The 136,082-nt window shown below is 47.4% G+C and overlaps 1 protein-coding gene, 1 long non-coding RNA gene and 1 pseudogene across 2 annotated transcripts; 2 read left to right on the top strand and 1 right to left on the bottom strand.

The window, feature by feature from the left end:
- Positions 1-38,971: 38,971 nt before the first annotated feature.
- LOC135362569 (uncharacterized) lies at positions 38,972-44,197 on the top strand. Its single transcript, XR_010407420.1, has 3 exons — positions 38,972-39,764; positions 39,816-41,917; positions 44,058-44,197. It is a non-coding gene; the product is annotated as an uncharacterized LOC135362569 (long non-coding RNA).
- PARD6G (par-6 family cell polarity regulator gamma) lies at positions 43,253-120,925 on the bottom strand. The gene is made up of 3 exons (XM_045886495.3): positions 120,609-120,925; positions 96,673-96,895; positions 43,253-44,964 (listed from the first exon to the last, which is right to left on the bottom strand). Exons 1-3 carry the CDS (start codon positions 120,678-120,680, stop codon positions 44,168-44,170), a joined length of 1,092 nt encoding a protein of 363 aa, XP_045742451.2. The 5' UTR covers positions 120,681-120,925; the 3' UTR covers positions 43,253-44,167.
- A 13,268-nt stretch (positions 120,926-134,193) lies between these two features.
- Positions 134,194-135,277, top strand: LOC123840899 (histo-blood group ABO system transferase 2-like; annotated as a pseudogene).
- Positions 135,278-136,082: the final 805 nt, after the last annotated feature.

Raw genomic sequence — 136,082 nt, 5'->3', positions numbered from 1 at the left:
TAAAAAGCCGTTTGCTACCTGGCCTCCTCCGTGTTGGGTGCACGTTATCCTTTCCTCAAATTCAGGTTAGTTTAATCTCCCTTGCAAAAGTCCACGTGGTTCTTGTTCCTTATAAGGTTCTGAGGTAAGAGCTCTGGAAGTGCTGTGCTGAGTTGATAGCTCGCCGACCTTCTCTTTCAAGGCTGCCAGTAGGTGCGCTCTCTCGGATGCAGCCGGCGAGTTCCAGGCGCATGCGGCCACCCGCCTGCTCTTACGCCCTCATCTGACAGCCCCTTCGATCTGGTGATTATTGTGTGGGTCTGGATTTCTTAAGAGTTCACTAAACAAAGCAACACAGAACTAAGAAAAAGAAGAAGAACTCGGCCTCAAGCCCCAACCTCGTTTTTACTTTAGTTTTAGGCAGTGTTTCAAGACATTTGTCAGCTGTTCACTGTTGCTAGGAAATGGGCTGAGCACTTCAGTAATAGTACCAATGATAATGTCACAGTGTTGTGCTCTCTCCAGGGCAGTCTGCACCCTAACAGCTGGTCCTCACAGCACCTCTGCAACTTACACGGGAACGGATGCATCCAGGGGCCACGTGTGCTCACTGTGGGGAGCCAGGAAGGTGGAAGGGCAGCCTTAATACTTGGGAGGAGAGCTTTACGCTCTTGATGGGTAAGATGTTGCCTCTTACTCTGCATTTCACAGATGGAGAAATGGGGTCAGAGGCGGAGTGACCAGCTGTCCAGTTTGCTCTGGACTTCCCATCCAGGCGAGTGGGGACAAGTTGGTCACCCTACTCAAGGCCAGTTTACTCCCCACGGTGACCTGTCCCTTATGATGGTGCAGTACTCCCTTTACCACTACACCTACTGTCTCCAGACACAGACCTGGCTCTTGGTGCGTCCTGAGGAAGTAGAAAGATCTTATAAAATTGACAAAAATCACTAAAAATCTGTTGTGTCTGTCCACCATATTGTCATACTCAGAACAAACACTGATCTCTGGACACGTTTTGAGGGTAAGCATCTAGAAGGTGCTAAGTGGTAGCTCGGGGAGCTTTTCATAGCCTTTAAAGAAGGTGCTCCCCTGACCACTTTTCTTTGTCCCACACAAAATCATGAGTTTTATGTTTATTTTTAAATAAAAATACTTGAAGTCCTTTTCAGAAGGGAAACAAACTACAAACAAACGAAGATTGTGTGGTCTTCCATTCAAATATAAATTCAGAATTGTCATGAATGAATATATTTTTTCAGAAATTGTTTTCTTACAGTTTACAATCCATGATCTGGAAAGTTTAACGTTAAATAATTTACCATTTATCTACAAGTAAGCTAGAGAACATTGAATAACTAATAGCAATGAATAATAAGGTTTTAATGGTTCAGTTTTTCTTAAGATCACTTTTCTGTATAGATATGTAGATCTATCTCTAAAGATGATATTGATAGTTGAGCTATAAAATCCATAAACAGTTTTGCCAGAGTTTACAGATAAGTTGCCTCATTTTGCTTCCCCAACCCCCTACGAAGCAGCTTTCAAAATTGGAAGATTGAAGACATGGAAAATCCTACACTGTCTATGAAATAATGTACAGAGAAAAACAGCAGAAAATAAGCAGAAAAGCCCACATGCCCAGCACCACACACACATGTTAATGTGATCACCAAGACTGTCCCATGAATGCGGGAGAGGGCTTCCATGCAGATTTAGTTTAAGGTCTTATTACAAGGAAAATGTCTTTGGTCCTAAAACGGACAGGAGACATCTACAGTTGGTTGTTTTGTGGAAGAGGACTTCTGAAAACAATGGGAAATTCAGAAGAGATCATTTAAAGGGAATTATGCACTTTGCAGGGAAGGTAATTTTTGGTTATTTTTAAAAATTAACTTTGTCTAGGGACGCCTGGTCGGCTCAGTTTGTTGGGCATCTGCCTTCGGCTCAGGTCATGATCCCAGGGTTTTGGGATCCAGCCCCACGTCAGGCTCCCTGCTCAGTGGGGAGCCTGCTTCTCCCTCTGCTCCTGCCCCTCCCCCCACTCGTGTTCTCGCACGCTCTGCGTGTGCTCTCAAATTAATAAAAAACTTTGTCTAGATTTTATATGTGCTTTCAAATAACTAAATTGAGTGAAAATGTGTATCAGTAAGGTAACTTACACAAATGGAGGCACGGTAATGGATGCAGGAGTTTCTGACCTGCAGGAGGAGCCCCGCGATGGAGAGGCCCCACGATCAGCCCCTGCTGGGGACTTGCTGCCCCATTCTGGTCACAGGACTCCACGTTACATCCACAAAGGCCTTTCAGCTACATTCAGTTCCAAGGTGCTCTTGTAGTGACTTAGAAAATCTAGAACTTTGGGTGCCTGGGTGGCTCAGTCGGGTAAGTGTCTGCCTTCTGATCAGGCCATGATCTCAGGATCCTGGGATAGAGCCTTGAATGGGGCTCTCTGCTGAGCGGGGAGTCTGCTCCCTCTGCCTCTCCCCCTGCTTGTGTGCTCTCTCTCTCTGTCAAATAAAATCTTAAGAAAAAAAGAAAATCAAGAACTTCGTATGAACTGGACGTTGCTCCTACAGTGGCTCGAGGTGCCCATTTCCTGGTCACATTCTATTTCACTGTTGACTTTGTTTTTATTAGCACATGATGGTAGTGACCATTTTCGTCCAGTAAGGTACTGACTTAGACGTAAGCAGAAGACACATATCAACATCTGTTACTGCAGTTTTCTAGCCATATTCTAGCTGTTGACATTGTCCATTTTTGGTGTCTGCATAACATTCTGTGTTAACTGATTTGATGACTAGAGATAAAGTTTGAGATACTAAGAATAGATTTATTGCTTCTGAAATATTAAATGTATCAATTCAGTATTTTAAAAACTAAAATGAAAACCTTGGTAAATTCAGTATGAGACCTATTCAGTAATAAAAGTAATAAAATGATCTTGGGACATTACCATGTTTATAAGTTCTAATCTATTTGAGTCCTACTTAGAAATAAATCCTTAAATATATGTTTAGAACTGCACACTGTTGTCCAAATGAAACATAATCTTCTTTCCTGGATCAAAATACTTACTATAATGTCTGAGGGAATTAGTATAATTTAAACAATATCCCCTATCTAAGAGTTCTGAAAAAATTATTTAACCTTATTGTATGTGAGAATGGATGCCAAGTTCTTGTCCCATATGCTGGTTTTTCCATTTACAAAATGGCGGGGGATGGGACAGTGATTCCTTCTGTGTTTCATAAGAAATGGTCTCAATATAATCACACATTTTATTTTCCATGCACTAGAAATAGAGAATGGGTCTTTGTCACTTCCTAAACAGTTAATTAGCAAGCTGCTTACTTGGAGTGACCTGTGTAAGGGGAAATTAGTTGGTGTCTGTAACTTGCTTTCCCATAGGGTTGCCAATGGCTGCACAAAAAGACTCGACACGGGGCACCTGGGGGCTCAGTCGGTTGCCTGTCCAACTCTTGATTTCAGCTCATCATGATCTCAGGGTCGTGAGATAGAGCCCCGCGTCTGGCTCTGTTCAGTGCAGAATCTGCTTGAGATTCTCTCTCTCTGCCCCTCGCCCTGCTTGTGTGTGCTCTCTCTCTCTCAAATAAATAAAATCTTTTAAAAAACCACACGGTTTCTTTAAAAAAAAAAAAAGACGACAGGCGGATTCAGAGTTTGGAACATGGTATATTCTCTATAACCGTAAGTTTTTTTTTTTTTTAAGTAGGCTCCATGCCCAACATGGGGCTTAAACTCACAACCCCAAGATCAAGTCACATGCTCTCCGCTTGAACCAGCCAGGTGACCCCCATAACAGTCTTTTTGCTTTCTAATATAAAGTCTACCTCAGTCCAGGTTATTGGGTTGCATTGCATAAATCAAACTACTTAGGTTAGCACAAAAATCTTGAGAGATTTCTTTCCTTACATCTCCTTCTACACCCTCACTCTGCCTATGGTGATAAACAGTGTGCAGGAAGAGGGGGTTAGAAAGAGATTTTCTTGCCTTTAAAATTTAATATTTAGGGGCGCCTGGGCAGCTCAGTTGGTTTAAGTGTCTGACTCTTGGTTTTGGCTCAGGTCATGATCTCAGGGTTGTGAGATCAAGCCCTGAGTTGGGCTCCATGCTCAGCTCAGAGTCTGCCCCTCTCCTTCTGCTCCTCCCTCCCACCTCCACACTCTATCTCTCAAATAAATAAATAAAATATTTTAAGATAAAATTTAATATTTATTTAAAAAAATAACCTGCTACCCTTAATTTGGTAATGTTATATCCTTCCAATGGTGTTTTCTCATTAAAACTCTGTGGGCATCCTCTGAGATTATCAACAACATTACAGTATTATAAATATTTCACTATAGGCATAATACCACATCTCTTTCTTCCTAAAGCAATAAAGTCTCTGGACCAAATTTCCCTGGGTCTATGCTGTATACATGTGTCTGTCTCTCAAAGCTTATGTTGACTTAGATGACATGTGTGGTAGGAGAAAGATGCTAATAAATATGCAAAGGGCAGCTTGAGACCCAATAAAACAAGACGAAGTGCTTCAGCTGCTGAACACGTTCCTTGTGGGTTTTCCAGTGAAACTTTCAGAATATATTACATACCTCCACTTTTTCTGTATCTGCCTCATTTCACTGTCGGGTAAGGGTGAGGTACACTTTCATTTACAAGGTGTGCAGAGTCACTGCAAGTCCAAAATCTAAAAGGGTGAGGCCAGAATAGGTTACTCTGATTACATAATTTTGGATGAACGTGGTCTTCATTACTGTATTACATATCATAGGTTTCTAAAATTTGTGAAAATCAGTCATTAATGTTGGACCAAATGAGTTCTAGTGACTCAACCCATCACTGGAGGCTGCTAGAGATTTGAATTCTAACATTTGATTCCTAGCCAGGTGCTAATAGCCTGAAATGAAAAGAAAGTAAATAGATCGAATAGCTTTTTTTTAATCTTGCAAATTCAGTTGGAATGTGAATATTTAGATAGCTTTTGAATTCCATATAGCTTGTAATTTAAACATGTGACTACATCTTAGTGTTTAAATCACAGCAATGCTTGAGATAGAACCCAAAAACCGTATCTGACATACCCACAAAATCATCAACTCTATCTGGAAGAGCTCTAAAGATTTGGTCTACAATAAACATTACTGTAGGATTAACTAAATTTGTGCATTTGATTTATGAATAGAATTGTTAAAAAGCTTGTAATGACTAAAAAGAATAGCATTGGTTATTAGCTTGATAATTTGAATAGCAAAACTTTGAACACGGAATGCTTATGTTTTTAAGTTGATAGAAGTTGCTTAGTAGAAGTGACCACTGGTTTAATTTGGTTAACTTCTTTTTTCTTGTTCTCCGTTACTGCCATTTGTAAGACCCGACAGGAATGGTGGAGCACGGGCTGGGTGCTTTCCAACATGCGTTCATTTTAAAGCACACGTATTGAGAGCATCTTTATCATATACGGTGTGCCCTGCAATGTGTGCGGTACATCACAATGACTAGTGAGGTTGTGGGCAGGCACATACAGCCGTCCCAGTCTCTCTACCTGTGGCCATTCCTTCATTCCTGATGACTTCAGTAATGATGGCAGAGTAAGGAGGTGAGTGCCCAGGTAGACACACCTCCCCGTGCGCCTGCATCATAACCTGAGCTAGAACTGAACACCTGTCCCCTGTTGACTGGTAGGAAACTTCTCTTCCTAAACTTATCTTTCTGGGTGGGAGGGAGAACATTCACACTACATGTACTGTATAAATTGGTGACTAGGGAAACTTTCTTTAAAGGCAATTTTTGAGAATTCTCATGAGAAATAGGTGTGATTTTTTTTTTCTTGTTTCGAAAGAATATGGTTCCTGAGAGTATATATTTTGCATTTGTATAGTACCTGCAGTTTTGCCCATCTGAGTCTCTCGTCAATCCTGTGGAAGCAGCACATTAGGCTTTTTTTTTTTTTTTTTTTTAACAAATGAGCAAACTGGCCCAGAGGGTTAAGTGACTTAGGTTGTATGGGACAGTGGTTGGTAGAGCCATATCTAAATTGAAGCTATTGACTTACTTTCTAGCAGAAGCTAGTTGTAGTGAAGACAGGTCTTTATTTATTTATTTAGAGAGGGGGAGAGGGAGAGACTAAATTTTAAGCAGGCTCCACACCCAGCAGAGCCCTACGGGGCGGGGTTCCATCTCCCGACCCTGAGATCGTGACCTGAGCTGAAATCAAGTGTCTGGCATTTAACCGACTGAGCCACCCAGGTGCCCCAAGACAGGTCTTTAAAAAAACAATGTTTTAACTATGTGACCTCAGTGAGAAGAAATGGGTAGGCAGCTGAAGGCACCAAAGTGCTGCTGCAGGAGCTCACCCATCCCCCAGCTGGAGGGGTGCGAGGGAGGGGTGAGATTGCACCTGGAGTGGGCTGAGCCTGCTGCTTTAAATCGGTGTAATTTCGCCGGATGAAGAAAACGAGGCAAGTGAGTCAACCTGTGTTTGGCTTTCATACTCTAACAGTGTTTGCAACCTGGGGAGGGTAGAAAGCTCTAGAGAAGAGAATTAAAAGTCACAGAAAGGTAAGGAGAGAGAGAACGAGATCCTTCCAAAGCCGGGGCAGTCCGGAAGTGCAAATGAATCACAAGTTGCCAAAAGCTGTTGCAAATGTGACCGCAGAATCCCTGCCTACAATCCCGATGTGAGCAAATATTCCCATGTTCACAAAGGATGGATTCTGTATTGTGGACGGCTCAGGTCCTGCTATGAAAGGTCTGCTGCTGACAGAAGCGTGCGAAAGTCAGGACTCAGTCATGTCTGAGCACACGAGCAACTGCCTGCTCTCGCGTCAGGGCCTGAACCCATTTCAGGTTCAGAGAAAGCTCACCAAGTGGCTCCACCAAAACCCTTACAACATAGCTCCTCGCCTTCGGTAGGGGAAGGAGAGAGCCTCCGTGGGGCACCTTTCCTGGGACACTGTGGCCACTCTTCTAAGGTAGGTGCTGATATGCAAAAGCGGAACCGGCTTGTGCTGAGGAGTGGTGCAAAATTCTTTGCTCTTCACCACCCTTAGAATATAAGTGGTGCGAAGGTTCTGTCTGCTGGAAGGGGGGCGGTGTTCATTCTGTGTTTCTCCTTTGGGTTCTGAAGTTCGTATCCAGTTATTCAAGTTACGGCTTACCCGCCTGACTTCACTGCCCTCCCCTTTCCCACTGGAAACACTCCAAACTATGCTTCAATCTGCTAATCATTTTTTGTTTCTTGCAACTAAGGACCAGCCTGATACCTTGTTAAGAAATTAATGCAATTGGGGTATAGTAAAAAACCTGTCACGGCCCATTCAAACCCAGACTCCACAGTGATTTGTTGCTCCACGTATTCTTGGTCCTAAAGTGTTCTCAGGCCACAGGGGAACAGGACTAGTATGTGCAAAAGAATGGTTGTCCATGGGCACCCTAAACAGAGCAGGAGGTAATCTCCACGGACACACCAGTTCAGAATCCAAAGTGTGTTTCTAGAGTGCCTGCAGCTGGAATTCGAACTCCTTTGTTTTTTTAACTTCATTTCAAGTTTTCATTTAAATTCCAGTTACCATACAGTGTAATATTAGTTTAGGAGTCGAATTTAGTGATTCATCACTTACATTTTAACACGCAGTGCTCACAAGTGTCCCCCTTAATGCCCAACACCCATTTAGCCCATCCCCCTCACCCACCTCCTCTCCAGCAACCCTCGGCTTGTTTCTATCGTTAAGAGTCTGTTTATGGTTTGCCTCTTTTTTTCCTTTCCCCTAGGTTCATCTGTTTTGTTTCTTAATTTCCACATGAATGACATCATATGGTATTTGTCTTTCTCTGACTTAAGTACTATAGCATAATACCCTCTAGTTCCATCCATGTCATTGCAAATGGCAAGATTTCATTTTTTTTGATGGCTGAGTAATATTCCATTATATATATGAACCACATCTTTTTTTTTACATTTTTTAAAAAAATTTTATTATGTTATTAGTCACCATACATCATTAGTTTTTGATGTGGTGATCCACGATCCGTTTTCGTATAACACCCAGTGCTCCATGCAGTACGTGCCCTCCTTAATACCCATCACCGGGCTAACCCATCCCCCCTCTCCTCTCCCCTCCAAAACCCTGTTTGTTTCTCAGGTCCATAGTCTCTCATGGTTCATCTCTCCCTCCAATCCCCCTCACCCCATTTTTCCCTTCCTTCTCCTAATGTCCTCCATGTTATTCCTTATGTTATTCCACAAATAAGTGAAACCATATGATAATTGACTTTCTCTGCTTGACTTATTTCACTTAGCATAATCTCCTCCAGTCCCATCCATGTTGATGTAAAAGCTGGGTATTCATTCTTTTCTATGGCTGAGTAATATTCCATTGTATATATGGGCCACATCTTCTTTATCCATTCATCTGTTGAAGGGCATCTCGGCTCTTTCCACAGGTTGGCTATTGTGGACATTGCTGCTATGAACATTGGGGTGCATATGGCCCTTCTTTTCACTACATTTGTGTCTTTGGGGTAAATAGTAGTACAATTGCTGGGTCATAGGGTAGCTCTATTTTTACATTTTTGAGGCACCTCCACACTGTTTTCCAAAGTGGCTGTACCAACTTGCATTCCCACCAACAGCGTAAGAGAGTTCCCCTTTCTCCACAACCTCTCCAACATTTGTTGTTTCTTTCCCTGTCCATTTTTGCCATCTAACTGGTGTAAGGTGGTATCTCAGTGTGGTTTTGATTTGGATTTCCCTGATGGTTAATGATGATGAACATTTTTTTCATGTGTCTGTTAGCCATTTGTATGTCTTCTTCAGAGAAGGAACCACATCTTCTTTATCCATTCATCTGTCACTAGACATCTGGGCTCTTTCCATAGTTTGGCTATTGTGGACATTGCTGCTATAAACATTGGGGAGCAGGTGCCCCTTCGAATCTGCATTTTTGTACCATTTGGGGTAAACTTCTAGTAGTGCAATTGCTGGATTGTAGCACAGCTCTATTTTCAACTTTTTGAGGAACCTCCATACTGTTTTCCAGAGTGGCTGCACCAGTTTGCATTCCCACTCACAGTGTAGGAGGGTTCCCCTTTCTCCACATCCTTGCCAATACCTGTTGTTTCTTGTATAGTTGTTAATTTTAGCTAGTCTGACAGGTGTGAGGTGGCATCTTATTGTGGTTTTGATTTGTATTTCCCTGATGATGACTGATACTGAGCATCTTTTCATGTGTCTGTAAACCAAGCGGGATGTCTTCTTTGGGAAAGTGTCTATGTCTTCTCCCATTTCTTAACTGGATTATTTGTTCTTTGGTGTTGAGTTTGATAAGTTCTTTATAGATTTTGAATACTAACCTTTTATCAGATACATCATTTGCAAATATCCTCTCCCATTCCATAGGCTGCCTTTTGGTTTTGTCGACTGTTTCCTTTGCTGTGCAGAAGCTTTTTATCTTGATGAATTCCCAATGGTTCCTTTTTTGCCTTTGTTTCCCTTGTCTCTGGAGATGTGTCTAGCAAGAAGGTGCTGCGGCCAATGTCAAAGAGGTTACTGCCTATGTTCTCCTCTAGGATTTTGATGGATTCCTCTCTCACATTTAGGTCTCTCATCCATTTTGAATTTATTTTTGTGTATGGTGAAGAAGATGGTCCAGTTTCATTCTTCTGCGTGTAGCTGTCCAGTTTTCCCAACGCCGCTTGTTAAAGAGACTTTTCCATTGGATATTCTTTCCTGCTTTGTTGAAGATTAGTTGATCATATAGTTGTGGGTCCCTTTTTGAGTTTCCTGTTCTGTTCCACTGACCTATATGTCTGTTTCTGTGCCAGTCCCTTACTGTCTGGATCACTACAGCTTTGTAATACAGCTTGAAGTCCAGAATTGTGATGCCTCCAGCTTTGCTTTTCTTTTTCAGAATTGCGTTTCTGGTTCCATACAAATTTTAGGATTGCTTGTTCTAGCTCTGTGAAAAATGCTGGTGGTATTTTGATAGGGATTGTATTAAATGTGTAGATTGCTTTGGATAGCATAGACATTTAATAATATTTGCTCTTCCAATCCATGAGCATGGAATGCTTTTCCATTTCTTTGTGTCCTCTTCAATTTCTTCCGTTAAGTGTTTTATAGTTTTCAGAGTACAGGTAAAGGTACCTCTTTGGTTAGGTTTATTCCTAGGTATCTTACTGTTTTTGGTGAAATTGCAAATGGGATCAATTCCTTGATCTCTCTCTCTGCTGCTTCATTATTGGTGTGTAGGAATGCAACAGATTTCTGCACATTGATTTTATATCCTGCAACTTTGCTGAATTCATGAATTAGTTCTAGCAATTTTTTGGTGGCATCTTTCGAGTTTTCTACATAGAGTATCATGTTGTCTGCAAAGAGTGAAAATTTGACTTCTTTGCTGATCTGGTTGCCTTTTATTTCTTTTTGTTGTCTGATTGCTGAGGCTAAGGACTTCTAGTACTATATTGATCAACAGTGGTGAGAGTGGACATCCCTGTCTTGTTGCTGACTGTAGAGGAAAAGCTCTCAGGTTTTCCCCATTGAGGATGATATTAGCTTTGGGTCTTTCATATATGGCCTTTATGATGTTGAGGTATGTTCCCTCTATCCCTACTTTGTTGAGGGTGTTTATCATGATGGATGCTGTACTTTGTCAAAGGCTTTTTCCTCATCTATTAAGAGGGTCATATGGTTCTTATCCTTTCTTTTATACATGTGGTGTATCACATTGATTTGTGGATATTGAACCACCCTTGCAGCCCAGGAATAAATGCCACTTAATCATGGTGAATGATTCTCTTAGTGAGCTGTTGGATTTGATTTGTTAATATTTTGCTGAGAATTTTTGCATCCATGTTCATCAGGGATATTGGCCTACAGTTCTGTTTGTTAGTGGGGTCTTTGGTTTTGGAATAAAGATAATGCTGGCCTTGTAGAATGAGTTTGGAAGTTTTCCTTCCATTTCTTTCTTTCTTTTTTTAATACTTTGAGAAGAATAGGTATTAACTCTTCTAAAAAATGTCAGGTAGAATTCCCCTGGGAATCCAGCTGGCCCTGGAGTTTTGTTTTTTGGGAGATTTTTTTATTACCGATTTAATTTCCTTTCTGGCTTTCAGTCTGTTTATGCTTTCTATTTCTTCCTGTTTCATTTTTGGTAGTTTGTATGTTTCTATGAATTTACCCATTTCTTCCAGATTGACCAGTGTTTTGGCATATAATTTTTCATAATATTCCTTTATAATTGTATTTCTGTGGTGTTGGTTGTGATCTCTCCTCTTTCACTCATGATTTCATCTATTTGGGTCCTTTCTCTTTTCTTTTTGATAAGTCTGGCTAAATAAAATTTTTCAATTTTATTAATTCTTTGAAAGAATCAGCTCTTAGTTTTCTTAATCAGTTCTTTGTTTATTGGTTCTATATCATTTATTTCTGCTCTAATCTTTATTATTTCCCTTCTTCTGCTGGCTTTAGGCTTTATTTGCTGTTCTTTTTCTACCTCCTTTAGGTGTAAGGTTAGGTTGTGTCTTTGAGCCTTTTCTTACTTCTTGAGGTAAGTATTTACTGCTATATACTTCCTCCTTATGACTGCTTTTGCTGCATCCTAAAGGTTTTGGACCAACGTGTTTTCATTTTCATTTGTTTCCATGTATTTTTTTAATTTCTTCTTTAATTTCCTGGTTGACCCATTCATTCTTTAGTAGGATGTTCTTTAATCCATGTATTTGTGGTGTTTCCAAATTCTTTCTTGTGGTTGACTTCAAGTTTCATAGTGTTGTGGTCTAAAAATATGCAAGGTATGATCTGAATGTTTTTGTACTTATTGAGGCTTGATTTGTGACCCAGTATGTGATCTATTCTGGAGGATGTCCCATGTGCACTTGAAAAGAATGTGTATTCTGCTGCTTTAGTATGGAATGTTGTTAATATATTTGTTAAGTCAATCTGGTCCAGTGTGTCATTCAAAGCCATTGTTTTCTTGTTGATTTTTCTACTTAGATGATCTGTCCATTGCTGTAAGTGAGGTGTTAAAGTCCCCTACTATTATTGTACTATTATCAATGAGATTCTTTATGTTTTTTAAAAAATATTTTATTTATTTTAGAGAGAGAGAGAGCAAGCAAGCAGGGAGAGGGGCAAGCAGACTCTGTGCTGAGCGTGGAGCCTGACACAGGGCTTGATCCCATGACCCCGAGATCACGACCTGAGCCAAAACCAAGAGTCAGACCCTTAACTGACTGAGCCACCCAGGCGCCCCTCTTTATGTTTATTATTAATTGATTTATATATTTGGGTGTTCCTAAGTTGGGGGCATAAATATTTACAACATTAGATCTTCTTGTTGGTAGACCCCTTAATTATGATATAATGCCCTTCTTCATCTCTTATTACAGCCTTTGTTTTAAAATCTAGTTTGTCTGATATAAGTATTGCTACTCCGGTTTCTTTTGATGTTTGTTAGTATATGATAGATACTTCCCCATCTCTTCACTTTTTTATTTTATTTTTATTTTTAAAGATTTTATTTATTTATTTGACACAGAGAGAGCACAAGCATGGGGGAGGGGCAGAGGGAGAAGAAGAAGCAGATTCCCCACTGAACAAGGAGCCCAATGCGGGGCTCAACCCCAAGACTCTGGGACCATGACCCAAGCCTAAAGCAGATGCTTAACCAACTGGGCCACCCAGCACCCCCATACCCTCACTTTTAATCTGCAGGTGTCTTTAGGTCTGGAATGAGTCTCTTGTAAGCCACATATAGATGGATCTTGTTTTTTTAATCCGTTCTGACACCCTATGCTTTTAATTGGAACATTTAGTCCATTTACATTCAGGATGATTTTTGATACGAATTTAGTGCCATTTTATGTCTTGTTTTATCATTGTTTCGGAGATTTTCTCTGTTTCTTTCTAGTCTTTGTTGCCTTTGGTCTCTCCCTTCCACTCAGAGTCCCTTTTAATATTTCTTGCAGGGCTGGCTTAGTGGTTGCAAGTTCCTTTAGTTTTTGTTTGTCCAGGAAACTCTTTATCTCCCCTTCTATTCTGAATGACAGCCTTGCTGGATAAAGTATTCTTGGCTGCAGATTTTTCCCATTCAGCACACTGAATATATCGGGCCACTTTCTTCTGGCCTGCAAAGTTTCTATGGATAGATCTGCTGCTAACCTTATTTGTCTTCCCTTCTAAGTTAAGGACTTCTTTTGTCTTGCTGCTGTTAGGATTTTTTCTTTATATTTTGTGAATTTAATTTTGATATGTATTGGTGTTGGCCTGCTTTTGTTGATTTTGAGTGGAGATCTCTGTGCCTCCTGGAGTTGGATGTCTGTTTCCTTCCCCAGATTAGGGAGGTTTTTGGCTATTACTTCCTCAAATAAACCTTCTGCCCCCTTTCCCCTCTCTTCCCTCTTCTGGGACTCCTTTGATACAAACGCTAAGTCTACCCTTGTGATCCAATACTTTTCTTTCCCTCTTCAGCTGTATTATTTTCTGTAATTTTATCTTCTGTATCACTTATTCATTCCTCTATTCTTCCATCCTTGTGGTCATTACATGCAGTCAGTTTTGCATCTCTGTTATAGCATTTTTTATTTCAGCCTGACTAGTTTTAGGTCTTTCATCTTTGCAGTAAGGGACTCCCTGGTGTCTTCTATGCTTTTCTCAAGCACAGCTAGTATCCTTATGATTATTATTTTAAATTCTGGATCAGGCATATTACTTATGTCTTTCTTGATTAGAATCCTGGCTGTGACCTTTTCTTGTTCTTTCTTTTGGGATGAATTCCTCCAACTTGGCATTTTGTCTAGGTCTCTGTCTTCTGTGTGTTAGGAAAGCCTGTTATGTTTCCTGCTCCTGAGAGTAATGGCTTTATCAAGAAGAGGTCATGTACTGTCCAGGGCCTGGTGCTTCAGGAAGTGTGTCTGGTGTGTGCTGCATGCACCTTGCTGCTGTGTTTTGGCTGCTCTCCCCCTCAGGTCAGTCTTTTGCAGTTTCTCCTTGTCTGCAATGGAGAGTGTTTAGACCTTGGCCAGAATGTGGTGAGTTTTAACTAGGTGTGCTCTGGTCTGCTTGTTAAAAGAGACATGATGCTATTTCCACTAGAGCTGAAGCTTTGCAGAACTCTATGGTCAGTAGACATGGTATGTGGGGTGGTGGTGGTGGTGGTTGTGCTGGTCTTCTGGGGGAGGGGCCCGCTACTCTGGTTCTCGGGCACACTTGCCCAGAAAAGCAGCACCAGGAGAGCACAGGGAGGCAGGGCTTGGTGTAAGAGGTTTAGGCCTCCACTGTTGTGCTGTGCTGCTTACTGAAGTGAGTTTATGCTGAGGGGTAGGGGAGAGAAATGGCACCAGCCCCCACCCTTCTCCTGGAGAGGGGAGATCATGCCTGCCGCTGCCCAGGAAACCCTCTCAGAAGAGTACACCTTGTGTGTCCTAGGTATCTCTCAAATCCCTGCCTTCACCCTATCGGTATCTCGGCTGTCCACCCACCTGGCAGTGCAGTGCACCTGTGTTCTATCTCAGGCAGGCCAGCTGCATTTTAAAACTCCAAACTTTAGGAATCTGGCATGTTGGGGACCCACACTGGTCCTCTGAGGGAGGGTTTTGCTGTGATGGGACTGATGCAGGTTTGCCCCAGAAGGGCAGTTGCACCAAAGCATAGGGGCATGGATTTTGGAGTAAAGCACAGCAAAGAGCTAGTGTCCATGTTAGCTGCCCTCAGCAGGTGTCTCTGCACCGGTGCTGAGGGGTAGGGGAGGGTAATGGTACCTGCTGGCTCTTTTGTCCCCGGAGAGGCAACATCACCTCTCCCAGATGCACTCCAGGAAGGGGGCCAGCTCTCCCAGTGCATCCCAGGGGACTCTCAGATGGTGCCATCCACTCCCAGGCTATCTGCCCTCCTCCACGGGAGCACTGCAGTGCCCTCAGGGCTCCACACCAGCCATGCTGTGGACCTCTACAACTCCAGTCTTTGAGCCCCACTGGTTGTAAAAGCTCATGAAAATCAGCCCTTCTCATTTTCCCAGTCAATGGTTTTAAGGAAGTGTTTTCCTTGTGAAATCCCCTGTGCAATCCTCCCTCCCTCTTTCTTTCTCTCTCCCCTTCTCTCTCCCTCCCTCCCTCCCTCCCCCCCGCCTCTCTCCTTGGCCAGTGCTCCTTCCCATCCACAGCACCCACGATCCTTTCCTCTCCCAAATCATGTCCACAACTCCTACCTTCCGTGATGTGGCCTCTTCTCTCCCTCTAGTTGTGCAGCTTGTTTTGTCAGTTCTGATTGATTTCTTGGATATTCAGAATGATTTGATATTTATCTAGCTGTGTTTGGGGGAAGAGGCAAGCCTAGGGTCCTTACTAATCTGCCATCTTAGTTCTTCCCTCCCCCTAATTTTTTTATTGTGGTAGAATACATATAAAATCTACCATCTTAACCATTTTAAAATGTACAGTTCAGTGATATTAAATACATTCATATTGTTGTGCAGCCATCCCCAGTATCTATCTCCAGAACTTTTTTATCTTCCCAAACTGAGACTCTGTCCTCATTAAACACTGAATCCCCATTCCCCTCCCACAGCCCCCAGCACTCACCATCTACTGTCTCTATGACTGTGAGTCCTCTAAGACCCTCACATAAGTGGAATCATACAGGATTTGTTTGTGATAGCTTGTTTCACTTAACATTTTGTCCTCCAGTTTCATCCATGTTGTAGCAGGTGTCAGGATTTCCTTTTAAAGGCTGAATAATATTCCGTTGTGTGTATTACCATATTTGTTTACCCATTCATCCATTGTTAGACACTTAGGCTGCTTCCATGATTTAGCTATTTTGAATCATGCTGCCATGAACATGGGTATACAAATTGTACTAATTTTCTTTTAATTAACACTGAATGTCAGAGGTCTCAATATGGCTCAACTATGAAGTAAAAGTATCATCAGTGAATTATGTGCAATAAAGCCTCAGCCACACCTGGGTGGTAAGACTAGGAGTGATATTCTTCTTTGTATTTTTTCATACTTCATAAATTTTCTTATCTAGTTTTCTTAAAATATTAAAATATTTCTTAAAATATAGTGTCATCTAACACTGTTATCGATTGGAAAAAGTGATTAAGTCCTGTTGCCCATTAAGTCCAGTTGTCCAATGTACCTAATGATTAAGTACATCAAACGATTGTACATGGAGCTGTTGTCATTGTTGAAGTGAGATGCTGCTAGATGATGCAGAAGTTTCAAAGCTTGAAGTTGAAGAATCAAAGAAAGCCGGTCATCTGGTTGGTTGCTGATAACCCCCAACAGTAAAGTTCTAGGATAAACAGTTCAATGTTTTCATTGCCTTTGAAACTTGAGTTCAAGGAACTAATGAAAAGCAGTATGATATAGGAGAAAGGCCGTGAAAATGTTCTTGAAACTCTCTCTCCCTCACTGCTTACATTCACTGAGCAGAAGAGGCTTCAGGTGTAGACCCCACACAGTAACTTGAGGTCAGGGAGGTGGAGACACCCCCACAGCCTGCCCCTGTCCCCACTGGCCCCCAGCTGGAGATTGCCCTGGGACAGGTAAGGGGCCAGAAGAGAGCAAATTTTTTTTCTGTCTAGACACATATTTAATAATTGTTGAAGAAAAAACCCCTCAGCACCACATCTAGCAACTCTGACTGAGGCTGTCTGCTGTCTGTCCTGCCATGCTGTCTGCACAGGTGGCCTTGTGGGGAGCCATGATCTCTCCGCTTCTTTCCTGAAATGTTCTACTGTCACTGATCTATTCTCCATCCACATCCGCTGGGTCCTATAACGTGCATGTCCCTGTCAGCTGCTGGGGACGAAACATGAGTGAAATGGGGCTTGTGCCTTCCTAGAGCTCCTGACTCTGAGCAATAATGCTGTGCTCTGTCTCTATTGCAGGAATGAGGAGGGGTAAGACTGAAATGGGAATGGCGGACAAGGCTTCAGAGGAGGAGGCAGGAAAACAGAGGAGGTAAGGAGTGCTCTGTGTCAGGTGAGGAGCAACATGCAGTGGCTTTGGGGAATGGCCATGTGGAGGGCTCACTGGGAAGCTCAGTGGCAGAGAACTTGACCTCAGGATGTGGGATCAGAGTCTGGCAAGCTGTGAGATTCTTGCTATAATTTGGTAAGTAAATAAATTTGATAATAGCAATATGGCAGTTTATATGTATGCATGTATCTAGAACTTCAAACAGCCTTCCTGTTCCCCTTTCCTTCCCTCGTAGTCCTAAGCTGTGGCAGAACTCAGCCAGGCTCCACATGGGTAGGGGAAGGGGCTGCTGCAGTGCCTGGAGCAGGGCAAGAGAGGAGTCCATGGTGGAGGGCAGACAGCATACGAGAAGGGTTGTAGTTGGTGCAGGTGGGGTGAGAGGAGGTCTGCACATGGGAAAACCTGAGCTGGGTGAGAGGGCGTGGAGGGGCATGGAGCCCACATCAGCAGGGAGTGGCCATGTGTGGGAATGGGGGTGCTGGCCGTGGCCCGCCATGGGCTATCAACCCTGGGGCACCTGCGTGTGGAGGAGGCCTGGGAACTCTCTTTACATACACACACGCATGCAACCCCTAATTGTGTCCCTGGGAGGCCTGGGAGCAATGGCACCCATGGCAGTAAGCACACCGAAGGCCAGGTCTTGGATTCTACACACCAATCTCCACGGAAGGAATCCGAACTCCTTGGGGAAAAAAAAGAGGCTGATTTCAGGTCTGAGGCCGGGAAAGTGTAGATAAGCATGACACCTCTAGTCCATCCAGAAAGCAAGAATGTGCTTCAGGAATAACGGGGAAATGTGAGAAAGACCCCCGAGCCGGCTCGAAGAGAATCCCACTAGCCAAGTCTGGGGCATTCTGACATCAAAATAACGACAACGAATGATTATAATTCACTGAATAAAATAGGAGTCCATACCGATATAAACAAACAAAGTACTTGAAAATTTGATGAGGAATGAAGTATTTCCAAAGTCTCGAAAATACTCCTTACAAAATACTTAACAAAGGAGGCAAGAAAGGTTTCCCAGCGGGGGAGGCTGGAAGATACCATTGTGGTGAAGTGGCCAGAGGGAGTGGATGTCATCTGTAACGGGACAAATGTAGGTGGGTGCCACCTGTTAGGACATATGCAGAACACAGCATTGCTTCTGTGATTGCTCCTGCCAAGGGGACCTTACGCGAAACTAGATGTGAGGTTTTCTCAGACAAAATCAAATTACAAAATAACTGGCCTGTAACATGCCCAAGTGTCAAGGACATGAAAATCAAGGAGGGCCGAGGAACTGTTCCACAGTGAAGAAGAGTAAAGACAGCTAATTGCTGGGAGTGGTTCTGAAAAGGTGCTTTTATTGTAAAGGACATTATCAGGGCAACCGGCAAAGCAGGAGTGGGGTCAAGGTTAGATGATAATATAACAACATCCAGATTTTTCTGTTGTTGTTCCTATAGGAGGTTTTATTAATTAATGGAAAAAATCCAGGGAGCCAGGGTATCTGGATTCTCTTCTTTTCTTTCTTTCTTTTCTCTTCTCTTCTTTCTTTTCTTTCCTTCCTTCCTTCCTTTCTCTCTCCTATCTTTTCTATCTATCTATTTTTAAAAGATTTTTAGTTTATTTATTTGGCAGAGAGACAGCACAAGCAGGGGGAGTGGCAGGCAGAGGGAAAGGGAGAAGCGGGCTCCCTGCTCAGCATGCAGGATTCGATCCCAGGACCCTGGGATCATGACCTGAGCCAAAGGCAGATGCTTACCTGACTGAGCCATCCAGGCGCCCCACTATTTATTTTTTAATTTGAGAGCATAATGGACATATAACATTAGTTTCGGGTGCCCAACATAATGATTTGATATTTGTATATATTGTGAAATGATCACCACAATAAATCTAGTTAACTGTCACCATACATAGTCACAATTTTTTCTTCTTGTGATGAGAACTTTTAAGATCTACTCTCTTAGCAACTTTCAAATATGCAATATGATATTATGGACTGTAGTCACTATGCTGTATACTACATCACCACGACAATTATTTTATAACTGGGATTATTTTATAATTATAAATTATTATTATTTTATAACTGGAACTTTGTACCTTTCCTCTCCCTTTACCCATTTCCCCCCCTCCCCATCCCTGGCAGCAACCAGTCTGTTCTCTGTATCAGTGAGCTTGGTTTTTGTTGTTGTTGTTTTTAATTCCACTTATAAGTGAGGTCATACAGTATTTGTATTTCCCTGTCTGACTTATTTCACTTAATATAATGCTCACAAGATCCGTCCGTGTTGTTGCAAATGGCTGAATAATATTCCATTGTGTGTGTATCACATATTCTTTTTTTATATCTTCTCTCTTTTTATTTTAATTCTAGTATAGTTAACATACAGTGGTATTCAGATGTACAACCTAGAGATCCAATGATTCCATATATTGCTCAGTGCTCATCACAATAAATGTGCTATTAATCCCTTTCAGCCCTAGTTCACCCATACCCCACTCCACTCATCTCTCCTCTGGTAACCATCAGTTTGTTCTCTATATTAAAGAATCTGTTTTTTGGTTTGTTTCTTTTTTCTTTGTTTTGTTTCTTAAATTCCACATATGAGTGACATCATATGGTATTTGTCTTTCTCTGAATGGCTTATTTCACTTAGCATTATTCTCTCTAGGTTCATCCATGTTGTTGCAAATGGCAAGATTTCATTCTTTTTTATGGTGGGGTAGTATTCCATTGTGTACACATAGGCACACACGCACATATATATATACCACCTCTTCTTCATTCATCTATCAGTGGACATTTGGGCTGCTTCTATAATTTGGCTATTGTAAAAAATACTGCAATATACATAGGGGTGCATATATGTTTTCTAATTAGTGTTTTTGTATTCTTGGGTAAATACCCAGTAGTGGAATTACTAGAGTGTATGGTGATTCTATTTTTTAATATTTTGAGGAAGCTTCATACTGTTTTCCACAGTGGCTGCAGCAGTTTGCATTCCCACCAGCAGTGCATGAAGGTTCTTTTTTCCCCACATACTCACCAACACTTGTTGTTTCTTGTGTTTTTTATTTTAGACATTCTGACAGGTGTGGGGTGATATCTCATTGTGGTTTTGATCTGCATTTCCCTGATGATTAGTGATGTTGCGCACTTTTCTTCTGTCTGTTGGCCATTTGTTTGTCTTCTTTGGAAAAATGTCTGCTCGTGTCTTCTTATTTTTAAATTGGACTATTTGTTTTTTGGGTGTTGAGTTGTATCAGTTCTTTATAAATTTTGGATACTAACCCTTTATTGGTTAGGTCATTTTCAAGTATCTTCTCCTATTCAGTAGGCTGTCTTTTAGTTTTGTTGGTTGTTTCCTTTGCTGTGCAGAAGCTTTATTTTTGTGTAGTCCCAAAGGTTTATTTTTGATTTTGTTTCCCTTGCTTCAGGAGACATATCTAGAAAGATGTTGCTATGGCCAGTGTTGTAGAAATTGCTGCCAGTGCTCTCTTTTAGATTTTTATGGTTCAGGTCTCACATTTAGGGTCTTTAATCCATTTATTTTTGTGTATGGTGTAAGAAGGTGGTCCAGTTTCATTTTTTGCATGTAGCTGTCCAGTTTTCCCAACACCGTTTGTTGACAAGACTTTTTCCCATTGCATATTCTTCTTCATTGAAGATTAATTGACCATATAAATGTAGGTTTATTTTTGAGCTCTCTATTCTGTTCTATTGATCTATGTGTCTATTTTTGTGCCAGTACCATTCTGTTCTGATTGCTATAGCTTTGTAGTATATCTTGATGCCTGGAATTGTGATACCTCTGGTTTTGTTTTTCTTTTTCAAGATTGCTTTGGTTAATCAGGGTCTATTCAGGTTCCATGTAAATTTTAGGATTATTTATTCTGGTTCTGTGAAAAATGCTGTTGGTATTTTGATAGGGTGTACCACATTTTCTTTATTCATTTATCCATCAGTGGACACTTAGGTTGTTTCCGTATCTTGGCTACTGAAAGTAAGGCTGCAATGAACATAGCAGTGCATATATCTTTTTGAAGTAGTGTTTTCATTTTCTTTGAATAAATATCCAGAAGTGGAATCACTGGGTCATATGGTAGTTATATTTTTATATATAAATGACCATACTAGTTTTTTATACATTATATATATTTTATATATGAACTATCAACTACCATACCATTTGAGGAACCTCCATACTGTTTACCATAGTGGCTGCACCAATTTACATTCTCTCTAACAGTTCATGAGTGTTCCCTTTTCTCCACATCCTCACCAACACTTGTTTTTTCTTTTCTTTTTGATAATAGTCATTCTAACAGGTGCGGGATGATATTTCATTATGGTTTTGATTTGCATTTCCCTGATGATTAGTGATGTTGGTGTTGAGCAACTTTTCAAGTACCTGTTGGCCATCTCTATGTCTATTCAGATCCTCTGCCCATTTCTAAATCAGATTTGTTTTTTTTGCCATTGAGTTGTGTGTGTTCTTTATATATTTCAGTTATCAGTCCCTTGTCAGATACATGATTTGCAAACATATTCTCCCATTCAGTAAATTGCCTTTTCATTTTGTTGACTTCTTTTGCAGTGCAGAAGCTTTTTAGTTTGATGTAGCCCCACTTGTTTATTTTTGTTTTTGTTGCCTTTTCTTTTGGAGTCAGATCCAAAAACTCATCACCAAGACTGATGTCAAAGAGCTTGTCACTTGGAATTAATTTTTGTTACTACTATAAGATAGTAGTCTAGTTTCATCCTTTTGCATATGGCTGTCCAGTTTTTATGGCCTATTTATTGAAGATAGTATCCTTTACCTAGGGTATATCCTTGCCTCTTTTGTCATAAATTAGTTGGCCATATATGTGTGGGTTTATTTCTGGGCTCTCTACTCTGGCTTATTGGTCTATGTGTCTATTCTTATGCCAATACCATTCAGTTTGGTTTACTACAGCTTTGTAATCTAGTTTGAAATCAGGGAGTGTGATGCTCTGGCTTTGTTCTTTCTCAAGATTGCTTTGGCTATTTGGGGTCTTTTGTGATTCCATACAAATTTTAGGGTTATTTGTTCTATTTCTGTGGAAAATGCCATTGGAAGTTTGATAGGAATTGCAATAAATCTGTAGATTGCTTTAGGTAGTATGGACATTTTAACAATATTAATTCTTCCCATCAGTAAGCATGGAATATCTTTCTATTTATTTATTTGTGTCTTCTTCAATTTCTTTTATCAGTATCTTATAGTTTTCAGTGTATAGGTATTTCACCTTCTTGGCTAAGTTTATTCCTAGGTTTTTTATTCTTTTTATTGCAAGTGTAAATGAGATTGTTTTCCCAATTTCTCTGCTAGTTAGTTATTAGAATATAGAAATGCACCAGATTTCTGTATATTTACCAAATTCATTTATTCTAATAGTTTCTTTGTGTGTGTGTGTGTGTAGTCTTCAGAGTTTTCTATATATAATGTCATCTATAAATAGTGACAGCTTTACTTTTTTTCTTTCCAATTTGAATACCTTTAATTTTTCTTGCCTTATTGCTGTGGCTAGGATTTCCAATTCTATGTTGAATAAAAATGGTGAGACTGGTCATCCCATCCTGTTCCTGATGTTAGAGGAAAAGTTTTCACCTTTTCGTTGTTGAATATGGTGTTAGTTGTGGGCTTGTCATATCTGGCTTTTTAAAAAGTGTTGAATTACATTCCCTTTATATCCACATTGTTGACCGTTTTTAATCATAAATGGATTTTAAATTCTGTTGAGTGCTTTTTCTGCATCTATTAAGATAATCATATGACTTTTATCCTTCATTTTGTTAATGTGATGTATCATGTTGATTGATTCGAAGATGTTGAACTATCCTTCCATCCCTGGAATAAATCCCACTTGATCATGGTGTATGATGCTTTTTTTTTTTTTAAAGAATTTTTATTTATTTATTTGACAGAGAGAGAGAGCACAAGCAGGCAGAGTAGCAGGTAGAGGGAGAAGGAGAAGCAGGCTCCCTGCAGAGCAAGGAGCCCGATATGGGGCTCAATCCCAGGACCCTAGGATCATGACCTGAGCTGAAGGCAGTTGCTTAACCAACTGAGCCACCCAAGTGCCCCTGTGTATGATGCTTTTAATGTATTGTTGAATACAGTCTGCTAATATTTTGTTTAGGATTTTTGCATCTATGTTCATCAGCGATATTGGCTTGTAATTTTCTTCTGGTGTCCTTATCTGGTTTTGGTATCAAGATAATTCTGCCCTTGTAAAATGAATTTGCAAGTGTGCTCTCATATTTTTTAGAAGAGTTTGAGAAAGATTGGTATTAGCTTTTTCAATGTTTGGTAAAATTCACCAATGAAGCCATCTGGTCCTGGACTTTTGTTTGCTGGGAGGCTTTAAAAAAAAAAAATTAAATTAAATTAATTAACATATAGTATATTATTAATTTCAGAGGTACAGTTCAATGATTCATCAGTTGTATATAACACCCAGTGCTCATTACATCATGTGCCCTCATTAATGCCCATCACCCAGTTACCCCATCTCCCTACCCACCTTCCCTCCAGCAACCAGTTTGTTTCCCATAGGTAAGAGTCTCTTATTGTTTGTCTCCCTCTCTGATTTTGTCTTATTTTATTTTTCCCTCCCTTCCCTGATGATCATCTGTTTTGTGTCTTAAATTCCATATATGAGTGAAATCATATGATAATTGTCTTCTCTGATTCACTTATTTTGCTTAGCATAATACCCTCTAGTTCCATCCATGTCATTGCAAATGGCAAGATTTCTTTTTTTTTTTTTGATGGCTGAGTAATATTCCATTGTATTTATATACCACATTTTCTTTATCCATTCATCTGTCGGTGGACATCTGGGCTCTTTCCACAGTTTGGCTATTGTGGACATTGCTGCTATAAATATTGGGGTGCAGGTGCCCCTTCAGATCACTATGTTTGTATTGTTTGGGTAAATACCTAGTAGTGCAATTGCTGGGTCATAGTTGGGAGGTTTTTGATTACTAATTCAAACTCCTTACTAGTAATTGGACTATTCAGATTTTTTATTTCTTCCTGATTCAGTCTTGAAAAGTTGTATATTTCTCAGAATTTATCCATTTCGTCTAGGTTGTACAATTTGTTGGCATATAATTGCTCATAGTAATCTCTCTTGATCCTTTGTATTCCTGTGATATCAGTTTTAACATCTGTTTTTTATTTTTATTTTTTATTATGTAAGGTATTTTTTTTTTTAAGATTTTATTTATTTGCGAGAGAGAGAATGAGAGACAGAGAGCATGAGAGGGAGGAGGGTCAGAGGGAGAAGCAGACTCCCTGCCGAGCAGGGAGCCTGATGTGGGACTCGATCCTGGGACTCCAGGATCATGACCTGAGCCGAAGGCAGTCGCTTAACCAACTGAGCCACCCAGGCGCCCCTTAACATCAGTTTTTTAATTTAAATTTATTTAGTTAATGCACAGAGCAATATTGGTTTTAGGAGTAGAATTCAGTGATTCATCACTTACATACAACACCTTATGCTCATCACAACAAGCACCCTCTTTAATGTCCATCCCCCATCTAGCCCATCCCTCACCCACCTCCCTCCAGCAATCCTCAGTTTGTTCTCTATCATTAAGTCTCTTATAGCTTGTTTCCCTCTCTCATTTTATTCTTTTCCCCCTTCCCCTATATTCATCTGTTTTCTGTCTTAAATTCCATATATGAGTGAGTGAGATCATATGGTATTTGTCTTTCTCTGACTTATTTCTTTTTTATTTTGTTTTCATTTTTTAATTTAAATTCAATTAGCCAACATATAGTATATCATTTGTTTTTGATGTAGTATTCAATGATTCATTAGTTGCATATAACACCAGTGATCATCACATCACATGCCCTACTTAATGGCCATCACCCAGTTACCCCACCCCCCCACCCACTTCCCTTTCCACAACCCTCAATTTGTTTCCTGGAGTCAAGAGTCTCTCATGGTTTGTCTCCCTCTCTGATTTCTTCCCATTCAGGGTTCCCTCCCTTCCCCTATGATCCTTTGCACTATTTCTTATATTCCACATATGAGTGAAACTGTATGATAATTGTCTTTCTTTGGTTGTCTTACTTCACTCAGCATAATCCCCTCCAGTTCCATCCAGTTCAATGCAAATGGTAAATATTCATCCTTTCTGATGGCTGAGTAATATCCCATTGTATATATGAACCACATCTTCTTTATCCATTCATCTGTTGAAGGACATCTCAGCTCCTTCCACAGTTTTGCTATTGTGGACATTGCTGCTATGAACATTGGGGTGCAGGTGCCCCTTCTTTTCACTATGTCTGTATCTTTGGGGTAAATACCCAGAAGTGCAATTGCTGGGTTGTAGGGTAGCTCCATTTTTAACTTCTTGAGGAATATCCATACTGTTTTCCAGAGTGGCTGCACCAGCTTGCATTCCCACCAACAGTGTAAGAGGGTTCCCCTTTCTCCACATCCTCGCCAACACTTGTTCCCTGTCTTGTTAAGTTTAGCCATTCCAATTGGTGTAAGGTGATATCTCATTGTGGTTTTGATTTGTATTTCCGTGATGGCAAGTGATGTGGAGCATTTTTTCATGTGTCTGTTGGCCATTTGTATGTCTTCTTCGAAGAAGTGTCTGTTCATGTCTTCTGCCCGTTTCTTGACTGGATTATTTATTTTTGGGATATTGAGTTTGATAAGTTCTTTATAGATGTTGATTACCAGCCCTTTATTTGTTATGTCATTTGCAAATATCTTCTGCCATTCTGTGGGTTGCCTCTTACTTTTGTTGACTGTATCCTTTGCTGTGCAGAAGCTTTTTATCTTGATGAAGTCCGAATAGTTCATTTTTGCTTTTGTTTCCCTTGGCTTTAGAGATGTGTCTTGCAAGAAGTTGCTGTGGCTGAGTCTGACTTATTTCACTTAGCATAATTCACTCTAGCTCCAACCACGTTGTTGCAAATGGCAAGATTTCATTTTTTCTGATGGCTGAGTAATATTCCATTTTGTGTGTGTGTGTGTGTGTGTGTGCACACACCACATCTTCTTCATCCATTCATCAGTTGATGTCCAAATGAGGACCTTTGGGCTCTCTCCATAGTTTGGATATTGTTGATAGGTGCTGTTATAAACATGAGGGTACATGTACCCCTTTGAATCTGTATTTTTGTATCCTTTGGGTAAATACCTAGTAGTGCAATTGCTGGATTGTAGCACAGCTCTATTTTCAACTTTTTGAGGAACCTCCATACTGTTTTCCAGAGTGGCTGCACCAGTTTGCATTCCCACCCACAGTGTAGGAGGGTTCCCCTTTCTCCACATCCTTGCCAATACCTGTTGTTTCTTGTGTTGTTAATTTTTAGCTAGTCTGACAGGTGTGAGGTGGCATCTTATTGTGGTTTTGATTTGTATTTCCCTGATGATGACTGATACTGAGCATCTTTTCATGTGTCTGTAAACCAAGCGGGATGTCTTCTTTGGGAAAGTGTCTATGTCTTCTCCCATTTCTTAACTGGATTATTTGATCTTTGGTGTTGAGTTTGATAAGTTCTTTATAGATTTTGAATACTAACCCTTTATCAGATACATCATTTGCAAATATCTTCTCCCATTCCATAGACTGCCTTTTGGTTTTGTCGACTGTTTCCTTTGCTGTGCAGAAGCTTTTTATCTTGATGAATTCCCAATGGTTCCTTTTTTGCCTTTGTTTCCCTTGTCTCTGGAGATGTGTCTAGCAAGAAGGTGCTGCGGCCAATGTCAAAGAGGTTACTGCCTATGTTCTCCTCTAGGATTTTGATGGATTCCTCTCTCACATTTAGGTCTCTCATCCATTTTGAATTTATTTTTGTGTATGGTGAAGAAGATGGTCCAGTTTCATTCTTCTGCGTGTAGCTGTCCAGTTTTCCCAACGCCGCTTGTTAAAGAGACTGTTTTCCATTGGATATTCTTTCCTGCTTTGTTGAAGATTAGTTGATCATATAGTTGTGGGTCCCTTTTTGAGTTTCCTGTTCTGTTCCACTGACCTATATGTCTGTTTCTGTGCCAGTCCCTTACTGTCTGGATCACTACAGCTTTGTAATACAGCTTGAAGTCCAGAATTGTGATGCCTCCAGCTTTGCTTTTCTTTTTCAGAATTGCGTTTCTGGTTCCATACAAATTTTAGGATTGCTTGTTCTAGCTCTGTGAAAAATGCTGGTGGTATTTTGATAGGGATTGTATTAAATGTGTAGATTGCTTTGGATAGCATAGACATTTAATAATATTTGCTCTTCCAATCCATGAGCATGGAATGCTTTTCCATTTCTTTGTGTCCTCTTCAATTTCTTCCGTTAAGTGTTTTATAGTTTTCAGAGTACAGGTAAAGGTACCTCTTTGGTTAGGTTTATTCCTAGGTATCTTACTGTTTTTGGTGAAATTGCAAATGGGATCAATTCCTTGATCTCTCTCTCTGCTGCTTCATTATTGGTGTGTAGGAATGCAACAGATTTCTGCACATTGATTTTATATCCTGCAACTTTGCTGAATTCATGAATTAGTTCTAGCAATTTTTTGGTGGCATCTTTCGAGTTTTCTACATAGAGTATCATGTTGTCTGCAAAGAGTGAAAATTTGACTTCTTTGCTGATCTGGTTGCCTTTTATTTCTTTTTGTTGTCTGATTGCTGAGGCTAAGGACTTCTAGTACTATATTGATCAACAGTGGTGAGAGTGGACATCCCTGTCTTGTTGCTGACTGTAGAGGAAAAGCTCTCAGGTTTTCCCCATTGAGGATGATATTAGCTGTGGGTCTTTCATATATGGCCTTTATGATGTTGAGGTATGTTCCCTCTATCCCTACTTTGTTGAGGGTGTTTATCATGATGGATGCTGTACTTTGTCAAAGGCTTTTTCCTCATCTATTAAGAGGGTCATATGGTTCTTATCCTTTCTTTTATACATGTGGTGTATCACATTGATTTGTGGATATTAAACCACCCTTGCAGCCCAGGAATAAATGCCACTTAATCATGGTGAATGATTCTCTTAGTGTGCTGTTGGATTTGATTTGTTAATATTTTGCTGAGAATTTTTGCATCCATGTTCATCAGGGTTATTGGCCTGTAATTCTCCTTTTTAGTGGGGTCTTTGGTTTTGGAATCAAGGTAATGCTGACTTCATAGAATGAGTTTAGAAGTATTCCTTCCATTTCTATTTTTTGGAACAGTTTGAGGAGAATAGGTATTATCTTTTCTTTAAATGTCTGGTAGTATTCCCCTGAGAATCCAACTGGCCCTGGATTTTTGTTTGTTGGGAGATTTTTGATTACTGATTCAATTTCTTTGCTGGTTATGGGTATGATCAAATTTTCTATTTCTTCCTGTTTAAAGTTTGGTAGTTTATAGGTTTCTAGGAATTTGTCTATTTCTCCAGACTGTCCAGTTTGTTGGCATATAATTTTTCATAATATTCCCTTATAATTGTTTGTATTTCTGTGGTGTTGGTTATAATCTCTCCTCTCTCATTCATGATTTCATCTATTTGGGTCCTTTCTCTTTTCTTTTTGATAAGTCTGGCTAAATAAAATTTTTCTTTCTTTTTTTTTTTTTTTAAAGATTTTATTTATTTGAGAGAGAGAGAATGAGAGACAGAGAGCACGAGAGGGAAGAGGGCAGAGGGGGAAGCAGACCCCCCGCTGAGCAGGGAGCCCGATGCGGGACTCGATCCCGGGACTCCAGGATCATGACCTGAGCCGAAGGGAGTCGCTTAACCAACTGAGCCACCCAGGCACCCTAAATAAAAATTTTCAATTTTATTAATTCTTTGAAAGAATCAGCTCTCAGTTTTTGTTAATCGTTCTACTGGGTTTGTTGTTGTTGTTGTTGTTGTTGTTTCTGTATCATTTATTTCTGCTCTAATCTTTATTATTTCCCTTCTTCTGCTGGCTTTAGGCTTTATTTGCTGTTCCTTTTCTAGCTCCTTTAGGTGTAAGGTTAGGTTGTGTGTTTGAGACTTTTCTTGCTTCTTGAGGTAGGCCTATATTGCTATATACTTCCCTCTTAGGGCTGCCTTTGCTGTATCCCAAAGATTTAGACAAATGTGTTTTCATTTTCATTTGTTTCCATGTTTCCATGTATCCCAAAGGTTTGGACAAACATGTTTTTGTTTTCATTTGTTTCCATGTATTTTTTAATTTAATTTCCTAGTTGACTCATTCATTCTTTAGTAGGATGTTCTTTAACCTCCATGTATTTGTGGTCTTTCCAAATTCTTTCTTGTGGTTGACTTCAAGTTTCATAGTGTTGAGGTCTGAAAATATGCATGTTATGATCTCAATCTTTTTGTACTTTGTTGAGGGCTGATTTGTGACCCAGAATGTGATCTATTCTGGAAAATGTTCCATGTGCACTTGAAAAGAATGTGTATTCTGCTGCTTTAGCATGGAATGTTGTTAATATATTTGTTAAGTCAATCTGGTCCAGTGTGTCATTCAAAGTCATTGTTTCCTTGTTGATTTTCTGCTTAGATGATCTGTCCATTGCTGTAAGTGGGGTGTTAAAGTTCCCTACCATTATTTTATTATCAGTGAGTTACTTTATGTTTATTATTGGTTGAATTATATATTTGGTTGGTCTCAATTGGGGGCATAAATATTTACAATTATTAGGTCTTCTTGATGATTAGACCCCTTAATTATGATATAATATGCCCTTCTTCATCTCTTGTTACAGTCTGTTTTAAAATCTAGTTTGTTTGGGGACACCTGCATGGCTCAGTTGGTTAAGCATCTGACTCTTGATTTTGGCTCAGGTCATGATCTCAGGGTCGTGGGATTGAGCCCTGTGTCAGGCTCTGTGCTTGATGTGGAGCCTGTTTGTGGTTCTCTCCATCTCCCTCTGCCCCTCCCCCTTCACATGCTTTCTCTCTCTCTCTTAAAATGAATGAATGAATGAATGAGTAAATAAAATAACAGTAAATAATCTAGTTTGTTTGATAGAGGTATGGCTACTCTGGCTTTCTTTTAATGTCCATTAGCATGATAGATGGTTCTGCATCCCCTCACTTTCAATCTGCAGGTGTTTCTAGGTCTAAAATGAGTCTCTTGTAGGCAGCATATAGACGGATCTTGTTTCTTGTATCCATTCTGATACCCTATGTCTTATTGGAGTATTTAGTCCATTTACATTCAGAATGATTATTGAAAGCTATGAATTTAGTGCCATTGTGTTACCTGTAGAATTGGTGTTTCTGGTGATGTTCTCTGGTCCTTTGTAGTCTTTGTTGCTTTTGGCCTTTTTTTTTCTCCACGCAGAGTCCCCCTTAAAATATCTTGCAAGGCTGGTTTGGTGGTCATGAACTCCTTTAGTTTTTGTTTGTCTGGGAAACTCTTTATCTCTTCTATTCTGAATGACAGCATTGCTGGATAAAGAATTTTTGGCTGCATATTTTTCCCATTCAGCACGTTGAATATATCCTGCCACTCTTTTCCGGCTTGTCAAGTTTCTGTGGGCAGATCTGCTGCAAACCTGATTTGTCTTCCCTTGTAGGTTAAGGATTTTTTTCCCCCTTGCTCCTTCCAGGATTCTTGTCTGTATATCTTGTGAATCTGACTATATACCTTGGTGTTATGGTCAGCTTTTGTTGATTTCAATGAGTTTTCTGTGCTTCCTGGATTTCTTTGTCTTTGTCCTCCCCCAGATTAGGGAAGTTTTCAGCTGTAGTTCATTTGAATAAACCTGCCCCTTTTTCTGTCTCTTCATCTTCTGGGACTCCTATGATATGAATGTTATTATGTTTTAATAAGTTGCTGAGTTCTCTAATTCTATCTTCATGATCCATTACCTTTCTTTCCCTCTTTTTTCAGCTTCATTATTTTTCATAATTTTATCTTCTGTATCACTGATTCGCTCCTCTGCTTCATCCATTCTCATTTCTATGACTTGCACTGGGAATTGCATCTTGGTTACATTCAGCCTGACTAGATTTTAGTTCTTTTATCTCTGCAGTAAGGGATTCTCTAGTGTCTTCTATGCTTTTTTCAAGCACAGCTAGTATCCTTATAATCATTGTTTTAAATTTTAGTTCAGACATCTTACTTATATCTGTATTCATTTAATCCTTGACCCTGAGTTCTACTTCCTGTTCTTTCTTTTGGGGTGAATTTCTCTGTCATGTCATTTTGTCCAGAAAAGAAAAGAAGAAAGAAAAAAACCCACAAGCCACAAAACAAAAAAACTGGTTCCTGGGTGTGTTTTGGTCTGCCTGTTAAAAGAATCTAGATCCCAGGGGCACCTGAGTGGCTCAGTTGGTTAAGCGTCCAACTCTTGATTTTGGCTCAGGTCATGATCTCAGGGTCGTGGGATTGAGCCCTGCATCAGGCTCCATGCTCAGCATGGAGTCTGCTTGAAATCCTCTCTCTCCCTCTGCCCCTCCCCCCACTTGCATGCTCTCTCTCCCTAAAATAAATAAAATCTTAAAAAGAATCTAGATCCCAAAATAAAAAAATAAAATAAAATGAAAATAAAAAATAAAAAATAAAGTATATATAAAAAATAAAAAGGAATTGAATAAGAAAATAAATGAAAAAATAATAAAAAATAAAGAATAAAAGTAAAAAGGAAGCTAGATCCTATTTCCTCTAGAGCTGAAGATTTGCAGCACTCTGTGATCAGTAAACTTGGTGCCAGCTAGTTGTTTGTGCTGGTCTTCTGGGGGAGGGGCCTGCTGAGCTGATTCTCAGGTGGACTTGCTCTAGTAGAAATGTGCCTCCAGGGCACAGAGAAGCAGGGCTTGGTGTACATGGCTCCAGATTCCACTAGGTGGCACTGTTTTGCTCCCTGAAGGCTTCAAGCACTGATGGGCGAGATGAATGTGGCTGTGCCCCACCCTCCAGCCTTGGAGCTGAAAACTGGCCTCCCCACCCTTCAGTGAGCCCTCACAGAAGAGCAAGCAATCACTCTGTGTCCCTGGTTTCCATCAGAACCCTGTATTCACCCTGCCTTGCCTGAACTTTTTTATCTCAGGCATACGACTGAGTTTCAAAAATCCAAATTTTAGGGACTCCCCAGGTGAGGACCCCTGCTGTTCCTCGGGGGTGTGTGTGTCTCGCTGTGCTTTTGCCATTTGCCAGGGAGTCCCAGGAAAGTGGTCACACTATTCAGTGGTCCACACTTAATGGCAAAACAGAGCAGAAAGCCCCACCTAGACCCCCTGCTCTCAGCTGGCTTCCCTGTGCGTGTGCCTGGGAACAGGGTGGCACTTAGGCATCACCTGTTCTTCTTGCAACCCTGGAGATCCTGAGACCGTGCTGTCACACCTGGGATTCTGCCCCACTTCACCACCTGAGCACCTTTAAGCCAAGCATGTCCTCCACTGTAGCAGACTTCTAAAATTCTGATTTTATGCTTTGCTGCTTGTAATACTTTGTGGTAGCTTCCAGAAGCAGGCTCCCTTCCTGCTGCTGTATCCACATATATATACCCCCCAGTTCAACTCTCTCACTGCCTACCTTCCAAAAGGTGGTTGCTTTTCTACTTGTAGACTTGCAGGGTTTTTTCTTTCAGATTGATTTCTTGGGTATTCAGAATGATTTGATAACTATCTAGCTGTGTTTGAGGGACAAGATAGGCTTAGGTCCCCTTAATCCTTGGCCATCTTAACTCCTCCTATTTATTTCTGATTTCATTTGCTTGAGCCCTCTCTCTTTTTCTTGGGGGACTCTAGCTAAAGGTTTGTCAATTTTATCTTTTCATATATCCAGTTCTCAGTTTCATTGATCTTTTCTATTGTCTTTTTAGTCTATTTCATTTATCTCTGCACTGACCTTTATACTTTCCTTCCTTCTACTAAGTTCAGGCTTTGTTCTTTTCTAGTTCCTTGAGGTATAAAGTTAGGTTTGAAATTTTTCTTGTTTCTTGAGGTATTGCTATGAACTTCCCTCTTAGAACTGCTTTTGCCACACCCTATAAATTGTGGTATGCTGTATTTCCATTTTCATTTGTCTCAAGTTGTTTATTTCTTCATTGAGTATTTGGTTACTCAGTAGCATTTATGAACTTTCTAGTTTCCTTTTGTGATTGATTACTAGTTTCGTACAATTGTGGTCAGAAAAGATATGTGAAGAATGTATATTTTTTGCTTTCAGATGGAATGTTTTTATAGATCTGTTAAGTCCTTCTGGTCTAATGTGTCAGCTAAGACTGATGTTTCCTTATTTGATTTTCTGTCTGGATGATCTATTCATTGATTAAAGTTTGGTATTAAATATCTCTACTATTATTTTATTGCTGTCATTTCTCCCTTTAAGTCTGTTAATATTTGTGTTATACATTTAGGAGCTTTTATGTTGGGTGCATAAATATTTACAAACATATCTTTTATTGGATTGACCCCTTTATCATTATGTAATGCTCTTCTTTGTGTCTTATTAGTGTGCTTTAAAGTCCATTTAAAGATTTATTTATTTATTGAGAGAGAGAGCACAAGCTGGGGGTGAGGGGGAGAGGCAGAAGGATAGGGAGAAACAGACTCCCCATTGAGCAGGGAGTCTGACATGGGGCCAGATCTCCAGACCCATGACCTCAGTCAAAGGCAGATGCTTAACTGACTGAGCCACCCAGGTGCCCTGTAAAGTCGATTTTTTCTGATATAGGTATAACTACCCCAGCTTTCTTTTGGTTTCCATTTGCATTATTCAATCCCTTCATTTTCAGTCTGTGTGTGTCCTTACATCTGATGTGAGTCTCTTGTAGGTTGCATATAAATGGGTCTTGGTTTTTTTTTTTTAACCATTAAAATTATTTTTTATCTGTTTATTGAATTATAACACAAATACAGAAAAGTACATAAATCACAAATGCACAGTTCAATGAATTTTTTTACAAAATGAATACACCAGGGACAAAAAAGAGAACGTGACCAGACCCCCCCCCCCAGAAGTCCTCATGCTACCTCTCAGACACCCTCCCTGTCCTGCTCCTCAGTGATTTTACTGTCCTGCCTCCCAACACCATCAATTAGTGCTTGCTGACCTTCATATAAATGGAATAATTCAGTATGTTTCTTGGTGTTTAGCTCTTTTTGTTCAATATTATGGTTGGAGATTCATCTGTATTGCAGTACATAGCTGTGGTTTGTTTTCACTCCTGTAAAAATTCCCTTATAAGAATATATTATTCTTATATATTTATATATAAATATATGTAAAATATAAAATATAAAAATATATATAAAATATAAAAAATATACTTATTTGTCCATTCTGTTGATGAGCTTTTTGTGCTTTTGGTTTTGTACCATTAGCAATTGCTGCTATAAACATTCTTGTACATGACTTGTGTTGTACTTGGGCCCACATTTCTGTCAAGTGAATTTTTTAAAAAATCCAGTCACTCTATGTCTTTTGATTAGAGAATTTAGTCCCTTAACATTTAAAGTAATTATCTATAGGTAGGTACTTACTGCCATTTTGTTAATTGTTTTCTGGCTGTTTTGTTGTTTCTCTGTTTCTTCTTTTCTTTCTCTCTTTGTGGTTTGATGATTTTTTTCCTAAACATAGTGGTATGTTTAGATTCCTTTCTCTCTTTTTTTTTATATACTTCAGGTTTTTGCTTTGTGGTTACCATGAGGCTTACATATAACAACCTATATTTATCACAATTTAAATTGAAAATAATTTGCACACATTCTAAAGCTGTACATTTTTAGTCCCTACCACATCTTATTTTTTTTAAACTCTTTTAAAACTTAATTTTCTTAATTTCATTCTATTAAGATGATCATGAATCTTTTTTTTTACATTTTATATTTTTGATGTCACATTTTACGTCTTTTTATCTTGCGTATTCTTTAATTATTGTAGTTATAGTTATTCTTACTACTTTCATTTTTTTAAGAGATTTTATTTATTTACTAGAGAGAGATAGCGAGAAAGAGCATGAACGGGAGGTAGGAGAGGAAAAGGCAGGCTCCCCGCTGAGCAGGGTCCCTGATGCGGGGCTTGATCCCAGGACCCTGGGATCATGATTTGAGCCAAAGGCAGATGCTTAACCAACTGAGCCACACAGGCGCCGCACTACTTTTGTCTTCTAACCTTCATACCAGCTATAAGTGATTAACTACCATTACTATATATTTACTTTTACCAGTGAGTTTTATACTTATATTTTCTTGTTACTAATGAGCACCCTTTCTTTTAAGCTTAAAGAAGTCTCTGTAACATTTCATGTAAGGGTGGTTTAGTGGTGATGAATGCCTTTAGCTTTTGCTGTCTGGAAAACTCTTTGTCTTTTCTTCAATTCTGAATGATAATTTTGCTGGGTAGAGTAATCTTGCTCGGAAGTTTTTTCTTTCAGTTTTTTGAATATATTGTGTCACCCCCTTTTGACCTGCAAAGTTTCTGCTGCAAAATCTGCTGATAGTCTTGTGGAGGTTCCCTTGTACATAACAAGTTGTTTTTCTCTTGCTGCTTTGAAGATACTCTAGTCTCTAACTTTTGACATTTTAATTATAATGTGTCTCGGTGTGGGTCTCTTTGGGTTTGTCTTATTTGGAGCTTTCTAGGCTCTGGATCTGGATGTGTTTCCTTTCCCAGTTTAGGGAAGTTTTCAGCCACTATTCCTTCAAATAATTTTCTGCCCCATACTCTCTCTCTTCTCCTTCTGGGAGCCCTACCATATGACTGTTATCCCATTGATGTTGTCCTTGAAGTCCCTTAAGCTGTCTTCATTTTTTTTTTCATTCTTTTTTCTTTTTGCTGCTCTGACTGGGAGGGTCCCACTGCCCTGCGCTTGAGTTCATTGATCCTTCTGCTTCATCTAGTCTACTACTGAACCCAGCCAATGTATTTTTAAGTTCAGTTATTGTATTCTTCAGCCTGTGACTTTTATTTGGTACTTTCTTATATTTTCTCTCTCTTTGTGGAAGTTCTCACTGTGTTCATCCATGCTTCTCTCAAGTTTGGTGAGCATCTTTGTGAACATTACTTTGACTTCCTCATCAGGTAAACCACTTATCTCTATTTCATTAAGGTTATTTCCTGAGGTTTTATCTTGTTCTTTTGTTTGGAATATATTCCTCTGTTTCCTCATTTTGCTTGATTCTCTTCATATGTTTCTGTGTATTAGATGAAACCGCCATCTGTCTCAGTTCTAAAGGAGTGGCCTTCTGTGGGAGATGAATGTTATTGTTCAAACTTGCCCTAGCTCTTTGTTGTCTCTAGAACCTTTGTGATTATCCAAGCAGCCTATTTTAATAGCTCCAAGTTGTTGATGGTGTGCCAAGGCCTGTCAGTGTCCCAGTGGGTGAAATCTCAGACAGCATCTAGATTCAGGCTGATTGGAAGCCAGACATTCAGGCAACAGCTTTTGAAGTATACAAATATGTACAGTCCTGTGGGGCCACAAGCATAAGCCCTGTTGGCCACCAGAAAAGGTGATCTGGAGGTCCCCTGGCCTAGGGTAGTAGACTCCCAGGAACTGTCTCTGTTACAGCTCCATGGGACCCAGTAATGCAAGCCCCCTGGTCACCCCAAGGGGGTGTCCTAGGGTGGTAGCCATAAAAACCAGGACACTAGATGGAAGAACTAGGGCACCAGACCTGTGTAAGAGCTCCCCTCTGCAAGACACTGGCACTCTGGAGCATGGCAGGGGGAGAGTGTGAAGATAGAACCTACCTTCCAAGGTCTCTAGGAGGGTTTACAGTCAACCCTTAGCTGTGTTTATTTAGAAGCCTGCTCCTCTGCCTGCAGCATTGAGGATAGCTTATAGGCCTCTTTCTCCAAAAGACTGAACTGGCTCTGTTCCTTCTTACTCTGCCCTGGAGTGTGGGGCGGGGGGGGTAGTTGTTTGAGAACTCTTTTTTCCATTGGTTACAGGCCTAGGGGACCCATGAGCCTAAAGCCCAATTGACCACTAGACCCAGGTGATGTAGAGGAGGTCCCTGGCAGCAGTTTTGAACATTGGGATGCCAGAAAGGTTGAAGCTCCTTCCTGGGAGATCCCAGTGAGCTGCAGTGAGGCACAGGGAGAGTGCAAGGATGGAGTACCTTGGCCTCTCTCCCTGAGAGCACCTCCATAGCCTCTAGATGTGTGCCATATTGAAGCCTGCCCCTTTCTCAGAGTGATGGAAGTATGTTTCAGCCTGCTGTCTGTGCGGTGACCAGGGGGCGGTATTCTGCCGACAACAGTCTCTTTGATCGTCACAGTCCTGTGGGACCCAAGAACAGGCTCCCTGGCTTCCAGAGCCAGACTTTTGAGGGGTGTTCCTAGGCTGCAGCTGCAAAAACCAGGGCACCAGATGTGTGTGAAAGCTCCTCTCTGAGAGATACTATTATTGTGGAGTGTGGCAGAGGGGTAGCCTAAAAACGACTCTGTTCTGGAGGATATGTCAGGAGGCCTGGCCCCTCAGGCCGATGCTTCAAGATTAGCAAATGGATCTCTGACATAAAGTCTGGGCACTGTTCAAACAGCTGCTTCTGCACTGGCCCTGGGGTGGTGAGTGGATGCAAGACCCTTAGGCATTTCTCAGGTTGCTAGAGTGCTCTGGGTCTTGTGGTCACCTGCCCTGTTGCTTTTCAAAGCCAGATGTTTTGAAGGTTTGTTCCGCAGGTGCAGCTCTTAACAATTGGGGTGCCTGATGTGGGTTAGAACCTTTTGGTCCTCAGGGAGAAGGTCTGGGTTTGTGGAGTTCCCTCCCAATTGTGGGTCACTGCACTGGGGGTGGAGATTATGGTGAAACCAAGACTTAGCCTCTCCTACCCACCGTGATGTGGCTCTGATTTGTGGATGCAGGGCAGCTGCTCAGCTAATTTTCAGAGGAACTTGTGCCATAGGTAGCTGTAGAGTTGGCATGTCCATGGAGGAGTTGGGTCAGAATCTGGGTTTTCATGGCTGTCCTGGGGCTTTGTAGGAGAATGTCCTCTTTGTAGGAAATTGTAACTAACCGTTCTGGCGCGTGGGGTTGGCAGCTTACTCTTCAGCTTTTTTGCTGTAACTTTTCTGTGAGTTTTTTTTTTTTTTTGAAACTTCAAGTGTTCATACCCCCCTTTTTTTAATTAAAGATTTTATTTATTTGAGAGAGAGAAAGCACACATACAGGGGGAGAGGCAGAGGGAGAGGTAGAAGCTGACTCCCCACTGAGCAGGGAGCCTGATGTGGGGCTTGTTCCCAGGACCCCAAGATCATGACCTGAGCTGAAGTCAGACTCCCAACTGACTGAGCCACCCAGGTGCCCGTTCATAACCTTTGATACAGTGATTTCATTTCTAGCAATCTGTCCTAAGGAAATAATCAGAAACCTAAGCTAAGATTTATGTATAAAGCTTACACACTTTTTGTAATATAAACTCTGTAAATAACCTAGTATCTATCAGGAAGATGGCCAACTTAACTTAGGTATAGTTGCTATTTTGCAGCTATTAAAAATACTGCTTTGGAACAATTTTTATTGCTTCAGGAAAATTCTTGTGGTATGTTACATGAGAAAGTAAGATGGGGGCACCTGGGTGGCTCAGTCGTTAAGCATCTGCGTTCGGCTCAGGTCATGATCCCAGGGTCCTGGGATCGAGCCCCGCATCAGGCTCCCTGCTCGGCGGAAAGCCTGCTTCTCCCTCTCCCACTCCCCCTGCTTGTGTTCCCTATTTCGCTGTGTCTCTCTCTGTCAAATAAATCTTTAAAAAAAAAAAAAAGAAAAAGAAAGTAAGATGCATCATGCTGGGTAGTCTCTCATTTAGTGTCTCTTGAGTTATCTCTCCGATGACTTCCAAGGAAGCACCTAAACATCAATGTGACTGTCTGCTGGGATTACTGTGGGTGGTTTTCTTCTTTATGTACATGCTATTTTTCAGATTTTCCAGAATTAGCATATATAATTTTTATAATCAGAAGAAAAGGTTTAAAAAAACCACATAACCCCACTGTCTCCCAGGAATCTTTCAGAGGCTTCAAAGGAGTTAGGACACTTGTGGTCCTCTAAGCACATGGCAGTCCTAAGATTTATCTGTTATTCTCATTTGCTCCATTTACTTTTTTTTTTTTTTAAGTGAGAGATTCTGTATTTTTTTTCTGACTTCAGAATGGATTGCTTGCATTTTTCTGAAAGCCTCAAAGAGTCAGAAAGGAAAAGTCCACCACCTCATTCCCAGACAACTGGTTTTGGCTCACAGTATTTGTGCTTTTTGTGTCCACCTTGCTTTACGTTCCATTTCAGTGTTGACCTGTGTGGATGTCTATGCAGCTGTCTCTCCTCAGGGTTTGTATGTCCGTGATTCATGCTTTCTGGAGCACTTTGTGGGTTCAGGTTGTACACTTGAAGACAAGAGGGAAAGAACAGGCTCTGAGAGTAGAAATTTTGGTTCAGTACATGAAGATACCGGATATGAACTTCTGTACAAGGTTCAGATTTCTCCCACCTGAACACCTAGAGGCCCTAGGGAAATCAAGGGCAGGAGAGACTATTTCTAGGGTACCATGTCAACTCTGTGCAGTGCAGGAATGAACTTTGAGTCAGAAAATTTTGTGTTTGTCTCAGCCACATATGAGTGCGCAACTGGATTTAGCATGACCATGAGAGCACGTTTCCCACCTTCCTTGGTGGGGTTATGAGTGTCCGTGTAGGGTCACATTGTGATTTAGTGGCTCTCGGCAGTGCACGTCATTATGTAGAGAGGAAAAAACAACTGCAGCTTGAAAGCTTAGGTCTCCGTCCTGGGATGAGATGTTTTCTCCCCCTGCAGTGCAGATGCATGGGGTCCCTGTCTCCCCTGGACGATTAGCTTGAGGCTAAGTGGGTTCAGGTCAAGAAATAATGTGTTCACTTTCAAAGCTCCCTGGGGAAGGGAATTCAGAAGATGGCACTCATTTCCTGGGCTGGAGAGACCAATGTTGAATCATTTTGTTTGCTTTTTATTAACAAAATGAGAGTTTATTCCATTCCTTAGAAACGTGGTTCAGTAATGAAAAGTTCTCAGTCCCTGATCAAGTTCTCTTTTTATGAAGATAAAGGAGAAGGAAACAAGGTGAGGAAAGATAAGAGGGAAAAAGAATTTGTATATTGGCTTAGGGTGCCTTCTGAAACAAGGAATACTTAGGATACTTGGGAATTGGACATTAGAGGCAGAACGGAGGGTGGAGAGTGGTGGGGAACAGAAAGTGATTCACAGAAAACTGTCTGCACATTGGGAAGGACATATGCAGGTGACCTGGTGTTATGTTAGGGTCTGAGGGCCAGCATATAACACACTAGAGGAAACTCCTGGGTGCTTGTTGGACGGGCCCTTGGTCATTAAGGTCATTTGCTCTGAGGCAAATCCTGCAACTCTCTAGGCAACACTTTTTTGGGGGATTAGCCAATGGTACTGAAGGTGTGATTCCTGGACTGGCAGGTTCTACATCACTTGGGAACTTGTTAGAAATGAAACCTTTCAAGCCCTACCGACAGGTCTCCTGCATTTGAGCCTCTGGGGATGGGCGGGTTGCTCTGGCTGATTCTGACACAAATGCCACAATCTGGGCTCAGGACGTGGGAGCACCCTCCAGCTTGTGTCAAATGGGAAATCCTGAAGCTTACACTGAGTACCTTATCTTCCTAGAAGTTGGAAATCAGCTAAGTAGGTTTGTACTTTCAATAGAAACAATGCATATTGAATATTTTTTCAAGTTTTTATTTAAATTCCAGTTAGGTCACATATAGTATAATACTAGTTTCAGGTGTAGAATTTAGTGATTCATATTAAATATTTGTGTGCATTTAGGGATTGGCTATGAGTTCAGCCTTAATATGTAATTTTAAGTTGAACTCTCAGACCACTGTGACTGATCTTCAGAGCTGCTACAAAAACCACAGCATACTAATTCCTGCTATGAATGAGTTTTCTCCAATGGAACAACCTGTTACCACCCATTCTAGCAGCTATTTCTTCTCATGCAAGGACTAAAAGGGGGCATTTACACCATTTTTGGTTCATACTTGCATCAGAGCTATCATTCACTCATTTATATCTTTTAAAAGTACAATCTTCATTTTACCTGTTTCCAGAGAACACTTTTCCTTCAGTCCTTGAAGACTTGGCTCCTTATGTGGGCTTTGGTGGAAGTTTGGGGCAGCAGCCGTGGGTCTAAATCGGTCCTTCTGGAGGGCGGTGCCCGACTACCCTGCTGTGAATGGCAAGGCTCACACAGGAAAGGGTTCACACACAGCTTGGCACACCTAGACAGCCAAGACGCTTGCTTCGGAAATGTCCCTGATGGCGGTGGCTTCTGTGCTGAACAACGACCTTCTTAATGTGTCCCTGGGCACGCCGGGTGCAGCTGGTGCAGCGGGAGGCTGCACGCAGCCCTGGTCCTTTTGGGCACCACCGTTATTCCTCTTTTTCTTGGTCATCTTGGAAACGAGGACCCCAGAAGTGCCTCAGAGCTTTCAAAAAACATTTGATGGAGACATGAAAATAACTTAATGGCCTTCTTTTGGAAGACTTATCTCAGATTTAGCTAAACTGGATTTTTTAACGATCAGGACTTTTCAGGTACCTTTGCAACTTGCCATGAGCCCCACTCCCCATGTGTGATCACTTTGAATAATTCTGCAAGATGCTACATAAGGTCTGATTCGTGGACAGCCTCGTCACCCGCTGACAGGCGGGCTCCTCTCGACAGCACCATATGCCGTAGGGTGGGCAATATGGATTACTGGGTCAGGGAGACCTGCACCCTGCGCTGTGCATGCAGGTGCGTGCGTCTTGTACAAAGGCAAGCCCTGCATCTCCACCTCCTTCACCAGCAGCTCCATGTCCTTGGAATGTGCAGGGGACAGGCCAGCTATTGGAGTTTCCCCAACTGTAAACTTGAAAAGCCACTGAAAGGGTTAGGTTGATGAATGCCTGTAGAAAGCACATTTCTTCCAGGAATTATTGGTGCTCGCTGCTACCACCATAACATCCGTGACGACTGGGTGAGTAGATCATGATGCTATGTACTCTATGTTTAGTAATGTCAGAGTGAGAAAGCATGAATGACAATTCTGCAAACCTGGGTATATTTAGGAAGAGCTGTATAGTAAGTATTTAGAAAACCTTTTTCCAAAGGACTTAAAAAGAAGTTTCTAGACCTAAGACACATCCATCTCCCATCAAATACAACTATAATTTAGTTATTTGAAATGACCTACTACCTGTTTGAGTTTGAGCCCATTTTCTCATCTGTAAAATGGGGATAATGCTACTTGCCTCATGGAGCACGAGTGACGATTAAGTGAAAAAATATGGCACATGACAGGCACTTGGTAAATATTAGAGGCATTCCATTCTGAGTGGCAAGTTTCTGCTCATCGCTAACACTGCTAATCTCTCCAGTATTTAGAACACAAGTGAAAAATATTAAATGCAAAGAAAAAGTTTTTATTCTTTGATATATAAAACCAAGAAAACTTTAATGTGTAATACAACATAGTTTTTTTGTTTAAGGAGAAAATGGCAGAAGTAAAGATATGGGTACAAAAATACACTCAAGCAGCTGTTCCAAGAAATTCAGAATTCCTAAAATTATGAACAACAGCATACAAGTCTCAGAGGAGGCTTTTTTTCTTTTGACTAAAAAATTATTCACATTTACTTAACTTAAACATGGTAAGAAATATAACTTTCCTTCTTGGTAACAGATCCAGTTACTCAACAAGATATTCAATAACCAGCAATAACTTAGTAAAAGAACATTTCATTTGTGATAGTAACTAGCATTAGAGTTTTGGTTCTATAATACTTATTGTAGTAAAAAAAACAAAACAAAACACTTCTGACTGCTTGTGTGCCAGAAAAGATGCTCATATAGTTCACTGGAGCCCATAAATTTGGGTGTATTTGGACTCTCACCCCAGACCTCAAAGGGAGAGCACCTTTGGTCTTCCCTGTGCTTAGGAACAAAACCAACAGCGAGGCTGGCGTACAAATAACAAAATCAAACATAGGTGCAGGAGACCATAACTACTCAATAAAAACTATTTCTGCCCAATAAATAGTTTCCAAAAGAAAGAAAAATAATTGGCTTTTACACTTAATGAATTCAGGAAAAATGAAGATGTTGAGGTACTGTTTTCCATTTGTTAGCGGCCATAAATCAGGACAGTTTTGCCACTGACCAGCAGGGGGTGCTGGACCACGGGAGAAGCAGCTGTGTACTCTCCCAGGAAAGGCATCCTAGAAAAATATTTTTACCTGTATTTATACGAAAGCTTTATTTGGTCAAAGTTTAGTTCTCCAAGTATAAGTGTAATTTTCTCTTCGATATTGGATTCAAGCAAAATAGACTTCATATAAAACTGGATCAAACATGAATAAACTTTTAAAATTACTAAATATATAAATATTGCTGGAAGATCGAGGGGAAGTGACAATGAATTTATTCTGTGTTAAAAATCAAGTTCCAGGTGACTTGTTATTTAAAAACAAAGACAACAGAAACTATACATCCAAATGAATATGAGCTTTCAAAGGCCTGGCTGGAGGTGTGTGGTAGGCTTATCCATCCTTTCTGCTGATAATATTTCAAAAATTGCCCTCAGATTCAATCAGTCCACAGGAAAAGACAGAGTAAATATTGGCTTTTGGTCACAAAAGTATTGCTGAGCGTCCCCTTCCAATCCAGCAGAGCCGGCATTTGCCCTCTGACCGCCTGCCTGCGAGGCCCTGACTGATTCAGGCCAGCTCTTCTTCCCCGGGGATGTTTGGGAGTCCAACACCCCCCGGCTATCTGAAGTACAGCTATCAGCAATGTGGAAATTTGAAATTCATGGTCTACAGTCATACGTCTTGTAGGTTCGGGTGGCGTCCTGCCCATCAGCGGAGCGTGCAAGGCAGCGGAGCTCAGTAAGAACTGGCTGCGTCTGCACGAGTCACATTAAAAGCGCGGTGTACTGTCTTTAAAAAAGTACTTTTAAAGCTTCGCTTATAAAAGTATTCTCGAAACTGCAACATTTTCTGCACTTGGTCGCGGGAGTGCCGGGACGTGTGTCTGGCTGGGTACGGACTGCGGGCGTGTGCATTTTATGCTCCGTGGAGAAAGTCTCTAAAAATAGCATTTGTCTTTTCCATCCTAAGGTCGAGTCACGCGCGGGGTGTGGGCGATCAAAACAAAAGGGCGGAGTCTCCGTTCCCTCCTGACCTTCGGCCGGACTCCAGCCGACGAGCGCCGCGCAGGGCGCCCGGGGCTACAGCGTGACGGCCGGGCCGTGCTCCTCCACGGCGCCCGGCGGCAGCGGCAGGGCCAGGCTCTGGCGCGGGTCTGCGCGCAGGGAGCTGAGCAGCCGGTGCGCCGGGCCCGCGCCGTTGACCCGCGCCTGGCTGCCCGGCGGCGGCGGCGGCCTGGGCCCCGGCCGCGGCTCCAGGACGCCCTCGAGCACCACGTCGGGCTCGTCGTCGCTGTCGGCGTCGTCGGGCTGCAGGTGCAGCGGCGCGGGGGCGGCGGGCAGGCTGTGGCGGCTGGCCGCGCTGTCCGAGGAGCGGCCCGAGCTGCCCGAGGCGCGGCTACCGCGCACCACGTTGTTCCTCTGGTTGGCCGGCTTGACCGTGACGATGAGGTTGTGGCTGTTGGCGATCATCATGTCCGTGACCTGGTCCAGCGTCTTCCCGGCCACCTCGATGCCGTTCACCTCCAGGACCTCGTCGTCCACGGCCAGCAGCCCGGTGCTCTCGGCCAGACCGCCCGGCACCATGCGCGAGATGAAGATGCCGGGCACCTTCTCCAGCCCCTGCGGGGCGACGCGCACACTCGTGCCGTCACGGATGTAGAAGCCCAGGGGCTTCTGGCAGCCATGCCTGTACAGCCTCACGCGGCGGTGCGTCTCGGGCAGGATGTCCACGTCGATGATGGAGGACACGGGGCGGAAGTCGTGCGGCAGGCCGATGTGCAGGTGTGCGCGCCGGCGGGGGCCGTCCTCCCGCAGCGCCAGGGGCTTCCTCCGGCGGGACAGCGAGCCGGCCCCGAAGCTGCAGTGCTCCGCCTCCTCTGAAACGGCAGAGGGGACAGTCAGGACAGCAGGCGCAGGTGTGGGAAAGCGCCGAAGGCACCGCAGCGCGTGCGCGCTGGGGCAAAGCCCCTCTGCTGCCGACCGGTCCTCTGCTCCTCCGGTGGGCCCCGGGATCCTGCGAAACTCTGAGCAGTGCGCCCCACAATCGCATCACGTCTTTCAGCTAATTCCCTACGAGTCTCACGCACATGCCTAGGAGCTACCAGTTTGTTACATCACACCTCACTTTTGGGGGAAGTCTCCACCTCCAGGAGGATACGCTGGAGTAACTTTCTGAGTTGTTTCACTGAGTCCGCGAATAATGCTGGCATCCGTGGACCTGGCCCCAGTAGTTCAGTGCAATTGCCTCCCTAAAGTTAGCTCTCTGGAACTCTCCAGAACCACCCACAGGCCACTGACAAAATGACTGAAAGGTGGAGAGGCAGAAATAAGAAACTGCAATAAAGAGGATTAACAGCGATGGAAAGTTTAAAAGTGCCTGATTGGATCCTGGGAAGAGGGCAGAGCAGGGAGCACCAGGAATCTCTCCCCACCGGGCAACGACCGCACGGCAGAATCTGTCTGATGGGACTATCTGGGGACTGCAGAGTCGGCTGAAGGCTTGCAGCTGTCCAGGAGAAGTAGTCAGTTTGGGTCTCTTCTAGCTCCCAGCACAGAGCAGCTACCCAGCCGTGTGGCAGGCAGCCGTGCACGTGCTTCTGGGGCAGCCTGCAGACGCCAGGTGGGCAAGAAGCACCCCGTCCTCCAAAGAGCAGGGGTCTAAGCTCTGACCACCACCGGCTGCTTCTGATCACACAGGTGCAGACACAGAGCCTGGCGGCCGTTGCTGTCGGCCCTCCAGCTCCAGTGACTCCAAGGGCATTGGAAGGGCGAGGGCCCCCTTGTCCCCCTTTTGCTTCTCACTTTTCCCCTTTTGGGAGCCACACAGTAGGACATTCAAAAAGAGCTGCATACGTGGGAAATTAGGAAGGGACCGCGCGTGCCCAAGGAAAGGCTCAGAAAAGACCTGAGAAGACATTCAGTTTACACCTCAGGCACAGAGACAGCCCACAACCATCAGAAGAACGATGACAACCAAACAGCAAACCCTGGGGAAGGGGGAGAATCTGATTTCCAGAGTTACCACGTCATGAGATTCGAATGTCCGGTGGTCAGCCAAAAAAATCACAAGGCACAGAAGGAAACAGGGGAGTCTGGCCCATTGAAAGGAAAAAGAGAACTCAACAGAATCTGTCCCTAAAAAAGACCTGAGGTCAGATCTACTAGACAGACTTTAACACAAATGCCTTGAGACAGTGGGGTAAGATGGTGGAGTAGGAGGATCCCGAGCTCACCTCCTCCCAGGGACACACCAAGGCATCCACCACATAGAAAGCAACTCAATCTGAGAACAACCTGAGGCCAGCGGAACAGGTCTTCCACAGCCAAGGACAGAAAGAAAAAGCCACACCAAGAAGGGTAGGAGGGGCAAAGACTGAGTCAGGAAACACATTCCTGGCACACGACCCACAAGTGGGAGGGATATCACAGGGGCAGAGGTCCTCCCTGAGGACTGAGGTGATCAAGCCCCATGGGTATCCCCGGCACTAGGGACCTGCACCAGGAAGTAAGCCCCCGTAATGTCTAGCTCTGAAAATCAGCAAGGCTTAACCCTGGGAGCTTTAAAAACCAGTGGGGCCCAGTTCCAGGAGAGCAAGGGCTAGAGGAAATTGAGACTCTGCTCTTAAAGGGTTAGTGTACTGTATCGCTTGGCTCCAGAGGCAGCAGTTTGAAAAGTGCCTGAGATGTATTGACAAATTTTAGGGCATATGCTGGAGGGGCAGGGATCTGTAGGAGCTTTCTCTGGGAATGGAAGTGCTGATGGGCACTTCTGTTCTTGCCCTCCTTCCGCCTAGCTGGCCAGGCACCACTTCTGGCACTCTCCATCTAACCTGCTAGGACTGCTTCACCTGCCCTGGCAGGCACCCCTCCAGAGCAGCCCCCACCTGCCACACCCAGGGGGTAGCCCCCAACTGGGACTGACACCCCTCCAGAGGGACTCTTGCCCCAAGGAGGGGGGTCAGCTCCACCTACCAGCATGCTCCAGCAGGCATGGCCCAGTCATAACAAGAGGGGGCATGCAGGCCACACAGGGGACAACCTTGAAGCACATGGTTCTGATGACCAGAGGGGACTGTGGCCCCAAAGGACACCTTTTATGTGAGGCTACTAATTTCAAGACCAGAAGATATAGCTGGTGGACTTAATACATAGAAATAAACACAGAATCAGGCAAAACCTCAGAAAAAGACCTAAAGAAATGGAGAGAAACAATCTACCTGATAAAGAATACAAAGTAATGGTCATAAAGATACTTACCAGACTTGAAAGAAGAGTGGATGAACTCTGAGAACTTCAATAATGAGATAATTATAATGAAAATCACATCAGAGAAAATGAATAGCAGACTAGAGGATGCAGAATGGATCAGTGGTCTGGAAGACAGACATGGAAAGCACCCATGCTGAACAATAAAAAGAAAAAAGAACTGAAAGATGAGACTGGTTAAAGGACCTCCGGGACAACATTAAGTGTCTAATATTCACAGCATGGGGTCTTAGAGGGAGAGGAGATAGAGAAAGGGACAGAAAACCTATTTGAAGAAACAGCAACTGAAAACTTCCCTAATCTGAGGAAGGAAAGGGATCCAGGTCCAGGAAACACAGCCCCAAACAAGATGAACCCAAGGAGGTGCATACCAAGACATATAATAATCAAAATGGCAATGTTAAAGAGAGAATCTTAAAAGCAGTAAGAGAAAAACTACTAGCTACATACAAAGGGAACCCTATTAAGCTATCAGTTGATATTTCAGCAGAAACTCTGCAGGCTAGAAAGGAGTAACATGACATAGTCAAAGTGCTGAAAGGAAAAAAACTTACAGCAAGAATACTCTATCCAGCAAGGCTATCATTCAGAACTAAAGGAGAGAGAGAGTTTCCCAGACAAGCGAAAATCAAGAGTTCATAACCACTAAGCTGGTCTTATAAGAAATGTTAAGGGGACTTTAAGCAGAAAAGAGAAGGCCATAACTAGAAATACAAAAATTATGAAAGGGAAAAATTTCACAGATAAAAGCAAACATATAGTAAAGGTAGTAGATCAATCACTTACAAAACTAGTGTGAATATTAAAAGACAACGGTAGTAAAATCAATTATATCTATAAAAATTAAGGGATACACAAAAAAGTAAAATATGTCATAAATTGTAGAGAAGTAAAGTATGCATTCAGAGCGTATTTGAACTTAAGCAACCATCAACTTAATATAGATGTTGTATATATGTTTTATATGAATCTCATGATAACCAAACCAAAAACCTATAAATAGATATGCAAAAAAATAGAAAGGAATCCAAGCATAACACTAAAGAAAGTCATCAAATCACAAGGGAAGAGAGCAAGAGAAGAAGAGAGGAACAGAGAACTACAAAAACCAGAAAACAATAAACAAAATGGCAATAAGTACATAACCTATTGATAATTAAATGCTCCAATCAAAAGACATGGGGTGAAAGGATAAATAAACAAGATCCATCTATATGCTGCCTATAGAGACTCACTTCAGATCTAAAGACACACACAGATCAAAAATGAAGGGATGGAAAAAGATATCCCATGCCAATGGAAGCAAAAAAAGCGATCTGGGATAGCCATACTTATATTAGACAGACTAGACTTTTATTTATTTTTAATTTTTTTTATTTTTTAAGGATTTTATTTATTTATTCGAGAGAGAGAGAGAGAGGCAGAGGGAGGAGCAGACTCCCAAGGAGCAGGGAGCCCGATGCAGGACTCGATCCCAGGACCCTGAGATCATGACCTGAGCCGAAGGCAGACGCTTAACCATCCCAGCCACCCAGGAGCCCCAGACTAGACTTTTAAAACAAAGACTGTAACAAGACAAAGAAGGGCATTATATAATGATAAAAGGATCAATCCAAAAAGAGGATATAACAATCATAAATATGCATGCAACCTGAAACAACTAAATACATAAAGCAAATGTTAACATACCTTAAAGGGGGAAACTGATAGTAATATAATAATAGTAGGGGACTTTAGCACTCCACTTGCATCAATGGATAGATCTTCCAGACAGTAAATCAATAAGGAAACGGTGGCTGTGAATGACACATTAGACCAGATGGACCTATTAGATGTATGCAGAACATTCCATCCCAAAACAGCAGCATACACATTCTTATCAACCACACATGGTTCATTCTCCAGGATAGGTCACAGTAGGTCACAAAACAAGTCTCAATAAATTTAAGAAGATTGAAATCATATCAAGCATCTTTTCTGACCACAATGGTATTACTAGAAATCAAATGCAAGAAAATCTGGAACAAACCACAAACACGTAAAGGCTACGCAACATGCTACAAACAAAGGGTCAACAAAGAAATCAAAGAGGAAAGAAAAAAAGTTCTTGGAGACAAATGAAAATGGAAACACAGTAGTTCAAATTCTTTAGGATGCAGCAAAAGCAGTTCTACGAGGGAAGTTTACAGATATGGGCCTACCTCAAGAAACAAGAAAAGTCTCAAACAGTCTAAACCTACACCTAAAAAAGACTATAAAAAAACAAAGCCCAAAATTAGTACAAGGAAGGAAGTAATAAAGATAGGAGTGAAAATAAATGAAGTAGAGACCAAAAAGACAATAGAAAAGATCAATGAAACTAAGAGCTGGTTCTTTGATAAGATAAACAAAATTGACAAACCTTTAGCCAGACTCATCAAGAAAAAAAGAGAGACTCAAGTAAATAAAATCAGAAATGAGAGAATTTAAAACTGACATCACAGAAATCCAAAAGATTATAAGAGATTGCTATGAAAAGTTATATACCAACAAATTGGACAACTAGAAGAATGGATAAATTCCTAGAAACATATAATCTTCTAAGACTGAATCAGGAAGAAATAGAAAATCTGAACAGACTGATTACTAGTAATGAAATTGAATTCGTAATCAAAATCCTGACAAACAATAAAGTCCAGGGCCAGATGGCACAGGTGAATTCTACTAAACATTTTATTTATTTTATTTTAAGATTTTATTTACTTATTTGACAGAGACACAGCGAGAGAGGGAACACGAGCAGGGGGAGTGGGAGAGAGAGAAGCAGGCTTCCTGCCGAGCAGGGAGCCCGATGCGGGGCCCGATCCCAGGACCCCGGGACCAAAATGGACCAAATATTGGCCACAAATTAAGCCTCAATAGATGTTAAAAGATAAATATCTTGCATGCAAAGTATATTCTTGGACCACAACATGATGAAGTAGAAATCAATAACATAAAGAGAACTGGAACATTCACCAAAATGTGAAAACTAAACACCACTTTATAACAACCAATGGATCAAAGAAGAAATCACAGGGAAATTAGAAAATACTTAGAGATGAATGAAAACAAAAACATATCATACCAAAACTTATGGAATGCAGCAAAAGCAGTGTAAAAAGGAATTTTATAGCTATACATGCTTGCATTAAAACCAAGAAAGATTTCAAATCAACAACCTAACTTTACAACTTAAGGAACTAGAAAAATAAGAACAAACTAAATTCAAAGCTACCAGAAGGAAGGGAATAGTAAAGATTAGGGCAGAGATATAAGAAGTACAGAATAGAAAAACAGTAGAGAAATATCAATGAAACAAAAAGTTGTTTCTTCAAAAAGATCAACAATATTGACAAACCTTTAACTAAATGAACGAAGAAAAAGAGAAGACTCAAATTACTAAAATCAGAAATCAAAGTGGGGACATTACTATCATTTCTACAGAAATAAAATGGTGTCACTTGGAACACAGATGGGGGCACGGCAAAGCACCAATGGCCCAGGACCTGGGGAAGGGCCAGGGACCCAATGGAGAAGGACCAAGGACCCAATGGAGAAGGACCAAGGGCCAAGGACCAAGGACCCAAAGGAGAAAGGCCAAGGGCTCACTTATAATCTCTGTTTCTCCAGTACTTAGCCTGCAAAGCATATCTTCCAGATCCACCAGGGCCTCTCCTCCCCATCTGCGTTATGTGCTCATGAGGCCATCCCAACTCCCTGCCACACCAAGTCCAAAAGACTGCTAACACGTGTTCTCTCTTCCTTGGAGTTGAAACCTGTCAAACTTCAAGGGGCATTCCCCCACGCCCCATGATATTTTCTCTTCTTGTGTAAAGGGCTATATAGCTTATAAACCTTTCATATTTGAGTATTTTTTTGTAGGGTCCATATTGTTCTTCACTAACATTATGTCTGAGTGTTGGGTTCTGGGCCTTCTTGGACCCTAATACATGACTGGGTGCGAGGGAGCCTTGTTTACCCACCTGACAACAATATAAAGTATAATCCCAGCCAACTTCACATTTTAATAAATGCTTTTTTAAAAAGAGTGTTGAATTGCTAACCTCTAGGAAGCTGCCAGAAAACATTATCATTTATCATTTTCACTTATTTCCTGAGTGACAAAGCTACCACTCTGTCGCCATCTGGACTTGTAAACAAATGCTGAGTCTTCTGGTATGTTCCCCTCTAAAATGAAGGCAGGCCTGCCAGCAGTGCCCCCCCCCCCCACAATACCGCCCGGCTCCCCGAGGCCATCTGGTCAGGTTGGCACCGGTCATTAACTACTGTGTTTCTGCTATCCGCTGCATCCACCTCAAATAACATACGTCCGGCAGTCCCAGACCCATGTCTGGGAAACCCCGCTTCATTCTGCCAACGAGGCAGCACAGTCCAGGGGCATCTGTGCGTGGCAGACGCTGCTGACCCGACCCACTCCACAGCCTGGGGGGCACCGGGAGGACTCCTCATCTTGGTGGGAAGTTCTGGAATTAGGTTGTTTGGAGATGGGCAGGAGGCTGGCGGGAAGGCCAGGGGGCTGTGTTGTCTCAGCAAGGGTGAATCATTAGCATTCCTAGGGTTCTCAGTCAATGGGAGACTTTCCAGTTCCTTAGAGCTGTTCTTTCTAGCAATTCATGTACAGAAATGCCAACTATTTTTCATATTTACCTGACTGCAAGTTAGAAAGTTACTTTAACAAAAGCCAGCTTGTACTTCCAAATAATACACTACAATTTTTTTGTTCAAAACACTATTCCATGCAAAAAGCATATCAGCATGAAGTTGGCAGTTTCTGAGTTCCTTAGTCATCCTTTTTTGTACACAATTTTGGTTTTGACACTTTTCCTTGAACAACATGTTGTACATTGTAGTGTTTCAACACAAGGTTGTTAACCTGTTTTCAGTGATGACGTATTCTAACCCTACCAGATAAATGTTTAAACTGAACGTTGGTATTAATTATCCAATTACATGCACACACTTACACATACTCCCCCTCCATTTGAATCTAAAGACCAGCAAGTTTCCACCGTAAGCAATTAATTACAACCTCCCTGTTCAGGGCGTGGCGCTGGACCCGCCCCTTCCATCATGACAGATGTCCTTAGTTGCGAGATAAGAAAACACAACTGCTCGGTGCCAGTTTGGTATTTAAAAATAAAACAATGTTTTCAATTTTCTGTTAAATGTCCTCAGTAGAGATTATCATAGGAGTGGGGAAGACTCCTGCCTACTTCAGCCTGTTCCTGCTTCTTACAGCCACCAAGCGCGTGCCGATTTACCAAATGCGTCTCTGTCCTCAGTGACCTTGGGGGCGGCAGGGCTGTGCACAAGGGTCGGGAATGTGGGCGCGAGGCTTCAAAACCCACAGCCAGCGGGCCCTGGCCATGCTCTGGCCAGACTGACCCTCCTCATCACATATCCCGAGGGGCTGACGGGGGTTCTTCCCCACACCATGGTGGCCTCCTTTCTTTAGGGACCCTACAGCCCCAGGGTTCCTAACCTCTGAACTTTATCATGCTGGCAAGACCCAACGTCCAACACTGACCCTCAACCCTGTTTGTCCAGCTATCCTGATGTATTTAACAGCACCTACGAGAAAGTTTTAGCAAATTTAAAGGTGACCCAAAGTGTCAACACACTGGAGGCTCATTACTTTTTGGTAGAAACTGGTCAGTAGAAACAAAGGAAGCAAATGGCTACCCCTGGGGGCAAGGAGCAGAGGACACTCCTGTTGTAGGTTCTCTGCTACGGTTCCCCTCCCAGGAGCACCTCGTCCACTGGGAAACACATATGTGGGCAGCACGCACAGGTCAGAGACCTGAGAAGTGCTCCTCAGGGGGTGGGACGGGGTCCCGAGAGGGGCCCCCACGATGGGCAGTGGCTACCTGCACACCTCACCCAGCGTGAGCCCCTCTCTAGGAGGGAGGCATCTCAGATCCCTGAAACACATGTGTGTTGGTCGGGGCCCTCCAGAGGAACAGACTGATAGGATGCGTGTGTGTTGGGGGGAGGTTATGGATCCCTACGGAGAGAGGTTTATCATGCACTAGCTCACCCAGAACTCTGCATCAGTGAGCTGGGGACCAAGCGGAGCCAATGGTGGACCAAGCCCCAAAGCCCAAGAAGTAGGGCACTGAAATTCCAGCAAAAAGGGAATTGGCCCTTCCTCCACCTTCCTGTTCCATTCAGGTCCCCGACGGATCAGGGATTGGATGAGGCCCATCCACACGGGAGAGGGTGGTTTGCTTGACTCAGTCTTCCAGAAACACCCTGGTAGACACACCCAGAAAAATGTTTTGCCAGTTGCCTGTATCTGAGGCCATTACCAGGCTCCGAGGGCTTAGGGGCTCCTGCCTTCTTTCTCAGGGTGTGGCTGATCTGGGACTTGTGGCTGGAGGTGAGGAGTACCAGAATGTGGCCCAGGATGAGTGTGTTCAGGGCATTTTTGAGGACCTGCTTTGTAAATGGACTGATGATCCTGGGCCTCATGCAAGTCTGACCACAGGGTCTGGGATTCGGCCCTCGGGGTGGCTGATGCCCTTGGTTCACTGGCTGATTCTGAACAAGGGAGCTGATGAGGTAAGGAATACCTCCACCACAGGCAACGATTGTTAAAACTGAGAGCTGATGAGCCTCTGGGCATTGGTCAGTGAGTGTTCAAAGGGCCTCTGGAGAAGAGAGAGAGTGAGCATGGGATTCTTGAGGAGGTGGGCCGACGGTCACAGCTTCTCCTGAACCACCTTTCCCAGCACCCATAGGACAAACCATGTGTCCGCTTTCCAGTGAGCCGCGGCAAAGGCGTGAAAGCACGCACTCCCTCTGTGTCCAGGGCGGGAGGCGCCAGGAAGGAAGCGTCCAGCTCTGTGCAGATTCCCCAAAAACCATCATGTGTGCGCTTCATTAGTCAAAAATTCCCAATTATCTTAAAAATAAAATTTGTTACAAAGAATATCCCACTCCTAAAATTCCAACGTTGGTTCCTAAATTACCTTTTACAAGAGCAGAATTGTCACAGCTTCTATCAAGCACTATGTTAAATCTCCCGTTTTCTACAAAGCGGACAACTAAGGGAGGTCCGCAGATTCAGGCAAATGTCGACACGCCCTTCCCCCATCCTATTACACATTTTCAGTCAAATTATAGTTTTTTTCTCTACCTCTATTTCCGCAGAGCTCCAGTGGGAGGAGAAAGATTGTCAGCCCTGCTTTTCCCCAAGCAAGCCAGAGCATGAAGGTGGGGGCAGGTGCTTGCTTTCCCTCCTGCCTGTCTCTCTCCCTCTGCCCAGGTCCAGTTCAACAGGCTCTGTTGTGAGGATGGCACCAAGTACCTTGCAACAGGCAGGTTTCTGCCGCTTCCCAGCACCCCCTTGCAGGTGAGGAGGCCAGCTCAGAGTCAGGAGCTGTTTTAACCCACGTCAAACACATACATCACACATGGGGACTCCTTTGTGAGAAAATGCTTCTCAGATTCATCTTTAGTTTGAAAATGTATGATGTCACAGCTTTTTAGGGACAGGTGCAAATGAGGGCAGGCTGACAGGCCTTGCTCCTTCTACCAGGGACCGACTCCTGGAAGGCACACCAAGCAAGTGAGCCCACCGGCCTCGGCCAGGAAAGCCGAGGACAATCACAGGCACGTGCTGACGCCGTGACCAGGATGCAAGCGGCAGCTGCTGGGCTAACCGTGGATCTCAGGGAAGGAGTTCACTCTCTGCATCAAGGTGGCAAAGAGTCATATAGCTGCCTAAGAATTCTGATGAAAAAATTAGAAACGTTCTCATTTTAACTGGCAGATGAGCAGATTATTTCTCTTTGCTGCTGCTGTTACGGAAAGACTGTGACAAAAACAACGGCTGGGTCAGCAGCCCCACCTGCTCACCCCTCTGTCGCAACGGGTGGAAAGGCTGCAGCACACCGTGGCTGTCCCCCACTTCTGCAGACCCCTGGGGAGCTCACCAGGAGCACACAGGTGGGGTTAGGGCTATTCCTTTTCCGGAGCAGCTGCAGAGGAGGCATCCCTAGACCAGCAGGGTGGAGAGGGGAGTCCTCTTCCATTCAACTGAAATGTGTTCTGAAGCGGCACTGGGTTAGGGACCCTCACAGGGGAGGGGGGATATGTGTGCTGGGAAATGTGGGGCAGGGGCACCCCTGGTGGGTGCAGTCACCTAGAGCAATGAGACCATGAACAGAAAGGTCGAGGAATTGCAGAATGGTGCAGCCAAACCACAGTGGAAGACAGTTTGCCGGTTTCTGGCAAACTAAACATACTCTCACCATATGATCCAGCAAATGCACTCTCTGGTTTTACCCAAAGAAACTGAGAACTCACATCCACACAGAAACTTGCACAAGGATGTTCATTCCTAATCGCCAAAACCCAGAAGCAACTGCAGACGCCCTTCGGAAGGTGATGGATTCATACACTGTGGTGCATCCAGACAATGGGATATTGCTCAGCACTAAACAGAAATGAGCTACAAGCCATGGGAAAGACACAGAGGAAACTTGAGTGCGATTCACCAAGGGCAAGAAGCCAGTCTGAAAAGGCTCCGTCCTGTAAGACTCCAACTTAAGACGTTCTGGAAAAGGCAGAACCATTGAGACAGTACAGACCCATGGTGGCCGGGAGCTGGCGGGGGGAGGAGGGATGTGCAGGCCGAGCACGGGGTATTTCCAGGGCGGTGAGTCTCCTCTGTAGGTAGTGTTACGCCGGATACGTGACATCATGCGTTTGGGAAAGCTCACAGAATAACCCAATACCGATAGTGAACCCTAATGTGAATGATGGACTTTAGTTAATGATGATGTATCAATATTGGCTCATCGAGTCTAACAAATGAACGCATTAACATGAAATGTTATAGTAGAAAAGCAGCGTGTGGGGAGGAGAAGGGGTAAATGGGAACCTGCTGTGATTTCTGCTCAATTTTTCTATAAACCAAAAACTGGTTTGAAAAAAAGTCTATCGAATTTTAAAATACCTGAAAACATAAAAGGCTAACCATCATGAAATGGTTCAAACACAAAACAAACCATTCCCTTAGTGCAACCGTTTTCTTTAAAAGTAAACGAGGCATTAATGGTTACATGCGGTAGAGCGGCGGGAGGAACCACATGAAGGTCTCCACATGCACCTGCATGTCACCCTCGCACACCAGCCTGGACCGGTGAGCACCCCAACACAAGAGCCAAGAAGGAGCAGGGTCATGGGGTTCTCAGCCGGGCCAGGACCTTGGGGACCTATCAGGGGGCCCTGGTGTGCCCTGGAGGCCAGGGGATGGTCATTCACACACCAGCACCTGCCCCTCTGTGCCCATAGCTGCTCAGGACGACTGTGCCCAGGACAGACGAAGCCTCCGCCTCACAGAGCCCACAGCCCGGCATCGGAGACAGGACAACCAGCAGTCAACAGCAATTTTCAACAATGCGCTAGGAAGAAACCAGGGGTGGGAGAGGGTCCAGAGTTTCCACACGCAGCCCTTGTACGATGGGGACAGTCCGCAGGCTAGGCAACACCGAGAGACCGAAAACACCTCAGTGCTTCAGGAAACGGGCAAACGTAAAGGCCTTGCTTCCTTTTTCAGTAATGCGCAGCGGTCTTCCAGGATACGGGAGGGGAGGGTCAGACAGACAGAAACTTTGTGGGGGTCCAGAAGTCACCATACACTTTCTCTTGTCCCTCGATGGAGCCACCTAAATCTTGTCCTTTAGGAGCCAGTCTGGACCCAAGAGGCCACCAAGGTCCCATGCCCTTCAGCATATCAGCAGCTCTGGGAGCCTGGAGACAGACCCAAGGGATAAAGCACAAGACGCAGTTTGCCGGGGTGAAGCAGAGGCAAGACTCTCTTCTCTTCCCGTGCCCACAGTTTCCCTGACTTGGGAAGGACGCCTGCTGGAAGACTCTGGCGAGCCCATCACCACCCTGCGCCCAGCCCCTCCCCCATCAAGGGGAGAAGCTTACAACACAGTCCTGGCCGCCGTCCCTCCCGTGTGGCTCAGTCCCTGGTGCCCTGAAAAGTTCCCAGCTGCTCCCTGCCACTCCTAGTTTCTCTCTGCCCAGCACTCAGGATTCACCACACGCGGGCTTAGGACGGCTGCAGGGTGACGCCCAAGGAAAGCACCTTGCTTCCCTCACCCATCACACTAAGCAGCTACTTTGGGGCCCAGGAAGGAGCTGCCTTGAGCTCCCCCACCGAGGGCAGGGGCACTGTCTGCCCTTGGCCCTCAATAAATCCTTCAGCAATCACAGAACCTGGAGACCCTTCCCCTCCAGCACTCATAAAGCACCTTTGGGCATGCTGAAATATTTATTTCATAATTGGCAAAGACAGGAGCTAACTGGAGAGTCGAAGTTTGAACTTTACAAAACAGAGTAACTGCTTGTTGAATTAACGTAAACCAACTTGTGAGCTTAGAACTATAAACGGTTTGCCATTTGCCTCCTGGCCACCCATTCAGGCAGCACACAGTGATTTTAGAGTCTGCGGAGGGCATACTGGCTGAGAGCCACCTGCTCTCAGGAACCTGTGGTCCCACACATGGGTTCTGCACCTGCGACGAGCAGGAGCCAACTCCAGGGTGAGAAGTGCCTGCAGGCATGGACAGGGCACGGTGGCACAGGGTGACCACGTGGGCTCCACAGACCCTGCAAACAGGGACAGCCTCCAGGGGGAGCAGACCGGGAGGGCAGAGAGGCCTGGGGTCCAGCCAGGCAGCTTCTTAACTTCAGCGTCCTGCCCGCCCTCCACCCCCTCTGGGACTTTAGGGCCTGTCTCCCTGCCTCCCAGCTCCAGACGATGGTGGGCAGCAGCGGCCACGGTCCCCTGGGCTCTCCTGCCCCTTGTGCCTGCTCCCAGGGAGGACACACACATGCCTCCCATCTGTTGTGGGGTCTGGGCGGCGGGTAGGGGCTGAAAGGCTGTCGGGCAAAAGTGAATGTTATCAGTCTTGCTGTGTATCCGGCAAAAATAAAGCCAAGCTCCACCTAACCAGCATGTGTCCCACTCAGCTTCGGCTATTGTGTGTGTCTCTAGAAACCAGGAACACCCACAGTCTAGATCAAGAAATAAGAGAAAAGGAGCTGGGCTCCCCTGCACTTGAGGACAAAGAGCTTGGTGCCACGGAAGGCGTCTCAGCCATTCCTACTCACACAAGAGGGACGCGTGGTCCGGAAGAGCCCAGCCTGGCAGGACGGCACAGCGGCCGAAAGCAGGGCCCGGGCATCGGCACCAAGGAAGGCCTCCGTGCGGCCGCATGCCCCTGGCAGCGCTGGGCCTGGATGGCCTGAGAGCTGCTAATACGGCAGGTGATCCGAGGCGGGGATCCCACGCCCGTCCACGCTCCGCACCCCCAAAGCTGACCCAGGGCTGCTGCCGTGCGAACCACCCGGCCCGCCATAGCCACCCCCTCGCGTGGAAGGACACCTCGTGGGAGCAGCCAGCCGGTCACACCCTGCTGGCTCCAGCCCCTTGCGGAATGTGACGCCGTCCTTGTCAAGAAGGGCACCTGTTTTCCCCACGGCTGCTCTTTTCTCCTGATTTCGGAAACAATACATGCTCACGGCTATATTTCTAAGCTGTGTATATACATGACATAACAAAATCATCTGCCCCCACGAATTGGGATGATTTTTCTGACCTTTGGCTGTTTCCCTTTTGTGTGTGGATGGGGAGGGGCTCACACCATGTGTCTGGTGTGATGCTTTTCTCATTAATGCCATGGTTTAGAAACACGTGCTCAGTAAATATGTGCTTTGAGATGCTTTTCAAGATGACATAAGATTCAACATATGAATTTTTTTTAATATCAGTTTTTTAAAGATTTTATTTATTTGAGAGAGAATGAGAGACAGATAGCAAGAGAGGGAAGAGGGTCAGAGGGAGAAGCAGACCCCCCAGTGAGCAGGGAGCCCGATGTGGGACTCGATCCCAGGACTCCAGGATCATGACCTGAGCCGAAGGCAGTCGCTGAACCAACTGAGCCACCCAGGCGCCCTCAACATATGAATTTGCTTGAATTTATTTAAGCCATCCCTTGCAGTTGGACGTTTGATTTTACTTTTTAGTCTTACAAATATCAGGGAGGTAGGGGGCTGTGCACATCTCTCTTCCTTAAGGAAGATTCCCAAAACTGGACCGGCCAGGTCGGACGGTGAGCACATCAGAGGGCGTGTGCTGTCAGGGGCCTGAAAGTGTGCCCGGCACCCCGCCCCCCCGTCACCCAGGGTCTCATAGGGAAACACAGACACAGAAAGGTGGGAAAACACCACCTCGGGTAGCTTTCATCGGCAATTACGGTAGTGGCCTTGTGCACATGCTTGCACACTCTACAGAGCAGCACTGGGCCTCGGGCAGCAGCAGGATGCACGCTGTGGGCATGCGCGGGCTGGCCAGGGTGAGGGCTGGGGTCGGATCAATGGGGCACTCCATCCACACGCTCAGACAGATGTAGGAACCAAGGCTATTCCTACGCAACCTGAGCCTTGTGCTGCTGCTGGCTCGGCGTCTCACCCCACGAGCTCTCTTTCCCTCCCTCGACTTGAAGAGAAGAGCCCACTCATCAGCCAGATTTGATATCAGGATCACAAGACAAGCCACTAACCCTAACCCAACCCCACTTCACTCACCCAGGAGAGTCACCTGGGGGCAAGCCCTACAGGAAGTGTGCAAGCAAAGGGATGCTGGCTTCAGGATAAAAGCATTCTAGAAATAAAATGGAAGGAGGGAGGGGCAGAGGACAGGAGGAGGAGGGGGAAGGAGGTGGAGGGAGGGGGAGGGAGGAGGATGGGGGAGGGGAAGGATGGGAAGGGATAGGAAAGGGATGGAGAGGAGGGGGAGGGAAGAGGAGGAGGAGGGATGGGGAGGGGAAGGATGAGAAGGGGGGATGTGGAGGGACAGGAGGGGGAGGGGGAGGAGGGGGAGGGAAGGGGGGATGGGGAAGGACAGGAGGAGGATGAGGAGGGGGAGGAGAGGAGGGGAGGGAAGAGAGGGAGGGAAGGGGAGGGGAAGGATGGGAAAGGGGCATGGGGAGGGAGGAGGGGGAGGACGGAGGGAAGAGGGGGAGGGAAGAGGGGGAGGAGGGATGGGAAGCGGAAGGATGTGAAGGGGGATGGGGAGGGACAGAAGGGGGAAGGAAGAGGGGGAGGGGAGGGGAAGGATGGGAAAGGGGCATGGGGAGGGAGGAGGGGGAGGATGGAGGGAAGGGGGGAGGAGGGATGGGGAGGGGAAGGATGTGAAGGGGGGATGGGGAGGGACAGAAGGGGGATGGGGAGGAGGGGGAGGGAAGGGGGGATAGGGAAGGACTGGAGGAGGGGGAGGAGAGGAGGGGGAGGAGGCTAGAGGGGAGGGAGGGGATAGGAAGGGAGAGGACAACAGATTTTTCACTCTGGGTGGTGACAGGACACACACCACACAGGGATGACTTTAACCAGCCAGCAGCATGGCCGTGTGAAAATACCTCTTCCAGTCTCAGCTTGTCCAAGGGTAGCTAAGACCAAATAGCTCCCCTTTCCATAATTAAACAAACATGCAGACACATACAAAAAACACTCTGGAAGAACTACGCCACTGGATCAAAAAACAAGTCAGAACAAGATTTTATGTATTCTTAAAGTTACCGGAAATGTCAACATTTTTAACACCTGCCACCTAAGTTGCAAAACAAAATGTGCCACACATTACAAGGGAATCCACAACCCCCAGCAGTGTTCTCTCCCCCCAGACTTTGTCTTGAGGATGTTGGGGGGGCCTGTCTTGGACTCAGCTTCCCCTGCCTCAACCCACACTGCACTCCAGGGAACTGCCCTGTGGAAGGAACTCAGGGGGCTCCTGGGGTCAGTCCCTTGGCCCCCTGGGGCGCAGGGCCCACAGCCAGAGCCCCCGCCCCTGCCCACCAGCGGTCTCCTCTCCTGCAGCCCCCGCCGGGCTGCCAGAAGGTGCTGGGTCCATGCATTCCACCAAGTGGCTCCTGTGCTCCAACATCTGTCCTGGCCTTGCGGTTGCTTTTATCAGGGCTGGTCCCACGTTCAGAGTCAGTTTAACAAGCATTTTTACAAAATGACTCCAAGTGAATGCAGAGTAAGATGAAGGGCAGCAGGTCCATCCTGGATTCTGGTATCAAGCAGCTCGGAGGATGGAGGAGACGTGGGGCTCTGGCAGCTGAAAACTGCACGGTGGGCTGGTCACAGGTCAGCCCGTCTTCCTCCTGAGCCCCTGCCTCCTCCTTGCTGGGAGCTCCCTGCACACCTCTCAGCCCACTCCTCACTCAAGGGATGGGATGAGGCCGGAGTCACGAGCCTCAGGCCAATCGGGGTCCTTGTAGTTGTGGTCCCAGGACCCCCTTCCAGAGCAACTGAGGTCATCACTGAAGGCAAATATGCATTTCAGTCCTTTATAGGAAGGGGCCTGGGGCATGCATCACATGACAGACACAGAGGGTCCCCATCTCACAACACCTGCTGCCCTCGGCCGCACAGCCACACAACTCTGCACGGACACGCAGCACGCGTCAAAGTTCGTCGGCTAATTATCCCGTCAGGGAAGGAGCTGTAGTTCTGGGTCACCAAGGACCAGCTGTGGGGCGAGGGGCGGGTCCACGGGGAGGACAGGGCAGACTCCAGTGCCGGCATCAGGAGGCTCGGAAGGAGAGTCCCAGAGGCAGGGGCCTGAGGTCACCCACAGAGCTCCCTGGAGGTGGGGTCCCTTCTTGGTGAGCTACCATGTCGCATGGCGGGGAGGGTGCCTGGGTCCCTAAACTTGCCTTTTGGGGCTTTTACTTCTCCAATTATAAGATCTGATTTTAACCAGCACAGGGATCTTCTAAACGTGTTTTCTGTTTGCAGCTACTCTTTTTTTCTCCTTCCCTCCTTCCTCCCTCCCTCTCCCCCTTGGGTCTTCTTCCCGCAGCCCCCGCTGAACTGCCTATCCTGCCTCCCTAGCACCTTCCAGATAGTCTCTCGGTGGTCCTGTCCGCACATTTCACTCAGAGGCTGGTTCTGGGTTGACAAAGGTGCACAGGGTGGTCAGCAGGGCGTTGTCCTGAGCAATCCCCTTTTCCTGCGGCAGGGCCCACTCCTCAGCCTGGGAGGGGGTGGCACTGGACAGGCAGAGCATCTCTGTCCCCAGCCCGGGCAGTGAAGGGATCATGACCTGAGCTGAAGGCAGACGCTTAACCCACTGAGCCACCCAGGTGCCCACTTTCTCCCCCTTTGCTGGTGGGTGTCTGCCAGGGCCGGGCCACCTTTCCAGGCAGGTCCAGTTCTTGTTGGTCTGGTCTGCCTCTTCTACTCTCCTCTGTGATAGACTTTTCCAGCATCCCAGAGCAATGTATTTCCTGGAACACATCACATTCATGTGAATTTGGAGAAACTGGCAGCTGAGCTCAGTGGGACTTAATTCCTTAAATTAGGATTTGGCACACTGAATAGATGGTTGGTTCATTTTTACATCATGCTGGGGTTCCAGAAAACTTCTATAAATGCCTGGTATCTGGGGTTGGACCTCCTCTCTGGGGCAGACAGAAAGAGCTTGTAAGACCAGACCCCAAGCAAGGACAGTATTCATGTTTCTGTTTGTTTGAACAAGGGCCTTAGCCGCTTTGCTTAGAAATGACCTGGGGGGCAAAGAGGGACTTGGATTAGGTGATGGTTTCCTAAATACGACACCGAAAACGACAAAAGAAAAAAACAGATAAAATGGGTTTCATCAGAATTTGAAACTTTTGTGTCAAAAGATACTATCAAGAAAATGAAAACAATCAGCAGAATAGAGGAAGATATTTTCAAGTCATATATAAGAGACTTATATCTAGAATACATAAAGAACACTCACATCAGTATAAAAAGGCAGTCCAAATGAAAATGGGCAAAGGATCTGGATAGACATTTCTCCAAAGAAGACATACAAATGGCCCATAAGCACAGGAAAAGGTGAAAGACCAATGAAAGCAGATGTGAAGAAATCCTGAGATGGTGCAGCCATCGTGGAGAACAGTTCGGGTCCTTCAGACATTAAACACAGAGCTGCCGTCTGACCCAGTGACTCCGCTCCTAGGGATACACCTGAGAGACATGAACTCACATGCACACACAGACTTGCACGCCGATGTCCAAGCAGCACTATTCACAGTCGCCAAGAAGTGGGCACAACCCAATCCGCCAGTGACGCGTGGATAAACAAAGCGTGGCCTGTCCACACAGCAGGCTCTGTCACTCAGCCAGTGAGACCCTGCCACCCACTACAATGCAGATGAACTGTGGGGACATCACGCCGAGTGAGAAGTCAGACACAAAAGGCCACATGTTGTGCGAGTCCACTTACATGGAAAATTCAGAACTGGCAAAGCTAGAGACACAAAGTAGTATTTGCGCAAGGGTGGAGGGAGGAGGGCATTGTAACATGTGGGTTTCTTCTGGGGATGATGGAAATGATTTGGAATTATATCATTGTGATGGTCCCACAACATTGTTAATATACTAAAACCCACCAGGGTGCCTGGGCAGCTCAGTTGGTTGGACGTCTAACTCTTCATTTTGGCTGGGATCAGGTGCTGTGATGGGCTATGTGCTCAAGGGGAGTCTGCTTGAGATTCTCTCTCTTCCTCTGCCCCTCCCCGCCCCCTCTAAAAATGAATTTATTTATATATATATATGTATACATATATATACTAAAAACCATTGAACTGTACACTTTAAAATAGTGTAAATGGTGAATTTTATGTTACATGAAATTGATCTCAATAAAATAAAGCTTTAAGGCAGATGCACAGGGAATGCACACAGGCTAGTGATGTAAGGAGCTGGGCAGATGCCTGGGTCCTGGACCACTCCGTGTTCTGTGCTGACCTCCCACCGTGGGGTGGGGAGGGGGAACTGGTGTCATCTGCCACAGGGGTCTTCTTGGGGAGGTTGGAAACATGGGCTGACTAGGGGGGGACCTGGGAGGAGGGGTGCCCGGGAGCAGATGGGGCAGGGGGCGTGGTGTGATCTTCCTGAGGGGATCCCAGTTGTGAGGAGATATGGTGAAATGCTGACGGTGGTAACCTCAGGGGGTTGCAGCTTTTTAGATTTTTTAATTTATTTTTGCTTCCATTTTTTTCCATAGTAAATATGGATCATTTGAGTTGATTTTTAATAGAGGGAAATAATAGAGAATCAGAACCAGAACAAGATGCTTCTTAAATGCTCTCAGTGAAAGTTTAAGCTCTATTCTGCTGCTTCCTTCCCTGTGTCTCCTTGCCCTGGGCTTGGGGGGCGGGGGGAACATTCCAGAAACAAGACCCTAAAGTAAGTCAAGAATGTCATGCCCTAGGCTTCCTTTCTTCCTGTCATAGTAGAAATAAAATGTTCTTTAAAAGTACAGAAAACACTACCTGGGTGAAAACTAGTATTTTGTGGGTTTTGTTTTTGTCAAAAGGAAAGCTTGTTGTCAGCTCCCAGCCTCCCTGAAATCTCACATGAGGAGAGTTTATTTTGAAAGAATATGTTTTAAAGCGAGTGGGAAGGAGGGCTCCAGGACTGGCGATCTCAGTGGTGGGTTTGGACTTTGTGACAATGGGGTCAGAGCTGCCCTTCCCCCCAGCACACCTGAGTCCTGCCTGTAGTCAGGTACCTTCGGCTCTCCGGCTCTCTCCGGGCAGACAGGTTTGTCTCAGCCCACCTGCTGGGGCATTCCCTACTGAGTACCACTTGGCATCCTTCCACCTGGCCACCCACTAGGCACAGAGAGGACCCAGGGCTCCCGACCACTGTAAGATGGGTCACCAGTATGTTAGAACTGCTAATAATAAAGAACTAAAGATTTTAATGATATAGTTTACAGAGAAGGGTGGATCCACAGATATGATTATAAGCACTCACTTGCTCTCAGCCAGCTCCTAGGGAGGGGATCACAGCTGCCCCAAGGCTGCTGGCCCTTGCACTGCCCAGGCTGGGGGCAGAGATGCTCTGCCTGTCCAGTGCCGCCCCCTCCCAGGCTGAAGAGTGGGCCCTGCCGTAGGAAAAGGGGATTGCTCAGGACAACGCCTTGCTGACCACCCTGTGCACTTGTTAATGCCTACCCTGACCACAGTCTGTACCCCTGCCCCCTCTGATCACAGTCTGTAACCTCTGCCCCCCATCACAGTCTGTAATCCTGCCCCCCATTATAGTCTGTAATCCTGCCCCCCTGATCACAGTCTATTCTCCTGCCCACCCCCCCATCACAGTCTGTATCCTGTCCCCCTGATCACAGTCTGTAATCCTGCCCCCTCTGATCACAATCTGTAATCCTGCCCCCTCTGATCACAGTCTGTACCCCTGCCCCCCCGATCACAGTCTGTACTCCTGACCCCTCTGATCACAATCTGTACTCCTGACCCCTCTGATCACAGTCTGTACCCCTGCCCCCCCGATCACAGTCTGTACCCCTGCCCCCTCTGATCACAGTCTATACTCCTGCCCCCCCGATCACAGTCTGTATTCCTGCCCCCTCTGATCACAGTCTGTACTCCTGCCCCCTCTGATCACAGTCTGTACTCCTGACCCCTCTGATCACAATCTGTACTCCTGCCCCCTCTGATCACAGTCTGTACCCCTGCCACCCCATCACAGTCTGTAATCCTGCCCCCTCTGATCACAGTCTGTACCCCTGCCCTCCCCCGATCACAGTCTGTACTTCTGACCCCTCTGATCACAATCTGTAATCCTGCCCCCTCTGATCACAGTCTGTACCCCTGCCTCCCGATCACAGTCTGTACTCCTGCCCCCTCTGATCAGTCTGTACTCCTGACCCCTCTGATCACAGTCTGTACCCCTGCCCCCCCGATCACAGTCTGTACTCCTGCCCCCTCTGATCACAGTCTGTACTCCTGCCCCCCCGATCACAGTCTGTACCCCTGCCCCCTCTGATCACAGTCTGTACTCCTGCCCCGCCGATCACAGTCTGTACCCCTGCCCCCTCTGATCACAGTCTGTACTCCTGCCCCCCCGATCACAGTCTGTACCCGTGCCCCCTCTGATCACAGTCTGTACCCCTGCCCCCTCTGATCACAGTCTGTACTCCTGACCCCTCTGATCACAGTCTGTACCCCTGCCCCCCAATCACAGTCTGTACTCCTGCCCCCTCTGATCACAGTCTGTACTCCTGACCCCTCTGATCACAGTCTGTACCCCTGCCCCCCCGATCACAGTCTGTACTCCTGCCCCCTCTGATCACAGTCTGTACCCCTGCCCCCCTGATCACAGTCTGTACTCCTGTCCCCTCTGGTCACAGTCTGTACCCCTGCCCCCCTGATCACAGTCTGTACTCCTGCCCCCTCTGATCACAGTCTGTACTCCTGACCCCTCTGATCACAGTCTGTACCCCTGCCCCCTCTGATCACAGTCTGTACCCCTGCCCCCCCTGATCACAGTCCGTACCCCTGCCACCCCAATCCCAGTCTGGTGTCCATTTCTCCAGCCTGTTCCCTGCAACAAAGCATGTGTGTAGTAGTTAGGGCTCTCAAAGAAACAGAACCAAGGGGTGTGTACAGCACATGGGGAAGGGGAGCTTCATTTTGGGAACTGGCTCAGGCCGTCAGCGAGGGTGAGCTGGAGAACCAGGGCAGATGGTGGTGAGATTCAGTCCAAGTCTCAAGACCTGAGAATCAGGAGCTCTGAGGTCAGAAGGGAGGAGAAGATGATCACCCCAGCTCAAGGAGAGACAGAAAAGTTGGACACCCACCCACAGGGGAGGGCATCTCTCCACTGATACTCATGCTGGTCTGTTCTGGAGACGCCTTCAGAGATGCGCCCTGCAGAGAGGGGCTCTGGTCAGGCAGATGGCGCTCCTCCTCTTCCTGTGAGGACCAGGACCGCCCATGACCTCATTTCACCTTAATTACCTCCTAAAGGCCCTCACACTGGGGTTAGGGTTCATCAGGAGGATTTAGGGTACAGCGTTATCCACAGCACAGGCTCACGAATCTGCTGTCTGCCCAGGACAGACCCCTCTTAACTCTGTAATGGTTTCAAAGGCATTAGAAGGGATGTGCCTCTGTTTCTCCATTTGACCCCAAAACTGATCTCTAGTGAGCATCCATGTTTACCTGGAAGTGGGGATGCTCTGAGCCAGCACATGGGATGAGCCAGTCTCAAGCCTGCATTGGGGATGCTCTGAGCCAGCACATGGGATGAGCCATCTCAAGGCTGTTTCTGTGAAAGCTCCACAGGCCATGTATCTGATTCCAGTGACCCCACTGCCCACCAGCACCGGCAACCTGCTGTGATATTGTTCCGGTGAGGGGACAGTAAATCCCAATAGGCTTCCTGGAGGAGATGCTCTGGAAGGACTGGTTTGTTGTTTTACCCTGAGGGTCTGTGGGGAAGAACACCTAGAAGGTGGAGGAGAGGAGAGGATCCACAGGTCATGGGGTCATGACAAAGACAGAAGGTTGGGGGAGGTCAGAAGGGATGTGGGGGCCTAAGGGACACTTCTTACAACTGATGGAACTCACATTTTACCCGGAAAGAATCTGTAACAGAGAGAAGTATGGGAAACAGGAGGGAATAGTGGCTGAAGGGACAAGAAAACAGATGTCCATCAGAGCAGGTACCTGACCAGACTTAAAGTGTGTGCATGAGCCATCAAAAGAAATGAAATCTTGCCATTTGCAATGATGTGGATGGAACTAGAGGGTATTATGCTAAGTGAAATAAGTCAATCAGAGAAAGACAATTATCATATGGTTTCACTCATATGTGGAATTTAAGAAACAAGACAGAGGCTCATTGGGGAAGGGAGGGAAAAGTAAAACAAGATGAAACCAGAGAGGGAGACAAACCATAAGACAAACCTCTTACCTCTAGGAAACAAACTGAGAGTTGCTGGAGGGGAGCGGGGTGGGGGGATGGGGTAACTGGAGGATGGACATTGGGTAGGATATGTGTTGTAATGAGTGCTGGGTATCATGTCACAGACCTGTACCCCCGAAACTAATAATACATTATATGTTAATTAATTGAATTTAAATTTTTAAAAAATGCAAAAAAAAAAAAAAAAAAAAAAACGAAAGAAAAGAAAGCCTTTAGGTAACCTAAGGGTGGGGGCTGGTTGCCAGGAAAGCCAGCCATGTGATTAGAAGGTTGAAACTTTTCCCAACCCCTGCCCAGTGAAGGCAGCAGGCCTGGAGATTGAGCATAATTCCCAATGGCTGATGATTTATTCAATAAACAAAAAGAATAAAGTGTGTGCATAAGTGCATCAAGTTTTTCCTAATGTCTCACCTGGAAAAATGCAACACACTGAGAAGACATGGACACACCCGATATGTTAAGTCTGGATGTAGAAAATGGAGAATTTTTCAGAGCCAGTTATCCTACTTATAAAGTGTATTTCCTACTCCCATCAAAACCGAGAACAAAAATGCCCCAAAGCCCCAAACCCCAGAGCAGCTGCTCTGGGCTCCCAGCCACACGCAGGCCTCGCCCCAGAGAAGAGGGCACGTTACAGTGGCCTGGGGCGGGAGGAAACGGGAGTGGAGACTGGCAGGAAAAACGGGAAGAACTAAAAGCACAGGCCAACCTCACCGGCTTCTCCTGCTGACACTTCCTTTGGAAGGCCAATCCCACACACTGGGGAGCCAGGCCCCAGAGCAGCTCCACAGGGCGGGAGCGAGTGTTGACAGGTGTCCGACACAGGCCGGGGGTGAACCATTATCTAAGTAAGCAGCCCTTCACTGGGCCCCAAAAACACAGGAAGCAAGCACAGGATAAATCACAGTCTGATGAAATGGCACGTATTGCCACCGACGTAAATGGTGACTTTTCTGTGTGCGTTTGATTTTAGCAGATAGTGCTGAGATTTGCCATAAGAAACTGCACGAGCACACACAACTGTGAGTGAAGTGGGGACATCTGAACAAGGTGGGCAGACGGCATCAACGTGTCCCATCATGCCACAGTCCTGTAGAGCGTCACCACTGGGGAACCTGGGCCAAGTACCCAGGGACCTCTGCATTATTTCTGACAACTGCAATCATCTCAATAAAACCCCCACCCAGCAGAGCACCCTGGGCCTGCCCAGGGATCAGGGTGGTGAAGCCACCACTTCGAGCTCTGTGGTCTTCGCAGCTGTGGCCTCTCAGGGCCCCGCCGGACCCTTGGGCAGTACGCAGGCAGGAAGACTCCCCCAGAGCCTCTGGTGCTCTGGGAAACTGATAAGCCCACACGCTGATTCCTCACTTGCCCTACAGGCTGGCCGGCCCTCTGGCCACCCCTCCCGCAACAGGCACACACAGGCTCCAGGGTTATCTCTGGGAGGGTGCGGCTTGAGACAACTGTTGAAGACAACAGTCAGTCTTGGAGAGGGGTCTGTGGGAGGATGCCGGGGGCTAGCTTTTCTCTGCTGCTCAAAAAGGACGTGGATTTAAGACAAAAGGGGTGAGGGGCACTGTTTCTGGGGCCTCTTGGGCATTCAACATGATTTCCTTGGGCATCTTTCCCTGAGCCTGTCAACACTGAGAATAGGGCAGCATTCTCTCTCTCCCAGTCCCTTCCTCATTCCCCAGCAGCCTTGTGGGTTTACAGCACTTGCCCCTCCTGCTGGGAAGCAGTGGAAGAACCCCCGAGAAGGAAGGATCCAGTCTGGGCTGACCATTCATTAACAACATGCAGAGTCAAGGGAAAGAGTCAACCACCCAATTTCCTACATTTTTTCGGAAGCCACAAAGGGGGGCTGAGTACAAAGCCCCAGTTGGAACTGGCCGTTCCTGCCTCAAGCCCGTGTGGGAGAATTTCTCGCCAAACCTCGAGGCATCCAGCCCACGAGCCTCTAAAAGGGAGGGCCTGGAAAGATGACGACAGCCATGTTTTTTTAACTAGAGGGGAACATTTTTACTCGGTAATCCCTGGGAGCTGAAGTCACTCAGGTGTGTCTCGGGGAAGCAGCCGTAGACACAGCTAGGCTGGGGCAGGATGATATCATCCGCACACAAGCTGGGCACAGGCCTCAGACTGTAGCAACATGCCCCCGCCCACTCGGCCGGCGCAGGGAAAATTCCTTGTCTTGCCAGGTCTGTGTCCTGTTGTCAGCAGGTCGCAGCCCCCCAACACCACCGCAGAGGGCAGACGGGAGCGGAGTCCCCCGTGATGCCACGCTTCCCCTCCCCACGCCTGGCTCTGGAGTCTCCTGTTGCTGCCTCTGGGCCTCCCCGAATCCTCAGCTGCTGTACCAGCCATGGTTCCCGCAGGTCTTGGATCAAAGCGGGAAAAGTCAGCCAGCAGCTGGGAGCAGAGCTTGTGCTGGTTGTGGGGTGGCTGGAGATGAGCACAGGGCGCCCCGATGGCTTGGGGTTGAACGCTGCCCCAGCCCTGGAGGGCGGCCCCTGCACGCTGCGTGGCTGCTTCCCCACAAGGCCGTGCTTTCTCACAGGATAAGCGAGCACAGGGCCAAACACCAATGCGGGGGCGGGGGGGGGGGGGTCACCTCGCGTGTTTAAGGGCTGCCCCTGAAGCCTGGTGGTCTGGTTACCATGAGGAGTATGCCATCAGGAATCTGCCAAGCCCAGATACTGTCCTGTTAGAGCAAATGGCTGGGAGGACACAAATTCCAAAACAATCCTACAGATGGGTACGTTTTGGTTAGGAATGGAGCTCTAACACAGATGCTCCCACAGTCTGACGTGGAGGCAGGTTTCCTGGCCCCCAGCTAACGTCTTTGGGAGAGACAAACAAGGTGGGGGCCTGGCTGGCCCTGTCCCCGTGGACAGAGGCAGAAGTCTGGGAACAGTGCCCACTGTGACTCTGGCAAGGATAAAAGTCGTGCTGGAGAGAAGGGAGAGTGCAGTGCCCGTGCATAAAGGACACGAAGACCCAGCCGGTGGCCCTACAGTCAGGGCTCTGAGACTGCTCTGCTCTGGGAGGTACAGTCCTGGCTGACCTGCTGGCCTCCCGCTGTGGGGCAGAACAACAGGCAGGCACAGGCAGAAGGCTGACAGTGCAGTGCTCAGCTCTCTACCTGGGGGAGCAGGGCTCTCGCTCCACATGGGCTCCCCAGGAGTCCAGAGCATGGGAGGGACCCCTGCACCACAGTCCGCCCCCTGGTCCGGGCATGGTTGGGCGCTCTTTGGAAATATGGATGCCGGGCCCTACGGACACTGATCTAGCCAGCCTCTGGGTGGGCCCAGGACTCGGCGTCCTTATTCTCCTCAAGCTCCCCTGTGAGGTTAACGTGCAGCAGAGCTGGGAGCCACCCCAGTGGCGGGGGCATGAGAAGGACCACCGCATTTTTAAACCTTCTGGTCTCTGTCACGCCGCAGTGATGGGGTGCTCAGCATGATGGAGACACCTGATCTCCGTAAGAAGGAAGACGGGTCTAGCTCTGGCCTGTCCCCTCAGCATATGCTGCATGTGCCTGAGACCAGGGGGCTGGCCTTCCCTGGGGAAGCAGGACCCTTGGCCTGCAAGCCCAGCCCCTTCCTCATCACAGCACGGGGAGCAGCCGCGACTCACCCCAGAGGTTTCCGCCCCCAGAGGGCACGTGGTGAGATGGAGACATCTGTGGCTGTCATCAATAGGGGTGCTGCTGGCATCATGTGGGTGGGAGCCAGGGGTCCCGATAAACACCCTGCGATGCCCAGAGTGTGCTCCTCGGATGTCAGCAGTACCTGACGCATACACCCAGCGGCTAGCAGGTGGCCCCGCAGACGCAGCTGCCCGGAAACTGAGGCGTAGCTGCTGTGTGAACGCACGGGTCCCGTAAGAGAACAGTGTGGGCCTACAGTGTCTGCGTGCGGTTGGGCCACTCCGAGGGTGCAGTGCAGGTGGGGCATCCCGGGTCCTGCCGGGGCAGCCCTGCCAGGACTCTGCGCGGGCCTCGGTTTTGGGATGCCATGGTCTCAATGCCTCACGCTGGCTGGGTCCTGCACATGTCCAAGGAGGACGGCACACCGGGGCCCCAGGAAAGTGGGTGAAATGTTGCTGTGAGCACCAGGGAGTCCACAGGCCACCAGAAGGTCTCCACTTCCTCTTCTCTCTGCTCCCAAAGGGCAGGCAGGCACACCCCCTTTCCCCAAATGCCGGTGTCTGGCCTGAACTGCATCTGGAGAGCCCTCCTCCTCCCTGCACTCCCTGCAGTGTCTCAGGAAGCTGGTGCTCAGTGGCCCTTCTCAGGCTCGGAAGGGATTGCAGGCCACAAACAGGGCATGGCCCAGAAGACTGGCCAGGCTACTCCAGACACTAGAAATACCAGGTTGTGGGCTGGGAGCCGGGGAAGCAGGCGGCCTGGGGCTGGCTGGCAGCCACTTCGGCCTGATAGTCCCCATCCCAGGCAGGATGTCCCCGTGATGGAGGAGCCTGGGACAGTGATGCCACCACAAGGCAGACCTGCGGGCATGGCCAGGGACGGGCAAACCTGGGCTCTGTGTGCAGAGGACGAGCTGTTCTGGCAGGTGACAGGTGTGTGGCTGTCCTCTGCCCTAGCTGGGTCTCTGGGAACCCCATTGCACACAGTGGGTCACATGGGTTGGGGCAGGAAGCAGCCTTCAGAGCACCCTGAGCCTGGGCCCTCTAGGAGGATGCACCCCCAGCCATTCCAGGTCCTGTGAGGGACCTGGAGTGCCCACCGAGCCTCCTAGAGAGTTTCACCTGCTTTCACAGCCGCGTCCTCACCAGGGGTCTGACTAGGGCCCGGGCCCACGGCAGGATGGGACGGGAGTCTGGACCGTTCTCTTATTCTGGTGTGGCCCCTCCTGGGAGCTGCCTTCTTCTCTAGGTCTTCCTGACACTCTGGTCTTGCCCCCTCCGTGCGGCAGAAATGCGGGAAGCAGGCCCTGGCTGAGCCACCGCAGTCCTGCTGTGCAGGCCAGTCTGTGAAGCTGTCCAGCAAGTTGGACATGTGAAATCAGAGCTGGCCGAGCCAGACAGGACCTGCACTCTAGCAGGACCACGCGCATATCGCAGGTGGGAAGCCTGTGTGGAGCCCAGAGCTCTCACACACCTGAAGCTGCCTCCCCTGTCCTCACCCATGTTAGGAGGGAAATTGAGGTGGGGAGTCCTGCTAGCTGCTGGGCTTGTCACCCAAAGCACTCCAGGTCCTTCTGCATCCACACTCTGAGGCTGCCTTTGACCTGGCACTGCTGTGCCCCTCTCCCGAAACGCCTGGGCCACCTCAGAAGCCTCTGCTGAGCGGCTCAGAGAAACGGCAGCCCTGCTTTCCATTCCCACTCGCACTCGAGTAAGGGGTGACGGGGCCAGAGGAAGGGGCACGGCAGCTAGCTCTAGGCTCTGGAACTGCACTTGCAAACGATCAGCTGCCCCTGATAAGACTCATTGGTGTGTTTGCTAATAGCCGAGGAACCAATCTGGACACATTTTGATACCTCAACTCTAAACTTTTTTTTTTTTAATGTTTTATTTATTTATTCATGAGAGTCAGAGAGAGAGAGAGAGAGAGAGAGGCAGAGGCAGAGGCAGAAGCAGGCTTCCCGCGAAGCAGGGAGCCCAATGTGGGGTTCGATCCCAGGACCCTGCGATCATGACCTGAGCCGAAGGCAGACGCTTAACCCCCGGAGCCACCCAGGCACCCCTATCCTTTTTTTTTTTTAATTTTATTTATTTATTTGAGAGAGAGAGAATGAGAGAGCACATGAGAGGGGGGAGGGTCAGAGGGAAAAGCAGACTCCCCGCCGAGCAGGGAGCCCGATGCGGGACTCGATCCCAGGACCCTGAGATCATGACCTGAGCCGAAGGCAGACGCCTAACCCCCGGAGCCACCCAGGCGCCCCTATCCTTTTTTTTTTTTTTTAATTTTATTTATTTATTTGAGAGAGAGAGAATGAGAGAGCACATGAGAGGGGGGAGGGTCAGAGGGAAAAGCAGACTCCCCGCCGAGCAGGGAGCCCGATACGGGACTCTATCCCAGGACTCCAGGATCATGACCTGAGCCGAAGGCAGTCGCTTAACCAACTGAGCCACCCAGGCGCCCCCCTGCAGACATTCTTTTGGCTTTAGGTCCCCGCCGGTCCCCAGGCCACAAAAGTTGAATTTAGTAAAGCAGTCACAGTGAGCTTTCTATATCAAAACCAGCCTCGATGACTTCTTACATAACTTTTAAGTAGAAAAGAAAAAAAAAAAAGAATCCTAAAAATAAAGCTGTGGCATAAAGTTAAAATTCTCCAAGTCAGGAAATCAACTCACACGTCCTCGTCTGAGCTGAGCACACAGACAATGAAACCACACATACAGACACGGACTAAAACTCTAACTCCAGGGACGTCGACACTCAGAAAGAGCTTTAACTGCTGCTTTTATGGACGTTTCTTTGGTAAATGTTAGTGCTTGTAGCTCTGTCTTCCTTGGTCCTTTTTATTTCTCAAACAAGACGAAATTGAGAACTTGCCCCCAGGGGCATTTAACCCCTGAATAAGAAAGAAACACTAGGTCTTCAACCCTATGAACCCACAGCGAACCTCCTACTCGGTGGTGAAGGCTGAAGCTTCTCACTCCAGGTCAGAACAGGACAAGGATGTTGTACTGAAATTTCTAGCAGGCAGTTAGCTAAGACAAGGACAGAAGCACCACCCAGGTGGGAAAGGAAAAAGTAAAAGTAACCCTCAAGTGGGACTTCTGGGCCACGTAGTAACTCCACGTTTATCCTTTTGAGGAACTGCCAAAATGAATGGAACCCACATGTCCACACAGAAACTTGTTCACAAATGTTCACAGCAGCCAAAAGGTGGGACCACTCAAGTGTCCATCAGCTAAGGAATGGATAAACAGACTGTGGCCCATCCACACAACGGAACGTATCCACCACAGAAAGGGATGCAGCACGGACATGCAGGGCTACGTGGCTACCCTTGAGGAACACAGTGCGGAGTGAAAGACACCACCACAAAAGACCACATATCTCATGACTCCAGCTACGTGCACTGTCCAGAACAGGCAAATTCACACACAGAGAGCAGACTCGTGGTTGCTGGGGCTGGGATAGGGGGATGACAGAATGGGAGCAGATCTTCTTTTGGGGTGATGAAAAACTCTAAAGCTGACTTTGTTCATGGTTGCACAATTCTGTGAACATCCTAAAAACCACTACATTGCACATTTGAAATGGGTGAATGATGTGATACGTAAATTATATCTCAATAAATTCTTTATTCAAAAAACTGTATTGAGTGATAAAATGGTCCCTTCCAGCTCTGGGGGAACAGCAGGTCCCACTGGCCTAACAGAGCGGCCTCAGCAGAATGCCTCTTAGCCGTAAAGATTTGTCAGTTATCCTAACGCTCCCCCCACCTGCGACTTTTCATCTCTTGTCCTTCCCAAGTGGACAACAATCACTGCTACTGAATTAAACCACACTACCCAGTGCATGCCGCGCGCTATCCGGAGTACATTCATGTCTCCATTTCCACACATGCTTCCTGTCCCTGGGATGAGGGCCTTGTGGGAGCAGGGATGGGGCTGCCACCCTGAGACAGCAGTGCAGGGAGCCCTGGCTGACTGCAGACCCCTGGTGAGGTGCCATAAATCACAACTGCGCGGGTCTCCAGTGAGTCTCCAAACACAGTGGCCATCCCCTGTGTTGACAGCTCTTCCTCCTCCTTTGTCTGTACAAACTTGGAGCTCTCAGTCATTCTAGACTGTTCCATCCCAGCTTCTGTGCAGGTCTCAGGGGGCAACAGTGAGGACAACAGGATTTGCAGGGTGATCCCAAACATCTGCCGTTAGTTTCAGTCCACGGGAAGACAGGTGAGCGGCAAGACGGACCCCCTTGTTAGTACGGCGTGAGTGACGTTCACACAGACACCGGACCTTGCTTCTCAGTAATCTGCCAACGTTATTGCATTAACTCTAGCAGCACATTTATCAGATCAGCAAGTGAGAAGCAAGATGATCTCCATTCTGTACAAGGCAGAAATTAAGGGGGCACAGTAAGGGGTGACACCAGTCCAGAATGAGGGTCAGAAAACAGACTAGCTGCCTCATTGACTCTGCAGCCACCCCTTGAGTGACCTCTGCCACCCTGGGCAGCCCTGAGAGCCTGCGCCCTCCTCATGCCCACAGGGAGCAGCGTCCACTCGGCGGGCGAGATGCTCCCTTCCAGTGGCCAGTCGACAGGGGTCCTCACTGCCCTGGGTCAGAACCACGGTCCGGTTCTCTGAGTGGGCAATCAAAGGCACAACAAGATCTCAGCAGACGAGCTGCCTGCCGGTGCAGTGAAGACAGAGGCTACACCGAGAAGATAAACCCAGACAACGTGGCCGGGCTTGCTCTCGGCGACTTCCTGTCCTTGCCTGCGCCAGGTTCTGGGGCTGCAGGCTTCTGGTGCCTTGAGCACACTGCAGCCGCTCAGAATCTGACACAAGGCTGAGTGTGAGTCTAAATCAGCCATCTTATTACTCTCCAGGTTCTGCTCTGGACTCAAGGAAACGATCCTTTCGGATCTATTGCTAGAAGATCGCATGGTCTACGATGAACTGGAAGGTCCTGAACGCGTCAGATGTGCAGCCTGGATGGCTTCCAGTAATCTACTCGACTTGTGAAAGTCTAGTGAGTGCTGGCTCGCTTTGCTGGCATGAGCAATTAATTCCCTTGAGCCTACAGGTGGCAAAGCCACAGAGTTTCTACTTACAAATCCATTTCAAATGGCCAATTATATCCTCAGAAGGTGTTTTAACTTCTAACATGTTAGGAAGAAGGGATTTAAAAACAAATGTTAATGAAAGTAAATTAACTTTGTCTTTCCTATCTTGCTAAACTTAGAGTCAGTTACCTGAATGTCAGGCCATCCTGAAGCAAAATCACTGCAGACACATAACCAAAGACCCTGGGTCCCAGCAGGACACACACACACACACGCACGCACGCACACACAAAACACATGCACACCCATGCAAACACATGCACACATGCAAACACACATGCACACATGCACACGCACACTCAAGCAGGCACACGCACCCTCCAACCCCAGGCAGCAGCTCAATCACATCTATAACAGAGGCTAGTAAGTATTTCACAGCAGCTGCTGCTCCTTCCACTGTTTTAAAAGTTACATAAAGTGGGGCGCCTGGGTGTCTCAGCCAGTTAAGCATCCGACTCTTGGTTTCAGCTCAGGTCATGATCTCAGGTCGTGGGATCAAGCCCCATGTGGGGCTCCTTGCTCAGCAGGGAGTCGGCTTGGGATTCTCTCTCTCTGTCTGCCCTCCCCCACTCATGCATACTCTCTCTCTAAAATAAATAAATAAATCTTAAAAAAAAAAAAAGTAACATAAAATTTCACCCCCAATCCTTAAAATCTGCTTCATGGTCAATGTTTTCTCTTCTTTTCTGCTCTTCAAAACCAGTGTAAGAAATGGAGGGGGAATTCAATTAAGAGTCGTTCTCATGGCGTCTTCCGTGGACACAGGATGATGGCCCCCAAGTCTCTGCACACCAGGTGCCTCCCGGTGAGAGCTCAGTGTGGAAGTGGGCTTCACTGCTCTTGAGTTTTGCTCCAGAGTGGAAGGAACTCTGTCCCACAGACGGACACACATGATGGGCTGTGTGAGGACCGGGCACGTGGGATGGCCCAGTTACCAGCGGTGGCAGGGGTGTGGCTCGCACTCAGGGAGGTCCTGGGGTGCCTGCACCCCACCTTCTGCACCCACAGCCCCATCCCAACTACCTGAAGGGCCACAGGAAGGGGAAGGAGTGTGGCAGTACCTGACACAACTCACCCAGTGCACCAGATGCCGTTCTGAGAGGTCTGGTGGGTGAGGAGCCTGAGGTACAAGAGAAATGAACAGAACTGCCCAGTGCTGTATACGGCTGCCGAGCTGAGAAGCTGGGGGGCTCGCCTTCCCTGTGGTCCCCTCCGAGGACCACGGCTGACCCAAGGGAGCGAGACTCGGAAAAACTCAAGTTCTGGGAGCTGATCTCAGACAACAGACTTCACAAAAAGTACTCAGAACCAGAAGTGGGGGTCCTGGACCCAGTCAATCCCTCCCACTTTAGAGGGTTCCTGCACTGCAGTGCAGTTGGATGCTGTTTCGTCCTGTATCCCTGATCCAGACTCAGGAACCACCGAGAAGCAGGTGTGCGTGCTCCCACGGCCTCTAGGGGCCCGACTATGACTGGCACAGCTGGTGGGCCCCAGGACATGAAGCTGGTGTCCCCCAGCCCGCCAGGGACACCTTCTGAGACCCAGAACTGATGGTCTATGCACCTGCTCTGCCACCCTCCCAAGCTCGGTTCCAACCAGGGCAGCTAAAGAGCCACTGGCTCTGCCCGCTCGCCTGCAGTCTGCACGTGGCATTCTCAATGCTGAACAATAACCGAGAGCATGGTCTCGCTTCAGCGGGCCCACCCAACTGTGCTGGGGGCTGAAGTGGCTTAGGTCCTGCCCCCGCTCCCCTCTCCAAGAAGGAGCGCCCTCACACTGAAACCTTGTTTGTGGTGTAGGAGAAAAGAGCTGGGAAAACAGGAAGGAAACGAGAAACCCCATTTCCAATGAAATGGGAGGACTGACTTCCCACAGCCTCTCCGGAGCCTGTCTCAGGAGAAGGATGGCGTCTGTATCAGTCGCTTCGTGCTGGGATTGCCAGGGCAGAGAGCCAGCTTGTCTGACACGCATCCAGGCCCGCAGGGACTGCCCCGGGAGTCAGGGCTATGTGCGGTCACTGCAGCTACGTATCCCCAGTTCAGGGGGGGCTCCCGCACATGGAGCTGCCAAGTCAGAGACTACAGGCAGCACTCACTGGCTCTGCCTTCTCTAAGACGCTCCTTAAAGCCTCACAGGGTCACCGGCACCTCCAAGGAGGAGCAGGACCATCCACGTGTCCGCCCTCCCGGCCCTGGCTGTGCTTCAGCCTGTATTTACGGGACGTTATGGCAGTTACCAAAGCCAACAACTGTAATTGAAACAGCCGAGAATAGCTCCTGGCAGGGAAGCCCACACTTAGAGCAGACCTCCTTCCGTGCTTCTCATCGCTGGTGTTCAACAGTCCAGGCTTGGCTGGCACGCTGGACCGACCACCCTCCTTCCTTTCCAAGAGGATGGCAGGAGCCCCAGAGAGGCCTGTGGGTGAAGCCCCTCCTGACTCCACCAAGGGCCCCAGCCCTGCAGGAGCAGCCCTTCCTAAGTAGAGGCCACTGGGCAAATGCCTCTGTTCCTCTGAGCCCACCAAGAAGACCCCCGACTCCTGTTGTCTTCCACCCTGCACACGAATACCCGCAAGAGCCCCACCACACCCCCCAAGGCACTCTTTCCCACACCGTGCTAGGGACAGCCCCTCTTTCCTGGAGGCACGCTTCCCGGGGCCCCCTCTCACCTCTGTCTCCTTCTGGAGGCAGGGGTCAAAGCGCCAAGAGTTCCACTGGCGTTAAGTGACTGGACGGAGGCTCCAAGCCAGACGCAACGCTGTCTCAAAGAGCTGTTCTGACTGCGCCACCACTCGGTGTTGGTTCATCCACCAGAGTGCCCGCCGAATGTGTGCAGACCAACGGTCTCTGCTGCATCCGCAGAGCTGTGCAGCCAGCACCACCACCGCCAAATCCCGACCATTTCATCGCCCACGAAGAACCCCAGACCCAAAGCCACTGTCCACCTCCCCCCATTTAGCTTATGTGTCTCGGGTCTATTTATGCAAGTACGAGCAAATGGGAGCACAGATTCTCACCCTCTCGTTCTGCTACAGAGGGTAATGGAGCATACACACTATTTTGTATCCAGGGTTTTCCACTTAATACGTCTCGAAGACCCTGGATTTTAAGAACGAACACGTCACCTTCCCCGCATTTCTAAGAAGCTGCCCAGCACAGCAACAACCATCTGGGCCAGGAAAGTTCTGCCCGGTGGGGTCATCCACGGTGGGCAGAGCGCTGCCGGCCGAGAACCATGGTGTGCGTCCACCTGCCATCCAGATGTTGCCGTCCAAAGGAATTTGCTATCCTAGGCCACCTCAGGTGAAAGGAAACTCTAACCTATGTGCCGTTCAGTCTGCACACTGAGGGCTCTGCTTCGTCCACAGCTCCAGCCATGGGAGGAAACACCAGGGCAAAGACGATGGAGGCAGACCCAGGCACAGGCTGGACCCTGACCCTGGTGGCTCCCTGGGGCTCAGGTTTGTCCTTTGTGAAAGGGACAGCCCACCCCCACCTCCCTGGGCTTGGGGAGTGGTGGGCAGGGGGAAGGGGTGCTGTGGGGTCTGTGGGCCAGGACACCCGACTCGTCCGTGACGGGTGCACAGCCCTGGGACCCTCACTGGCCCCTGCAGCCCACCCAACAAAACCACTGTCCACGTGCAGGAAACAGGGCCCACGCCTCCTGTAACACAGACCTAGAAACTGCCCGATGCCCGTGAAACACACGGCATTTCTGCAGCCCCTCACCCACTGTCCTAGGAACGCCTAGCAGCACAGGGACATCGGCAACAGGCAGATGAAGGTTTAAAAGCAACAGAGGGTAAAGAGGGCGTATTTTCACTTCAGAAGCACCTGGCAATCCGCAGAAACCCCCCGTCCCCCCAGGAACTCTTCCTGCGGAATCGGCTCCTTAAGACCTGCAGCATAATGTGAGGGTCTGTTTCCTCACCTGTAAGTCAGGGGCTGGACCACACAACCCCTGGGCCCACCGCAATGGCAAATTCCTGTGAGCGCTCACTCAGTCAGTGTGTCTGGGTTGGGGGGGCACCCAGAAGAGTCATTGGTTACCGACACAGTTCACATTAGGAAACCCTGCTCCAGGTGGGGGTTCACCTCCTCATGCTGCCAAACCAGTACCCCAAACCCCAGATCCTGAAGTTGGTGAAAGGTCTCTGAATCTGCCCTGCTGGTGGCTCTGAACACTGAAAGTGCATGCTCTGGGACAAAGCCCCTCTGTCCACTCACTGAGGGAAGCTGGAGAGTCCTAGGAGGTGCTCAGGCCAAAGGTGAGAGGGCACTCTAAGGACAGACGCCAACGAAGCGCCCTGTCCCAGGGCAGGTGCTCCCGCAGGCAAGCAGTATCGACTCAGGCTTTCTTGGTGGTCTCTGAATCTGACCTCTCCACTGAGGTCACACAGGGATGGGCAGGGGCCCATGGAGAGGCCTCAACCAAACGTCCACCCCAACCGAAGCCCAGAGCGGGCCAAGGCTGAGGGGAGAGCAGACCCAAGCTGTTCTGACACACCACAGTCCAGCAACACCAGGGAAGGCAGGCAGAATGGAGGCAAGGATGGTCACTGGCCCCAAACCTTGCCATTTTCCTGCACTTAGCTCTGTCAGCACAGCCTCTGGGCTTATTAGCAACAGGGAGGGAGCTGCAGAGCTGGGCATCTGAGAGATGGAAGGAGACATGTCCAGAGGGAAGCGCATTTGCAGCGTTTTGTTGGCGGACTGGCAGAGAAGGCCCCAGAGCTGTCAGGGGTCTCCCGCCCCAACACATAAAGGCAACACAGAGGCTGCCATCCTAAGACGACACACTTCCCAACCTGGACTCCTCACAGTGCAGAGGGTCCCAAGCAGGTGGCAGACAAGGGGAGGGCGACAGATTCTTCTGAGTCACCACCGCTGATGCCCTGGTATGTCCAGAGGGTCTGGGAGGTGCTTCTTCCTGGGGTGACTTGAGACTCACAACACGCAATCTAAAATCCAAGAAACACAGCCGTCACTGCTGCCTCAGGTCCCCACGTGGTCATTGCCTGAGACTCAGGTGTGTGCAACGGGAGGGAGGAGGGCTGGCCAGACACTGCCCCTGGGGAAGTCCCGGGCCTCTCCAGGGACTCGGTGACTCTGCAGCAAGTGACAAGGTGCTTTTGGAAAAAGTATATTTTCTCACTTTCTGATTTGAAATTTCTAACAAGATGATAGACAGACATCAGACATGCATGGATGTGTTGTAGGAATGAATGTATCCAAGCAGAGCGTGACTTGAACTCACCCAACACATAAGGTTTTAATAGGTACAGTTTCAATGGGGAGGCTGGAAAAGTTCAGGAGATGGGTGGTGACCGCACAACAATGTAATGTACTTGACTCTACTATACACTTAGAAGTGGTTAAAATGGTATATATATATTTTTAAAGATTCTATTTATTTATTTGACAGAGACACAGCGAGAGAGGGCACACAAACAGGGAGTGGGAGAGGGAGAAGCAGGCTTCCCGCTGAGCAGGAAGTCCGATGTGGGGCTTGATCCCAGGACCCTGGGACCATGACCTGGGCCAAAGGCAGACGCTTAACGCCTGAGCCACCCAGGCGCCCCAAAATGGTAAATTTTATGTTATGGATGTTTTTCCAAAATAAAAAAAATTAGCCTTTATCATTGGTCAGTACACACTGTGGTAACAATCCCCTTCACAGTCTAACAACGCGCAGCACTCCCAACCTGGCAGGGGTGGGGCTGGGCGGGCCAGACCCAACTGTCGGCCTCGTCCCAACTCTGTCTGCATGTGTCGAACGCCACAAAATGGCTCAGGGCTTGGGAGAAGACCTGGGGTGCCGGGGGATGTGCTGTGGCTGGTGGCCTCCGTGCTGAATCATTTTCCCACAGGACAGGGTGGAAAATAGAGATACCGGGCAAAAACAGGAAGACAAACCACTGTGCAGGCGGAAATCCAAGTCTTGCTTACGCTTCTGGGAGAGAAAAGTTCACAGTGGAAATTTTTGTATCTCTGGACTCCAAACTAGTGCAGGTAAACCATTTGTTGGTGTGTTCTGTCCAGCATGGCCCATCCAGTGGAGCCACAGAGACACACAGAAGGGGGTCAGCCTGGAATAACGGTGCTGGAAGTAGGGAAACAGGCCAGCATTTGGGAAGGAACAAACGAGCTGTGAGTCCAAGGGCCTAGGATGGAGGGGGCACCCTAGTAATTTCCTTCAGGGCTTTGGAAACCATTTCTAAAACGCAGCATCCCCTTTCCTGCCCACCTGCCAATGGGAGACAATACCCTTCTCTTCCCTAGGAACCCTGCTGAGGCCAGATCTCAGCTGGAGTGTGGGTTTTCAGCAAGCCCACCTGGATTTCCACTGTCTTTGGGCCTCCCACACCTGCCCTCTGGAATGAGAAAGACATGGCTACACAGGGCGGGTGGAGCCTGTCCCAGGAGCGTCCACCTGCGTGTCTGGGTGGGCCGCACCCAGGGTCCGGTCCCTCCCTTGTGGGGCCCTCCCGGGCCAACGGTAACTACAAGCTCTCTTCAGCAACCTCATTCCTTCCTAAAAAGATTCTTGTCCAAATGGAATGGCATTTGATTGGGTTCAAAATGACTAGTAATAGGGCTGTAAGTAGCGTACCCAGCTTGCTTACCCTAAGGCCACAACTTAGGTGTAGATTCGGTGGGCTAGCTCTTGGCTCAGAGGAAGAGCTTAACTGTGTTCAGTATCCTGGTGCCTTTTTCTAGCAAAGATGCTTCCAGGGCCAAATGCTGAAGAGAACACAATTTAACATAAACATCCATCGACTACTCCTCACTTACACAGGACATTTTAGCCAGCCACTTCATAAACACGCTAAAACACGTCTCAGCTCAAGTAATCTGAGTACCGATTCCCCGTGAGATACGTGACCGGTCACAGAGCTTGTACGTCACTTTGGGTGCTTTCCCTACGTGTCCTCTCCGCCTATCTGCCCGTTCTGTGCGGGGTCTCTTGGCTGATGGTGTCCTCTGCCAGGGGCTTCCTAAGGTAGTCCCCAGCTCATTAGTGTACACCTACTCTTTGCAGGCAAGGAAGCGATCACCAGGCTCTTTGGGGGCTCGCCAGCCCCCTGGGGCCCTCGCACCGTCTCTTCCCATTGCTTGCTTGAGCCTGGCACTTCTAGACTGAGCCCCCAACCTTGTGCCTCTCCCGGGTCTTCACACACACTTTTCAGTGTGCCTGTTAATGCCTGGCCTGGCACCACCTCCTCATGAAGCCCCCTGGACCTTCGTTAGGCCTCTCACAGCACTAGTTACTCACCTAGGTGGTCACTGTTTTCCTGGGCAGCATGTGGGGTTCCCGAAGCCCATACGTGAGGTGAGCCTGTAACTGCCCAACCTGTGGGTGCTTGTAAAGGGGTGCTAACCTGAGGAGCAGAAGCACAACCACACAAACTGAGATGAGCGTATCCATGTACTGGGTTAGCTAAACGAGGAAAGTAGCAAAGAGCTGGTCATTCTGTAACCATTATGAGTGATATCCTAGAAGCTGAATCCTCAGCGGAAGGCTCTATAATTTATGGTGCAAAATTAGGGCTGGCTGACCTCCCTAGGTACCGTCATCCAGGTCAACGGGGAATAGCAGGAACCTGACTTTCAGAAGGTACTAGAGGCCAGATCATCCCTCCAAATTCTTTGTGCTGATACCTGTGGCTGCCAATCCCCCAAAACCACCAAGAAAGTTCAAATGTAACCCCTTGCTCACAAAGGCCCAAGGGGGCTGGCATTTCTCATACTGTCAGCCTTTTGCAATGTTTAATAAACAGCACATCAGATTTCAATTCCATCCATTCTAGACAACTAGGTCCCAAGTGAACCTAGGTCCTGGCTGAGGGAGACACTTCCAAAGACACCTCTGCCCCCAGAGTGTGTGGTCCAGGACATGCAGGAGCACATGGTTATCATCTGGCTTTAGAGAAGGCAGCTCGGCAGGTTTCCCATAAACCACCACCTGCTGCAACACCTCTGTCAGGTCCCACAGAGGCCCTGCGAATCCTTCCCATGGCTCTCCATCACCCAACACAACCTGCATGCCCCTGTGGGACCAGGCCCATTTCTAGGGCTCTGTTACACACCCCCACGGCCCCTAGTAGACACCTGCACTCAGCCGGTGGGAAGTCTCCAATCTGCTTGCCATGGTGCTTGAGGAAAGCATGAGATCTAGTGAATCCAGGAAGGAATGACCAGTGTGCAGGCTTGTGTGGTCAGGTGGGCACCTCCCATGGGAAGTACCTGTGTCCAGCTCTGACAGCTTCCAAACAGTCAGGCACATGGAGGAGGTTGGGGTGTAGGGTGTGCAGCTTACCAGGCAGGCCATCCAAAGGGCCTTTCTTCTAAAAATAGGTGAAGGCACATAACCCTAACCCACCCTGGAAACAGAAACACAGCCCTGTTATATTATCTGAGGAGTATGCTGCTTTTTGTTTAAAAAGATTTGTTTCAAAGAGAAATCCTGCTAACACAGGCAGCCTGACAACCAATCACTCAGCTCAGGATTGTCAGCTTAACCGTGAAAAGAAAGCCCCATGCTGTGCCTCCATGCTTGGCCTTTTCCCTCTCAAATGGGACATCCTTGAGCTCATACTCTTTGAGAACTGGCTTAAATATAAACATGTTAATCACCCTATGATCAGCCACTGTAAGATGACGGAAAAGAAACAGTGAGATGGTCACCTCCGGCCAAACAACACTCTGGCCTCCACAGAAGCTACAGCAGGGACAGTGTGGCTCATGAACCAACCACCGTCTCCACTTTAAATTTCAGCTCCAGGGGTCTGCAGCTCCCACCCAGCAAGGCCAGGCTGGGAGGAGCTTCCTAAACTCAGGACATAAGACACCAGGTGTTTGGAGTAGGATAACTGCCCCATGAGGTCCCAGCTGAGGTCCCAGACTTGCAGGGTCCCAAGCTGGGTGCTGTCCTAACAGGAGGGCAGCCCACAGCCCACACTTCTGGCCAGACCCTCACTGGCCTTCACTGCAGAATTCAAAGAGTATAGATTCAAAGCTCATGAGTTTTCATGCCACACAAGGACAGTTTTCAAAGATGTGTTTAAAAAGATTCCATTCAAATGTCATTCGAATGCCCTGCTGAAAAGACCACTGGCAGTATGTATCTTAGTCCAAAGTACGCATGCTTTTTAACCTAGCAAGACTTTTCTGTTAATTCACCCCAAAGAAATAACCTGACACATATGTAAAAGTGCACAACACGGTTTATAAAAATAAAAAGTTGGACCAGTTTAAATATAAAATAAGGGATTGGTTACATATTGTTACATTTATATAACTGAGATATGCTAAAAGGCTAGTGTGTATCTACACACATCTACAAAAAGTCAAAAATACAATGCTAGCTTAATATAATGTCTAAAAATTAAAATTAATTTAAAAGTGTATGTGTTTTTTTTTTTTTTTTTTTTTTTTTTTTTAAAGATTTTATTTATTTATTTGAGAGAGAGAATGAGACAGAGAGAGAGAGCATGAGAGGGGGGAGGATCAGAGGGAGAAGCAGACTCCCTGCTGAGCAGGGAGTCCGATGCGGGACTCGATCCTGGGACTCCAGGATCATGACCTGAGCCGAAGGCAGTCGCTTAACCAACTGAGCCACCCAGGCACCCCAAAAGTGTATGTGTTTTATCACCCTATTTACGAAAAACTATGTTCAACTGATTTATCTATATGAAGCAGTCTGGAAAGGGCTCACCAAAATGCTAATGTGGTTATCTTGGGGTGGTGGAGTTATTTCCACATTGTTTGAATTTTCTTTTACAAATATGTCATAAGCAGAAAAGACTTTTTAAAAACAAAAAGGCTGGGAGCCTGGGTGGCTCAGTCGTTAAGCGTCTGCCTTCGGCTCAGGTCGTGATCCTGGGGTCCTGGGATCGAGCCCCGCATCGGGCTCCCTGCTCCACGGGAAGCCAGCTTCTCCCTCCCCCACTCCCCCTGCTTGTGTTCCCTCTCTCGCTGTGTCTCTCTCTGTCAAATAAATAAATAAAAATCTTTTAAAAAAATAAAAAATAAAAAAAGGCTTACAAAGAGTTTAATGACAGGATATGCTTATGACATATTAGAGTTTTAAAAAGCATGAGTCCAAATCATAAGCATACCATGAGCTTGAATATGAAAAAGTAAGTAGGACTAGAATATGAACTAGAAAAGAGTAGAATCCAATTCCATCTCACCATTCACGTACGAGGTGTTCTCTGGGATGGGGCATTCTCCCTCCCTCCCACAGGCTCAGCTAGGGGGAGAGGCAGACCCAGGGCACAGGTGCACCATGCCACGTCCAGGGGATGCCGATGACCTCGTGGTTTCCGACTCCCTGCACAGATGGCTAGCCTTTTCAGGACCAGCCCCTGGATTCTTCTGGATGGTGGGTGGCTCTGGCTTTGTTTTCTTTTTAATGAGCTACATCAGCACATTCTCTCCCCCCATCCACTCCCACTCCAGGGGTGAATGCGGGCTTCAGGCATTTTGTTTTCTGCATGTTCCCACGGTGGAGCAGTGGGAGAGTGTGTGCCCTTTCTTTCAATTAAAAAAAAAAAAAAAAAAGAAATTCTCCAAATATGCAAACTTTCAGAAATCAGTGGCAATTCAAGAAGCAAATGTGTCTCATGAAAAAGCTCCCACAACAGAGGGTGTCACATCTGTTCCTACAAGCGCAGGGACATAGATAAGGTTAATTCAGCAAAACTATACTTTCCCCTGCCTCAACACATGCAGCTTCAAACCCGGGGCAGTGTCTGAGGAAAGAGAATTATAGCAGCTTAAAAAGTCAGAGACACTGAGTGCAGCTCTTTTTGCCCATGGGTCCTGTCACAGTGCTATAATAAAAGGAACTTTTTGCACCAAAAAAAAAAAAAAAAGAAAGGGGCACCTGGGTGGCTCAGTCGGTTGGGCATCTGCCTTCGGCTCAGGTCATGATCCCAGGGTCCTGGGATCGAGCCCCGCATTGGGCTCCCTGCTTGGCGGGGAGCCTGCTTCTCCCTCTCTCTCTGCCTGCCGCTCTGCCTACTTGTGTTCTCTCGCTCTGTCAAATAAATAAAATCTTAAAAAAAAAAAAGTCAAAGACACTGAGTGCTTCCTGCTGAGCAGTGAACCCCAACCTAAAACCAAACACACCTCCAGCTACTGAATGAAGAATCTGAGAAGAGCAGTCATCAGCAGGATTTGTAAGATTCTGCCAGTGTGTATAACCAAATTCTCAATGATTATATACATTTTACTTTGAAGAACATCCCGTAATCACTTTTTCTGGCAACTCACTTAAGTGAAATCATAAGCAAATACCTCCCCACCATCTCCAATCAAGCAACTTCTGATAAATCAGACATATGTGTCTTCCTCATTCTAGGTACCGAGAAGAGTGCCAGAAAACCAAAAACAGTTACCAGACATATGGAAATATGCAGCATTTATGTTTCCTTTAAAAGTAAATATTTCAGAATACTCTAATTGTGCTGAAAATCTTGTGGGACAATTAAGTCCTCACAACCCTCCCGTGACATCTGGAGATGCTAATCACCTGAGGGACAAAACAGCAATCAAAATTCAACTAGGATTCCACCCTAGTTCTGGGCTGGGGCCTGGGAGGCAAAAAGGTCCATCTCTTAAATAACAAGAGTGCTAGGAATGCTGGTATTGGAGGGGTTTATTTGATGGATAAGTGGTGAAAAGTTAGTGTTTGCACTTCCTGTTTATTCTGCTAAAAATAGAGATACTCTGAGTATCTCTGCTGGTCTTGTCTGCATTCTCTGGTTTGGGCCAGCTTTCCAAAATGTTTCTGCGCCCTTAGGGAGGACCAGAGGAGCACGCAGGGGACAGAGAAAGTGGTTCCTCAACACTGGCTGAATGTGCTATCCAAGTTTGAGTCTAGATTCTCCCACTGTGACTGCTTGGTTCTGTAACTTATTTAATGGGCAAAGCATTAAAGTGAAAGCCATAACGACATCTGTTATAGACACATGGAGAGATGCTACAGGTTTTAGCAGGAGTCCAGCCCCAGACAGAGGATTGCAGAAGCCTAGTAAATGCTGGAAGAGAGAAGCCTGGATATGTGAAGGCCAAAGGCATGGTCCACAGCCAGGACAGAATACCATCTAACACCCTAAGAAGATGTCCCTGACTCAGTCGCAGGGGGACAAAAATCTGAGTCATTCCTGGCCTGTCATCTGAGCTCCCCGATGCAGACGATCCAGAACTGGGTTCTTAACCCCGAGTGCTCCAAGGACCCTCAGCAATCTGATGATGCTGGGAAACTGCTTCTCAGAATAACACTCTTAAAGGCATTAAGTAAAATACGTGTATTTACAAAGGAAATTAGTTATTTTGAAGACAATCAAAATTCTACAACAAACACGTGATACAACACATGTGTGCTTTCATACTAGTGCATTAAATAACAATCTGTACCGCTGTTTTAAAATAATGATTACTGCAAATGATGTGTAAGACATCTGGCTACAAGGAACACATGAACACTCCACATGAAAATATCTGTGGTTTCTACTGGCAACAAAGTGGTGGGTCCTGCTAATCCTGCTGTGCAGTGTCAGTCACATTCCTAATAAGTTTATCAATGGACCCAAGACAGAAACCCCTCAGGAGCCAAATGTAGGGTCCTGAGCACTGTCTTGAGTTTTGATGCCAAAGAAATTAATTAAAAAGTGCAAGTATTCACACCTATTGAAAATGGCTGAATTTTGGAAATAAAGGCTAAATATGAGCCCAAATGACATCACCCAGGGTTGAAGCTCAGATCCAGGAGAGTCTGGTTTAAATCTCATAGTTTTCAAACAGAGATACTGAGATATAACTTATTTATTGAAACATAATTTATAGACCATAACATCTACCCACTTAAAGAGTATAATTCAATGGTTATGAGTATATTTACAAAGCCCTGTAATCAACACCACTATTGAATCCCAGAATATTTCCACTGTCCAGTAAAGAAACCCTAACCTCCCAATACCCCTCCCCCTAGCAACCATGAATCTGTTTTTGTCTCTATGGATTTTCCCATTCTGGACTTCTCATACAGAGTTGATTTTCATTATTCATGGTAGTTATGTTCTATAAAGTCTCCTTGAACACTGAACCATGGCTCCTGGGAAAATACAGGATTAGGGTCCTGTGAGCCTCTTAATCATGTTTTTATCCACCGAGCAATACAAACCTTTGTGCTATATGTGTTTCTATTTAAAGACATTACCAATTCATAATGTTGAACTCACAGCCAAAAGCATTTTCTACATAAAGCACAGCACATCCCTCTTGCACTGAGGAAAATTCAACAGCACTCCTGCACTATGCTTGGGGTCATTTTCATCAGTGACATCATAAGAAAAGCACAGGCGGCTCCTGGGAAGAGGGCAGAGCAGGGAGCACCAGGAATCTCTCCCCACCGGGCAACGACCGCACGGCAGAATCTGTCTGATGGGACTATCTGGGGACTGCAGAGTCGGCTGAAGGCTTGCAGCTGTCCAGGAGAAGTAGTCAGTTTGGGTCTCTTCTAGCTCCCAGCACAGAGCAGCTACCCAGCCGTGTAGCAGACAGCCGTGCACGTGCTTCTGGGGCAGCCTGCAGACGCCAGGTGGGCAAGAAGCACCCCGTCCTCCAAAGAGCAGGGGTCTAAGCTCTGACCACCGCCGGCTGCTTCTGATCACACAGGTGCAGACACAGAGCCTGGCGGCCGTTGCTGTCGGCCCTCCAGCTCCAGTGACTCCAAGGGCATTGGAAGGGTGAGGGCCCCCTTGTCCCCCTTTTGCTTCTCACTTTTCCCCTTTTGGGAGCCACACAGTAGGACATTCAAAAAGAGCTGCATACGTGGGAAATTAGGAAGGGGCCGCGCGTGTCCAAGGAAAGGCTCAGAAAAGACCTGAGAAGACATTCAGTTTACACCTCAGGCTGGTCCTCAGCACAGAGACAGCCCACAACCATCAGAAGAACGATGACAACCAAACAGCAAACCCTGGGGAAGGGGGAGAATCTGATTTCCAGAGTTACCATGTCATGAGATTCGAATGTCCGGTGGTCAGCCAAAAAATCACAAGCACAGAAGGAAACAGGAGAGTCTGGCCCACTGAAAGGAAAAAGAGAACTGAACAGAATCTGTCCCTAAAAAAGACCTGAGGTCAGATCTACTAGACAGACTTTAAAGCAGCTGTCTTAAAGATGCTCAAAGAACTAAAGGAAGATGTGGATAAAATCATGAAAAAAAAAAAAAACTATGAGAAAAATGGAAATATCAATAAAGAAGTAGAAAACCAGAAAAGAAACCCAAAAGAAGTTCTGGGTGTTATAACAACCAATGAATCATTGAACACTACATCAGAAACTAATGATGTACTATATGCTGGCTAAATGAACATAAAAAAAAAAAAAAAGTTCTGGAGCTGGAAGTACAGTAACTGAGATGAAAAACTCACTAGAGGGATTCAAAACAGATTTGAGCTGACAGAAGAAATATCAGTGAACTTGAAGACAGGAAAGTGGAAATGATTAACACTTTGGAATACAAAGTACATGAAAAAAACAAAGAGCCTAAGGGGCCTGTGGGATACCATCAAGAGCACCAGCATTCATACTGTGGGAGTCTAAGGAGGAGAAAGGGACAGAGAGAATATTTGAAGAAATAATGGCCGAAAACCTTCCTTCAAAACCTTCAAGACACTCAGCAAATTCCAAGTCAGATGAAGTCAGAGAGACCCACTCGGAGACGCATTATGATCAGACTTTCAAAAGACAAAGAGAGAACCGTGAAAACAGCAAGAGAGAAAAGACTCATCACATCCAAGGGATCCTCAGTATGATTATCTGCAGATTTTTCATCAGAAACTTTGGATTTCAGAGAAAGTGCACCAATATGGTCAGAGCTATAAGAAGAGCCATAAGAAGAAAAACCGAGAATCCTATATCCAGCAAAACTGTGCTGCAAAGTGAGAGAGAAATCAAGTCATTGCTAGACAAACAAAAGCTGTGGCAGTCGGTGACCACTGGACCTTTCCTGCAAGAGCTGCTCCCAGGAGTCCGACAGGCGCAAGGGAAGGACTGGAGACAGTAGCAGGGAGCCATGCACGGAGTAAGGTCTCAGGGAAGGCTAACATGTGGCCAATTACAAAAGCTAAAAACCTAAATGTAAGACCTAAAACTATAAAACCCTTGGAAGAATACTTAGGACAAATGCCTCAGGACATTGGATTTGGCAGTGATTTCTTGGATTCGACACCAAAGGCACAGTTAACAAAAGAAAACATTGACAAATTTGACTTTGTACAAAATTACAGATGTTGTACATCAAAAGACACAATCACAGAGGAAAAAGGCAACCCACAGAATGAGAGAAAATACTTGTGAGTCATATATCTGAGAAGGGATTAACATCCAGAATATAAAGAATTCCTGAAGCTCACCAACCAAAGAGAATCTGGTGCAAAAATGGACAAAGGACTTGAACAGATGTCTCTTCAAAGAAGATGTACAAGTGGCCATTAGGCACTGAAAATATACTCGACATCACTAAATATTAGGGACTTAGAAATCAAAAGTACGAGATCCCACCTCATACCATTGTGATGGCTACTACTGAAAAATCAGAGGGGCACCTGGGTGGCTCAGCTGGTTAGGTGTCCGACTCTTGATCTCAGCTCAGGTCTTCATCTCGGGGTTGTGAGTTCAAGTTCCGTGTTGGGGGGATAAAAAGAAAAAAGATAAAAAGAAAATCCAGAAAACAACAGGTGTTGGTAAGGATGTGGAGAAACTGGACCCCTGTGCACAGTTGGGGAATGCAAAATGGTGCAGCCACTGTGGAAAACAATATGACAGTTCTTCAAAAAGTTAAAAACAGAATTACCATATGAAGCAGCTATATATATATACTACAGGGTATATACCCAAAAGAATTGAAAAGAGGGTCTCAAAAAGATATTTGTCTCACTTTCATAGCTGCATTATTCACAATAGCTAAAATGTGGAAGAAACCCCCATGTTCACTGATGGATGAATGATGAACAAAATGTGCTCTGTCCACACAAAAGAATAGTCTTCAATCTTACAAAGGAAGGAAATTGTGCAATATGATACAACACGGATGAACCTTGAGGACACTGTGTTCAGTGAAACAAGCCAGTCACAGAGACAAATACTATGGGATTCCACTTTTATGAGTTTCTTAGAGGGGTCACAACCATACAGACACAAAGTAGGGTGGCGGGTGCTGGGCAGCATGGGGACTTAGTTAAAAGAATGACTCAGTTTTACAAGATGAAAAGCATTATGGAGACAGAGGGTGGTGATGGTTGTACATCACTATGAATGTATTAATGCCCCTGAACAGTACAATGGCAAATTTAATGTCATATGTATTTTACCACAATTTAAAAAAAGAATACGCAGAAAAGGTGACAAATAGGACACTGCATGGACTGTGAAAAGGACACGTTTTTCAGCCTGAGAGCAGAAGCAGGAAGGTGGAGCGGTGCCCTTTCCGATCTCAGCTGCATTGGCAGCTGACCCTTCCCCGCTCTGCACGTCAGCGAATGGCCTCCCAAGGGCCTGGAGTATCGATTTTGGGCGACAAACAAATGTGAGCAACTTCACCTTGGAGGACAGACTGTGAAGGGAGCCCCATGACAGCGGCCTGTATGCCGGGGTGCTCTCATCTCCCATTCTTTCCAAGGTACCTGCATGCTGCGTCTGTGACCCTTCGGCCCCTCAGTCCTGTCCCATGGCACATCTAGTCTGTCCACTTGCCGGTCTGCGGCCATTGTGGACAGTACTGCCATGAGCAGCCCTGCACAAGTTCCGGTGGGGGAAGATGAGTCCCACATCCTGGTGCTTCGGTGAAGGGACATTGGTCTGGAGTTTTCCTGTGATATCTAGGTAGGTTTGGGGGAAGAGATTAGTAAGAGGCAAACAAAGCATTTTTCCTAAACCTAACTGTGGGTTTACTTCCACATCTCTGTTAGAAGACCGATGACGGGCGCCTGGGTGGCTCAGTTGGTTAAGCGACTGCCTTCGGCTCAGGTCATGATCCTGGAGTCCTGGGATCGAGTCCCGCATCGGGCTCCTTGCTCAGCGAGGAGTCTGCTTCTCCCTCTGACCCTCCCCACCTCATGCTTTCTCTCTCTCTCAAATAAATAAATACAATCTTTAAAAAAAAAAAAAAGAAGACCGATGAGTCTTCACTTGGGGTAGTAATACAGTTTTCTCTTAAAGGACACATCAAGGTTCATAAAGTTAGTAAGTGAAGGACAGAGTGGGTGTGGCCACAGTCAAACCACGAAAACGGCATTATGTGACTGACATCTCAGAATCCGTGCTGTAGGAAAAGGACGTGGGACTTGGGTGTCACCTCCCAGGGTAGCCTTAGCAATGCCCTGCCCGCGGATGGACACTCACACGGTACTCAAGTCCGTCCTGAACACAGAGGGCGTCAAGATGGCGCCTGCTTCCTACCATCCACAGAAACACAACTGTCCCTGCCCCTCCCACCTGGACCAGTGTTTACAGTGACCGTCCCTTGAGGATGGCGAGAACAGAGCCCCAGTCTCCCCACTGATGGGATCATGAGGCTGGGCTTTGTGAAAGTTAGGGGCACTTTCCTATTTAAGTCTGACAACTACCTGAGGTGGGCACTGCTGTCTCATTTTACAGACCAGAACATTGAGGATCAGTTGGTCACAGAGCCAGTGACAAGGGGCTGGAGGTAGGGTCTGAACTGAGGTACCCCCAGGGTCCTTGCTCTCACAAGACAGAGAAAGGCAGGGGTTGCAGGGAACATGCTCACACTGGAAACCCTGGGGGTTCAGAAACCCTAAGCCAGCCAGTTAAACTTTGGGCTATTTCTCTGAGGACAGTGGAGAAGGGACAGTAAACAACTGAGACAAGATGCAGGGCCTCAGCAACAGGCTGAAAAGAGGCGAAGGCATCTGACCTTCCGGTGGGAAGTTAACACATTCCCACTTGCAAACACACAAAACCCGGAGCTTCCTGGGTCATCTCGGCTTCGGTGAATCAGCAGCATGGGGCACCAAGTGCCACCAGCACTCACGAGAGAAGAGTGGCCTCGGTAGGGCCTCCGTCCCCAGCCCCGCACGCACGAGTCGAGCCTGTGTGGCAGATGGCAAAGCCTGTGTGCGGATCTGTAGCTCACACGCTGCTCCACACCCACCTTGTGAGCAAACACCATGACCTTGGACGGCCAGGGCAGAGCTGTGCAACGTGGGGCTGGGCGCCTGGAGAACAACTGATAAACACAATACAGGGAAGCAGAAGAACAGGACAGAGAATGGGCTGAGGGAACGTGAGGTAATGAGGCAGAGCAGCTTGAGACCAGGCTGCTCTGAGAGGGTGGTGTATGAACAAACACGGGAGCGATGTGAGCGGCAGAGTTCCAGGCAGGGCAGTAGGCTGCAGGGGTGGCCACAGGGAAGGGGGACAAGAACAGGAGGACGCCGAGGGCTGTGGCCGAGCCAGGGGCCACGCAGAGGCAGCAGAGCCTGCAGATGCCCAGCAGCATGGGCGGCCGGGGACGAAGCAGACGTCACTGTGAGGAAGTGACAGCTGTGCGGGCTTCTCGGTATCATCAGCAGGACACCGGGCTCAGCAAGACCGCAGACGCAACGCCGTCTGACCTTGCGCCAGAGGACCGGCCAGAAGGGGAGGCCAGCGGATCTCCTGCGGTCCCTCTCTACGCATTCCCTTCCATCAGCACAAACAAAACTCAAAGAGCACGGACTGCCGGCCAGCGCTCTGGGCACCTGCAAGCGTTGCCTGTTCATCTCAGGATGACCTGAGGGGCACGTATGTTCAGACGGCCCTCATGTGCAGGAGGGACTGCGGCATCCTGCCTGCTTTAGAACCAGGCACCTGGCCCCACACCTCCTCCTGCCCCAAACACTGTGGCTTCTGCCCCCAGTGTGTGCTCAGTAACACCCCCCCCACTGTGAGCTGTACCTGTCACTCTGCGAGTGTCCCCGAGGCTGCTCTGCCCCGTGCAGGCGGCCAGTGCGCTCGCTACGGGCACAGAAGGTCCAGTCATGACCCAGTCAACCAGGAAATGCCATTTTCCAAACGTCACCTGCAGGCGGCTCTTCCCTTCAGTATTTTATTGTGAAACGTGAAGATTCACCCAAGTTTAGAGATGAATAGATGCAGTTCTGAGAAGCGAGCAGCACAAGGACCCACTTTGACTCAACAGCAGGGCACCCTCCCTTTCAACCATTAACCTACATTAGCAGCTTATTTTCCCATAAAATGATGCTGTCACAGCAAAGCTAGGCCCTCAGAGTGAAAAGTTAACCAAAGTTATAATTTAGAGCTAGCATCATTTTCCAATCCTAAAAAGACAGTGGAAAACACACACTAGCAACCACAAGCTTCATTCTTTGGTTCCTGGTTAATGCCTTTTTGTTAGTGAACTCCCTTGCTTCCAGTTAAAATATGAATGCATCAATATTATTTTTTCCTCAGTATTAAAAAATCAGAAGTCAATACTACTGAAGGTGGAAAATGCATTTTAAATTTTTTAAGCCTTTCTAATAAATTAATGTTGAGCAAATAAACATTACTTTCTTTCACCTGCCCCAGAGCCTAGAAACGAGAACCGTCTGGCTCTGTCCTGACAGACGACAGTGGGAGCTGCATGTGTGTGATGGGCACTGAGCAGCACCCCCCAGTACCTCGTTTCTGGATGAAGACCCGGAGCAGAGGGTTTGCGCTCGAGACCGCCTTGCAGAAGTTGTCATCGTTGTTGATGGGCAGCAGGTCCCCGTGCACGTCCGCATAGCCGATGGTCACATCAGTGTTGGAGATGTGGTGCGTGTGCACGACCAGCTTGTAGAAGTCTTCGAACTTCCCCGGCTTCTGACGGTCCAAGGAGAACCTTCGGAACTCCGCCCCAAACTACAACGCAAGAGACAGGGAGCAAATGAGTGGTGGATAAAGGTACCAAAATAAGGCTTGTTCACTGAATGACATGTGTGTGCCATCCACGAGGCCCGGGACACAGTGGTGGACAGTGTCCTTGTCCTCACGGAGCTTGTGCAAAGACAAAAGTGTGGGAAGCAGTTCCGCCAACGCTGAGGACAGGACGGGTGCTGGAGCTTGGGCTAGAGAGGAAAAGCAGTGTCAAAATTAATTACGAGGATGGTGGATGAAATGAAACAGGAGCCTTGGGGAGGGTATTCACCTGGGGTGGCTGTGCAGGCCCAGGTTAGGATCTGAACAACCCTGAGGCAGGGTCAGATGCTCAGAGGCAGGAGCAAAGCAAGGGCCAGCTGAAACCTCTGGACTTTTTCCTAAGAGCAATGGGTAGTCCTGTAACAATTTTAAGCAAGAAACTGATTTGAGATGATTTGCATTTTTAAAAGACCAAATGGCTATACTTCAAAAGGATCAGAAGCGGAAGCAAAAGTGAAGGAAGGAAGGAAGGTGGTAAAAAGGAGGCTTCAGAAATCTCGGGAGACAGGGCCCTGGTACTGGCCAAAAAGACAGAGCAGATCTCTCCCCCCGAAAGATGGTATTCCGTCTGTTTGCCCCAGGGAATGCCCAGGGCCCATCTTTTCTGACAGTCCCTGGCCTTGGCTCAGGTGCCCACGCAGTTCTCTGCTGGGAGAGGACCCTAGGTCACCTCCCACGGGCCGAGCCATCCTGGGATCTGAGGACACCACGGTTTGGCCTAAGGTTTTCTGGATTGGGACATGCTGTTTTTCCTTACTTGGCAATAGAGACTTTTATTCATCAGGACAGATTCGGTGCTCTTCAGTATAACCGAAAACTAATAATAGTGGTTCCAAAGTACACGTAAGTGAAACGTCTAATGTTTATACTAAACGAGTCATTATACCATCTAGACATTATGTCAACTAGTCAAGGGCAAATCAACTCAACCCATGTGGGTTTGTGTGGTTCTCAAACTGGGCAGGCATCAGAGTACCTGGAGGCCCCCAGAGATCTGGACTGGGCTGATCTGGAGACCAGTGCAAGAATTTGCATTTTTAACAAGTTCCCAGGATAAGCTGATGCTGTCAGGCTGGGGACCACACACAGTAAACCACTGATTTTAAGGGAATCCATCTCCAAATCTCCACGTCCACAGATCTCTGAGAACCAGAGTCTCCTGTTCCATTCCTCTTTTTAAAAAGCAAAAGAAAACAAACTCCTCGCCCATCCTGCATTGCCCCAGGAATAAAATACTTCAAGGCGCACAACAGTGGGACATTCCAAAATATTGGTTTGGGAAAAGCCACCTTCAGTGCGTAAGCAAAACTCCTAAGGCCTGCCTCCCACATACTGGGTAAGGGAAGGAAGGGCTCTGAGCTCAGCGCAAGGGGCCAAGGCAAGGCTCCCCCATCCCTCTGCTGTTGGGGGTACACAGCACAGCAAACCTGGAAATCCCCCCCAGCATTAAAGATAAGCGATATAAAGATTCCCAATATTTATTCCAAGCATGCAGGATGAGCTGGCCCAGGGTGAGCAATACGGAACCTCTCATACACAGGGGCTACATCTTGTGGCCACAAACCTTGTCAAGACTCAAGAACCCAAGCCTACAACATAAATTTAATGTGATTTTTTTTCAGATTTGGTTATGTCAGCACATCATGAATCTTTATTTGAACAGTAGCCATCATCTCTGCCATCTCATATCTAATATAAGTTAACTTCCAGAACAGTTAGTTTTTATCTGTATACCCCTCTTTTCATTAAATACATAAAGAGAGTTGGATGGTGTCTAATGAAACTAGCGAGTATCTCTGACTTTCATGATTACTCCCCCAAACCGGACACCACACACTGGCTCTAAGGGACTCCGGCTGCGTCTCTCACTCCTGCAGGACTCAGGACATCCCAGTGTGAGCATGAGAATCAGCACGTTAGACAAGCCTGTTCTGCGATGTTTCTGTCATAACTGCATTTGATCTAAGACACATCTAAGTTGTTTCTCACTTCTTCTAGTAGTTGTCTTCAAAATACGTCCTAACGTGTTGATTTGAAATGAAAATCCAGACTTCTTTGTGATAGAAAGCAAGTCTGACCTGTTTGATAATGAGGCTGACTTTATCAATCCAGCAGGATGGTGAACACGCTTTATATGTTGAATGAACCTCCAAGTTTAGCAAAAAGAGGTATGAAATGGGATATTAGCATTTTTCCTGCTTTTATTGTGGCAAAATACATAATATAAAATTTACCCTCTGTGCCAGGTCCCCACCATCCATGTGCCTTTTTATCCTGTGAACTGAGTCTGTCCCCATTAAACATGACGCCCCAGCCCCTCCCCCAGCCCCTCGCCACCATCTACTCCAGGACTCTAGGACTGTGACTCCTCTACGTACTTCATACAAATGGCATCATACAGTTTATGTCTTTTTGTGACTGGCTCGTTTCCCTGAACAGATATGTGATTTCTCCCATTCTGTGGGTTGCTTTATTCTGTGGACCCTGGTCCTTCTAAGGGGAAAGGTCACGGCTGTGGTCAGAGCACAAGGAAGAAAAGGTGGACTGTCTGGGACAGCTAACTTGTCTGCTAACCTAGAGCAGGCGCCCCAAGAGGATTTAACCCTAACATTTTATCCTAAGAATTCATGCTTGAGTACCCTATCACTCTTCTATGCAAGAAAAACAGATAAATTGAATTAAACCTTCTTTTCACATCGCCATAAGGCTCTATTTGTGGAGAGTATTTCTACATTGTTGTCAGTGGGTATGGAGTTCTAATTTTGCAAGATGGAAAGAGTCCTCACACATTCACAACAATGTGAATGGAACCAATCTTGCTAAACTGCTCAAAAACTGGCTAAGATGGTAAATTTAATGTATGTGTATTTTACCAAAACTATAATATAAAATAGATTTTTTACAGTAAAGAAGGTTCTAGCTTGAGTCACTACAAGTATTAAATCACAATTAGAACACAGTTACAAAATTTCATAATTATTAAACATCCAAAGTAAACATTTAAAAAATCTTTCCCTGAATGAAAAATGTTTAATGCTACACGAGGCAAGTGTAGCATCGGCTTTTTGGCTACTTCTGGCCGTGAATGTCAGCGCTGAGAGGCCTTCTCTCAGCAGCAACAGATGGGAGTGAGGGCTCTGAAGGCATGCCAGACCCCAGCCCTTCAACTCTTGACAAGTAATGTGCCAAAAGTAAATAATCATATCATTAAAATTATTTTTAATAATCTATTAGCTGACAATTTAATTAGGACAACTTTCAATGCCGTTGAAAGCAAAGTACTGGAAACAACTGGACTTGCAAGATTTCTTGCCCAATCCTTGGAACAATTCACTTTTTCAGTTTCTGGTAAGTTCATCAAGAATTACATGACAATGAATTGTGCCTGCTAATTATTGCATCTAGAGGAAACTTGTGTAATCTGATATAAAGGGGAAGTAAAAATATAAGATTAGTACCCCATGCCATTAATTTTTTAAATAAGATGCTTTTATTACAATGAAGTTGGATTCTTATGTGACACCATTACCAAGAGTCATTCAAATGGGTAAATGACCTCAATGTAGGACCTAAAACTATAAAATTCTGAGATGAAAACTTAGGGCAAAAGCTTTAGGACACTGGGGTTGGCAATGATTTCTTGGATAGGAAATCAAAGCACAGGTAACAAAAGAAGAAACAGACGTTAGACGTAGGGAAATCCACCTTTTGTGCATCAAGACATTATCCACAGAGGGGTGGCTCAGTCAGTTAAGCACCTGACTCTTGGTTTTGGCTCAGGTCATGATCTCAGGGTCCTGAGATCGAGCCCTGCACTGGGCTTTGCGTTCAGCATGGAGTCTGTTTGTCCCTCTCCCTCTGCTCCTCCTCCCACTCTGTCTCTCATAAATAAAATCTTTTTTTTTTTAAAGGACACTATTCACAGAGTGTAAAAGCCTGTAAAAGGGATAATATTCAGAATATATAGAGAACTTCTAAGTATAAAGTGGCATATATCCATACAATGAAATGTTATTCAGCCTTAAAAAGGAGGGATATTCTGGCACCTGCTGCCACTCAGTTGAGCCTGGAGGACACTGCGCGAGTGACGCGAGCCAGTGCCACGGGACTCCTCTTGTATGAGGTCCTAGAGCCGCCAGATCATGGAGACAGAGGGCAGGTGGTGGTTGCAGGGAACTGAGAAGTCATTGCTTAAGAGAGTTCTGGAGATATGGGGGGGACAGCTGCAAAACACTGTGAATGTACTTAGGGATACTGAACTGCACACGTAAAATGGTTAAGTGGCAAATTTTATGTGATGTGTATTGTACTACAATAAAAGAAATGGAGGGGAACAAGATGTCCACAGGAGGCTGTGAAAAGCTGTGATTCATTCCTATGATACAGACGGCCACACACATATGCAGGGCTGTGTATGTGATCAGGAAAGGCCAGAGACGGCTAAAAGCTCTCCCACCCGGCTGATCTTGGGATTCTGTGAGTTAGGAAGTGAAGGCTAAAGCAAAGAGTAAGTGGCTAGAGTATTGAAGATATGCCCCAACACACACACACACAGCCCCCAAGCAAGGGCTAGGGGACTTACTGGTTCAAATCATTTAAGGAAATCTCTGTTCAATCACCAGATGACCAGGAAACTAACAGTAGTCACACATGACAAATAATACACTTTACAGAATTGGTCTAGGAAAGTCACTAAAACAAAAAGCAGCAACATCCACAAACCCTTAAGAGGGAAGGGTTTGACTTCCAGAGTTATCACATCATATTATTTAAAATGTTTAGTTTTCAACAAAGTTATGAGATACATAAAGAGACAAAAAAGTGGCCCCCGTGCAGAGGAAAGTAAGCAGCCAAAGCAGTCACTGAGGGGGCCCAGATGCTGTACTTACAAGACAAAGATCTGAGATCAGCTATTATAATTATGTTCAAATAATTGAAGGAAACCATGTCTAAAGAGCTAAAGAAACCATGAAAGCAATAAACAGAGATTATCAACAAAGAGATGAAAATCATTTAAAAAAAAGAATCAGAAATTCTGCAGTTGAAGAGTATAGTAACTGAAGTGAAGATGTTCCCTAGAGGGACTCAACAGACAATTAGAGGCGGCTGAAGAAATAATCAGCAAACATGAGGATGGGTGAAGAAAAATGAACAGTCTCAGAGATCTGTGGTATGCTACCACGCATCCCAAGGAATACATTCCCTGTTGAGAGTCAGAGAGCTGGGGTCTGGCATGCCTTCAGAGCCCTCACTCCCATCTGTTGCTGCTGAGAGAAGGCTTCTCAGCGCTGACATTCATGGCCAGAAGTAGCCAAAAAGCCGATGCTACACTTGCCTCGTGTAGCATTAAACATTTTTCATTCAGGGAAAGATTTTTTAAATGTTTACTTTGGATGGTTAACTAGAGAGAAAAAGGCAGAAAGAATATTTGAAGAAACAATGTCCATAACTTCCCAAATCTGATTAATTTAATCTACATATCCAAAAGTCCAAACTACAATTAAGATAAACTCAAGGGGATCCACACCTAGAAGTATCATAGTCAAACTGTCAAAACCTAAAGCCAAAGAGGCAATCTTAAAAGCAGGAAAACAATTCCTTACATATAAAGAATCCACAGTAATATGAATGACTTCCTGTCTGAAATCATGAAGACTAAAATGTTGTGGGATGACATGTGGTGGGGGGAGGGGGGAGAATGTCAACTGAGAATTCTACATCCAGCAAAACTATCCTTCAAAAATGAAGGAGAAACGACATAGTCCCAAACACACAAGAACTGGGAGAATTTGCCACCAGCAGAGCTGCCTTATAAGAAATATTAAAGCCATCTTTCAGGCTGAAATAAAAGGACACTATACATTAACTTGAATCCAGGAAAAATCAAGAGCACTATTAAATGTAACTACAGAGGTATATATAAATGATAGTCAAAGTGTATTTTTACTTGCTTGTAACTTGCTTCTTCTGATTAAAAGACAGCTCCAGAGGCAGTATGCCTGGTGGTACACACCAGCACGCTGACCCCACAGCAAGACCAGGGTCTGAAGAAATAACACTGGGTGTGGAGCCACTGGCTTTCCCTGGATAGTGCAGCCTCCCATGAGTGGATCCTGGCCTTATGTTGTCCCCCAAAATGCAGTGCAGATATAGCCTACAGTAAAGATGAACCTTGAAAACATTATGCTAAGTGAAAGATGCCAGACACAAAAGGTAAGACCATGTACTGATTTTTTCATGGATGAGTCAGTTTACATGCAAGGTACAGGATAGGTGGAGTCATAGAGAAAATAGACTAGTGGTTGCCAGGGGCTGGGGATAGAAGGAATTGAGAATAGCTGCTAATGGGTAGGAGGTTTATTTTTGGGGTGAAGAAAATGTTCCAAAATTAGATAGTGGTAATGATTGCGCAACTCTGTGAATATACTAAAAACTACTGAATTTATACTTTAAAGTTGTGAATTTTATTTCACATGAATTATAGCTTATAGAGCTGTAATTTTTTTTTTAAGTTTCAACTCAAATAATAATTTTTTCAAATAGCCAATTGAAGGCTGATTGGAAGCTGTGTTCAGAAACATGGAAACCCCAGAGAGTGACACTGGACAGGTTCAATGCAGGCTCTGCTTTTGTTCTAGGCATACAGGAAACCCTAAGGGACCAAGTATCCAAGCATCTGTTGTCAGCACACATCAATTTAGAAGATAAAGATTTAAGAACTCAGGGAAGCCCCCCCCCCCCCATTACTGCTGGGTCTTGCAGAGCAGAAACAGGATGCGAGACTTAGTCCAAGCTGGTAGGGCAAGCTTTTCCAGTTTGAATTGGTCCCACAGTGTTGAACTGGTAAAGACAGAGGGCAGGCATTCTGAGCAGGGTAGAACTTGCCTTCCCTCACACCCATCTCCACCCTGGCTCCAAACTGCAAAAGGCCCTCAGTCCCTCTTCTCCAATTCAGAAACTAAAACTCTAGATGAATGATATGTCTGGAGTCACAGGACTCTGGCAATACAAATCTGTTTTCATCATTCAATGTCATGTGACTTCAAGGATGATCCATTAGCGCTACCATGATTATTTCTTATTTTCCAGGTTAAAAATGTTAAAAATGTAAAATTTTCTTTTTCTTGATACCTAATGAGATCTCTCTACACTTTCCTGTATGTTAAAAAAAATCTGTTTTGTGTAGAACACTGCAGAGCACTAAAGGCTTGTTTGGGTTAGCTGTCTTCATGTCCACAATTAAATTTTAAGCTTCCTCATTGGAAGTGTCTCTCCAAGCATCCATACTGAGGGTCTCAGAGAGGGTGAGAATCTGCCCAAGGCCACAGAGCTCCTGGATTCCAGGCTGGAAATAAGACCCCATTTCCTGACTCTGATTCAATTCTATGTCTGCAGCACTAAGCGGCTACCACTCCAAGCTAACTGAAAAGTCATTCTTCCTACAATGGAAAATATGGTCCCCAGCTTCCCTCTTAAACTCGCTCAGGTACTCTTTTCTTTAAAACTCTAAAACGGCACACTTTTTGATGACTAAGAGGCAGCTGTGGCTCAATGTCATCCCTCCTGTTAGGGCTAAAGTCAAACGGAAGAGGAGGAAAATCAAACTGAGCACTTTCTTCTCACTGAGGCCCTTTCCACTGCTGTTTTTCCAGCTAGGGAGGGTGTTTAGGGCTTGAACCCCATGTGATGTCCCTGCATGCCCCAAAGAGGATGGGGGGGCAATTAATCACTGTTTCCATCACTTGAGGATTCAAGGCTCACACATATTTGTGTTTCTAACAGTTTCATGGGGGCAGGAGATACACATACCCCATTCTTAATCTCAAGCCACTTGGGAGAGATGCATTATCCCCTTCATCCCCCTCACAGAGGTAGGCCGCTCAAACCCAAGGGGGCAACATAACTGGCTCACAGTCTCTCTTTGCCACAGTGTCTGACTCAACTTCCCCCACCCCCAGCTCACCTCCTCTTTCAGGGTGCTTTTCACAAAAAGGGGAGTTGAAGGGCAAAGGTCTCTATTTCTGAATTTCTATCCTCTTTCATCATTTCCTTAAAATACTCTGTGTTTAAAAAAGCATTCTTTCCTTTTATGCATATAAATCAAGGTAGTCTTTGCTCTGAAGCAGTCAGAAAGGCTGGCCACACATGCCTGTGAACATAGCCACCATGGGGAAACCAGGAAGATTCATGCAAGACAAAAAAAAAAAAAAAAAGGAGGAAAATCAAGGTCTAGTATCTGGTATGATGCTTGAGGTGCCATCTGGAGCTGAGAGCTCACCTATTCTGGAGTTGGTCTAGTACCTGAGCTGGCTCATGGGGGTCCCACATAGGGATATCTGACTGAGACATCTGTGCAGTGTGTGAGGGCATGTTCTTGCAGACCTCTGACATGCATGCTTTAAAAAGAGAATTGGAACCACACTGTTTGGTATGTTTTTCTTTATGGTTTGAATAGGGATAGAACCACAGAGCTCAAAATTCAAAACGTTTTCAGTAAAAAGTCTCCCAGCCACCCAGTCCCCTCCCTACAGGAACCAGTGATTTCAGTTGTATGTGCCCTTCAAAAGCACGTGAAGGCATTAAAAGTGAGCTGTATCTATTTTCCTTCTTTTCTAAACAAACAATAGCACACTATCCACAGTGGTCAACTCTGTGCTTTTTTTCACTTATCTGCTATATTTTGAAAACAGTCTTTTTCTGGATGCTTGTGGTCTTGTGGAGGAGGTATCTCTAGCTCTCCGATGCCCCTGAAGTGAGGAAGGTTGAGTCCCTGGGCCCACAGGGACATGACAGGGTATTGTCAGACTCACCAGGCACAGGAGCCAGGCATTAAGGTAGAGGCTTTACCAGTTAAAATTTGCTTAGTAACTGAGGCACTTCTAAGACTCTTCCCAAAACCCATGCAGCCACAAATTTGTAAGTACTATATGAGTTACAGTAGCAAACAGCTCACCACTGGAGTACCAGCCCATGAGAGTCTGCTTATTCTAGACTAGTATAGTTCCAACACACAAATTTTCGTTGAATCAATGAATTAAGTCAGAACAGGAGCACAGGAGGAGATAGGAGCATGAAGTCACAACCAGTTCCCATGCCACACACCAGCCCAGTCCTGTGTATGTGAGATCTGAAGCCAAACGTCAGCGCCCCCGCCTCGCCCCCCAGGTGTCAGGGCAAAGATGATGTTTTCACCATCAAAACCAAGGAGGCAATGTTCCAACACTATTTGCAAGCAGGTGAGTAAACAGGCGACCTGGAAGGGTCTTTAACCATGTAGAACACAATCTCTATGGTAATCAGTTTGTGACCATATTTCCGATGGCTCAACTTTAAGTGCCCATTTTAAAGACACAAAGGCTCTCGGGGTCTCAACCACACCCAGGGGCTGCCTGAAGGTGTTTCTGAGGAAAGGCCTTGTTTCCAAATGACTTTCCCAGGAAGGAAGGGCAGTAGGTTGCTCTGACCACTTGCCTTCTGCTCGGAATAAATCAGGTGGGAGCCCTTGGGTCGGTGACACTAGGCTGTGCCCTCCACTAGTGACCATGCAGTAGACACCACACGCTTGCTGAAGGCAGATGGACTCTCCCGAGAGGCTCCGAGGCCCCGTCCCACCTGCTTCCCAGCTCAGATCCCTTCCTTGATTCTAAAGAGAAGAACGTCTGAGAAGCTTCACTCACTCTTGCTGCTCCCTTTCACCGGAGCGCGACTCCAAGAACCACCACGCACCAGGACACTTCCAAAAGTGTCCTATTAAGTGACACATGTGTCTGTACTTGAACTCACTCCTCCAAACTACGAAGTAGGAACTTATTCACCAAACAAATATATTCCTGCATTGGGCTTTGCAGTTGTAAAAGAAAAATATGGTCTCCATTTTATCCCGCCCCCTCCCGCCCCCGACCCTGGAGTATAGTAGGTACACAAAATTCATTTACTGAATAACTAGTGTAATGCATGCCTCCTGCTTTTATCATCTAATCAATATGTATGGAGTGGCTCTAAGCAACAGGTTATCTCCTACATACTGGGTAAGTGAGTGAACCAAACAGAAAAAAGGCCTGTCCTCATGAAACTTACGTCCTGGCGGGGAAGACAGGTAGCAAACAGTAAAAATGACGCATGCAGGTAAATCATATAGTAGTTAGAAGCTGGTCAACGTGCCATGGGAGAAAGGACAGAATACACTAAGCAGGCGAGTGTGCTCCCTAATCTGCCGGGAGCTACGCGGGAGTGCAGACCGTCACAGCACAAGGGCCCCTGGGTCTCTTCCCGCAGTCCGGGATGGGTCAGCCTCCTCTGCCACTGCGCGGGACTGCGGGGACTTGGGGCAACCCCCTCAGCCTGTCTGCAGGGTGGGGCGCTGTGAAGGCTCCCACACAGCGCAGGTTGCAGCCGCAGCCGCTCTACTCCTGATCACTGTATTAATACAACGATTACTACCAGAACAGTGTTTTACTGAAAAAAAAAAACCCTTCAGGGCTGGACCCCGCAGTTATCCCGAAATTGCTGTGATCTTGAGGGGTCAAGGAGGGTACTACTAGACACTAAGTCTTATACTGACACCCACTGACTGGGGCCCGAGGCTGAAGCACCCAGCATTCCTAGGGTCACCTCCTAGTGTAATAGGTTCTTTATCTTGGATAAAAGATACTCCCGAGGGGCATCCAGCGACCCACTTTGTCCTATCACGCACGATAAACGCAGACTTAAAATGATGCACTCATGTTACCCTGGTTATCCACCCAGATTATCCCCGCAGCTCTCTGAGCTCTCTCTGCAGGGCACCTCCCCGCCCATCCTTAGGGACCCAGCGTCCCAGGCCCCGCCCCCCTGCGGAGACGTCACTGAGGAGCTGCCGGCGAGGCCCCGCCTCCAGCTCGGCCCCGCCCCCTCGGCCCCTCCCCCCAGGTCCCGCCTCCAGGTCCCTAAGGCGAGAGGAATCAGAAGTCATCAGAAACAGATTTTCAAGGAAAACATTCACCAAAATATTTACAGTTGTCAAAACTGTTAACTGTAAAATTGTCACCAGAGGAAGCACATTCCCAGGATGAAATATAATTAAGCCAACAGAAATGCTGTGTTAGAGGGACGCCTGGGCGGCTCTGTCAGTGAAGCGTCTGCCTTCGGCTCACGTCAGGATCCCAGGGTCCGGGGTTCGAGCCCCGCATTGGTCTCCCTGCTCAGAGGTCCGCTTCTCTCTCCCTCTGCCCCTCTCTCCTGCTTGTGCCCCCGTTCCCCGTCAAATAAATAAATAAAAATATTTTAAAAATATTAGAAGGGGTTGGGAAGTGAGAGAATATAAGGCAAAGCTGAATCTAGTGTGACCCTTAGGGTGCAGCACAGAGCTAAGCCAGAAGGCCCAGCCCAGGGCTGTGACTACTGCCTAAGCCAAGAGCCCAGGGAGCCATGCACCCCTGGACCCCCTGTGGCCAATGAAAGCAGGCTCTCTGGGGCTGGACCTCCCCAGCGTGTGTCCCTTGAACCAGCAGCATCATTGTCACCTGGGACCTGCTGGAGATGCATGACCTCAGGCCCCAGGCCTAGGGAGAGAGTCAGAATTCTACTCTAGAGTCCCAGGGACTCATGTGCAAATCAGTCTGAAAAGCAGGGTTGTACATATCCCAGCGTGCATCTTGCTAGTCACTGCTAGGGGCTGTTGTTTAGTGTTGGTTCCTTGAATGAAATCTTATTGAATGCCAGATATGGGTGGCACCCAGTGCCCGTGTTGAGTGTCTTCATGGGGCTGGTGGTTGTCTGAGAGCCCAATGTGGGACAGTAATCATACATGCAAATGTGTAATTACAAACTGAGAATTGCACACAAAGGAACTGTAGGACACAGGCCCTGATTCAAACTGTGTTTATGAGGAGAAGAAATATTCAGGTGGAGAGAGGACACAGCCCTGGATGTGAAAGGGCTCAGGTGTCACTCTGTAAAGTCATGCAACCACCTCAGGCCGTTTGGGGCAGGGCCAAGGAGCAGGAGTGCATGTGCATACTACAGAGAAAACTGTGGGAAGGCTCCCACTGAGGGAATGATCAGGAAGCACAGGGTGTTAGCCTCATGTGGCATCTGTCAGAGCGTGGGACCCTGCCATGCGATGACTTCTTGGCTGACATGTTGAGACAGTTTAAAATCAGGCCACAGACCTGTGAGTCAGATGGGGTGGAGCCGACAGCAGAGCTTGGCCCCTTCCTGTGCCCTATCCACACACCCTGACCCAGAGTGATGATGGCCAGCCACCAGTAGCCACAGAACTGCTCAGGTGAACATCCTTTGTGAGGCTGCTGGGCACTAAGAACCCACTGCACCTGGGTCACCTCAGTGAGCATGTGTGTGCTACAGGTCACATGTGTGCTCTTCTGCTCACATACATGCTCTCCAGCTCACATGTGCGATCTGATCCGTGGACCCACCACTGGTTAATGGAGATGTGGGGTAGGGCTGAGAGTGGAGGACACAGAGATTTAGGAACAGGGTTCACGGTTTCTGTCTGGCAGGGATTTCCAGTACGGTGTGGTCAGTGCCATGCTTTGCGTACAAGCTCTCTCTAATCCTAACAGCCACCCAGAAGTGTCACTGGTCCCATTTTAAAGGCCAGGGATTGATACCTGGAAGGATTCGATCCCTGACCACAGTCATGAGGGTGGTAAATAGAAGAACTGAGGCTAATACCGGAGGGAATGCAGGAAAGAGCTAAAGAGCTCCAATGGTGAGTACTCCATGTGGAAAGTCAAACACTGGGATACCCCACCGGGAACAGACTTCCCAGGTAGGAAGGGGCGCCTGAACCCGACAGCATGGAGGAAGGAGGACTGTCGGCAGGTGGAGTAGAGTGATGAAGAGCCGGGCTGCTCCAGGAGCTGAGGGTCAAAGTGCAGGAGACCTGGTTGCTATGACAGGTAGAGATGGCAGACTGGAGGGACCGCAGAGGTCAGAGCATGCAGGAGGTGAAGGCCAGGTTTCTCATCTGTCCCTGCCTTCATGGGACTTCTCAGAAGCAGAAATCCACTCCAGTAGAGGCCTGGAACCTGGCCCCCAAGGAAGTGGGGTTACATCCCAGTACGAACTCACGATTCACAAAAAAGGGGGCAGTTTCCAGGGATGGGGATGGGCTGAGGTGGGACAGGGTCTGGACCAGTGGTGTCTTTTATCAATACATACGGGAGGGCAGAGTCATTCATTACGCACAAGGCTCTTGAGGTGCAAATTCCTGACTCGCCTTTACTGGCTGTGTGACTCTGGATAATTTAAACTTCTCTGAGCATATTTCCTCCTTTTAGAAAAGGGACAAAAACATATTTTTCATAGGGTTTTTGTGAGACTCAAATACATGTGCTATCCTGAGAGTGTAGTCCCAGCAAAGGGTCGCTGTTCACCAGAGTGCCTGAAGAAGGTGCATCATGCACAGACGTTCACAGGGCTGTGGTCTGAGCCCTTCTCAAAGACTGAAACTTGCAAACACAATAAACGCAGCCCCTTGGCTACGCACCCCTAGTCATGCAATTCAAGGGGCATCTGCTAAGTGACATGTCCAGGTGTGCCAGGGACCAGGAGAGTCGCTAATACTACTCTGCACTCTGCACACAGCTGCGAAGAGGAGGAAGTGGGGGAGGTGGTCAGGTTCTCCCTGTACCCACCATCTCCCAGCAAACAGACAGTGCACACAGGTCAGAACTCATGGGGCCGCCTGGGAGAGGGGGTTTCACAGGATGCACGAGGGATATTGAGAAAGTAGCACAGCCCTGAGCCAGTGTCCAGGAGGTTCGGGGAGGGGGGTGGAGAGATAGAGGATATAATTTCAGACTGCGTCCAGGCAGGTAGGTGTTGTCTATTTTCCAGGAGGTGGGATTAGTGAATAATGTGAAACAGATGGGAAGCACTTGAGGGTTTAAGACCTGGTTTTGCACTTGCAGGTGGGATCTTGGTTAGGTGACCTAACAGGTTGGTCAAGCCCCCAGGGTCCTCCTCTCCAGGGCCCATGCACAGGCTGGCAGAAAGCCCAGTGCACAGCTGATGCTCCAGGAAGGGGAGCTGTAACCACGAGATGTCACTGGAACTGAACACAGAAGGTCACACCCGCCCAGACTGTCCTTGAGGTGATGTGACCCAGTGGCAGCGGCTCCCACCAGGCTGGCCGAGCTCCCAGTGCAGGGAGGGAGCCCAGAGACCGTGTGCCTCCCAGAAACACAACCAAAGGGAAGTGTGGGGTGTCCCCAGTGGTACAACACTGGGCCACTCTGAAAGCAGTGCCCTGACTAGTCCTCTGCACCTGGGCTGAGAAGAGGTGCCGCTGACAGACAAGCAACGGGGCCACACCCCTGGGAGACTGCTCTCAGCTTGTGTGGTGGGGGGACAGGGCAGGCGACTCCAAGCTCATTGGGAGAAGGGATCACAGGGCAGCTCATCTCCTGAGGAGTGGAGGGGGGTCCTCAATACACCACTTCCCGCAGGAGTTCTCCAGACATGCAGAGCCCCTACATCACCTTCCCGTCAACAGGCGTGCATTCCGGTGAGGCTGGGGTCTGCACCCCTTACGCCTGCACCCGTAGAGCTGCTGATGGGCCTGAGGTGACCAGAGTCCAGAGGCTGGGCGCCTCCTCCTCCTCCACATGAGGGAGCACCCTACAGACACAGAAGTTTGTTTTGTCCCATAGCAACACCCCGTTATTATCCCAGACCGGTGAGGGAAGGGAGGTCAGGACTTGTGGGTGGGGAGCCAGTGGCTCAGGCCCCCATGCCATGGAAAACAGGATACTGACATGACTTTTGCCTCCAAAGCCCTCCAGCATGGCAGCCATATGGCCCTTACAGTTCTCTCTTCCACAGAAGAGCCCTTACCCAGGGACCTCAGGGTCCTTCCATGTCCCCAAAAAGAGGCCCCTTGTCTGTCCCTGCCCTGTCTCAGAGGCAAAGGAACCAAGAGAGGTCTGCCTGGTAGACTGACTGATGCCTAACCTGCCTTTCGGCAAGCATGCTGATGTGATAAAATGGAGAATAAGTACCTCCACTCTCTAGCAGGAGCAGACAAAGCCCCAAAGGGGTTGCAACAGGATTTGTCAACATCAGCAGGTGTGAGAGTGGTGAGCTGTGGGGCGACACGGCAAACCTCCCAGGGTGAAGGTGGTCTAAAGCGCTTTCCTCCACAGGTGTCCACAGCCCACCAAGCTGGAGGCTGCTCATGGGGTCTTTGTTCTACATGTGAGGCTCAGACACTTTTTAAAAGGGAGATTTCCCATCCTCATTGAAGAGCCTGCGCATGAGATGCCCCATGACCATCAAGCAGCCCCCAGGCCCAACCTTGCTCATCTGGAGTCTCAGCTTCTCCATGATGCCAGGCCCACCAGAGGGGCCCACGGAAGCTGGTGTGGACTAAAGGAAAGCCAAGAAAGGCACGACAGCAGCAACGGGAGCCACGCAGCCACAGGAAGGAGTGTAAGAGCCCCTTCCCACACCAGTGGAGGGAACCTTAAATTCTGCAAGATAAAGAATCTCTTCCTGAATTATTGTATTAATCAACAAGCACTTAATAAGTTGTAGTTCAAGGCCTTCGGGGCTCCCAGATGGTCAGACCTCCTACAGCAGCCCCGAGTGCTTCCTTCGAGCACAGCGAGAGCGGGAACACCAGCAGGGGGAGCGGGAGAGGGGAAGCAGGCTTCCCCTGAGCAGGGAGCCCGATGCGGGGCTCGATCCCAGGACCCCGGGACCATGACCCGAGCCGAAGGCAGACGCTCAACGACGGAGCCACCCGGGCGCCCCTCAACATGGACTTTTAAATCAATTTCCTTTTGACTTCAAATCCAGTCTAGTCCAGGGTTAGAGCCGAGAACAGCCACACTGGGTGGTGGGTTAGGATAACCAAGACCACCCAGGCCAGCCTCTGTGTCTCCTGGCACGGGAGTACAGCAGCATCGCAGAAGGCTAGTGAAAAGCACAAGCACCCCGAAGAGGCACTCACGTATGCAGCCAGCAAAGGACACGCATACAGCTTGGGGTGCCATCTAAACAGGCGAATGTCCCCTTCGGACACAAGAGTATCTCATTACATCATATCCGAGAACCAGCACACTCATCTTTAGTGACAGAGACCCTGATGGTGGTTACGCTGGGGGCGGACGAGGGAAGCTTCCTGGATACTGGAATGTTCCATACTTTGATCTGTATAGTGTTCATCTGGGTATGCAAACATGCAACATTTCATCAGGCTGCATGCCTGAGATTAGTGTACGTTACTGTCACACAGGAGAGAACCCACCACATTCAGGAGGTCTGGAACAGCCTCCTGAAAAGGCAGCTATTTCAGCCTTGAGGCAAGAGCAGGACAGGGGCGGGTTGTAAGAAGGTCAGCCCGCGGAGCACGGGGAGGAGACAAACCAGGATTTAACAGGGCTGGGCCATGCATGAGGCCCTGCGTGGTTTTCAAACTCTGTAAGCAGCAAAAGCTTTTTTTCTCCCCCCAAGTGAAATGCAACGCACATACCCCAAAATACAGAGCAGATGCTCTGGTTGGGGATGAGGAGGGGAGCCTGCCAGCAAGCACCTACTCAGAGCCCCAGTGAGGAACACAGCCTTGGGAAGAGAGAGAGAGAGATGGATGGTGGGATGTGGGAGACACATCCCTGGATCCCAGGAACCTGGGACAGACTGAAATTAGGGGACAGGCAAAAAGAGGCAGGGAAGGTAGCTGATGTCACAGCTGTGACAGTGAGTGTCCTCGGCCTGCTACCCTATCTGTAGGTAACACAGGGCTGTGCAGGGGCGTCTGCAGGAGGAAGCACGTAGGGTTGACAAGGAAGGGGTATGAGCACTGCTCCTGGAGATGCACAGAGAGCTGGCTCTGAAGAGGGGACCCACGCGCCATGCCCCCTGGAGCTCTCAGCCTGTAATCAAACACTGAGGAACTCAGCAGACACCAACACTGCAGAAATATCAACATGGACTTTTTTTTTTTTTTTTTAAGATTTTATTTATTTATTTGACAGAGAGAGACAGTGAGAGAGGGAACACAAGCAGGGGGAGTGGGAGAGGGAGAAGCAGGCTTCCCGCCGAGCAGGGAGCCCGATGGGGGGCTCGATCCCAGGACCCTGGGATCATGACCTGAGCCGAAGGCAGACGCTTAACGACTGAGCCACCCAGGCGCCCCTCAACATGGACTTTTAAATCAATTTCCTTTTGACTTTAAAAGTTTCTCTTTTTTTCCAGCTCATCTTCTGCCCCACTTCTGTCTGCTCTCTCTCTCACGGCACTAGCAGGGAGGGGACAAGGCCACTGACCCCTCTCAGAGGTGCCCTGGGAATAATCTTATCGGGGAGTCAAGCTTGCTCACCTTCCTCAAAAAGTAGTTCTTTTCTAAAGTATCCTAACAACTTCTGAACTAGTAGCTATTAGAAAAATCAAGTTGTTCCTTAGCTGAATTCAACTCAGCCAACATTTATTGGGTACCTTCTGTATGCAAAACATTGCTCTTCACACTTTAGATGCTGAGTGCTTCCTTGGAGCATACTACTGAGAAATGCAGCTAGTTTCCTGAGCTGGCCTCTCAGTCTAGTGCAGTGGAGAGCCCCCAGCTAGGGAAAAGTGGAGGCCAGAGCCCAGCTACTTCTGGAAGCAATGAGGGGAGAAGGTGCTCTGATTTATCTCAAAGCAACCACAGCAGACTTAGACATTGCTGATGCTGGAAAACAGACGGGAACGGTTCCTGGAGGCTGAGCATCATGACTGGCCTTGCTGGGTGGGCAGGTCTGCCAGCTGGGAGGCAGTGGAAACCTCTGAGCTCAAGGAGATGTGAAGTAGTGATTTGGTGACAGTATGGATATTAGAATGAAGGAACCCCCCCCCCCCCAATCTTCTCACTTACCAGACCAAACCTTCGTTGGGTCCTAAGTCTCTACGGAGGAGATACTGTCTATCCTGACTATCTTTGTCCCCCAGCACATGTCCTATACCTGGCCCATAGTAGTTGCTCCATAAATGAATAAAAGAATGGATCAACACGTGGCAGAATCCGACTTTTAAGAACAACTACTGAATAGAGGACTTCCCTTGACACCAAGCCACAGAACCTGCTGTGGTGATGTAAGAAGGATAGAACTTTCCCCCCCAAAGCACAAGAGCTGTGCTTACAAGCTCTAGATCCAAACAGGCCCGGGGGGGGGGTGGTCAGTCTCACTGTGCACAGGGCAAGCGAGGGACACCTGCATCAATACCTGGACCTGGACTTCAGGGCCTGTCGGGAAGAGGAATCAGGAGCCCTCCTTCCCCAGTGGCCACTGAAAGTTCGTGGCAAAGAGCGTGCACTCTGGAGCCAGACTGCTCGGGCTCTCTGACCTTGGGTGGCTTCACAAAACTCCCTGGACCTCAGTGTTCCTCTCGTATGATGGGGGAGATAACAGGACCCATCTTGCAGGGTTGGGATGGAGGTTAATGAACTATTATTTGCAATTGCAATATATTTAGAACAGTGTCTGGCATGTATACACATTTATATATTGGGGCAGATGGTTAAATAATCTTAAACACTTCTGAGTGCAACCTATATACAGAGGGCAGTGTCCAGCCTCAACCATGTGTATACCTCCAGCGTGACCAGGGGCAGCCGCAGAGGGAGGTTGCAGGGTGTGTGTTGGGGCTAAAAAGGGTCACGGTACCTGCTATTGCTCCCCACATTCACAGAAGAGTAGAAATTTGCCAAGAGGAAGTGGCAAGCCAGTAAACAGGCACACAGCCAGCTGAACAAGTCTGACACTAACCCTGATGCTCCCTTTAACCACTGCGGTCACGGATGCTTCTGTCACCCCATTCCAAGCTCACTGGTTGCTTGCCTCTAAAAGTCTGGAAGGCCCCTTCATGGGAAAGTGTCAGGATGATTCTAGACATGATTCACAAATGTTAGAGCTTCTGATACCTTGAATGGTTGTGCCTTCCAATCCTTGACACTCCTTTCCTCAAGGTGGGAGAACTCTCTATCGGAAATGCCATGGGTCCTAGGAAAGGGCTTGAACCCCTTGGCCAGTTGGGGTGCCCCCCTGGGGAGAGTGCATAGGGCTTTCTGTTGCTTCCAGCCAGAGACCCACATCAACACCACTGGCACCCACCAAACTGACAGTCCTACCTGGGTCCCTGGTGAGAGTCCCCTCCGAGGCAGCTTCCCACAACAAGTCACCCAACCTGTTCGAACACAGGCACGCACACATACAGAACCGGAATCTTGAAAGGGTGTAGCTGACACACACAGGTGAGTCAAACTGTGTCAGGCAGTTCTCAACTGGCCCACGGGAGGCAAGCGCTCAACCACCCCATGGGGAGAGCCTGGCCCAGCCCCCAGCCCACCAGATGGAGAGACGTGTCCCTGCAGCACTGGGCAGCCAACGGCCTCAGCCAGGGATAGGATCTGAGGACCAGGGGAATCATACAGGCTTAAATCACTGTTACCTCAGCACTGACTAGAGTCTGTTGTCAAGCAGGTACCATAACTCCATAAAAAATAAGAACACTAACACTGCAGGAAAGAAAGAGGCAGCTAAAAATAGATGAATAGCCCACAAATATAAAAATGTTCAATTCACTAATAATTTAAGGATCTAATGAAAACAATGGGATGGTGTTCCACTTATGTGATCGGGAAAGAAGAAAATACCCAGGGAGGGAGGGGAGAGAGAGAGGGATAGACAGACAGGAAACAGTACATAAATCTGCACAAGAGCCTTTCTGCAAGAAAATTTAGCAATATATACTCAAAGTCTTCAAAACATGTATACTGTTAACATAGTAAGTGCACTTCTAGGAATCTGTCCTGAAGAAATAGTTCTTTATATCCTTTATGTAACAAATCTCTACATACTCTGTATATGTTTATGTAGATGTTTAAGTACAAAGATGTTTTGCACAGCATTGTTTATTATAGAAAACACTGGAAATGACCCAAATAGGATACTGGTTAAATTAATTATGGTTTACACATAAGATAGAATACAGGTATTCTTTAAAAATACTAATGACGGGCGCCTGGGTGGCTCAGTCGTTAAGCGTCTGCCTTCGGCTCAGGTCATGATCCTGGGGTCCTGGGATCGAGCCCCGCATCGGGCTCCCTGCTCCACGGGAAGCCTGCTTCTCCCTCTCCCTCTCCCCCTGCTTGTGTTCCCTCTCTCACTGTCTCTCTCTGTCAAATACATAAATAAAATCTTTTAAAAAAATACTAATGACATGACAAAACACTTGTAGAGTTAAGTTGAAGGGGGACAGCAGGCTACAGCATAACATGCCTATAAAATATGACCCTGATTCTGTAAAATACAGATGTATGTGTTAGCATGTGCATATAGAGGGTCAGGAAGACATGCAGCCACACTTAAGAGTGGCTCCGTTTTGGATGGTAGAATTACCCCATTTTGTGCCTGATATGGTTTCTAAATTTTCAGCAATGACAATGTATTTCTTTAGAGTCCAGAAAAGCCTCCAACACGATTTAAGCAAAGCAGCAAACACTGGACTAAAACCCTCCGTAGGGACTTTCCCCCAAACACAGTGGACATGTCATGCCTGGGGGTGTAAACATGGTCCTCTGTCTCTGCTCTGAACAATCACGTTGTGCCGGTGCTGAGACAAGGGCCATAAGATGAGCGGGGGTCGGAGGATGGAGGGAGCTCGGCCTGGTGAAGGCATCGGATGAACTTGGTAGGAGAGGGTTGGCACATAGGGCGGATTCTCAGAGAGCACGTCAGGTGGGGGAAAGCCACATAACCAGAGCAAACAGACTACCAGGTTAAGAGAACGTGAGTGAGGCCCAAGTAGAAGGCAGGGGCTCAGGGGGGCACACTGCACAGAGGGTAACATGCTCCTTCACATAGCTGGAGTCCTCTGCTCCTTGTAGAGGCCTCCCCTAGCACAGGGCCTCCTGCTACCCCTACAAGGGGCCAAGACTTGCTCCCCTGGGCCTGAAACATCCCCAGAACTGTGCACAGCCCCTCCCTCCACACTGCAGGTCTTATGGGAGGAGAGGCAAAAGTCAAAAGCAAATGGGAAAATGGCAGCCTCGGTACCAGAACTGAGGAGTCGCAAGTGCATTCTGCTGGTTTGGGGAGGAATAGATGAATCACGAGTATTAAAGCAGAAACGTTTGGGGAATATAAGGGCCTGTGTGATGGGGGAGAACCACCAGGTAAAGACAATGTCCCCAGGGCTTGGGAAGTTGACTTGCTGTGGCACATGGCCCAAAATTCTGAGAGGATGAGAGGTGAATTTCAGCCCCAATATTCTGAAACGCCACAGAACCCTGAACTGCAGGGACTGACTGGTACCTCTGCAGGCAGGCCGTAGATTTCAGAGTGCGTTCATAGTCATCACTTCATTTTGTCCTGGGAGGTAAGAAGAACAGGAACAATGCCCATTTTACAGGTGGAATAACGAGGCTCTGAAGGGCTGAAGGACTTTCCTGAATGTTCCAAAGAGTAGTAGGCGGCAGACCTGGCTGGACTCAACCCCCAGCACCATTTTCCCCACATGCAAACCCAGGTTTCTGGTGCTGCATTTAATGTGAATAAAGACATCACTGTCATAAAGTTTTTCTTCCTGTATTTTGACAACAGCAGCTGCAGAGATGGATTCCAGGGTAGCAAATATTAAATTTTAAGGGGGCCAGTGGGAGGGTGTGTACTGAGGGAAGAGCCAAGTGGACTCTCTGGACAAACAGTAAGGCAAGCCCCATCACCCAAAATGGTGTGTGTGTGTGTGTGTGGTGTGTGTGTGTGTATGTGTGTGTTGAACCAGCCAGCTCAGCAGGGCCCACCCAGGTTGGTGTGGCCCTTCCAGGGGTACTCCCAAATTCAACCAAAACTCCAGCCCTGCCCCTCACCTCCAGGGGAAGACTCACTGCATCTGAATCTGAACCTGAGTACCCTTCTTCACTGGGGAGCCAAAGGGGGTAGGGCAGTCGGAGGCAGCCTGCTGGGCAGCCAGGACATCCACAGCCCCCCACTGCCCTCCTGGAGGAGACGCAAAGGCAGGCTCTTACTCTCCATCTCCCAGCGGCCTGCATGGTACCACCAGTTCAGACTGTGCATAAGGCCTGGTGAGGGCAGTGTCTCCAGATCGATCCTTCTAGATAGATCCTCCGGAGCTGTGCATGTCACCAGGCAGCTTCAAGGTGCACGTGCTGCGGAGCACGAGGAATGTGGCTTGTGTGACTCAGGAAAAGTGTTTAATGTTAGTCAATCTACCCTTAAAATCAAGTAGCCTCTGGAGGAACAGCAGGAGGGACCCTTGCTCGAAGTGTTCTGTATGTTCACTGTGCTTGCTGGAGATGGCAGGGATATGCATCCAACAAACGTGCGGGACCGAGCCCGCGCTACAAGAATGGACCTTCATGGGAATCTCTATATTCTTTCCTACAACTGCCTGTGAATCCATGATGATCTTGAAAAGTTAAAAAAAAAAAAAAGACCCATCACATATGCTCAGTGCCTATGATAGTGGTCAAAGAGCCACTATCTGATCAGCCACATTCCCGCACATAACTCAGAGCGGGCACATTTGCTTTGCGAGGGTAGGGGCACTCCTGGGCGAAAGAGGGGATGCGTCCCGGGCGAGGGTCACAGAATTAGCATTGGGGAAAAGCTGCGATCTTAAGAGAAGTGAGGAGTTCATAAAGACCGTCTCCCCAAGATGAGAATGAAATCCTGCAACTCACTGGTTCATTGCAGAGAAGCCGCCCCCCATCCTCGGCGGATGCCCTGTAAATCCTTCACCAAAGGACCCCTTTGGCCCTTCCTTAACCGGCAGGGGCGGCCTGGGCAGGGGGGCCGCTGGACTCCGCTCCCTAGGCACAATCGCCCCGCGCGGAGTTGGGGTTCTGAGCTCTCCCCTCCAGCCCCTCTCCAAGCACTCAGGCTTCTCCGCCTCGCTTTACAGAAGGCGGGAGGCGTAGAGAAAGGGCGAGAGGGCCGACTCCCAGGCAGCAGCAGCGAAGGGCCCGAGGAGCCCCCTCCTCCGGGACCCTGAACAACTGCAACCAAGACCCTCGCAGACAAAAGCGTCAGCCTCCAAGGAGCCGCCCCCGCAAAGGGCAGAAGCGCCAGATCCTATCAGCCAATTAACCGAACGCGCACAGACACCCGCAAGTTGGGGCACGCTCGGGCCGGGGCGCGGGCAGCGGGAGGGGCCACCGGCCGGGCGCGCCCGGAGAGCCTGGGCCTGGGGCGCGCCGGCGGGGCTGGGGGCCCCGGCCGGCTGCCGCTCTCCCCTCGCGGGTTCCGAGGCTCCTCCGCAGTGAAGGAGGAGGCGCGGCCCGGCCCTCCCCCGGCCCAGGCCCCCAGGCTCCCCAACGGCCCCACTCCGAGCAGCCCCCGGGTCGCCCCGGAAACGCCGCCCCTCCACCGTGCTGCGCGCCGGGTCGTCTCCCGCTCGTGGAACAAAAGAGCCTCTCCCGCGGGGGTCCGTAGCCCGCGCGGCCCTCCTAGCGCCGGGCTCCAGGGGCACCCATCGGGCTGCCGGGCTTTGTGTCCGTGCAGGGGCGGAAAGGGCGGCGGGACCCCCGCGCATCCCGCGGCGGCGCCCGCACTCCAAAGTTGTCGCCAGCCCCCCTACCTCCCGCAGCGCCCAGTCCCCCCCTCGGGGCGCTCATTCATTCTCAGGGGGGCGCAGACCGCCGGCTGCGGCTTACCTTGCTCTTGACTTCCACCGCGCTGCAGTCGTAGAAGCGCAGGGTCTGAGACTTGTGGAAACTCCGGTTCATGGTTCCGGCCCCGCTCAGCCTCGTCTTCTCCCTGGCTCCTCGCTCCAGGGGCTGCAGGAGGACGCTGGGGGCGGCGCCCCCCGCCCCGGCCCCGACCCCGACCCAGCCCGGCCCGCGCTAGCTCGGCCGCCCAGCCGCTCCGAGTGCGGCGGCCCGAGCTGGGCTGGCCGCGCGCCTCGGGACTCCAGGGGCCGCGCGCGGGAGGAGCGGGGGACGCCGCGCTCGCCGCCCCGAGGACCCGCCCCCAATCTCCGCCCCGCGCCCCGAGGACCCGCCCCACGAGCCCCAAGGACCCACGTCCCGCCCCGCGTCCCGCGGGCCCGCTGCCAACGCCCCACCCACGCCCCCAGGACCCGCCCCCAAAGCTCCAGGGGCCCCTGTCCCGCCCGCGCCCAGAGGACCCGCCCCCGAGGACCAGCTCCACGAGTCCTAAGGACCCACGTCCAGCCACGCGCCCCGAGGACCCGCCCCCGAGGGCCAGGCCCCCCAATCCCGTCCCGCGCCCCAAGGACCCGCCCCACGAGTCTGAAGGACTCTGGTCCCGCCCTGCACCCCAAGGACACGCCCCCATCCCCGCCCCATTCCCCGAGGATCCGCCCCATGAGTCCCGAGGACCCTGGTCCCTCCCCGCGCCCCAAGGACCCGCCCCCAGCGCCCCGCCCCCGAAGCCGCCGCTGCCCCGGGAGGTGCGCGCTTCTGTCAGCGCAATCCCGAGCAGGGAAGAGAAGCTTGGATCAACCCGGGGTGTCTCATTCCCATCTGGGCACCCACAACTTCTCTCTCATGCTCGCCTCCGCCGTGATTTTGTTTACCTCCACTGGGCGGCCAGGGGAGGGGGCTGATTTGGGCCGATTTTTGCTATTTTCCTGGGCGATGCGGGAACCAATGGAGGCTTGACTGACTCCTTCGGGCCACACCTGTCTGTACTAGCTGACAGGTAGTAAATGGTTCTAGACGAAGGTTCTGCAAAGAGGCAAACTCCTAAGGCACACTTTAGCACAGGTAGAAGTCAGGAGACGGTCGGAAGCACCTCTAGGCCTAGCTGATGGAGAAGGAAGTCTTCTGCAAGGCCGGTAGAAAAAAGAATATCTTAGGAGAAAGATGGAATCAATTGTTAGCAACGTCACTGAGTACTTCTTTTCTAGCGGGCTCTGGAAGAGGAGCTGCTGAAACCAAAATCCTCAGATCTTCAGGAATTTGTGATGAAGCTAAGAAGACAGGACAAATAGGTGTTTAAAAATTATTATAAATTATACTCTAAATAGTCGTAATTTATAAGTTATATAATTGTAAAGTTACTATAAATTCATTGTAAAAGAGATCTGGAGAATACAAAGAATTCAAAGACAAAAGTTACAGTCACCCATAATTATACTAGTCAGCAATCAATTCTGTTAATCTTTTGGTATATATTATCTGTTCCTTTTTCTGTATATATATTCATATATTTTACAAAATTGTGATCATGCTGTTTAACCAGTTTTGCAACCTACTTTTTTTCACCTCATGTTATATAAGGAATATATTCATTAAGTGTTCTTAAGAAATACGGTTTTTAAGAGCTGCATATATGAATACAGGCATAACTTTTAATCATCCCACTATTGGATAATCAAGATGTTTCCAATATTTAGTTTTTATAAAATACTGTGTTTCTTGAATTCACTTATTTCTAATTATTTCATTAGAATTGACTCCAAAAAATGGAATTACTATGCCATGGAGTACACATATCCTTTAACACAGATTGCCAAACAGTATCACTCCGAATTTAATTTTTACTTCACTTCACTAAATATCCTCTTACATACATGCCAGGGACTACAACCGCAGAGACCCACAGTTACAGTCCTACCCATAAGAGAAACACCAGTCTGGCCAGGGGTCCAGACATGTAGACAGAATTCTGAATTAAGGCAAAATGCCAAAAGATTCCCACAGAAAGTCAGTAAGAAACCATTCCAGACAAAAGATTTAGGATGTCCACTAGTCTGAAAGCTGCAAAAGGCCTTGTATAATCGTTTATTATCAATGTAAATTTTAATAAATTCCAGGTAGAATTTTTTTTTAAATGTCAAAGAGATACACACTCTATGCACAGAGGTGCTGACTTTCTTTCAAAGAGAAATCCCCTAAACTTCATGCAGGTCTGTTGTTGTTGCCAATTGCGGAGAACAGTGGTCATGCTGCGGGGAGAGCTCCCACTTAGATTTCTTAAGAAGCAGGGACAAGGGACTGATGGGAGATGAACAGCATTCTAGGTGATGGGGAAGGTGCAGGGCACCACTGGCCATCTCAGGGCCTGGAGATAAGGAGGGAGGGCTGGAAGCTACAAGATTTTGTCTTTGGTGGAAGTGAGGTAATTTCTGTCATGCCTGTGGCCCAGTGTGGTCCAAGGCCCAGAGCTTGTTATCAATACCCCACTCAGACCCTGAGCGGATTCTGCACCTGAGCAAGATCCCCTGGTGGGCTGTGTGCCCCATTTTTGTAGTTTTCTACACACCTGACTGGCATGGTCAGTAGGAGGAAATGCATGTGGAGGGAGCCTGAGTCTCCAGTGCGAACCTGAAGGTGATTCTTCTGGGCTTCAAGCTTGTGTGTGAGTTGGGTGTAGACAAAGCGGAGTGGCCAGGCAGAGCCTGAAGATGGAAAAGCTTCTTTCTCGCACAGCAGCATGAGTGAAAACCTCCCCACAGGTGCTGGCCTGACACACAAGAATGGGAGCCTTGGGAGGCCCTGATGTTGGGCTCTCTTTGGCTGGCAGGTGGGCTCCCAATGGACACACAGGCCGGACACACAATCCTAATGGCCATTCTGTTGGTTATCGCTAAGCTAGCTGCCTCAGGACGGTGTTTAGAGATTCAGACGAAGTTAAATGTGGAGACTATCAGCAAAGGTGTTAGAGTGCTGGAAATTTTGGTAATTGCACTGTGTGCTCTGCAGGCATCCCACAAAGGACCTGCATCAGGTGAACTTGAGCATGTGGCTTACCTGAGCCTCAGGTTTCTTTGTTTTTGAGGTGGGTGCTCAGTGCCCCCCCACCCCCAGCTTCCTGGCAATATCCCAGTAATGAGAAGACACGGCGGATGTGGCCCCCCTGGGGAACCTAAAAGCACTCCACCAGTACAGGTGGTCAGAGGGGTCTCCTGCCTGGCCTGGGGCAGGGCTGGGGCCGTAGTGGTGCACCTCCCTTGGGGGGATGGACGTGGCTGAGCCGGAGGCCTGGGTCACGCCGGAGGCCTGGGTCACGCCGGAGGCCTGGGTCACAGAGATACACCCTTACCATTTGTGGCAGGGTGAGCAGCTGGTTTCAGCCAGAGGCTAAGAATGAAAATGGAGAGGGGCCTAATCCTCTTCAAATAATCCACCCAAAACTGGTGACCAAGTCCCCCAGAGTCAAAGAGAAACATTGTAGACCCAGAAAAATGTGTTCCCCAAAAACCCTAGTTTTGACCTTACGGTCATCGGTATCCACAATGGAAGGAGCAGTAGAGTTAAAAATCTCAAACTGCTAAATACATGAAGACAAAAGGCATCTTCATCAGAAAGAAAAGGGATTTAATAATGAAACACATACAGATAAATTGTTTTTAAAACTCTGATAATAGAGAAGAGAAATGCCCTCATGTGAGTCACTGAATCAGCTGTCAACACACCTTGTTGATTCCAGATGTGATGGAAAGAGTCAGTGAAGGAGCGCCCAGCGCCCTCCCCACCCAGCCCAGCCCCACCTCCCGGAGTGCCCCCTGCCCCCCAGAGTGCCTGGCTAGGAGCGGAGGTGTGCATACATGGCCAGCCTCAGGGCAGGCCAGAGCCTGAGTTTGTGCAGCAGGATAGGTTCAGGGTTCCTAAACAGAACTCCTACCCTCTCTCCCCAGGGGCACTTGGTGATGTCTGGAGGGTATGCTGATGGCAGGTAGAGGCCAGGAAGCTGCTAAACACCCTACAATGCACAGGACAGCCCCCACTGCAAAGTACGATCTTGTGCAGAATGTCCGTGGTGCCAAGGACGAGAAACATGGGCATATGGGAATGCTGGCCTCCAGAAGAAGCTTAGGATCCCAGCCCATCTCTCTTCCAGCCCCCACAGGCAGTCCTCTCCTCTAGCTTGGTCAAGTTTAAGGACCTTTTGTTGTCTACTGATGATGGGTGATCCAATGTCCCATCCTTAGAAGTCAGGAATAGAGGGCTTTGTTAGCTCCCTAACTTTCATGGGATCAGAGTGACCACCCCAGCAGCACCCCCACCCCTCCCTCCTCTGTGGCGGAGTGGGTCCCCAGCACCTCCCACCCCTCCCTCCTCTGCTGTGGAGCAGAGTCCCCAGCACCCCCGCCCCTCCCTCCTCTGCTGTGGAGCGGGTCCCCAGCACCCCCGCCCCTCCCTCCTCTGCTGTGGAGCGGGTCCCCAGCACCCCCGCCCCTCCCTCCTCTGCTGTGGAGCAGAGTCCCCAGCACCCCCGCCCCTCCCTCCTCTGCTGTGGAGCGGGTCCCCAGCACCCCCGCCCCTCCCTCCTCTGCTGTGGAGCAGAGTCCCCAGCACCCCCGCCCCTCCCTCCTCTGCTGTGGAGCGGGGTCTGAAGAGCTCGGTCAAGTGGTTGCAGGCTTTCGTGCTAGCAGGTTTGGTGTCAGTCATACTGGTCATGTAGGCTGTGGTATTTGGATTAGAAAGAGACAAATTAGGGCGATGAGCAGTGAGGCCGGGGCTGCTCTGTGCACCATCCCTGAGTGGTGAGGCTGGTAAGTAGCAGAGGTCTGACGAAGACACAGCCCCACACTCCTACTCCAAGCCCAGGAGCTTTCCAGTCCACTCCCCAGAAGGCTCTCCCGGTTACAGACACCTCCCCTTAGGCTCTCAGCATGTGGCCCAGCTGTGTCCCAGGAGGTTAAGGAACAGTGTGTGGCATGGTGTCCACTCCAGATGAAGCTCCAGGTCAGAGCAGCACAGCCTGAGGCAGAAGGAGACCCGTCAGTAGGTTAGCAGTGGGGTGGCATCCCAAGGAGAATGTGTTGTCTCCATTGTCTTTTGCATTTTGAAATGCCTGCCCTAAGTATGCATTTCTGTAATGAGTAACCTAATAATGTGGCAGCTCAGTGCAGGTTCTCAGCTTTGCAAAAGTGTCCTGTCTGGCTCTTGGCCAGTACATTCAGCCATGGCTCCCCTCCCAGAACACTGATGTTTCCCAACTTCCGTCTGGAGACTGGGCGTGATCCTGGTTGGGGGACTTGAGTTCTGTGAGTCTCAGTTTCTTCCTCTGTGGAGAAAAAGGGCCGATAATGTCTACAAATGTCCCAAATGGCTCTTTGAGAATCTGCCTCCGGGCCTGGACATTTATGTGCTAGAGAAAGAGCAGGTGATGCTGGTGTCTGCCTCTCACAGCTGAGTCTCAGTGACTCAAAATAGAACTATCCATTTTGTTTCTTTTCTTTTGCAGACATTTGTTGAGGAGAGTCCTGATACTGCACTGGACTTGGTAAGAGTCTGTGCTTGAGTGGAGGAAGGGGCCGTGAGAGGGTCCACATGCTCTTCCTTCCCAGCCACATGTATCTCATCTCTCCTCAAGTTCTCCCACTGTTCCGATAGGTAGCAGCTTCTTCCTCTTCTATTACGTGGACTCTCCCAATTTGTCTTCAATGTTTTCCAGACTTGCCGCCTGAGGTTGGAGTAACTTGGCAGTGAAGATTATTTAAGAGCCTTGAGTGGATTTGTGATAAGGATCCAGCAGGGTCTCCTAGAATCTGAGGTGGGATGTGGCTGCATTTCATGGGGGGCTGCAACCAGAACCTTCCTTGTATGTGAGGCAGGGGTTAAGAATATCTGGGTGGTTTCCAGCTCTGATCACTCGTGTGTGAGGTTGGATACTTTACTCCCGTGCTCTGCCTCAGTACCCTCATCTGTGAAGTGAAGGTAATAGTGGTACTTGCCCACCCAAGGTTGGTATGAGGATTGAATGTGTGAAGTAGTCAGCACTCTGAACAGCCCCCTTTACAGCAAGAGGCACCTGTGTGTGTGTTGTTATTACCATAGTCTGACTCCACCTCTTCTCCACCAGCTCTTTCTTCAGTGGGAAAGCAAGGAGGGACATTGGAAGAAGGGAGAAGAGAGTGCTAAGAAAAATGAGGCAGAGGGAGGTCCATGGGATAAAGGTTTCTGCAACCCATGGGTAGTCCTGGGAGGCAGGCTGAGATGTAGGGTGTGTGTGATTGAGGGAACATGGGCAGGAGCAGAGCAGCTATCGACTGGCATGTAGGTCTGCACAGACCGGAAGACACCAACCCTCTGCTACATCCTAGCTGTTAGGACCTGCAGTGGTATTTTCTCCCCTGCCCCCAGTCCCGCAGAAATGGAGAGGTGCTGGTCAGGGTTGCCAAGTATGCAAGGTATGGAACATGAGTAAGTCCTGAGAGATCTGTGCCACATGGGGTCTATAGGTAATGATGCTGTGTTGCAAGGTTAAAATTTTCTAGGAGGATGAATCTTGTGTTAAGTATTCTTACCACATACACAAATGATGAAGATGATGGTGGTGGTGATGAAGATAAATAGGGCAGGAGGAGGCTTTTGGAGGTGATGGATATGTTTATGGTATAGAATGTGGTGATGGTTTCATAGGTATAAACCCATCTCCAAACTCATCAAGTTGCATACATCACTTATGTGCAGCTTTTTTTTTTAAATGTTAGTCATACCTCCATAAAGTGGTTTAAAAAGATAAAATAGGAGAGAATATAGTCAAAACACTGAGCACATTACAGGTCACAGTAAATACACAAATAATTACAATTATTGTTAAACTTCAGCTGCGGACTGGGAATTGGTCCCATAGGTACTTGACAGGTGGCATCCATGGCCAGCTCCTCTCTCCCCCCTTGGCTCAGCACAGCTTCTGCTCTGCCTGAGGGCAGCCCAGACAGAGGGGCCAGGTCCAGGTATGACCCCCTCGTGTGAGGCATGGCTCACTCTCACCAGGTAGAGAAGGTTGCGGACACCATGACACCTACTTTTGGCTACTTGCTATCTTCCCCCTATTTTCGTCACCTAGGTCCCTAGCCTTTAGCTCACTTCTGTGGGAACCTGAGACATTTCAAAGTATGTGGATTCATCTTGACTTTGTTTCCTGTCCTTGGTTCTGGAGATAAAGGTGGGAAAACGCAACATAGTGTGAAACCAACAATAATAAATATCAGGCATACTCTGCCCCTGGTGTCTCAAATTTCAGAGAAATGGCAAACTGCACACCTCATTTAATACACAACCTGCTTTAAGGACTCATATAAGGACTCATGTAAAAGGAAAATGTGCTGAAAGAAATTTCATAACTGAACTTTGCCTTATAGAAGACACTTTGGGATAAAAGTCCCCAAGAAAATGATTTTTTTTATAAAGAGCATAAATGCAAAGTATGTTTCATGGATAGAGTTCTTTCCTTCTCAGTGAAGGGGAGATGAGCAGACAGTATAGCTCAGATTCCAGCTGCATCTCCATCGCTACCATCAGGGGTGTATTGGGGGGACCCCAGAGGGCTGGATGGCTGGGAGCAGCTTACAGTCTTTGGTCCCCTGACTGCAAGGACGGTGGGCTTCCCTGGTGCTTTGGGTAGAGCAAGACCAGAGGTGGGTGAGACGGGAGGGTGGGGATGTGTGAGGACACAGTTTGTCCTCACCTAATATGGCAGATGGAGGTACAGGGAGAACAGAGGGCCAGATCAAGCATGGCTGAGCCTTGAGTGCAGGCTGAATGTCTTGGGCTGGGGCAACAGGCTTAGGGCTAGGAGTTAGGGTCAGGGTCCGGGTCACGGTCAGGGTTAGGGGTCAGGGTTAGTGGTTAGGGGTTAGGGTAGGGTTAGGGATTGTGTGAAGGTGCTGTGAGTGGATGGGTGGGTTGGCTTAGGTTTTCATTCAGGATACTCTTGTACTAGCTCCATTCCAGTCTTCCAAATGGCATGACTTCCTTATGGGTTGCTGGCTGAGTCTTCTGTTGTTGGACAGGTGTCCTCAATCCTCTGTTTTTCTGACCTAGGCTTTGGGCCTGGGTAGTGCCAGAGCCATGACTAGGGTTAGGGTTAGGGCCCAGGAATTTGGAAGGTTCTATTATTTTATTATTATTATTCTGGTTTTCTATTCCGTTCCATTGATCTATGTGTCTGTTTTTGTGCCAGTACCATACTGTCTTGATGATGACAGGTTTGTAATAGAGCTTGAAGTCCAGAATTGTGATGCCACCAGCTTTGGTTTTCTTTCTCAGCTTTTCTCTGGTCATTCGAGGTCTTTTCTGGTTACATACAAATTTTAGGATTATTTGTTCCAGCTCTGTGAAAAAAGTTGATGGTATTTTGATAGGGATTGCACTGAGTGTGTAGATTGCTCTGGGTAGTATAGACATTTTAACAATACTTGTTCTTCCAGTGAGCATGGAACATTTTTCCATTTCTTTGTGCCTCCCTCAGTTTCCTTCGTAAGTGTTCTATAGTTTTCATGGCACAGATTGTTTACCTCTTTTGTTAGGTTTATTCCTAGGTATCTTACGGTTTTTGGTGCAATTATAAATGGGACCGATTCCTTAATTTCTCTTTCTTCTGTCTCATTGTTAGTGTATAGAAATGCAACTGATTTCTGTGTATTGATTTTATATCCTGCCACATTGCTAAATTCCTGTATGAGTTCTAGGAATTTTCAGGTGCAGTCTGTTGGGTTTTCCATATAGAGTATCATATCATCTGTGAAGAGTGATAATTTGACTTCTTCTTTGCTGATGCCTTTTATTTCTTTTTGTTGTCTGATTGCTGAGACTAGGACTTCTAGTACTATGTTGAACAGCAATGGTGATAGTGGCATCCCTGTCATGTTCCTGACCTTAAGGGAAAAGCTCTCAGTTTTTCCCCATTGAGAATGATATTCACTGTGGGCTTTTCATATATGGTTTTTATGATATTGAGTTATGTTCCCTCTATCCCTACACTGTGGAGAGTTTTAATTAAGAAAGGGAGCTGTATTTTGTCAAATGCTTTTTCTGGATCAATTGAGAGGATCATATGGTTCTTGTCCTTTCTTTTACTAATGTGATGTATCACATTGATTGATTTGCCGATGTCGAACCACCCTTGCATCCTAGGAATACATTCCACTTGGTCGTGGTGAATATTCCTTTTAATGTATTGTTGGATCCTATTGGCTCGTATCTTGGTAAGAATTTTCGCATCCATGTACATCAGGGATATTGGTCTGTAAATCTCCTGTTTGGTGGGGTCTTTGTCTGGTTTGGGGATCAAGGTAATGCTGGCCTCATAGAACGAATTTGGAAGTTTTCTTTTTGTTTCTATTTTTTGAAACAGCTTCAGAAGAATAGGTATTAATTCTTCTTGAAATGTTTGGTAAAATTCCCCTGGGAAGCCCTCTGGTCCTAGACTCTTGTTTATCGAGAGATTCTTGATTACTGCTTCAATGTCTTTGCTGGTTATGGGTCTGTTCAGGTTTTCTACTTCTCCCTGTTTCAGTTTTGGTAGTTTATACATCTGTAGGAGTGCCTCCATTTCCTCCAGATTGCCTAATTTGTTGGCATATAGTTGCTCATAATATGTTCTTATAATGGTTTGTATTTCTTCGGTGTTGGTTGTGATCTCTCCTCTTTCATTCATGATTTTATTTATTTGGGTCCTTTCTCTTTTCTTTCTGATAAGTCTGGCTAGGGGTCTATAGATCTTATTAATTCTTTCAAAGAATCTGTGCCTAGTTTTGTTGATCTGTTCTACTGTTCCCCTAGTTTCTATTTCATTCATTTCTGCTCTAATCTTTATTATTTCTCTTCTTCTGCCAGATTTGAGCTTTATTTGCTGTTCTTTCTCCAGCTCCTTTAGGTGTAAGGTTAGGTTGTGTATTTGAGATGTTTTTTGTTTCTTGCTATATTGCTATCTATTTTTTTCTTAGGACCACCTTTGCTGTATCCCAAAGGTTCTGAACTGTTGTGTTTTCATTTTCATTTGCTTCCATGAATTTTTTAAAAATTGTCTTTAATTTCCTGGTGACCCATTCATTCTTTAGTAGGATGCTCTTTAACCTCTATGTATTTGAGTTCCTTCCAAATTTTCTCTTGTGATTGAGTTCAAATTTTAAAGCATTGTGGTCTGAGAATATGCATGGAATAATCCCAATATTTTGGTACTAGTTGAGACCTGATTTATGACTGGATTTATGTGATCTATTCTGGAGAAATTTCCATGTGCACTTGAGAAGAATGTGTATTCTGTTGCTTTAGGATGGAATGCTCTGAATATCTTGAAGTGAAGTCCATTTGGTCCGGTGTGTCATTCAAAGCCCTTGTTTCCTTATTGATCTTCTGCTTAGATGATCTGTCCATTGCTGTGAGTGGGGTGTTAAAGTCCCTTATTATTATTGTTTTATTATCAAGGTTGTTATTATTCATATGTTGTTATTGTTTTATTATTAAATGGTTTATATAATTAGCTGCTTCCAAGTTAGGGGCATAAATATTTACAATCATTAGATCTTCTTGTTGGATAGACACTTTTATTACGATATAGTCTCCCTCTTCATCTCTTATTACAGTCTTAGGTTTAAAATCTAATTTGTCTGATATAAGGATTGCCACCCCAGCTTTCTTTTGATGTTCTCCACAACTTCACTTTCAATCTAGAGGTGTCTTTGAGTCTAAAATGAGTCTCTTGCATACAGCATATTGCTGGGTCTTGGTTTTTTTTTTTTTTTTTCCCCAATCTGATACCATGTGTCTTATGATTGGAGCGTTAAGCACATATACATTCAGAGTAATGTGTTCAGGGGTTTGCTGAAAGTGTGGGTTTGCTGGGATTAGCCCAAGTTTGCATGCATTCATATTTCTCCTGCTTTAAATCCTTTCTGGAGTTCCAAATGGCACCATTTCATTCTATGTTCCAATGAGCTGTCTGGTACCGCTCTGGTGTCCCATATCCCTGGGACTTTAGAGCCTGGCCTGTGGGGGTGGTACTCTCAGAACCCAAGCTAGGGTTAGGGTTATGATCTAGGAGCATGGAAGGTCAATATGCGGGCATTGTGGTGAGCTTCCCAGAGGACTGAGTTGAGGGCGTGGATTCGGGCGAGTGTGAAGCTCAGGGCTTGTGGTCCAGGGGTCGCTGAAAGTGTGGGGAGGCTGGGATCGGCTCAGGTTTAAATTCAGATTTCTCCTGCTCTAAATCCTTTCAGATTTGCAAATGCCTTGGATTCCTTCTGTGTTGCAGCTGAGGCCTCTGGTATTGCTCAGGTGTCTTTAATCAATGGGGATTAGAGGCAGGTTCTGGAAGTGGTCTGCTCAGAACCAAACCTAGTTAGGTTTAAGTCCCAGGTGCATGGAAGGGCCGATTTATCTGCATTGTGTCAAACTTCCAGGAGAGGTGAGTTGAGGGGATGGGTTCAGATGAGTGTCAAACTCAGGGTTTGTGTCCAGGGGGCCGCTGAATGTGGGGGTTCACTGGGATTGGCTCAGGTGGGCATTCAGAGTTCTCCAGCTCTGCATCCTTTCTGAGTTCCAAATGGCACGGTTTCCTTCTGGGTGGCAGGCTGAGTCCTCTGGTATTGCTCAGGGGTCCTTAATTCCTGGGGTTTTGGAGCCAGGCCTCTGGGGACAGACCCCTCAGAAGCCAACCTAGGGTTAGGGTTATGGCCTAGGGGCATGGCAGGCCCAACCTGCTGGTGCTGTGTTGAGTGTCCTGGGGGGCTGAGTTGAGGACGTGGGTCAGGGTGAGTGTCAGGCTCAGGGTTTATCTCCAGGGGGCAGCTGAAACTGGGGGTTGGCTCAGGTGGGCATGCAGGGTTCTCCTGCTCTGAATGCTTTCCGGAGTTCCAAATGGCACAGTTTCCTTCTTGGTGGCAGGCTGAGTCCTCTGGTATTGCTCAGGTGTCCTCAATGCCTGAGGTTTGGGAGTCAGGCCTCTGGGGATGGATTGCTCAGAAACGGACTTAGGGTTATGGGTTAGGGTTAGGGTTAGGGGTTGGGGGTAGGGTTGGGGTAGGTGTTAGGGGTTAGGGTTAGAGTCTCCCTGTCCTCTACTGAATGGATCCTATTCTCCTCCGGTAACCAGTTTCATGGTTTCAGAACATAACCTTTGAGCCTCTCTGCAATCTGCTCCCCACCTGGCCGTCCTCTCCAGCCTCACCTTCCCACCCCAGCCCCCACCTCTGGGGGACACCCAGGTGTGTGGTTGTCCCACATGTGCCCCAGGCCTGACTCTAATCCTTTACGTTTGCTCTGCCCTCTGCCAGGAGCACTCTTCTCTCCCCTTGCATCATGTCAGGCATGTTCCCCCATTGGCTGGGCCTCTACTTGCCCCCTGGTGACCTGACTCGTGTCTGATGGGTGTGTGTGCTTGTCCCCTATTTAAATGCAGTACCTGCCTTCCCCGTGTGAGTGATTTACTAACCTGCCAGGTATGGGGCAGGCCAGGGAAGTAGCCTCAGTGCCTGTGTAAAAAAATCAGTCTCAGGGCGCCTGGGTGGCTCAGTCATTAAGTGTCCGCCTTTGGCTCAGGTTGTGATCCCACGGTCCTAGGACCAAGACCTGTGTCAGGCTCTCTGCTCAGTGGGGAGCCTGCTTCACCCTCTCCCACTCCCCCTGCTTGTGTTCCCTCTCTAGCTGTCTCTCTCAAAATCTTAAAAAAAATCAGTCTCAGAGGGGCTCACCACACTTGCTGACAATGGGAGAGCTGCTGTCCCCACAGTGGGGAGCAGGTAGTCCCCTAAAATGGGGACTAGCCATGTGAGGCGGTTGGACAAGACTCCCAGTTTCTTGGGGCTGGGGAGATGTAGACCTGGACCCAGAAGCTCACACTCTTGGATTCAAGGCTGGGGCCAAGGCAAGCCCCCTCTTCTTCCAGGGGTCCTCTTTCCCCTTTCCTGCCCATGGGCTGGACCTGATCTAGGGGAGTTCGAGGGTGACCCCTCCTAGGAATACCAGTGGTTTACTGATGGACTTTGTCAGCCAGAGGCCCAGTAGCCTTCAAGGGAGGACCTTATAGGGGGTGGAGACAGCTCTGCTGGGGGCCAGTGACAGCCCACCCAAAGCAAAGTGGGGCAGGTAGCCAGCCCTGCTGATTCTACCCACTCTGTAGGGCATAGAAACAAGGGCTGTTCCCAAAGGTGCTCAACCCATGGCAGGTGGGGGGCGGGATCTGCAGGGGGGCAGCCAGGGGAGGGCACCTGCAGGGTTTGCCTGGGAGCTCAGCACAGGGGGAGTGTTCCTGGCTCCAGCATGCTGACTGTGGGGCTGCATGGATTTCTAGCCTCCTAAGCCTAGGGCTCCCCTTTGTAAGATGGGGTCCTGATGGCCCCCATCTCTGGGAGCGGAAGGTAAGGAGGCCCCGCTGGCAGACTCGCTCAGGACAGGCCAGGAGGGTGGCTATTGCTTAAAGCAGCCCAGGGCCTGCCCCCGTGATGAAAGTGCATATGTGCACGGCCCTGAGCTCTGGGGTCCTGCCACCAGCCTCTGGCAGTGACCCTCCTCCAGCCCTGTCCCCTGTCCCTGTGGATACATGGTCTTCCTGGAGCTGTTCCTGCAGATGGTGGAGAAGCACTTCATGGTGGGACACAGGGTCACCTACTATGTCTTCATCAATCAGCTGGCTGCTGGGCCTGTGTGCCCCTCCGGGAAGGCCGGAGGGTGGTCCTCGAGGTCCCTGGCGCCCCGTGCTGGGAGGACATGTCCATGCAGCACATGTGATGATCCGCCGCTTCTGCAAGCAGCTCTTCCTGTCATCACGTGCTGAAATAAAGTTCTCAGACCCCAATCTGAGCGACCATGGAGGGCTGTCTCTGCAAGTAGGGCAGCAGCAGCTGGGTTCTGCCCATCGCTTTTATTTCATTTTTTATCAGAAAAGCAAGGGCAGATGCCTCAAAGCGTGGGAAAGGAGGACAAAGGGATGGCAAGTATCCTGAAGCTGTAAAGCAGGCCTGCACCCTCCCCTAGGGGCAGGCACGCAGGGAGGCAGTCAGGGGGTGAGGGAAGAGCGGGAGTTGTGCTAGCAAATGCCAGGTGCAGAAAGGGGGCCTGACAGTGACATTCTTTCCTAGCTCCTAACCTGTGCCCTGCCCCTGGGGATCATGGGATCCTGCTCCTACTGGGCCCTTGCGTTCAATAGTCTGAGAACAGGAACGCTGTTGACCTTTCAGCTGCTTCCACAATCACTCCTGAGGGCTTACAATATATTTTCTAAGAATAACTCCACACTTCCTCTGTGAGGTGGACTACCTGGTGTGCACAGAGGTGGACATGAAGTTCCGTGACCACGTGCGCATGGAGATCCTGTCCCCCTTCTTTGGCACTCTGCACTCCAGTTTCTACCGGGCAACCCACAAGGACTTCAGCTATGAGCATCGGCCACAGTCCCAGGCACACATCCCCATGGACAAGGGCGACTTTTACTACATGGGGGTCGGTGGTGGAGGTTCACCGGCTGACCTTGGCCTGTCACCAGGCGATGGGAGTCGACCTGGCCAGTGGGATTGTGGCACGATGAGAGCCACCTGAACAGGCACCTGCTGGACCCCAAGCCCCTCAAGGTGCTGTCCCTGGAGGAACTGTGGGACCTACAGCTGCTGGGTGGCCCCCCATCATGAAGAAGCTGAGATTCATGGCTGTGCCCAAGAATCACCAGGACATCAGCAATGGTTATTGCTTGAGGGGTCGTTATGCTGCCTGCCGGGTCTTTCACTTGAGTTAACAGATGAGTCCGAAGGAAGGATGTCATCAGTTAGGAAATACAGACGAAGGTCAGAGTGGAGGTGGTTAAAGGCCTCTTTCACTCAGAGAGCGGGGGAGCTCCGAGCTTCTTCTACACACCTTGCCCTGCTCATCGATTCCAGCTGCCTGGCTCTGAGTTCTGTCCTTTTAATGAACTGGTCATCTAGTAAGTAACATGTTTCTCTGAGTTCCATGAGCCACTCGAGCAGATTATTTGAACTTGAGGAGGAGGTTGTGGGGACCTCCAATCTGTAGCCCATAGCTTGGAAACAGGGGTGACCTCTCTGCCCAGCCACTGGCTGACCACTGAGTTAACAGCACAGGGATTCAGTGGCCACACACAACAAGGAACACAGACTTGACAAAGTTAGTTCAGAAAAGCCATTAAGCCAACAGTAGCAACTACAACGAGCAGTAATAATGATGCCTGGCGTGGGGAAGGTCTGATGTTCAGGATGCTTCCATTATAATATTCATAATCACACCCTGGACTTGTCGCTGGGGACAAGTGCCCCGGCTGGGGGTCAGGTAGCTCCTACCTGTTCCACGTGCCTTTCCCTGGCTCCCCCAGCCGTGCACAGTGCTGTGCTGCTTCCCAGCAGATGTCGGTTTTAACCAAGGCCAGGAAGATGGGATGGGTTTTCCTGACTCCCCACCCCCTGCCCCACAGGGCTGCAAGAG

This window comes from Mirounga angustirostris, unplaced genomic scaffold (assembly GCF_029215605.1).
Source record: "Mirounga angustirostris isolate CCGP_5_RB_7025 unplaced genomic scaffold, mMirAng1.0.hap1 SCAF_14, whole genome shotgun sequence".
NCBI lineage: Eukaryota > Metazoa > Chordata > Mammalia > Carnivora > Phocidae > Mirounga > Mirounga angustirostris.
This window is presented reverse-complemented; position numbering and strand designations above follow the sequence as displayed.

Coding starts and splice junctions, on each gene's coding strand:
- PARD6G (XM_045886495.3), bottom strand. CDS start 120,680: ATGAACCGGAGTTTCCACAAGTCTCAGACCCTGCGCTTCTACGACTGC. Junction 96,896..120,608: donor CGGTGGAAGTCAAGAGCAAG/GTAAGCCGCAGC, acceptor CTTGCGTTGTAG/TTTGGGGCGGAGTTCCGAAG. Junction 44,965..96,672: donor GGTCTTCATCCAGAAACGAG/GTACTGGGGGGT, acceptor CTGCCGTTTCAG/AGGAGGCGGAGCACTGCAGC.